Source organism: Haliotis asinina, chromosome 1 (assembly GCF_037392515.1).
Source record: "Haliotis asinina isolate JCU_RB_2024 chromosome 1, JCU_Hal_asi_v2, whole genome shotgun sequence".
Taxonomy (NCBI): domain Eukaryota; kingdom Metazoa; phylum Mollusca; class Gastropoda; order Lepetellida; family Haliotidae; genus Haliotis; species Haliotis asinina.
The window spans coordinates 91,304,152-91,448,330 of NC_090280.1; the positions used below are offsets into that span (position 1 = coordinate 91,304,152).

General features: G+C 39.7%; 8 protein-coding genes and 1 pseudogene across 10 annotated transcripts; 3 read left to right on the forward strand and 6 right to left on the reverse strand.

Annotated features, from left to right (window-relative positions):
* The first annotated feature begins 1,590 nt into the window (after positions 1-1,590).
* LOC137255249 (putative transporter SVOPL) lies at positions 1,591-59,075 on the forward strand. 2 transcript variants are annotated; one of them, XM_067792689.1, is made up of 14 exons: positions 1,591-1,702; positions 10,603-10,757; positions 44,406-44,614; positions 44,703-44,801; positions 45,087-45,158; positions 45,530-45,654; positions 46,106-46,169; positions 46,841-46,966; positions 48,950-49,084; positions 49,897-50,044; positions 52,054-52,134; positions 52,763-52,956; positions 54,123-54,326; positions 55,072-59,075. In XM_067792689.1, exons 2-14 carry the CDS (start codon positions 10,661-10,663, stop codon positions 55,099-55,101), a joined length of 1,584 nt encoding a protein of 527 aa, XP_067648790.1. In that variant the 5' UTR covers positions 1,591-1,702; positions 10,603-10,660; the 3' UTR covers positions 55,102-59,075. The 2 variants fall into 2 exon arrangements, with proteins under 2 accessions (XP_067648790.1, XP_067648798.1); XM_067792697.1 differs by lacking the exons at positions 1,591-1,702; positions 10,603-10,757 and adding an exon at positions 30,953-31,024.
* A 6,145-nt stretch (positions 59,076-65,220) lies between these two features.
* Positions 65,221-71,973, reverse strand: LOC137284202 (protein N-terminal glutamine amidohydrolase-like). Its single transcript, XM_067815931.1, has 6 exons — positions 71,781-71,973; positions 69,213-69,312; positions 67,855-67,908; positions 66,902-67,047; positions 66,269-66,393; positions 65,221-65,546 (listed from the first exon to the last, which is right to left on the reverse strand). Exons 1-6 carry the CDS (start codon positions 71,888-71,890, stop codon positions 65,428-65,430), a joined length of 654 nt encoding a protein of 217 aa, XP_067672032.1. The 5' UTR covers positions 71,891-71,973; the 3' UTR covers positions 65,221-65,427.
* A 226-nt stretch (positions 71,974-72,199) lies between these two features.
* Positions 72,200-78,940, forward strand: LOC137284211 (isochorismatase domain-containing protein 1-like). The gene is made up of 5 exons (XM_067815944.1): positions 72,200-72,435; positions 74,555-74,602; positions 75,935-76,090; positions 77,162-77,278; positions 78,540-78,940. Exons 1-5 carry the CDS (start codon positions 72,310-72,312, stop codon positions 78,684-78,686), a joined length of 594 nt encoding a protein of 197 aa, XP_067672045.1. The 5' UTR covers positions 72,200-72,309; the 3' UTR covers positions 78,687-78,940.
* Positions 78,941-82,963: 4,023 nt separating this feature from the next.
* Positions 82,964-85,885, reverse strand: LOC137284221 (uncharacterized). Its single transcript, XM_067815955.1, has 6 exons — positions 85,781-85,885; positions 85,084-85,131; positions 84,597-84,754; positions 83,957-84,121; positions 83,471-83,517; positions 82,964-83,074 (listed from the first exon to the last, which is right to left on the reverse strand). The coding sequence occupies exons 2-6, from the start codon at positions 85,125-85,127 to the stop codon at positions 83,027-83,029; spliced, it is 462 nt and encodes a 153-aa protein (XP_067672056.1). The 5' UTR covers positions 85,128-85,131; positions 85,781-85,885; the 3' UTR covers positions 82,964-83,026.
* Positions 85,886-94,812: 8,927 nt separating this feature from the next.
* Positions 94,813-98,323, reverse strand: LOC137284231 (uncharacterized). 2 transcript variants are annotated; one of them, XM_067815967.1, is made up of 6 exons: positions 98,242-98,323; positions 98,072-98,138; positions 96,820-96,974; positions 96,137-96,301; positions 95,663-95,709; positions 94,813-94,971 (listed from the first exon to the last, which is right to left on the reverse strand). In XM_067815967.1, exons 2-6 carry the CDS (start codon positions 98,113-98,115, stop codon positions 94,927-94,929), a joined length of 456 nt encoding a protein of 151 aa, XP_067672068.1. In that variant the 5' UTR covers positions 98,116-98,138; positions 98,242-98,323; the 3' UTR covers positions 94,813-94,926. The 2 variants fall into 2 exon arrangements, with proteins under 2 accessions (XP_067672068.1, XP_067672075.1); XM_067815974.1 differs by having other exon boundaries at positions 98,210-98,305.
* Positions 98,324-101,724: 3,401 nt separating this feature from the next.
* On the reverse strand, positions 101,725-105,452 carry LOC137277036 (uncharacterized). Its single transcript, XM_067808700.1, has 5 exons — positions 105,411-105,452; positions 104,288-104,445; positions 103,625-103,789; positions 102,692-102,738; positions 101,725-101,766 (listed from the first exon to the last, which is right to left on the reverse strand). Exons 2-5 carry the CDS (start codon positions 104,388-104,390, stop codon positions 101,725-101,727), a joined length of 357 nt encoding a protein of 118 aa, XP_067664801.1. The 5' UTR covers positions 104,391-104,445; positions 105,411-105,452.
* A 6,452-nt stretch (positions 105,453-111,904) lies between these two features.
* On the reverse strand, positions 111,905-117,349 carry LOC137255260 (uncharacterized). The gene is made up of 6 exons (XM_067792710.1): positions 117,322-117,349; positions 115,596-115,643; positions 114,798-114,946; positions 113,617-113,781; positions 112,475-112,521; positions 111,905-112,013 (listed from the first exon to the last, which is right to left on the reverse strand). The coding sequence occupies exons 2-6, from the start codon at positions 115,637-115,639 to the stop codon at positions 111,981-111,983; spliced, it is 438 nt and encodes a 145-aa protein (XP_067648811.1). The 5' UTR covers positions 115,640-115,643; positions 117,322-117,349; the 3' UTR covers positions 111,905-111,980.
* A 5,863-nt stretch (positions 117,350-123,212) lies between these two features.
* Positions 123,213-125,704, forward strand: LOC137277046 (uncharacterized; annotated as a pseudogene).
* Positions 125,705-130,872: 5,168 nt separating this feature from the next.
* Positions 130,873-136,161, reverse strand: LOC137277056 (uncharacterized). The gene is made up of 5 exons (XM_067808720.1): positions 136,115-136,161; positions 135,060-135,223; positions 132,726-132,890; positions 131,695-131,741; positions 130,873-130,933 (listed from the first exon to the last, which is right to left on the reverse strand). Exons 1-5 carry the CDS (start codon positions 136,159-136,161, stop codon positions 130,904-130,906), a joined length of 453 nt encoding a protein of 150 aa, XP_067664821.1. The 3' UTR covers positions 130,873-130,903.
* Positions 136,162-144,179: the final 8,018 nt, after the last annotated feature.

The following is a 144,179-nucleotide window of genomic DNA, read 5'->3' on the forward strand; positions in this document are numbered from 1 at the left end:
TGAATCAGTGTATGGAGATTGAGTGTAGGTCTCGGCAGGTGACCTCATTTACATAGTTATCGGATCAGTTTATCGCATTGATAATATGATCCTCTTTATGATACACATCATATATCCATATCATAAATAATATGCATTATTTAACGCCGTACGCAGAAACATTTTAGTTCCATGACATTGGTCTGTATATCGAATATCTGGGCCCGACAATTCAATGGTTGATGTAATGAACCAACATCTCCTCTCTCAAGTCACGCTGTCAGCCAAATTGACAAGCTTCACCATACGATACATTAACTTCCTCAAGCGAACGTCAGAGTTAGTGAGTATGGTTGAATGTTGTTTTTAGCAGTTTTCCGGCAATGGTATCATGACGGAGGACACCAGAAATGGGCTTCACGCATTGTACCCATGTACACGTGATGTAGTCCTTCGGGTCTTTGGCGTGACGAACGAATGCTTAAAGCATTTGACTACCCAACCACGCGTACGAACGGCATGAGTGTGTACGTGCGTGTGTGCGCGAGCGTGCATGAGCGTGTGCATGTCCGTGTGTATGTATGCCCTCTGGACTGACCTAACATGAAGTCCCTGAAGTGAACATATTTTACACAAAAATAGTTTATTCATCTTAATAAAATACATAAAAGCGGGGAAACTTTCCCTATTTTCAGAGACAACATCAATCTAGCCTTGCCAACCATCACAGACTTGCATGCACTCGCATGGATATATTTGTTCCACTCACAAATACCTCAATAAGCAAGGATGTCTAATTCAGCCAGTTTCTGTCTCCTGACAGAGGTTCTTGCTTTGCTGTTTAGCACCGCACTCAGCAATATTCCAGCTATAATAATTATGACTCAGTAGTAGTTGTAGTAGTAGTGAGTGGGTGAGTGAGTTTAGTTTTACGCCGCACTCAGCAATATTCCAGCTATATGGCGGCGGTCTGTAAATAATCGAGTCTGGACCAGACAATCCAGTGATCAACAACATGAGCATCAATCCGCGCAATTGGGAACCGATGACATGTGTCAACCAAGTCAGTGAGCCTGACCACCCGATCCTTGACTCTGAGTCAATCAGTCCTTGTTATACCCAATAATGCACAGCATCAGGCAGGTGCCGTCAAGTACCATATTTTGGCCAGGGATCACTACTACTACTACTACTACTACTACTACTACTACTACTACTACTACTACTACTACTACTACTACTACTACTACTACTACTACTACTAGTAGTAGTAGTAGTAGTAGTAAATGACATGCAGCCACCCAGTTTCTGGCGATGGGATAGCTTTCATTACAAGTCAACCCTATACGTTACCTTTCTACAGACGGCTGAATTCCTTGTTTACTTTAATATTTTACTCTAGAATGGGGCTCCAGGTAAGCGTGAGCTGTTTGCATGCCATATATTTTTTTCGCTTGTTGGTTGACACTAATGGGTATACATTTTCACCAAAAAATATATATTTCGCCACGACCTAGGGGAGGTATTTCACAAGGCACTGTTTACACACCTGTCTGTCCAGAGAGGAGACAGTCATGCGTGACGCCTCAACGGAGCATGGGTCACGTGACCGGTGAGCTATTTATATCTCAAAACACGTACCTTATTGACTGCCACGAAAGCCAACATCTTTGAAAGAATTTAATCAACATCGGTGTCGGACTCTCAGACCAGGTGAACACAGGTATATTATCTGCTACTACTTGTAAGATCTGCAGGCAGAATTAAACGCACTGCAGTGAGGAAAGGGCGGGGGTGTTGTTTCTGTTGTGACTACGGATTGGGGAAGCCCTGCACGTGAAAACAGTCAACCGTAATTCTCACAGGTGTTCCAGAAACATATGGGAAATCCATTCCTTCATCCTACTGTGAAGTAGCAGATTTAGACCGTAACAGCTGTGAACGATTGCTCACAAGCTTATTATCTATTGCCTGTCTTTTAACCCCAATCACTGATCGATTCGAGCAGTCGATAAAAACTATCGCCTTGAACATTACTGGACGCAGAAACATGTCAATATTATATAAGTCTCCCAAATGTCAAATAGAATATGCCTCCCCAACCACCTCAACTGCCCCCACCCCCTACCACCCCCGTTTCTGTATGTAACTAGCACAGGTAAATCTACTTCATGCACATTGAAACGTAACACTTCCTTATAGTAGAATTTTTTTTCAGGTGTCTTTGTTGCGGGTGTTGTGAACAATCTACATTCAAAACATCTTACCTTTATGAAATACATTGATCATGTTAAGTAGTGGGATGATCAGTTACTGACAGCTGTCTCAGTACGATGTACGCACAGAAAGGGAATTCTTATAATATTTACTTCTTAGCAGTTGTGCACTGGATAAATTAACAGGAGGTGAAATTCAGATTGAATGCATTGCTTACCAATTCTCAATTCTCTGTCTGTGTGGTTCTGTGTTTGTTTACTTTGATCATAACTCTAAGTTATGGTAATGTTATTCTGAATGTTTTCAATGTTCTCTTACAAGATGGGTTTGTTTCCCGCCGCCTATGTTGTCAGAAAAATCCTGTCTGAGTCAAGCTGTGTAAAATCCATACAATTATTCCTAATTTCTGTCTTGGCAACTTCCAGTCTGACACGTAGATACAACAGAATATAATCGACTTTAGTCATACGTGAGTGTACATTTTAATGAATATTGCATGATGATTTACCCATTTTGTTGGTAATGCCAGTGACCATATACTGTTTCTTTTGACAGAATCAAACACTGTTTCAAAATCTGCAATATATAATTTTTCAGTGCATACAGTTTTTAATAATAACATTAAGTATGCAAAACATTGTGTGCCATTGAACCACTCCAGGTGCCCTTCAATGAACAGTTATGACAGATTAACTATAGTAATATAAAAACAGGTGTTCAGTTATTTCTTTTTGAGTAGAGTATATATGTAGTCAATTTTGTCAGGCAGTGGAATAGTCTAGTGGTTAAAGTGTTCGCTTATCATGCCGATGACCTGGGTTCCATTCCCCACATGGATTTAATATGTAAAACTCATTTCTGGTTTCCCCCTCTGGAATATTACTAAAAGCGGTGTAACACTTAATTCACTCACTCTCAGTATATGGAACAGAGGCCAGCAGATGATAGTTTGCTAACTCTTCTGACAATCTGATTATCTCTGTAACAGCTGTGTCATGTTTGTGCGAAGCATGGCAAATAATTCCTCATCTGTGACCAGAGTCAAAGACAGCTACGGTTCAGTTAAGCAGTCAATATTCACTGTGGCACAGTTTGTGGTTGTGAGGCTGTGTCCTGTTTTCTCAATCCTGTACTGGAACAGCTGACACTACACATAAGGGTAAGATTTCATTATTTTCACTAGCTGCACCAGATGCAACCAAAAGAGTGAGTGTCGTTTTATGCCACTCTTGGTGATATTCCAGCAATATCACAGAGGACACCATACAAGGGCTTCACTCGTTGTGCCCATATGGAAAATTGTACCTTGGTCTTTGTCACGAACACTTTAACACTTGGTCTTTGTCTTTGAACACTTTAACACTAGTGCACCCACTGCACTATATCCAAGTGAATCAATAAGGTTGCATCAGTGTCATATTAGCTGTACCATATTGTCAACAAACTTATTACTGCGACCAGCACTGACAGTATTAGCAGACATACATAACTGCACTCGGATGTGCATGTCTTAAGGGATGTTTTCACTGTTGGTTGCTTTTTAACTGACATTTTCATTCATGAATTTAATTTCTTTTCGGCTTGACAGCTGTTGCCAACATATCTGATGAACACGAGTGAGTGAGTATTGTTACTGCAGCTTTTAGCAATACACTCGATTCAATGCAGAAATTCTGTCATTCTGAGGTTTGTTTATCGGGAACATTTGTGAAACTCAGCCAATCTCAGCCCTTCCCACGTAGAGTTGGTTCAGAGGTGTTCAGTTGGACCACCTCAGTTGCAAAGTGGGTGAATGGGTGTTTTACGTCACTTTATCAGTATTTCAGTAATATCAGGATGGGGACACCAGAGATGGGCTTCACATGTTGTACCCATATGAGGAATCAAACTCAGGTCTTTGGCATGGTGAGCCGATGTTTCACTAAGCTACTCCACTGCCTGATGAACATGAAAGCAGATTTGTTTTCAGTTTCTTCTTTGCATGATAAAAACTTATCTAATATCAGAAATTTATATCATTACCATTGTTGCCATGCACTGGGGTTGCGTAAACAATCTGGTGATAAAGTCACTGAATACTAGAGCTGTGAATATATATCGTAGTGTCGATAATCATGATACTTTATCAAACGATAAATATATCAATACTCTTTTTTTGTGTATCATGATACATATCGTTGACCTAAAAATTGTTAATAGTCACTAGAAATTGACGGCTATGCCAATATTTACGCTATTACTATAATATACGTTTCTAAAATCACTGAAGATAGCATATCGTGATATTGTATTGAATCATATCGTATCATTCCAAGATATCGCAATATGTATCGTATTGTGAAATTTCTGTATTGTCACACCTTCACTGAATACATTTGTCCATTGTCAGGTGAATGAAGCAGACATTGTCAGGCAGCCTAGGGAATAGTCAACTCTGGACCACATAATCGGGTGATTGGTATCATGAGCATCACTCCACAGAAATGGATTACATCATCATCCAACTTCCCAGGCCTGGCCACCTGATTAATTTTGTCACCTTTTACAACAAATATTGGTTGCTGAAGACCTTAATTCTCATACATAATCCTGAGTTTCAGTCTGTCAAAAGCAAAACGAATAAGAATTATGTACTTACTGTAGACAAGACTAATTTATTTCTTGTTTTACAGAGTTTTGTCCTAAAGGCAGGATGGAAAAAATACAACACCAGTGAAAGCAATATTCCATGTAATTTGTAAATACTAAAAGTATATCACTTTTAGCAAATTTTGAAATGTACACAGTGCAAAAAACAATCTAGAAAAAATCTTCTTTTAAGTTTACATTTTTGGCCTATACAAACATTAGGATTACATTTTTTGAGCAAAGAAAATGAATTTTTATTTTCTTTCGTATTATTTAGAAGGTTTGAGTGGTGGTTCTGTAAAACAAGAGATGTAATTGGTCTGCCCTAATAACATAATTTCATGGTGAAGGATCTGCAAAGAAGAAATGTTTTGAACAAATATAAACTGTTATAAATAAATGAATTATTAACCAATGAGCATAGTGGGGAAGGGGACATTTTGTTTGGTAGAGCATCATCATGGCTCATAATGAGTGAGAGAGTAAGATTTTAAGTCACAGAGATTTAGTGTTGTATTGCATCTTGTAAACAAAAAGGAATTATGTGCAGGGGGATGTTCTATTTGTAGTTGAGTGAATTTGGTTTATACCACTTTTAGCAAAGTCATGACAAGGGACACTGAAAATTAGTTCTACACTTGTGCTCCTGCAAGGAGTCACACCCAGTCTTTTACATGTTGAGTGACAGCTTTAAACAGTAGAGTAGACCGCCTCTCTTTTCTGTAAATACATGGTGTACATAGGGACACAAGTTGCTGTTGTTTTGTGATTGTTGTGATAAGTTAACAATAATGTTAGGGAAGAACTCTGTATGCTGCAAAACTACTGTGGAGTATTATTTAGGTCAGACCAATTGTGTGTCTTGTTTCATGGATTATTGTCCTCAGGAAAGCTAAAGGCAGGAGGAAAAAAATTAAAATCAGAATAAAATTCCTTCTAAATGCTATAAGTATTTACTTTTGGCAATTAATGAAGTGCATATAGGCCCCCCCCAAAAAACAATTTAAAAAGATTTCTTATAAGGTTACTTTTTTGACCAGTAAGAACAGAGCAATTTTATTTTTTGAGCATGGAAATTTAATTTTGATTTATTTTTTCCTATTCTTGAAAAAATATGACCAGTGGATGCCTAAAACTAGAAATAAAATTGGCCTGGCTTTATGAATACATACATAAGAGAAGAAATGATAAAAAAAAGAGTACAACCACACTCGCTAGCTGACCTGCTTGCTCACTTGCTCACTCACTCAACAGCTTCCATGGTGTAATGGATAAAGTGTCTACCTGGAGAGAGGAATATCGCAGGTATGATCCCTGGCCATGTCATACCAAATGAAAATATGGTACTTGACGGCACCTGCCTGATGCTGTGCATTACTGGGTATAACAAGGACTGATTGACTCAGTGTCCGGGATCGGGTGGTCATCCTCGCTGATTTGGTTGACACATGTCATCGGTTGCCAGTTGCGCAGATTGATGCTCATGTTGTTGATCACTGGATTGTCTGGTCCAGACTTGATTATTTACAGACCGCCGCCATATAGCTGGAATATTGCTGAGTGCGGCGTAAAACTAAACTCACTCACTCACTGACTCAGAGTCAGTATACTGTGTCTGAGAGATGTATCCATGTCTAACTCCAGCATGGTGTCTCAGTGGGCTAGCACTATAAAACTAGCTCACTCACTCACCTTTGAGCATTAGCACAAACAGTTAAGGTAGTAATGAGTGTCATTCAACCTTAAAATAAAATCATTTGAATAAATAGTTGTTAGAGAAATTAAATAAATTGCAACTGATTCTGTGGCACTGGACTGGCTAACCTAGGAATTTAACAAACAAATTCTGATATTGATTTTGTATTATTGTTTGCGAAGGTATTGTTGACATATGTTTTAGGAGTATTGATTGTAGCAAGTTTTTACTTTAACAACAATAATTATGCACCTGTGTTAAATGAATCTGCAACAGTATTTCCATATTCCCATCTGCCTGCACTTCTTGGTAAGAAGGGACAACACGGTATGCGGTATGTACAAGTTTGCTTTTTTACCAATGGTCACACATACAGAGAGAGGGCTCAATTTTGTGCTTTGTCACTTGCACTGGTGCAACCCAATATTACAAAGTGCAATCTAGTTGCACTCTAACTTGAGTGAATTTTTTCTACGAGGTAATTTTTTAGAACAAGTATGATAAAAGCAGAAGTAGTTCTGTTAATAATGGGCTCACGTCTGTAAGATTAAGTGTGATAGAAATCCGTCAAACAAGTCAGGCTCACCACAGATCTGCAGCCCATGAACTGGCACAAGTTTGCAAAAATACATCAGTTTTGCCACTAGAATTTTTTAGAATTCTTATGAAAGCAGAAGTAGTTCTTTTAAAAATGGGCGCAAGTCTGTAAGGTTAAGTGTGATGGAAATCCATCAAACACAGATTTGCGGTCCATGAACTACGAGCACAAGTTTGCAAAAATACATCAGTTTTGTCATTGGAAAAGACAGTCCTTACAAATGCATGAAAATCAAGTTGACACCATGAAGATTTTATTCATTGTAGCATACTTGATAGTGAAAAATGAAAAACCATTAAATTTAGATATTTCCAAAATGCTTGAACTTTAAAAATACTTGGAAACAAATCAGACCAGACAGCACAAGCACTGAGCAGTCATGGATCTGAGAAATCATAAGTGGGTAAAGTACTGAATAATGACATCTAAAATATTCATTAACATTTTTCTTCATTGTATTGCAATAAAAGCAATGCAACTGGATTTGGCTGTGCAATTGTTTTTTTTATTGGTGCTAGGGGTTAAATAAATGTAAATGCCACAGGGAAAGTGACTTTAACAAAATAATTTTACCCGACTAATTTTACACTTGCCTGATTTTCATGACTTAGTCATGATGATGTAATTATGAAAAAATGTATCAACAACTTATTTGATTTTAATGTTTACTGGACTATTTATGATGAAGTGATAAATGGCAAAGAAAGATAACTCTACTTTATTGTCATTGTGAAATTTAATTGCTACATTTTGAGCAGAAATGAAATGAAATCAAAGTTTATTTGCAGTTTGAAACCGTAAGCAGAAATTATTTAGTAGTCCACGGACAAGTAAGATAACATTATTTCATTGCCCAAAATGAAAACTTACTTGTCCAGGGCATTGGAGGATGGGACTTTTAAACCCTTGTAGTAGGTTAACATCTCTTAACTTGAGCCTTAAAGAAGCAGATGGTGGGGTAGCCAAGTGGTTAAAACGTTTGCTCATGACACTGATATCCAGGTTCGATACCCACTATGGGTAAAATGTGTGAAGCACATTCTGGTGTCCCCCGTTCGCATGTTTCTGGAATGTTGCTAAAAGTAGTGTACAACTATATCATTTATATTCACTCGCTATACAAGAAGCTGTATGTGTCACATCTGTGTGAATGCCCTGAACACACAGGCTTCATGTAACCCTTGTGTGGGTAACAGTCAAACACTCTCTATTTGTGTCTCAGGTTTTGATATCCAAGGACTAAGTCATGGATATGTATGATGAGAATTTTTATGGTTTTATGGATATACAACGTCTTTCATTCTGCGAAGGTGACATTTTGACATAAATTTTAATGTGAACACTTGTCTATTGTGTCACATGACTGAACGCAGGTACACTTATTAGTGTGAGTACCATGTTTCCAAGTTACCCATCACAGCCTTGTTCAAATCAGCATTAGACTCACTCACTCATTCACTCACTCACACACTCCTAGAGACAGCTTTAAAGAATGTTTTGAGTCATTTTAGTGAAAAAACATGTTCATACATTATTTTGGGGGTTACACTAAAACTGATACCATATGATAAATTTAGTAAATGATTTATGACTAAAGAAAGGTCTGATTCAGGATTCTGAAACTATTTTTTCGGTTTGAATCTAAGATGGGTGAGTCCCATCTGGGATTCAACCCACACTCTCACAGTGATGCATCCAATAGCCAGCACTCAAAGTCTGCGTTGATATCAAACCCACTCAGCCAATATAGTCACAGCTGTACCAGTGTTACATCACATGGCCATGTGATCAGATATCTTGTTTAGGTTTTAGATTCTGAGATACTGCCACAGGTGTTTATTGTGTTTATGTCAGGATATGCTAATAGGACTTTTATCATACACCAACTGCCACTTATGTTGATAGTATTAAAAGTATCTTACCATTTCATAGTAACTGAAAATTTTGGGTTAGAACTGGTCCTCAGCAACCCATGCGTGTCGTAAGAGGCAACCAATGGGATCATGTGGTCAGGCCGTTGTTTGCTTGTTTGTTATTTAATGCCACTTATCAATATTTCAGCAATATGCCAGCTGTATGACAATGGTCCATAAATATCAAATCTGGACCAGACAAGTGACAGTGATCAACTTTGTGAGCACTTGTCTACACAATTGGGATACAACTTGGGATACCATGTTAGCAAGCCTGACCACCCTCTTACAACAATGCCTCTTACAACAATGATAGGTTACTAAAGACAAATTCTAACCCAGATTAGTCAGTAGATTAGAGTTTCAGATGTTTAAAGTATTGTTACTTTAACTGTATACTGGTATGCTGGCTGCATATTGTCAAAGAATCCAGTTCAAAATCCTTACTCTGGCTCTCAGCGCTCTGCACGACCCGATGTCACCACAATACCTCAAATCATTACTATGTCCAGCTCACAAGAAATTTGAGATCAGCCAACTGCTCACTGTACCTGAAACTAAAACTAAACTGGCTAAGAGGTCCTTCTCAGTTCTGGCTCCTAATACTCTGGAATCGGGCAGCGCCATTGAGCAGCAGATACGCTGGAGGCTAGGCGCTATATAATTATATTATTATTGTTATTATTATTATGATATCTGGATCTCACCATTTTGTCTGGAAAAGTCACTTTGGCTGCATATTGTGACCTTGACTTGATCTTTTCTGGGTATTGTCACCTTGGCTGGACTTTGTCACCTTCACTGGACATTGTCACCATATGACTGGATCTTGTCACCATGACTGGCTCTGGTCAGTGTGACTGGATTTTGTCACCATGACTGGATCTCGTCTCCATGACTGGATCTTGTTACCTTGACTGGATATTGTCTCCATGACTGGATCTTGTCACAATGACTGGATGTTGTCACCATGACTGGATGTTGTCACAATGACTGGCTCTGGTCACAATGACGGGATCTTGTCACCATGACTGGATCTTGTTACCATGACTGGATATTGTCACCATGACTGGATGTTGTCACCATGACTAGATTTTGTTACCTTGACTGGATCTTGTCTCCATGACTGGATCTTGTTACCGTGACTGGATCTTGTCACCATGACTGGATGTTGTCACCATGACTGGCTCTGGTCACAATGACTGGATGTTGTCACCATGACTGGCTCTGGTCACAATGACTGGATCTTGTCACCGTGACTGGCTCTGGTCACAATGACTGGATCTTGTCACCATGACTGGATCTTGTTACCATGACTGGATATTGTCACCATGACTGGCTCTGGCCACAATGACGGGATCTTGTCTCCATGACTGGATCTTGTTACCATGACTGGATGTTGTTACCATGACTGGATCTTGTGTCCATGACTGGATATTGTCACACTGAGTGAATGTTCTGAGTTTATTGACAACATGCTGCACTGTCCTTGACTACATCTACCAAATATACATGAATATGATTAGTGTAACATGAGCCATGGTGTTTTTACTTGTTGATATTCACTGCAGGTGTCTGTGGCTGGTGTGACTGGACTACACTGGGATGAGGACTTGTTGAGCTAGCATCATGTCACGGAAACTACGAAACGGAAGCACTGGGAACAGGCTATCCGGGATTGGATATGCTGTGTTGAAGACTGTTGCAAGTGATGAGTACGATGAAGGTGATTGAGATTTTCTGTACTTTTGCCCTGTTGCTTTTATGAGTAGGAACTTTATACTGCATGTTACCATGTGTGGTATTGATGAGAAGTTAGTGATGCTGGTTGACACCATTGCAAATTTCAAAAGTGTTGATAGGGGTAGAGGGTAGGTGATGAGGGGATAGGGGATATGGGGTAGATGATGTGGTGAAAGGGGATGAGGGTTGGGGATGTAGGGTGGGGGAAATCAGGGGATGAGGGGTTACTGTATTGGAATACATAGTTATATTGGAAATGAGAGTGTCACACATGTCAGCACAATTCATCACAATATACAGTCACTGGCCAAAAGTGAGTTTGCAGAGGTGTGACATCACAGAATTTCCCGATTATGTATCTCATATGTAAAGCTCAATAACTTTGTAAACTGAAATGGTACTCACATACATTTTTCAGTACTTCGAGATATGACCTCAACCTCTAAGGACCTGTCGAATTCTAGCGGGAATACCGCCGTACAGTCTCCTGATGTACGCGAGTGGGAGACCTCTCCATATTTCCCCATCAATCCGAATTAGGCCATCTCTGCTTGTGATCTTGTGAACTCGTCTTTTCAGGCAATATTTCAGACCTTCCCACACATTTTCCTTCACATTCAAGTCAGGACTTTGAGCTTGCCATGGCCATTGTCATTTTTCCACTGATTGGCTCATAACGAAACATGGCAAAGGACGTTGTCCTCTTGAAATATACATGCTCTGTTTGTTAAATGTCTAACAATAACAGGCTACAAATTTTCATGAAGAATGTCAATACACTTGTTTGTGTTTATATTGCCATCAACAGTAGTAAGTGTCCCAACACCGTGATAAGTTATGCAGCCCCAGAACATCGCCGGTATCACTTTCTGGCGTTCATGATTGGTGTTAAGACCCAAACATTTGTGGAGTAATCTCTCAGTTTTCTTCCTCCAAATGAAAACTTTTTGATCCCTTCCGATTTGTATATGAGTCTCGTCAGTGAAAATAATTTGTTTCCAGTTATCTCTTTCCCACTGCAGTTTAGTGCGGCAAAATGTGAGTTGGCGTTCTCTGTTCACGGGTGATATGGTGATTTTCTTGGAAACAAGATTTCGTTTGTACCCCTGGGCAAACAATCATCTCCGAACAGTTCTAGTTAACCTGTTTGAGGAATTTGTGCATTTAAACTGTCAGTAATGTCCCTCAAACTACTCCGCCGATTCCATTTGACAAGACGAAATAACTTCCTATCACTACGTTGTGACGATTTTCTCGATCTGTTTTCACATGAACTGATGGCGCGAAAACATTGTAGAAATTTCTGTACTGTTCTAGGGTTAATTCTGACTATTTCAGCAATTTTATAGCTTGATTTCCCTTTTTGGGACTAAAAAACCCAATTATTTGTTTCTGGTGGGGGTCATTTGACAGCCGTGAGCAGTCATCGTGAATCAGACGACAATAATTGTAGCCAAAATGGAAGTAACTGCTGCTACCGGTGTTAGACTGAATCTGGACCCCATAAAATATTACCATACTGAGTTTCATGACGATTTATGGTCATAAACAGAGATTAAACGATTATTCTTCACCTGACGTCCATGTGATATTCATCTCAGTCAGTTTTGTGAACCCAGTTTTGGCCACTGACTGTAGCTTTCAATTTCAAAAGTGTTGTGTAGTTTGGTTTTTTAGTTGTACAATATGCCTATCATGCAGACAGTTTATGAAAATGTATAATTTATGAGGGGAATTTATATGAATATTTATTTGCAGTATTTGTACACACTAGGAATAATAAGTAAAATTTGAGACACTTGCTAATCCATGTATGTCTAAACCCTGTAACGGCTGGCCACTCACTTATACAGGTGAGTCAGGAATGCTTGCACATAAACTGGAATATGTGATATGACGTTACTAGTTAAATATTTCAGTGTCACTTTATGCCATGTTGCATAGCAAGCACAGCAAAAACAACATTGAAATATTTTCCCCAAGAGTAATCAACTTCCTGTTTAATTAAATTTGGTGATGTTACACTTGCAGGTATATTCATTCATTCATTCATTCATTCATTCATTCATTCATTCATTCATTCATTCATTCATTCAAAATTAGCAACCTGAGTGGGTAAAAAACTTATGCTATATAATTCATTCATTCATTCATTCATTCATTCATATAAAATTAGCAACCTGATTGGGTAAAACTTAGTCCTTAGTTAAAAGACATAATATAAAACAATAATGTTGATCTCTAACTGCAATTCCTCTCGCCCACAAAAGATAGTTTTCTTCATGTGTAAGTGCTTTTGGACTCTGGTCTCTATATGATGTCTGCTTCTCCTTGTTTTTCTTCATCACCATGGTCCCACGTCAAAGGATGGCAAAGATACATATATGTAAAAAGAAACATTATCTCAGACTATAAATTCTTAATGATTGCCTATTCTGTTAAACATTAATATCAGTTAAATTAATTTAGTTGGCAGATAAACGGAAATGAATCAATAAAAGAAAATAAACATTCAAACCGACATTCACGTCTGGCAAGTATCCCATGGAGAAAAAATGGTCTGCATCTGCACCAGGCAAATCTGTGATTAATGTACTGTTTGTACATGTAACTTCTCAGAAAACAAATACAATCGCATGAAACTTCAATACTTTTTCCTGTCCAACTTATCTATTATGGCACAAGATTAAAGAGATTTGCTGCACTGATAGAGGTGTAAGATTTACATCATGTCTATTTCATCAAACCTTTGCAAAAATGCATTTCTGCTTTCATAGAGAAAGTTTTCAAATCATGCATATACCATGGAAGTTTGCTTATATTTCACAAAAGAATGGGTCAATTCCATGCATGACTGGGGCTGCTAGATCATATGAACCCAGAATATATTTTGAATGACAACAATCATGGAATGCAGGCCAGTAATTGGAGAGATTTCACATTAAGCGGCTTTAACTTCTTGACTGCAAGACTGGTTGATGAAGTTTGTCAGAAGGGATTAAGTGAGGATGTGCATAATGCCTAGCAGTCTGAAACACTGATGCTTGAATCTATTGACTTAAAATACTTCCAGGAAATCAAAACCATTTACTGTGTATTGTTTTGAGGTTGTTAAAGGTCACATGCAACCAAAAAATCAAACATAATTAAAACACTTTTATCACTTATTCATGACATAATATACATTGCTGCTTTTAAAAAACAAATAAACACAATTATAACCGTACAATCGCGATTCAAAAGTGCAATATTTTGTACTTGGGCTTACTCCCCCCGAAACGAAGCCCTCGGGAGACCGAACCCAGTCATAGCGGGTGGATATGCACTCAAGTGTAACGACGGCTTCCGATTGGCTGTTTCATTTGCTGATATGCTGAGGGTTCATTGTGTGTACAGAAAGAGGATCTGTTTGATGGGCATTTTAGAAGTATAGCCAGTCACAAGGAAGTAAGATTCTTTATGGATAACAACTTCTTTTTGTGTACTTGATGCGTCGTTTCAGTATGGATTCATATACTGTTGTCAAACAAAATCATATACACGAAAAGAAGTCGTTATCCATGAAGAATGTATATAGGGATGTTGGGTTTAGAAAATACATGTTCTCTAAATTTGTGCTCGATCCAATAAAAATCATGTCAGTAGAGATGGTAAACTACTGCATGGCTGGAATCTCGTCCAAGTACAAAGCAGGACTTGAAACTGACAAGAGTTTGCACAAGTTTCCATCAGATCCAGTCATCCGAAAAAAAATGAATGTAGTTTGTTTGCAACCCACAGACATAAAAACATGTTATGTGTACACACGTGCCTAATTACATAATGTGGCAGACACGGGACTCGGTTGCACGAGTCATAAATCAACTTATATTCTTTATGTTGTATAGCCTGATAGGTGTTAAGTTCAAATTGCACGTGGTCAATGATTGAAGCTGTGTATTGCATGTTGTCTTTAGCAGACAGGCAGACAGACATATAGGTGTGAATAAACCAGACACTGAGCTTTCTCTGTGACAGAGACTGCTTACCACAATCAACAAGATGTTTTACGTAACGAGTAGATTATTTACTTGTTTGTGTACACAACCAAGATTAGACTACTGCTCATGACCTCAGACGCTGGGCATGCATACTGTTTCAAGCTCCGTGAACCTATTCACTGCGCATGCGTTATGGACGCAGCGCAGCACAGCTGTTGAAGCCAGTTTTCCCCCCAGCGCTGGGGGAATTTAGTGAATCGTTTTAACTCCGATTTCGCGGGGGTTTTTTCATCGCGTTTTTTTCAACTTTATAGGTTGAATTGGCATTTTTTATGATTTGTTTCGGTAAGCGCATACCGAAAGGTACCAGAATCTGCAAAGTTGTGTTTTACGTTGCATGTGACCTTTAACCTTGATAGTTTCATGTATAAGCCAGTTTAGAGGGTAAAAAGTGAAAATATCCTCATAATTTGGGAAATTTATTGGTTACCCTGCCCTAAACTGAATATTTCTAATCACAGTTAACAGTATTTGGCAATATCAGCTAAATACATTGTTTCTCAGCAATACTTTATGGGTTACTGGGTGACAGGAAGACTGTGATGATATTGTATTTGGGTAAACAAGGGCGATAATTTAAAGACATCACACATTCTCATGTCAATAAAATGTGTAGTCAGACCCTTAATATATTACATTCCACAAGAGTCAGTTGTTATTATTTACATCAAATCAGCTTCTTGGGTTCATGTACAGCCCTTGTTTCATGTCTGGCAAAATGAAATACTGCACAGTGCGGCATTAAGAGAGCATGGTCAGAAAATTTCGAATGGATGATGATGACCGAGTGGTGGAAGTTGCCAGTCAGACATTGTAGTGCTTCAACTGAATTGGGGCTTTTAAATGTACTGTATGTACCTACATGTCCAAGTACTGCAAATTCTACAAGGTGGTAAGGCTTATCAAAGACAAGGGCGTGTACTTGATAAGACGCGGTCAACAACAGACTTCAGACTGGCTTGTCGAAATACCACATTGGATGTTAAGGCTTCTGTTTCTGTTGTATATGTGCATACACACTTCCCCATTCATTAACAGGCATTCTGAAAGCTGAAAATAATGTTGAGATTATGTTAAATGTCAAATCATAAAATCCAAAACAGCAATGAGACAGTTGTAGATAAAACAAAATGTAATTTTGAATGTCATATGTGTGAAAAAATATGTGGGTATTTTCTTCAAAAAAGGAAAGAAAACTAAGTTGATCCACATGCAAAAGGGTCACACAGAAAGAAATGACCATATGCTACAGTGTTTACATTTAAAACAAGGGTTTGTGAGATGTTCATATTTCAGGATTTTAATTTGACCCTCAGGAGATTAACTCAGACACTCACATTGTTCTAACAGTGTTGATTTGGGCCTACTTTGTTGTCAAATTCATCAGTTCCAACAAATTTAGAAGCAGGTAACCATTAATTAAGGGTAGAACTCACCATGGGGGTCCATTACCACTGTTGGGCCACAAAACGAAGCAACGTTCATATTCAGGAGGCTAAAATAATTTATTGCACTCAATAGTGCAACTTGGCATCGTGAAAAGACCTCGGTAATTTCCGGATGCATCGTGAAAACTAGAACCTCTTCCCGAGCACGATATTCAAATGTTTCTTCTAGACAGAACTCAGTCTGGTCATTTTTGTTTCTCCACATTGCTTGCATTTGTCAAATTGAATATAAGTTGATGTGACACGTGTTCTGATGGGACAGAAAAAAAGGGAGATAAATCTGCTGCCATTTTTTGCCTAGGGGATTTTATGAGAACCGCGAAATATGGCCGTATTAGAGCAGAGGTTCGTAGGAAGATATGACAAGTAACCTCTGTGGGAAGAGAATGGTGGAACACATCAACCCTCCATTCCACACCAAATGTCACCTATCTGAAAATATTGGTGCACATATAAGCCATGGTGATAAAAAATGACAGCACTGAATACTTAAAATTATGGTTAATTAAAGTTTTAATTACTGTATGGAATTGTACTTTAAACATCTTACACTATTTCATCCAATCACAGCTGTCAGAGGCCTCTGTCCGTTTGAGTTGTTTCCATACTGTCCTCATTTGGGGAGCTTGTGATTCTGATTTAGTGTAGTGCAGGCCTACCATACTAACGGTGAACAAATCATCAAAACTGAACTCATGTACTCCAAAACTGAACTCATATCCACCAAAACAGAACAAAAATCACCAGAAACTGCCACAATATCCTCTAAAACCGAAACAAACCCCCTGTAATGGAAAACTAATCATTTGAAATGGAAACAAAACTCGCGTATCAGCAACAGCAGCACCTGAGAATGAGTCTAATCTTGACAATTTGACATTGGTATGTAGCGCATCAACCCCCTATTGTTACAATTAAGCTTCAAATCTATGTTTAGACCTATCAGTGTCAGGCTTACAATTCTGCACAATTTGGTCCCCTGTTCGACCAAATAAGGTTTGTTCCGAAAATGTCAAAAAGTGTAAAAAGAAGTTAAAACTCGGACAACATTGCGTTACCATCAGAGAATGAAACATAAACTTGGTAATAATTTCAGTAGTGAAGTGTGTATCAGGATGGTTTTTCATTTTGCAATGTTATCATCCCCATGTTCTTCAAAATTTTCCATACATCCAAATATTTTTACATCATTTAACCAAAAATACAGAAAAATAACACTTTTAACTTTTAACAATTGTGGCACAAACATTCGGCCATCTTAGTTCCTGTAAGTCTCAATATATTGCCTCCTGTGGATTTGAAACAAGTCCCTTCCCTAATCAGTGGATTGAGTTTGCACTCATTCACTTTATAATGTGAAAGTCAAAATGACACTTCGATATACAGTTCACAGATACTGATCAACGTTTTAAATCACCAACATATATTAACGTTGAATGTGACTCTATGACTACTTTATATGAAAAACAAAAGGAAAAACAATAGCACGACACATTGTCATTTACAACAAAGTGCAAAACCGTTTCGGCCGAACGGGGGACCAAATTATGCAGAATTGTAAGCCTGACACTGCGAGGTCTGAACATAGATTTGAAGCTTAATACAATAGGGGGTTGATGAGCTACATACCAATGTCAAATTTTCAAGATAAGACTCACACTGACGAAAAACATTATTGACTGTAGCCTGTTCGTTTCCCCTCGCTACCATCTTTGATGATATTTATACTGTTTGAGGATGCTATGGTTGCCGTTTTTGGAAGCTGTGACTGCCGTTTTGTGCGCTCGTCGACCATTCTCAGGTGCTGTTGCAGCTGATACGCGAGTTTTGTTTCCATTTCAAATGATTAGTTTTCCATTACAGGGGGTTTGTTTCTGCCAGTTTTAGAGGATATTTTGGCAGTTTCTGGTGATTTTTGTTCTGTTTTGGTGGATATGAGTTCAGTTTTGGAGTATATGAGTTCAGTTTTGATGATTTGTTCACCATTAGTATAGCATGCCTGCAGTAGAACCTGTATGAGTACAGGCAGCTGGGACACACGTGCAATAGAAGGGAGATAACTCCAGTTATCACTGCTACAAAAAGGATGTGAAACTACAGTTACTAATGATATTGTTTGGTAGGACTGAGCTGTAGTAATGGGACAGATACAGAGGGAAAGTCCTTAATGCCCGGTTTCAATTATTTAATTAAATCCCATGTTACATGTCAGTATTAACAAATCCACTGAATGTTAGGAAAATAAAAACTTTAAAATCTGAAAAAATAGTTGAACAATCAATCAATGTTTCACAATTTACTTTCCAGTAACTGGCATTAACGTCTCAGTCCTATATTAATCTGTATGGTTTCTAAAGCAACAATTTTCTTGATACTTGTTATGCTTAACGAAATAAATATAGTACATGGTCTTGTTGAAGTAGCTACCCTTTAAAAAAAACACATTTTTTTTCTCACTCAAAACCGTGAAGAAACAACTTCTTGATATAAAAACTAAGAAAACATACAGTTTCTTTCATCCTCACTGAAGCACGTTGCTATATCCTGCCATCAACACCTGTCATTAAGTATTATTTGATGTGTCTCTCTAGATCATAAATCAGTGTCAATGATAGACATCAGGGTACTTATAACATGTCAACAAAGTGTTCATATTGTACAATATGACTGGGTACAGTTGTCAGGTGTGTGGTATTAGGTGAGTTAGACAGAGTTCCCATTACCTGCACTGCCTCGTCTGCAAGGAATATTTTTCATTTTCATCAGGATATAACTTCCATATTGATGTCATATTCTTCAACAGGGTAAGTGGCGATGTATTGTCAGGGTTGGGTCTCAATTTTTGGTTTGTAGTCTTGACAATGGAATGTATCAACCAAGTCAGTGAGTCCTGTTAACCTTTAGCCTGCTGAATTAATTTCAGCCTAAGGCGCTGATAAGAGGGTGTATCAAGGAATAAACAATATTGATTAAACTATCAAAAAATATTTCATTATGAAGAAAATATTAGACTGGGTACCACACGACATGGTGTGCTTGAAGTCAACAATGGCTGTTATTTTCAACTGTGTACCGAGAAATTTGGCAATCACATTTTTAATTCGTGGGCGTTTCGTTTTAAGGTGTATAAATGTATTGAGGATTATATATTTATAAAGCTGAGAATTAGTACATTCCATACATAATTCATATGACATGTAAATCCCACTCGTTGAATAATTATTGCAGGTTTTATTTGGAGATGTCATTATCCTGCACTCCTGTCAAATGGGTTCAACAGTAGCATTGAGAGGATTAATAATCTTTCACTGTGAATTTATGGGATGCGAATCCCTGTGTCCTACATGCACAAAAATTGAAAGTGGATGCTACAATATTTATTAGCACATCCAAAGGGATGCAGAAAATTTGCAATTTGATTACTGTAACAATGTGACGATTTCAAATAAGGAGTATTAGTAATAGATGTACTACTTAAGTGTTTGGGAGCCCCATTTTGTTGTCCAGGACCCATGAAGATTAAAAGATGAGTCCCACAGACCTTCAAATACACGACTTGAGGTAATCAAGTGAAAACATAAATGTAAATAACATTTGGCACAAACGAAACAAGGAAATGGTGTTAAACAAGAAACCACTGCAATGTAAAACAACATTAACAAAAACCTACAGAATTGTAGTCTGAACTTAGACATAATTGCCAGATCATTTCTGTATTACTCAGGTGAGATTCAGCATTCCACTGCTGGGTTTAGTTTGTGTTGCATTGTTTGAAGCAGTATAGATGTGTTATCAGAATGCGCGGGCTAGTGGGGTAGTCTAGTGGTTAAAACATTTGCCTGTCATTACGAAGACCCATGTTTGATTCCCCACATGGCTGCAACATGTGGAGCTCATTTCTGGAAAATTGCTTAAGATAGCATGAAACTCAACACACACACTCAGATATTGTGACCTGAGTGTGACCTGTATCTCTGTCCACAAATTGGCACAACACTGTGACAGATGTCCTCAATTCTCTGTGGCCAGTTTCCTGCTGGTGCCTCACTAACCCAAGCATTGACCGTACATCAATTGCTGCCTCCATGTGATCATCATCATCATCATCATCATCATCATCATCATCATCATCTTTACAGCCGCCATCATCATTGTTGTTGCCATCATCGTCATCATGATATTTTCATAAATAGTGAAACCTCTATGTTTAACAAAGGAAAAGCTGTTTCAGGACACAAAAGTAGTCATCACCATGGCAAAATGTAAAATATGACACCCCATTTACAACAGGTGTATGTGCATTAATATTTCATATCAGATCGCTGTTGTTATGAAATTGTATACATTATCTACTCTGAACCAAACAACCATATTAATACGATATTGTTCCCAATTGTTATTGTGGCAAATTGTTACAAATTCCCCCATTGTTATGTTTTGGAAATATATTTAAAATCCACTTTATTTAAAATCCACTATGATAGCGCTTTTACTATGCTTTGCACAGTATACTCAAAACGATCAATAAAATGAACCAAATGCAGTTTTTTTTAAGGAATATTCATCTTTAGGGGTCTTAGTCACTGAATCTGGCTAGGGTCAGACATGCAGGGAAGTAGACGTACATATAATTAAACCTAAACAGAACCACTAAACTTAAAGCATGGTACCATCCGTTTTCGATAAAACCTGGCTTGTTCTGTTACTTTGAGAAATTTCTCTCAAAACTGTTCACTCCCATTTCTGTTTACACATAATAAAAACACTAATTATGTTAATGATAAATCACATTGAAAATGCTCATGAAATGTAATATTTGAGGATGTATGTCACTCAGTGAGTGAGTGAGTGAGTGAGTGAGTGAGTGAGTGAGTGAGTGAGTGAGTGAGTGAGTGAGTGAGTGAGGTTTTATGCTGCTTTTACCAATATTCCAGCAATGTCATAGCAGGAAACACAAAAAATGGGCTTCACATATTGTCCCCAATGTAGGGAATTTAACCCAAGTCTTCGGCATGATGATCGAATGCTTAATCAGTCAGCTGCCCCCTCACCCCACTGTTGGATGTGAATGGATGTTGGAAGTGAATGGATGTTGGGTGTGAATGGATGTTGGGTGTGAATGGATGTATTTGTAGTTTGAATAGAATGTGTAAATGAGTAAGGTTTGAAGGTGCTTTAAGCAATATGCAATATCATGATGGGGGCATCAGAAATGGGCTCCACACATTGTGCCCATGTGAGGAACTGAACCCAAGTATTCAGTATTCAGCAAACACTTTAACCACTGGCCTACCCCATTTTCTCCCCTGAATAAAGGATTTCATCAATGTCTTTTGCTTTTTAACAACACATTTTTTTGGGTGAAACCTGAGGGAAAATGATTTTTTGTAGTATTTTCTGAAACAAGTTTTGAAAAAAACAATCCTAGGCCCAACCCAAGAATATTTCATGATCAGCCCCTAACCATATCAATTATTTGTGGATTTCTTTTGGTAGCATTTTATGTCATATTTAAAAAAGAAAAACATTTAATCTTCAACTATATTTTCTAATTAAATAGTTAATAATAATTAAATTTATTCACATTAATTATTTCTTAATATATCCAACTGAATTTTTCCTCAACAGTTGATCAACTGGGACTTTCAGTTTGCTTCTAAGTATTTGGTCTATAATTGTATCAACTTTTTTATGATGCATATATGTGAAGTCTGTTAAAGCATGGTACCATCCGTTTTCGATAAAACCTGGCTTGTTCTGTTACTTAGAGAAATTTCTCTCAAAACTCTTCACTCCCATTTCTGTTTACACATAATAAAAACACTAATTATGTTAATGATAAATCACATTGAAAATGCTCATGAAATGTAATATTTTAGGATGTATGTTTGAGACACGTAAACCTCTCGCTATATATATACTTCAAAACTTCAAACTTCAAAAGTTTGGACTCACTGATGTAAATACAGCGACTTACTTCAGTCAACTGTTGTAAGCAAAAGTACATTTGATCAACAATTTTCAGTGTTCATTCTAGATCTTGCACGAACATTTGACATAGGTCACTGTCCAAGTTCGGTCAGATTGCCTTGGCACATCTATATGTGTAATTCTTAAACTCATTCAAGCAAAACTCCAAGGTACTAGATCATGCAAAAAAAAATCAACAGTCCAAATGACTTGATTGAAAGTTTTAAAAAAGCAAGTGAACTCATACTAGTAATTAGAAACATGTGACTGACAAGGCAGCAATTTGACAGGACCCATAATGATTACTGAATGGCTCACATGACTTAGAGTTGGTGGAGTATGGGCTCACTGTTTGGAATGGCTACGGTGAACACTGAGTTTACAGATTTTTATGCATCCAGAGATCCGTCTTTTGACTGCTTACTTAGTCTGGTCATCAACAGTTTATACATGAGGACATTCTGCTTGTGAAGTGTTTGTGCTGACTGAATAATAATGTGTGACAACTTGTGAAGGAGTTGTGTGTTCTCATGCTGGGGCTGTCAACGGCAGCTGAGGAATGCACAGGATGTAATCAGTTGTTAGGAAAGGTAACAATCTTCCCGGGGTCTCCTCCCCACCCCTGCAGCAGACAGCCTCGCCCTCTGGACTTGACACATCCAGCTCCCACCATGTCTGTGTATCCTGTGTGTAGAGAAGCTGGGTGGCTCAGTGGCTCAGTGGGTGAGACAGTTAGTGAGTGGGTAACAGAGTCAGTGAGTGGGTGACAAAATTAGTGATAGGTGACACAGTGAGTGGGCGACAGAGTTAGTGTTTAAGTGGCAGCATTAGTTAGTGGGTGACACAGTTAGTGAGGGGGTGACACAGTTAGTGAGGAGGTGACAGAGTAAGTGGGTGATACACTTAGTGAGGGGATGACAATGAGTGGGTGACACAGCTAGTGAATGGATGACAGAGTTAGTGAGTGGATGACAGAGTTAGTGAGTGGGTGACAGAGTTAGTGAGTGGGTGATACAGTTAATGAGTGGGTGACACAGTGAAGGGGTGACACAGCTAGTGAGTAGGTGACACAGTTAGTGAGGGGGTGACACAGTTAGTGATGGGGTGACACAGTGAGTGAGTGGGTGACACAGTTAGTGAGTGGGTGACAGAGTAAGTGGGTGATACAGTTAGTGAGCGGATGACAATGAGTGGGTGACACAGCTAGTGAGTGGGTGACAGGGTGAGTGGATGACACAGTGAGTGGTTGACAGAGTAAATGTGTTTATGATACAGTTCGTGAGTGGGTGATACAGTTAGTGAGTTGGTGACATGATGAGTGGGTGACACAGTAAGTGGGTGATACAGTTAGTGGATGGTGACAGTTAGTGAGTGGGTGACACAGTTAGTAAGTGGGTGACACAGTTAGTGGGTGGATGACAGTTAATGGGTGACACAGTGAGATGGTGACACAGTGAGTGGGTGACAGAGTTAGTGAGTGTGTGATAAAGAAAGTGAGTAGGTGAGAGTGTTAGTGAGTGTGTGAGAGTGTTAGTGAGTGGATGACAGTTAGTGAGTGGTGGCAGAGCTAGTGAGTGGGTGACAGAGTTATTAAGTGAGTGATAAAGTTACTGGGTGGGTGAGAGTATTAGTGAGTGTGTGACAGTGTTGGTGAGTGGTGGCAGAGTGAGTGGGTGACTGAGTTAGTGGTTGTCTGGGTTAGGTGGTAATAGTGAGTGAGTCAACAGTATCCCCGCTTTAACCATTTTGCTGCCCCACTGCCCTGAGTTGGTGGTACAGTGAGTAAGTGAGTGGCTAGGTGAGTGGATCATAGGGTCAGTAGGTGAGCCAGAAGCTTTGTGAGTTGATGAGTGCGTGATAGAGTAAGTGAGTAGGTAGATGAGCGATAATGGGTGAGTGTATCATAGATTTCCTGAATGAATTGGTGAGCAAGTGAATGGCAAGGTGAGCTAGTGAGTGAATGGGTGAGCAAATGAGTGGCTGGGTTGTTGGGTGAGTGAGTGGTTAGGTGAGTGAGTGACAAGATGAGAGAGTGAGTGGATGAGCAGGTGAGTGGCTGGCTGAGTGTGTGAGTGAGTAGCTGGATGAGTGAGTGAGAGGGTAAATGAGTGGCTGAGAGAGTTTTGTGGGTCTGTTAATGTGGGTTTGTTGGTATGTGTTGAGTTGGTGAGTGAGTGAAAGGTGTAAAATGATAAGAGATGGAGTAGGGGAATAGGTGAGTGGTTGGGTGATTTTCAACTGAGTTTGTTAATCAGTTTATAGTGCAGGTTGGAGGGTTTTATACATTAGTGAGAGGTTGACTATATGTGTAATTGAGAATAATTGAAAAGCAGTCTAAGTAAACTGAGTCTCAGTGTTATTCATTACTCTCCACCTTTGAGTCTAACAAACCCGAGTAGAGGGTCGTGTCAGGTAACCTTTGAACAACCTATGACTGTTCAATCAAATGTGAGATGGTTAAATAGATTTAACCAATCAGACAATGGCTACTATCTAGGGATCAGAGGGACTTACAAAATATTCAGGTCCCTGGCACAGATCTCTCCACAAACAAAAATCCGAATATCCCTGTGTACATCACCCGGAATCGAGATTACGCTAAAATAGCATTCGGAATCTTCAGGTACGAACCTTTTTGAAATAAAAAGTTCAAAAGGTATGTGCAAATGTGCACTTTCGCAATTTGGTAAGCAGTGTGTTCTGATTGGTCAGTCTCAAAGGTTACCTGACACGACCTCCCATAAGGTTTCATTAGACTCGGTAGTGGAGTGTAACGAAAAGTAGTGAGGCTAAGTTTACTTAGACTGAAGTGAAAAGGTGTTTGATGAGTGATTGGTTGGAGAAATTTCTGTTGAATGAGTGATTATTAGGAGAAATGAGCATGAAATGAGTGATTGTTAAAGAAATGAGCATTGAATGAGTGATTGGTTGGAGAAATGGGTGTTGAATGAGTGGTTGAGTATTTTGGCTATACAGTTAGAGAATGGTTGGTGAAGTGTGTCTGTTGTAACAGTAGGAGTATTAGATTGTCAAGTTAGTGAGAGGGGAGAGGATGGGTAGGAGTGAGTGAGTGAGTGAGTGAGTGAGGGAGATATGTGAAAAGAGTGACAGACATCGATGAGTTCAACATATCTCTGGACGGTTTCCTATCCTATATGACCTTTATGAAGAAATAACTATCCTTAAAAACTAAACATGTTGAATAGCTATTATAATTTTAAACAAGAATTTTTATGTAGTCTTGCAGTAGACACCACATAATAAACGGCAACCCTCCGCAACAGTTTATCATTAACCATCAAGGCTAAAGTCTGTTATATGGTCTCTGCTGACAGGAACCATCAGAGGATCATACAACATTCAGAACAAAATGACACTCAAGCAGAGCTATGTATTAGTTTCCAATGTATCCAACTGATTCAAATCACAATTTAAATTATTGAAGAATGCAAAGAAAAATTTGATATATATCTGAACAACCTATTAGGTTAAGGTTATTGGTTTGAAAAATCTGTACTTTGAAGAGAATGATCTGAGGAGATCATGTGAACTGAGACAGAGACAGCAACAGGTTGTTGACAGCTGATCAATATGTATTATTGAACTCCTGTGCTACTCATCGGCAGATGGGGACGTAATTGGTTTCATATCACAGCACTATTGTAAGGCTAAGTACAAGAGAGAGTGTTATGCTATCACTAGAAGTATGGAGCTCTTTCAAAATGATCTCTTTGTTAATATAAAGTTTCTTTAGGAAATATGACACTGATGTGCTGGTTGAATATATGCAACATGGAATAATGCACATAGAATATGTAGCAGTAAGTACTGAGTTAGTGAGTTGCACGTCGCACCAGAAATGCCTATGTAAATCCCATCATTCATTCCCTACGGATGTAGGAAAAAAGGTAACAATTTTTATATGTATACTTATTTGAACACTTAATTAAGATAAGGATAATCTTTGATAATCTTATATAAGTTGTTGTTACAATGTTTTACTGAGCAACTTCTCACCTACTCAGCTTACTTGGCATTCTTGATATCTTTAGGATATATGTTCCGATAAATGTCCACTGTACTTTGGATGCATCTATATGATAATTTTATTACCTCATTTTGCTGGCTTCACATTCTCACAATAGCAAATCAGCTAAGCCTCTGTTACAATCAAGTTTGTCGGTGTCAACAAAGATATCGGTTGCAGCTGCAATATTTTGTTGGCCACGTGACTCAGATTTTAGGGAAATTGTACAGACAAAATGTCAGGTCCAAAACTTTGAAAATATATATGCAAGAACTCCTTCTACCTCTTTCAGTTCCTCTGAATGAATTGTGTTGCCAAGTTTAATTGGTTAGATAATTTGAAAAGCGAAGTTGGGTAGTGATTGGTAATCTCAACTTTCCAGCGTTACACACCTGATTGGATAAAAAGCTACCCGGGTGGATGCTTACTTGATAGTATTAACAACTGTGTTATTGTAATCTATTTGTCTGTAAAAACAAATCTCTATTGAGCTGTTTCCTTGATTGCTCTTCTCACCTTCTGTAGAATTTGCTTAACTGTGTTAATGTTTATGTTCATGATATAGGTGATAGAAAGTAACAAGAGAGGAAAGGTCTTTTGTGTACACTAAGCAGTCTGCAGCCTGTCCATTCCCAAATTCCTGACTGGGGTTGGTCAGAACATTGGGCTCAAAAATAATATTTAGCTAGAACTGAGAACTGAGAACTAAGAACATTGTTTATGGATGCAAAAAATGTGCTTTGTTATGCTTTGTTAATAAATAAAATTTTCACTGTGTCAGGAGATCTCATTTGATAACTGTTCAGCCAATACATGCAGATCTATATAACACAACTACAGTAGGATATAACATAACACAACTACAGTAGGATATAACATAACACAACTACAGTAGGATATAACATAAGATAACTACAGGAGGATATAATCATGATAAGCAACATAGCTATTTATGACACAGAATGGTACAATTTATGAGTTTATCATTTATCATATTTTGACAATACAGGGAATAATCAAACAGGCTGTATGCTTGAGACATTGCCTAGGTTTTTATGTCAAACAATGTATGATGTAAATAGTATATCAAACAGAATATATGTAATCTGGCTATTTGAGACACAGATACACAAAATAAGTATTAGTTTAAATAAATTGAATGTTGGTATTTATCACATAGGATGTGTAAAACATAAGTATTTATCACATGTGGTGTGTACAATGCAGATATTTACCATGTATAATGTGTACAACATAGGTATTCACCACACAGGATGTGTAAATGAAGTGTGTATTACATTGGATGTGTACAACAGAAATATTTATCATAGATGTAAAAGTATTTATTACATAAGTAGTCTGAATATGAATATTTATTATATAAGGTATGTATCATATATAGAAATTAATGCTATGTACAATATAATTATTCATAACGTAAGGCATGTACAACAAAAGAATTTATCACATGTACAGTGGACATATTTATCAGGTCTCTCACACAACATATGAACAATGTCTGTATTTATCGCATAGCACATGAACGGTATTTGTATGTATCCCACATGATGTCCTCAGTGTAAGTATTTCTAACTTAGTGTCCTATGCAGCATGCCTGTTTGTAATAAAGGCAGTTTCAATAGAACTCTGCAAGGTTTTTAGTGTGGCTGTTGTGGAGGGTGTATGGTATGTATTGTTGGATGTGGAGATATTGATATTTATTGAGGGCTTCATTGTTCAGCTGAAACACCTGGTGACAGCTGAGTGTACACTCACAGCACAGCAATGCTTACCATGCATGCAGGATATGTCTTGGGCCTTTAGAATAAGGTAAGAATACATCTTCTGAAAGATAGTCTTTAAATTCTATTACAGAACATTTGCTGATGGATATATCTCAGCATAACATTTACTATAGTGTTTGTTATACCTTTATAGATCTACAACAATATATATTAGGATGAAATAATCGAAAATTGGTGACTGAACTGTAATAGGCCTTCAATGACTGGATGATCCTAGCGTCTATGGATAATCCCAGATATGAAGCTATAGCAGATATTCAGAATATATATTTATATAAAATATTTGTTTCATTATTTTAGAATAACATTTTCAAGACTTCAGTTTAGGATTATGTAGATTTAGGTCCCATGCAAGCAGTGTCGTGCAATGTCATAATCTTCTTGAGATCTCACATTAACTTGTGCCTGAGCTTCTGAAAGAGTTATATAAAGCCAGGGAGTTGAGATTGATAATTGTGCTGTTTAAGACTGATGATTGTGGGGAAAACAAAGCCCATTTGATCAGGTGATCTGGATACTGGCATTTAGTAAATTTGTCAGTGATATTAATGCCTGTTCACTTAGCAGGTTTAAGTACCTCCTAACTCTGGTCATGGTGTCCCATTAAAATAAGTCTAATGTAGATGATGACATGTTTACTTGCATAAAATAGATCCTGCAATTTATTGAAGTATATAATCACTCACCCCTGTACATACACAAACGAAAACAGCACCAAAATCGACCAGCAGGGTGGAAATAAACCTAACCCTAGCTACCCTCCCTAACCCTAGCCATAGCTCTAGACCACCCCTTGCGTGCTAACATTGGCCAAAATGTGCCCAGAAATGTGTCCAAGTGTTTTTTCGTGCTTACCACCTCTGCACACAACCCAATGCTTGTCTTATTGAAGAGTGTGTTACACTTACAGATGAGGCCTTGTTGCTTAAGGCTAGTATTTATCTGAAAGCACCAAGTAGGTGTAAGTCACCTCTTCTCGAATAAGTCAGAGAGATGGAGACTGTAATCAGCTAAGAATGATATTTATCTATAGCTCTTACTTGACTGAACCTGTGGATGTTATATATATGTGTGTGTGTGTGTGATTATAGCAGTATATATACATTATTTGCTATTTGACTATGCATAGATTAATTACCCTTAATATAGTTATTTAAATAACCTCTGCAAGGGCTAAGTTTAAGTAACAACTGTAGTGAGGGTGATTAAATGGCTTTCGCCACGAGAGCAGACTTATTTAATACGCATAACTGCCCCAGGTCAGTTAATCAAGTTATGCTAATAAAACACTTCCCACGAATAATGGACATAATATTCCATGGTGGTATAAATATATACACTTGGTATAGTGCCCCACTGCATCCTGACATATTCTTGTTGTGGATCTATTATTAATAATTAACATTTTCATATCTGTTTCTGTGTGATGGACATAACATGTAGCTGCTGATCAACTGTTCATGGACAACCAGAGGTTATTTAAGTCCCTGTCATCTTAGCTGAACAACTTTTTAAAGAAAGTCTTGAGTAATTGGACTGATCATAATGATTCATAGATCAGCTTTTCTTTTATAGTATTAACGTTTGAATACAAATAAGTGATTTTAGACTATTGCCTGTTTGAACTAGTTATTCCACGTAGTGAAGTTGTTGGAGGAAAGCCTGTAATAAAGAAGATCATGGATGTTTTCCATTTTGATGAAGCTATGAGCACTGTCAAGGCAGTAACAAGTATAGATGCATAATCAGGCTAAAGCTCTATCAGAACCCAACATCACTGGGTTATGGTATGCACAAGGAACAAAAAAACTTAGACCTGTGAAAGTCAGAACTGGTCTCAGGTTTTCTTGGATATATTTAATCCAGAGTCTGAATGACAGACTAGGAAATATGCGACATACTTCTCACTGGATCATCAGATTTACATGCTCACCTTTTTCGTGAACACCTGGTGTCACCATTGATTTCCAGTCATTCATACCATGAAGATCAGTGTTAAAACTGATCTTCATCCACCCTTGCCTATCATAAAAGGCGACTAATGGAATCAGGTGGTAAGAATCGCTGACTTGTCTGACATGTGTCATTGTATCCCAATTGCATAAATAGATGCTCATGATGTTGATCACAGGATTGTCTAGTCACACAAACAAACAAAACTGTGCAGTGAATTGTGTCAACCTACACATGTGTGCTACATGCCCCAGCAGGATGAAAGGCCTGAATGGAGAATATACAGACCCTTTATCACTATATATCAGGGTTGATTTGAGACAAATTTCCATATAAATCAATTTTTTAAAATATAATTAAAATATGTCAAAACTGGAGAAAAAAATCATTTTGAAAAGTATACGTTCTTTCACTTAATTGAGGCAACATGGTTGAAAACATGGTAGAAAATCATTTGTTCACTATGAAAACAAGGCAAATGAATAAATAACAAATTTTTACATTACCTAGTATATATAGAGACTTTAGTACTTGATGGTGAGCATGAAAAATGTTTTATGAATCAGTGAGAATTCTGTTTCATTTGATCCATCTCTTTTGTCCAATAGAGACCTAAATGCTTGGAGCAGCTGCTTTGTGTTAGGATTTTAGTGTTGTATAAATTTTCTGTATTTTCTTTACTGTAAATGGATGCTTGATTAACTTGTGTAGAAATTGCTGGTAATGTTGTGCCACCGTATAAAGAGACACGTGATAAGTGACCAATTACCGCAATAAGAAGACTTGGTGAAAATGTCATGAACAGCCTCGCTGAATGTCAGTTCTGTCGCCATGTTGGTTGTGACTGTGTGGACAGTGTTGGTGACTACCTCGCTGATGTAATTGGTCCTTGTACTTAACATTCCTGCATTATTGCTGCAACTTTTGCCGAGGCCAGGTCGGATTGTGTCGAGGAGGTACTTCATGGTTGCAATAATGTTCATGGACACTGGCTTGGATTGTTTGAAGTAAGTGATGGCGCATGTCCTTGATGAACTGAAGTAACAAAAGTCTGTACACAGCTCAAAAGTTAAGGAGCTTCTGATTTTGTATGCTTGACTAGTTAATCTGTCATTAGTGATGAGCATTTAAGTCAAGTCACTGTCTTCTTCAATATGTTGAGAATAGTGCATATTAAAGTCTGTCAAAATTTTGAACATTATGACTGAGCTATTATCAGAAATTCTTAAATTTTAAAGCCAACGTTCAAACCGTGGGTGTGGCTTCCGCACAGTCTTTGTGTGTCTCATGTTGCTGCAGAAGAGTGAGTGAGTGAGTTTGGTTTTATGTTGCTTTTAGCAATATTCCAGCAATATCACAGTGGGGAACACCAGAAATGGGCCTCATACATGATGGGATGATGAGCGAATGCTTGAACTACCAGACTACACCATGGCCGGTGCTGCAAAAGAGTACACTTGCCATGTGGCAGTAGCTTGAAAACCAACCAGACAATCAAGTGACTCAGCAGGCAATTAAGTGACATAAAAGAACATAAACTGATTTATTTAAAAGTTTAGTGGCACATTAATTCTGATGTATGTCTGCTCTATACAAGTGCATAGATTTTTCTAAAAAAATTAAATATAGTGTTTGTGGGCTTGTGAAGAACCAGGTTAGAATTATGTCTCCCCCCTGAAGGGTCAGGAGATTTGTTGTTTTTTGTTGACTTTTTGGTCGGCATCAGAACTGGCATTCCATTGTTGTTTTGGGAATAAAGCTCTAAAACTAGTTGAACAATTTTCACCAAATTTGCTGTACTGCCTCTATGTATATGTGCGTTTTGGGGATTGAGTTTTCTTTTTAATTTTATTGTTTCCATTGCAACAGTTTGGACTTTTTGAAGGGTAAATTTCATTTCCAGAGCATATTCGTATTTTGAAATTTACAGAATGAAATTAATTGCTTGAGGTCTCAATTATAACTGGGGGAAGAGGGAGACATCTGTTCTTATGAGCAGAATCACTTTCTAGTTGGTCTTGAGCAACCCATGCTTGTTGTAAGAGGTGCCTAACAGTATTGGGTGGTCAGACTCAGTATTTGATTCACCTGGCTTTTCTCTGATTCCTACATCAAACAACAACAATATATTGTTTGTGTCCTCATCGCTTCACTGAAGTGATGGATGTATAGAGAAAACAGGCCTCTGAGGTTTTGGTAGACAATGTAAAACTGGAAGGGGAGGATCTTTCCAAACCCATTTCTTTTGTTGGCCCGGTGTGGTAGAGCATCTGTCTAAGGATCTGTGAGTTGCAGTTCCAATCATGTAGGATATGTTTCAATTGATTTTAAACACTTATGTATCATTTGAATGGTAATATTCATACAGCATTAGGAAAAGTTGATTGTACAAAGTAAAACTTGGGAAGAGGTCTTTCTTGTGAAAAATACAACCTGTCCCTCCAAAACCAACACCTCAAATGCGGTTATTCTGGGAAAATAAGAGATGACCACACTTCAGGTGTATATGAATAGTTCAGACAGGAGTATCTGTTCTTATTTATTCTGTTAACAATGCTGGGTTTGTTGATGAGATTCAAATTGGTATGATCATTCCCAACCCCATCTGTGGAATGAAATCAAAACAAAACTCATATTTAATAAATATTTGTCGTTATTCCAACATGATCAATATTTATGTGTGAGAGTAATTGTCATAAATGTGTGATAATTAGTTATGCAGTTGCAGCAAGCCCATTTAGTCCGCTGGCAGTATAGTTATTTTGCCGAGTTCCAAGTTCCAACTGTGCTGAAAATCTGTTTATCGACAACAACAGGCACTGTCCTGCTATTTTCCCATTTGTTTCAATGAAACAGATCACGGATGAATGCTTCTTTGATATGTGGAGGTGATACGGCATGGGGCTTTTGTAGATGACAGTAACAACTGAACTACAAACTTGTGGAAACTGTCGTGCAAAATGGAGGGCTTGAAAAATGGGGTGTAATATTGAATTGAATTGAATTTTGTGTGTGTGTGTGTGTGTTTGTGGTATTGTCTACTTAAACTCTCCATTGTATAACACTGTCATTTTAGTCAAATGATCAAAGAGATTCATACCTTCAGTTCTAATTGTCAGGGGATGGTAAACAATAGAATCATGATAAAACAATTGTAACAGGGTGTGGAGTTTACCTTCTCAGCTTGTTGACAGGATTAACCTCTTTGGTCATGTGGACAAGGTGTACAACATCACATCAGAAGGTCCATGGTTCAAATCCTTGGCCAGCATGGGAAATTTTGTGACCACTGCATGTTTATACAGTTTTGAGAGAAACAGTATAATTATTCATGGTATTCTCTTTGTTGTTTGTGCAAACCAGGGTAATGAATATGCATATCACATGCATTTTATGTAAGTGTAAATCTTTGTTTTAATATCGATGATTTTGATTGGTTGATTGGATCATGACAGCTTCAGTAAGTTTATACCTCATAGTGTCTTGCAGTTTCCATTGCATTTAGAGAGATGTTCTTGTGAGGTCTAACAAGTGTAGTCACCAGGTTAGTTTTTGTAAGAAAAGGCTTTCTATATTGCTGAGACTCCATAACCTATTGACATTTATGTTATACTTTAGTGGAAGGAAACTTCGTTCCAGATTCAAGTGCCTTTTACAATTATGATAAAACATGTTTTGAGCACAGGTGTATCCTGTCTTGAGGTGTGGTCTGTCTTATAAACCTCCAGTGACGTCACCCTTTTATCACGCCAGGTTTACTGAGTAAACCTGCACAGGTAGTTAGCAGGCATTCTCCAAGAAATCTTTTGTTCACATCCAGGGGATTTCCTACAGAATTGCTTGCACTCTTAGATTTTCTGAAGAATAGCCCTTAACTTTCAATCATTTAACTTGTTTCGAAGATTAATATATCATTGTCTTGCTATGATTGTAAAATATCACATTATTGAAAACTTTCTTTATATTGTGTCGATACCTTGTTTTGAACCAGCAACCCCTCTCTTGCTAACTAGGTGTTTTCAATGGTCATCCACAAGGCTATGAAGAATCCCTGTGAAAGATGTGATTGTTTGGCAGTATGAACCATATGTTCTCACAAGACAGGTAGTGCATGCAGTGCATATGCAGGACACAGGTAGCACTAGCTCGTACAAGGCAAGGTATTGGCTGCCAGTCGCATCCCTGTTGATTTCAACACTAAATACCAAATGTTTCAAATTATGTGTAATGTATATCTTCGCTGGGTTCATAAGATGGTTTCTTGGTTTTATTTGGAAAAGTAAGTCATGTTGATCAGCCCTCCCCAATTTCCCTCTGCCACGACCTTTCTGTTTCAAAGAAAACTGAGAAGGAGGTTCTGTTTCAAAGAAAACTGAGAATGAGGTTTCCAAGAAAGCCCATTCATGTCTATAATATGTCTCAAGTCTAGATTTCAACAGTTTCAGGAAAAAGAAGAAAGTCTCGGTGCTCCTTTTCTTTAAATCTTATTGTTTCAATATGAACTGTTTTGTCAATAGAATGTCTTCATTTCAGAAACTAGTTGTTAGTCTGGTACAGGTCTAACCAATCTGAGAACAAGGAAGAGCCATAAGCATAATCACAAACCAGAGGCTTATATATGCACTTGTTAAAATATGGTAAATCGATCAGTTTTCAGTTGAGTATGTACAAATATACATTAAAATTTCTATAACACAAGAGAATGGCACCAGGACCGAGTAACTAAATTGCAGCCTTTTCATTTAATGTTGTGTCAGTTTGTCCAGCTGGTGCCTGGTCAATTGCTGGTTAAGTGAATCATGCTCAAATGTGCCTCGTCTAGATTATATTATACAAAGACACGTACTACAGTTGTGAGCTAATCAACCTGTCTCTCAATCCATAATCATTTAATTTTCACTTCCTCCAATAACTTACTGCTAGACACATATTAGATGATCCTGCGCACTAAACGCATTTGTGACAAGAGAGGCGGTACAACGAAGTGGGCGAGTACACTTGGCTGCTACTGCTAGACACATATTAGATGATCCTGCGCACTAAACGCATTTGTGACAAGAGAGGCGGTACAACGAAGTGGGCGAGTACACTTGGCTGCTACTGCTAGACACATACTAGATGATCCTGCGCACTAAACGCATTTGTGACAAGAGAGGCGGTACAACGAAGTGGGCGAGTACACTTGGCTGCTACTGCTAGACACATACTAGATGATCCTGCGCACTAAACGCATTTGTGACAAGAGAGGCGGTACAACGAAGTGGGCGAGTACACTTGGCTGCTACTGCTAGACACATACTAGATGATCCTGCGCACTAAACGCATTTGTGACAAGAGAGGCGGTACAACGAAGTGGGCGAGTACACTTGGCTGCTACTGCTAGACACATATTAGATGATCCTGCGCACTAAACGCATTTGTGACAAGAGAGGCGGTACAACGAAGTGGGCGAGTACACTTGGCTGCTACTGCTAGACACATATTAGATGATCCTGCGCACTAAACGCATTTGTGACAAGAGAGGCGGTACAACGAAGTGGGCGAGTACACTTGGCTGCTACTGCTAGACACATATTAGATGATCCTGCGCACTAAACGCATTTGTGACAAGAGAGGCGGTACAACGAATTGGGCGAGTACACCTGGCTGCTACAGCTAGACACATGTTAGATGATCCTGCGCACTAAACGCATTTGTGACAAGAGAGGCGGTACAACGAATTGGGCGAGTACACCTGGCTGCTACAGGTAGCTTGACGATTATGCATGTGCAATACATGCTAACTGTGACATGAAACACCGCATCTTCCTTCGAATGATAAGACTGCAATTTCAGGCATAAGATACTGATATTCCATGCTAACCTTTTAGTTAAGACAAAGACAAATAGATGATTGGGGCATTGACAAGCATTTTAGATATTCAACAATTTTGTTAAAAAACCCCCAGGAAAATGTCATTTGCTTCATGAAATGGATGGGTGGTCCTAAACATATTTGCTCAGTATATTGTGTTGATTCAATTCGTTGGGATTGTACCTGTTCCCAAATCGAGTGTGCTATAACAATTCAGGCGTGAAACGCACGGGGAAAATTAACTTCTCGATATTTATCAGACAACCTGTCTCCCTCTTGTTTCAAGTGGATCGTTCTGTGGGGCGTTCCGAAGTATGCAAATTGTGGTCATTTGTCAGGTCGGGGATCATCTTATTTGTGTTTACCAGTATATATGACTGTTGTAACCAGTCCATTTTCACTGAATATGTTCAAGAATTTCTGGACAGATTATCCACGATCATTTCATTTTACCTTTCTTCAATCAAAATGGTCACTGAGGTCTGATTGAGATATTCTGGGGTCTGAAAGAGCTGAAATTATCCTTGGCAGTGTTTTTTCCAGTTTTGATCATAGCATTCTTATTGGCTGTCTACTTTGGCTGTTGACAAAAAGGGCTTGTCTTTTCGTGAGAATCTGCTAAACAGAATTTAGTCAGCATAATATATTTGATGGGATGTGTCATCAAGTTTGATAAGAAAAACCTTCTTACCAAATATGTTCAAGAATTAGATTAAAGTTGAAACAGTTTTTATGTGTTGTTTAAACATGGCTCTAGGGTTGTAAAATCCCATATTAAGAAATAGAAAGTAAGGCCCAAATTTTAGAAGAGTGATGTTTTGCCATGCTTGAGGCTTTCTTCTCTTGACAGTTAATACCAAGCATTAAGAAACAAGAAACAAGATCTTGTATCTTGTATTTTCTATAAATATAATTATAATTGTCAAGAGTAAGTGAAGAGGTTTTTTACTTAGCTTAGACACTCACAAAATGTTATCGATTGTAACAACAATATGAATATATTGAAAAAATATGACAAATATTGATGAAAATATCAACTATTGTCCCCTTTTCCTTACAGAAATGGACTGATGCCAAGTGTAAATTTCCTTGCGCCATATGTCTCTTGTGTCAACAAGTGTACAACTATTGCTTTCATCAATATACAGACAGTTAGTGCTCATAGAGCATTCCCATTGAGGATCAATTGGCAAGAGCAAAAAAGTAAAATATGTCTATGCGGTGCAAGTACACAAATCACTTATTGGCATTGTTATATATGAAAGCCTGTCATTAAAACTACTCATTTTGATCTTTAATTACCTTAAATCATTTTGACAACGGTGCACAACTGCACGAACGAAATTTCAACCAATCAGAGTGGCGTGTCTCCGTGATGTAATATCACTATGAGGTATAGATATGAGGGCTTATGTAGGTTACAAAGTAACTAGGATTATAAGACCAAATATAAAGATATACATTGACTAGTGTCTACATACTGGTGAGTAAAAGTTTATAAACCAAGTGCATTTAGCAACTGAAGAAATTTATCGTGCAGTATTGTCACTTTGGCCCCACCTCGCTTCCGTGGAAGAAGTCATTATGCTTCAAGTTGTGTCATGCAAAATCCTTTTGGTCATGATTCAAATACATATTTAACTACTAGTAAAAAGTATTAGAACTTGATGAAAACAAACCATATTCTCAATAATTCTTCAGGACTTTAGCCCGTGACTTCACGATTTAAAAAAATGGCAATGTCCTTTCTGATGGACAATAGCATTGATGGACAATAGCATTTTGCATGACATTGCTTGTAATATAATTTGACTACTACCTCGCTTCCGAGGAAGAAATCGTAATGTTCATGCAAAATCCTTTTAGTCAGCCATAAGTAGTAAGCAGTCTTGATTTATAACTTGATGAAAACAAATCTCAATAGCAATTTTTCTCCTGAAAGTGAGGTAGGAGGTGAACCATTTGATTCAGTATATACCACAGGCTTCCACAACGCTCACAACGCTCACAACGCTCACTTTGCACTAGCAAACAACACATTTAGCACAAACTGTGGGGTGCGGTGGAAATCTGTGCATAGTGACACCATCACCCAGCCCCAAGGAACATTTGACGGCAATACAGCAATTTGGCATGTCTTTGTTGATGTCGAGAAATCAGCAAAATGATGAACTTCGTACACATGTTCTAGACAACTAACTGAAAATTGTTCCTTCTATGATGTTACTGCAGGGCTCTGGCGACAGATTTACATAACCTGTCTGTGGTTTCATTAGCAGCGAGAGTGGAGCAGACAGCTTTTTGGCAACCTTTAATTGCTTGGTATGAATTAACCACAAGTTTTTTAAGAATGAGTTTGGCGTTCCGCTTAAAGGTCACATGGAACATAAAACACAACTTTGCAGATTCTGATTCCTTTTGCTATGCACTTACCCATAACAATTCATGAAAAATGCCAATTCAGTCTAAAAATTTGAAAAAAAATACAATGAAAAAAAAGCCTGCGAAATCAGAGTTCAAATGATTCACTAAATTTCCCCCAGCACTGAGGGAAGAAGCTGTTTCAACAGCTTTGCTGTACCCACAACGTATGCGCAGTGAATAGGTTCGCAGAGCTTGAAACAGTGTGCATGCCTGGAGTATGAGGTCATGAGCAATAGTCTAATCTTGGTTGTGTACACAAACAAATAAATAATGTAATCGTTACATAAAAAAACTTGTTGATTGTGGTACGCAGCCTCTGTCACAGAGAAAGCTCAGTGTCTGGTTTATTGACACCTATATGTCTGGATGCCAGTCTGCTAAAGACAATATGCAATACACAGCTTCAATCATTGACCACATACAATTTGAACTTAACACCTATCAGGCTATACGCCATAAACAAAATAAATTGATTTATGACTCAAGCCCCTGAGTCCTGTCGCTGCCACATTATGTAATTAGGCAGGTGTGATACTTGTACACATGACATGTTTTTATGTCTGTAGGTTGCAAACAAATTACATCCATTTTTCTCGGATGACCGGATCTGACGGAAACTGGTGCAAACTCTTGTCAGTTTCAAGTGCTTCTTTGTTGTAACTTGAATGAATGACAGTTTCCTTCCACGCAGTAGTTCACCATCTCTACTGAGATGATTTTTTATTGGATCAAATGCAAATTCAGAGAGCATGTATTTACAAAACTCAGCATCTCTATATACAGTCAATTTTTATAGATAACAACTTGTTCTAGGGTATGTGATTTTGTTTGGCAACGGTATATGAATCCATACTGAAACGATGCATCAAGTGCAATAAAAGAAGTTGTTATCCTTGCAAAGTCTACTTTCTTGTGACTCGCCATACTTCTAAAATGCGCATCAAACAGATCATCTTTCTGTACACACAATGAGCCCTCGGTGCATCAGCAAATGAACCAGCCAGTCGGAAGCCATTGGTACACTTGACTGCACACCCACCAGCCATGACTGAGTTCGGTCTCCCGAGGGCTTTGTTTCGAGGGAAGTAAGCCCAAGTACAAAATATTGCACTTTTGAATCGCGATAATATGCTTATAATTTTATTTATTTGTTTTTTTACAAGCTGCAATGCACATTATATGTCATGAATAAGTGGTAATTGTGTTTTAATTATGTTTGATTTTTTGGTTGCGTCTGACCTTTAAGACTAATCACAGGTCTTTCATATGTAATTGTTAAAAGAGTACAAAAAAATTGAGTTTATTCGTTCTTTGAGGAAACTTTCTGCAGGTTTGTATTGGAAGCTGACATATGTTAATATCAGAGAAGAAACAGTTTGTTACTATGTCTGTAATATAATGTAATGTCTGTAATCTGTAATATATTCTTATTCCTTCATATGAATATGCAGAAATGCCACTTGTTTAATATATATTTATGTAAGTACAATAAACATGGTTATGTAAAGTGGGTAGTGAAACTTGAAACTGTTTTAGATTAGCAATATATGACTGTTTCAAACATCATAAAATATCAGTATTTTTAAACTTGTTATGTTAGTGGCTATGACAAATGTTGTAGGTGTGGAGGAGTGCTTCATCCTCAAATCCCGAAATGGTGTATTCACAGTCATAAACATCCATTTCATGACTATTTGAATAGTATCACTGTTCATAAATTGAGGTGTAACTTGTTCCTTTTGCTCCTTTGTTCCTTTTGTAACTATCATGATCACTTTACATAAAGGTAAATTTGACATCTGTTTGGATGTTTTGAAAAATGTCATTTCAAAGTTTAACCTCTGCCAGTCAGTGTTCATACACTGACCTGGCCGCCATTCCATATTTTATTCCCTTAATGCCAACTCCAAGTAGAGTAAAGAGTGACTTTTGATAAATGTTGGCATGACCTTGACCTTGCGCTCTCAGGGCAAATGCTCAACCCACTTGATCAGGAGATCCTAACATGCTGGACCTGTGAAGATCCAGGTCTTCAGTAACCTGTACATGTTGTAAGAGTCGACTAAGGGATTGGGTGGTCAGGCTCAGAGACATGGTTGATACATGTCATTGTATCCCGACTGCTTTGATCAATGCTCATGCTGTTTACCACAGGTATTGTCTGGTCCAGACTCAATAATATACAGACCACTGCCACATAGCTGGAATATTGCTGAGTGTGGTGTTAAACAACAAACCATTAATTAGATATGCCTAAATAGAGAATGCTAAACAATGTCATGTGTATTACCGTTCACGAGTTTCATAATTATAGTAATACATGTGACATTGTTTATTATTTTATTTATTACTCAGTCCAAACATTAGCAGATAATATCAAGCAAAGTACTAATTCCATTCTCTCAGCATTGGGCGAGTCAAGCAAGCTCTAATACTATTGTGACACAGGTATTAGCATTGAGATGGTATAACTTTACACCACTTTGATGCCATCTGTATGGCAGTGTATTCATGCAATGTTATTACACAGTGTAAAAATGATTAAACAGTGATATTTTTAACTGGTGAGTAATAAATCAAACTATGGTTGTTCTGAACTAAAATTAGTGTCCCTTTGGGTTTATTAATATACATGTAGTTTACCAGCAAAGGACCAGTGCGTTGTAGCCAGTTTGTCTGTAGTCATTTTGTTCCTGGGGCATCTAGTGCCATAATAATGCCCTTCCTCCTGTTGTGTGTGTCTCTCTCACCAGTTACTTCGATGAGTGAGTGAGTGAGTGAGTATAGTTGTATGCTTTTCAGAAATATCTCAACTATATCACAGCAGCGGAAACACCGGAAATAGGCTTCACATATTGCACCCATGTATGGAATCAAACTCAGGTCTTGACAAGCCAAAGCTTTAACCACTAGGCTACCCCACTGCCTCGAGAAGCATATTGTTAAGCCAGTGTGTCTTTTTGCCCTTAAACTGGAACATCTGTTTTATGATAACGTCCTTCCATCTGTTCTATCTCAGTCACCACATCGATGGACAGTATGTAGTGCATGCAAGTTATCAGTTAGACAATCAGTTGGTAATTGTAGCTGCTTGTACTTGTTGGCGTAGATAACCTGAAACCTGGCACGGTTTAGTACTTCAGTATGTGTACTTAGACAGCTTTCATCTCTCTTAGGCTTGTAGAGGATCAATTCTGTTCAAAGTATTTGGTGAGTTCTATTTTTTTGTGTGTGTGTGTTTCTTGTTTTGTTGTTTAATGTTTATTTTCCTGATCAATCAAATATGGATGGTCAGGCAAATGTGAATATTTCTACCATGAAACTGAAGATGGCTTGATTTGATGCCTCCAAAGTAAACCTGTTTGTGCACAAACTGTGTGTGCGAATACATTGATAGCTTTCACAGTGTCCGATCCAGATAAACTGTCTGGCAAAAACTCATCAGAATAGACTCATTCATGACCATCATGGTCAGGACAAGCGAAATATTGACTTTCTTCTGGAAGTATTTCATTTTGGTGTATTTATAAACATCAACCACTTCAAACAACAGACCCGCGAAGGTTCAGGGTAGAATAGGCCTTCAGCAACCCATGCTAGCCATAAAAGGCGACTATGCTTGTCATAAGAGATGGCTAATGGGATTGGGTGGTCAGGCTTGCTGATTTGGTTGATACATGTCATCTGTTCCCAACTGTGCAGACCAATACTCATGCTGTTGATCACTGGATTGTCTTGTCCAGATTCAATTGTTGACAAACCGATGCCATATAGCTGGAATATTGCTGAGTGTGGTGTAAAACTAATCTCATTCACTCACTCAAACAAAGACAGCTCTATCTTATCCTTTAAATTGCAACATTTAAAATTGTAAAAGCTTTCTATCTGTGGGACCACTGAGTAGTTTAGTGATTGCAGTGTTCAAGCATTGTGACAAAGGCCAGGTTGATTGCCTTAAGAGCTACAATCTGTGAATCCTGTTTCTTCTTCTGTTTGCCATGACACCCTGGACCTGAACTGGATTCAAACCCAGCCATTCAGGCATTCACAAGTGACACAGCTCTGTGCAACATATTCTAGCCACTTCAATGTCTGTTTGTTCTGTATTTGATGTTTAATGCTGCACTTAGCAATATTCCAACTACTGTAAATCACGAAATTTTTGCATCATGATATTTTTGCGAGTGGCAACCAACAGACGTTTTTTGCGTCACGATATGATTTGCCTAATTCTCAAAATGTAGTTTAGTTTGACAGTTTCAAAGCTTACTTGCATCTAAAAGTTTTATCTGAAGTAAATCCAATCACATATTAAAGTTTGCTGCTAATCTTGAACACCATTCAGTGAAGTACTTCCTCATGTATGCAATCAGTGATGTTTTCCTTAAAACATAGCTGCATAGGCCAGATAAGCTTTAAAAAGTTCAAAGGGACTTGGATGACACCTGTCATCATACTGCATTTGTGTAGATTGATGCTCATGATGTTGATCACTGAATTGCCTTGTCCAGATGGACTGCTGCCATATATCAGGAATATTGCTGGTTGTTGTGTTAAACAACCAACAACAACAATATAATGTTTGTGTCTTCATCGCCTGACTGAAGTGACAATTGAATAAGTTAGGCAGGAGTATTTGTTCTTGTTTAAAACTAACCAACCAACCACCCAACCACCCAAGCTTCATACAGAGGAACAAAGGGACATACAGTTTAGCTGTAACAAACGATTTGAATGTGGCACGTATTGAATGTGAAGCAGGTGCTTGTACATATGATTACTGCGTGAGGAATGATATTTTTATTGCATCTGTCAATTGAAAGTTGAATATGTGTCATAAATGTTGATGTTTGAATAGGGCTGCACACACAATCAATATACTTTTCATGAAAATATCAATACACCCAAATACATCCTGACTTTATAAAGGACTCAGTTGTTTTCAATTTTGTCGGCCAAGGGCTCTTGGTGTGGAATCCTTAGATGAGTGTTTGAGTTGGTGGTTGGGTGGGACTGGGTGGATTTGAGTGAGTGATTTGGTGAGTAAATGAGTGCTTGAGTGGTTATATGAGTGAGTGAGTGAGTGAGTGAGTGAGTGAGTGAGTGAGTGAGCGAGCAAGCGAGCGAATGGTTTGGCACGTGAGTGTTTGAGTGGTTATGTGAGTGAACGAGTGAGTGGTTTGGCAAGTGAGTGCTTGAGTGGCTATGTGAGTGAGTGAGTGAGTGAGTGAGCGAGCGGATAGGTGAGTGAGTGGTTATGAGAGTGAGTGAGGGCGTAATACCACAACAACAATTTTGTAGCTATAGTGAGAAATGTATCTATCTAAATATATCTATTTAGAATCCTATGTGATTGAGTGCATGACACCACATAAACAATTTTATGGCTATGTGGGAATTTTTCTTCATTTAATACCAGATAACCCCTGATTGTGCTTACATGTCACATGACTGGACTATTCTGAACAGTATATATAACATGTAATTGTAGCTCGTATATCAAGGCACAATTAGATAATATGAACATGTGGACAAGTTGCCTTGAATACGTAGTTTCAAAATAATGAGGCACTAGGGAAACAAAGCTGAATGATGTTAGTAAATCAGAGTTGATTGTCTAACTGCTTGACACAAAATGTCAAAGTTTCTTATTTGTTTTGGTAACATCATGGAGCCTAATGATCTGAGAACTAAAATCGACAAACCCTGAATGTGCCGCTTTACCTACCTCCATTATAATAGATAGATTTGATATCGCAGACATAACATCACCAGTTGTATTCAGCTGACTCAATAATCATGGGTATAAACAAGTCATTTTGAATAGGGTTTTTGAAACGCCTTTAGAAATACACTTTTGAATAGTGTTTCAATTTTTCATAGTTAGTTTTAAGAATAAGGTAAATTCAAGAGATGCAGGTCTTAGACATGGTGAAATGAGTACTGACAACCCAAAATTCTACATTGCCAAAGGGAGATAACTCTTGACAGTAAGTGTCAGAGTCTTTGATTGCATGGAAACTTGTTTCCACAGTGAACACCAAGACAAAGCAGGTAAAAAATTCCTGATTCTGCACATGATTGCTATTGTCATCATTATGTTCCTCCAGTTTCCCCGGAGACTACGGCCTTCCTGTGTGAGGACGGACTTGCCGACTCGGATGACGAGGTGCTGTTTGAGATGCACTACACAGAAGAACAGGATGATGATGGGAAGAAAGACAAAGTCAAGGATACATTCACAGTGGAGGAGGCCGTTGAGTCGATTGGGATTGGCTGGTTCCAGTTACGACTCTTTGTTGTCTGTGGCATCATCACAGTGAGTTGTCTCCCTTTTGTAGATCATTTATCTCCCTTTCATTTACTCCCAAGACACATATTGTTATATGTTTGTGTTTTATTTTTAGGCTGCAGATGCGTTGGAAATGTTGCTCCTTGCAGTTCTCTCCCCTGCTTTGAGATGTGAATGGAGTCTGGAACACTATCAGGTGGCACTGCTCACAACGGTAATTCAGCAATCATCTTTATCATCCTTGACATGTTTTGTTTAAGATCTCAGTTTTTATCTTGAAAACTGTACAATACTTCTCTAAACGTTTCACCTTGAAATGTCCAATGGTGAACTGGTCCCCTTAACAGTAGAAGATATTTCAAAATATAATTTTTTGAGTCGCCGTGAATGGAAACAACTTTGGCCTAAGTTGGACATAGCACTAATCCTCAGTCCAGAGAATATCTTGAAAACCATAGTGTTTCACACCAATCTCATCACCTGGGTTCATTTATTGCAGGTGGTGTTTCTTGGTATGGGGATAATGGCGCCGGTGTTTGGAATGTCTGGGGACAAGATTGGTAGGAAAATGGTAAGACATTTTGAATGCTGACTGACATGTGACATTATTCATATGTGATATGAGTGGCCTGCAGTGTAATAAATTTTGATAACTGACCTGTGCTATATTTGGTAACAAACAACAACATATGTGGTAACAAACATATGATATAACTGATGTGGTATAACAGTGTGATGTGACTGAAATGTTAAATAACTGACCAATATAATGAATATGTGATATATCTGACTTACGATGAAACTGATGCATGATATGACACATGGTATAACTGACATAAATCTTATGTGATGTATAATTGACATATGATATAACTGACACATAATATAACCAACATATAGTATAACTCACATATGGTATACTGTACATGTTTGTTTCCACAGACTTTGTTTATAGTAGTTGTATGGATTGGATACTTTGGAATGTTGACTTCTGCCAGTCCTAACTATACTTGGATCCTCATCCTTAGAAGTTTGGTCGGTGCTGGAATGGGAGGATCACCTCAGGGGTAAGTTTGGCAAGCTCTGGAATGGAGGGGATTACCTCAGGGGTAAGTTTGGTTGGCACGGAGATGATGGGGATCACCTTCAGGTAAAGTTTGGTTGGCACTGGAATGGTGGTATCACCTTGAAATGTCCAAGTTTGGTTGGAGCCAGAATGGGGGGATCACCTTAGGGGTAAGTTTGGTCGGTGCTGGAATGGGGTGAACACCTCAAGGGTTAAGTGTGGTCAGCACCGGAATGGGAAGATCACCTCAGGGGTACGTTTGTTACATCTAAGTGTAGCTCAGTAAGGGAAAGTATTGAAAATAGTGGGTGGTAAAGTAATGTTTAAATGTTCAAGTGTTAAGTTCCAGAATGTGGACACTAACAAACCGCTACAAGGGTTAGACTTTTGAGGGAGTGGCCCTACTTCAGGATATTGCTGAGTTCTGTTTGATGTCATCCACAATGTTACAGGTTTGCCTTGCTGGCAGAGTACGTCCCGTCTAAGTATCGAGCCAGACTACTGATCTCAGGCCAGGTGAGTGTGTTTCCATACGTCTTGTGGCATTGGGGTAGCTTAGTTGTTAAAGCATGAATCGCTTGTCATGCCAAAGAAACAGGTTTGATTCCCAACATGGGTACAATGTGTGAAACCCGTTTCTGGTGTCTCCCACTGTGATATTGCTGGAACAGTGCTAAAAACAGTGTAAAATCATACTCATCACTTGGTGGACAACATTTGTAGACTTATTGACATTGATGTTTATTGGTCAGATGGCAGAAGCAGATGAAATATTTCCACTGTGGCAGCTTTGAAAGTGTCGAATCAGCATTTACTGAGTGAGTGAGTGAGTGATTGAGATTTGGGTTTTACTCTGCTTTGGGTTTTACTCTGCTGTGGGTTACATGTATATCCATGAAGGTCTTTCTTTAGAATTGGTCTTCTGTCATGAAAGTGATCGGTTGGTCAGGCTCACTGACTTGAGTGATGCATGTCATCATATCAGAACTGCAGAGGTCAATGCTCTTGATGTCAATCACTGGATTCAGTGATTCACTGACCCCTGTTATACACTGGTAGCTTGAATATTGCTGATATCAGTATTAATTGACAAATATATCAAAGTGAACGAAATGCTGTGTGTTGTGTTTCCTCTGTATTATGGATATGTATGACCGAGTCACCAACTGAGTGTTCATTGTCGGCAGATATTCTGGGCATCTGGAAGCATGTTTGAGATGTTCCTGGCTGCCATGGTGATTCCGACGCTGGGCTGGAGATGGCTGCTGGTTCTGTCTGCTATACCCATCGTTATAGCCTTGTTCTTCCTCTGTGTAAGTAGCGTGCTCAGACAGTGAGTGAGTGAGTGAGTGTAGGATAGATATATTCAGTTATACCACCATATGTCCAGCTAATGTTGGTGAAAGTCACAACTGATCTTACATGATTACCACTTTTAGTTTTGTTGCACATTTTCTCTTTTATGTTGAGGTGTTCTGTGATACATGGAGACATTGTTCTGTTACTTAAGGAGGTATAGTTCTATCAGATATGGAACATTGTTGTATGTAGGGAATATTGTTCTGTGACATTTGGACCATTGTTGTATTACATGGTGAGTATTGTTCTATCAGATATGGAACATTGTTGTACGTAGGGAATATTGTTCTGTGTCATGTGGACCATTGTTGTATTACATGAGGAGTATTGTCCTATCAGATATGGAACATTGTTGTATGTAGGGAATATTGTTCTGTGTCATGTGGACCATTGTTGTATTACATGGTGAGTATTGTTCTATCAGATATGGAACATTGTTGTATGTAGGGAATATTGTTCTGTGACATTTGGACCATTGTTGTATTACATGGTGAGTATTGTCCTATCAGATATGGAACATTGTTGTACGTAGGGAATATTGTTCTGTGTCATGTGGACCATTGTTGTATTACATGAGGAGTATTGTCCTATCAGATATGGAACATTGTTGTATGTAGGGAATATTGTTCTGTGTCATGTGGACCATTGTTGTATTACATGGTGAGTATTGTTCTATCAGATATGGAACATTGTTGTATGTAGGGAATATTGTTCTGTGACATTTGGACCATTGTTGTATTACATGGGGAGTATTGTCCTATCAGATATGGAACATTGTTGTACGTAGGGAATATTGTTCTGTGACATTTGGACCATTGTTGTATTACATGGTGAGTATTGTCCTATCAGATATGGAACATTGTTGTACGTAGGGAATATTGTTCTGTGTCATGTGGACCATTGTTGTATTACATGAGGAGTATTGTCCTATCAGATATGGAACATTGTTGTATGTAGGGAATATTGTTCTGTGTCATGTGGACCATTGTTGTATTACATGGGAAGTATTGTTCTATCAGATATGGAACATTGTTGTATGTAGGGAATATTGTTCTGTGACATTTGGACCATTGTTGTATTACATAGTGAGTATTGTTCTATCAGATATGGAACATTGTTGTATGTAGGGAATATTGTTCTGTGTCATGTGGACCATTGTTGTATTACATGGTGAGTATTGTTCTATCAGATATGGAACATTGTTGTATGTAGGGAATATTGTTCTGTGACATTTGGACCATTGTTGTATTACATGGGAAGTATTGTTCTATCAGATATGGAACATTGTTGTACGTAGGGGTTATTGTTCTGTGATATTTGAACCATTGTTGTATTACATGGAGAGTATTGTTCTATCAGATACTGGCCTTCTGTTACATATTGTAAATATTTCACTGGTCAGGAGGATACATCAACATATGTGCCCCAAGGGACCAAAAAACATTGATTAATCTTACCGAACACCTAGATGTTAATTCTAAATTCTTTCAAGCACAGACACAAAACTTTGTTCAGCCATTGCTAGATTTTGCAGATGACAAGAAAAACATATTTACAGTTATCTCCCTTCCATCGATTTGCATTCGCTATACATCAGTAATTTCCATATATCGTACATGATTCAATGTTATTCGAGATGTAGAATTACTACCATTAAGTACCATTATCAATTTGGCATTCCCAGTGGGGTATACAGAAATGTTACTCACTTGTTAGTGGGGTATAATGAAAATAATAGAAGAACACACAGCGAATCAGAAAACGATGTGTGAAGTATATGAGTGATAAAATAAGGAGCATTGTGCTATCTGATATTGACCTATTGTTCTGTTACACAGGTAGTATTGTATTGACTTACATAAGGAGCGTTGTTCTATAAGATACCGTTACATATCAAGTATTATTCTGTTACATATGTGGTTATTCTTCTTTTGTAGTTTATTCCTGAGTCTGCCAGATTTCTGGTTGCCGCAGGTCGACACGAGGAGGCTCTAAACGCCCTACAAAAAGCTGCAAAAATAAACAATAGTTCTCTACCAAAGGGGAGATTAGTACAAGCAGAAGCTGTAGAAGTAAGTACAAGTCTCTACTCATGTTAAGGTGACCAATTCAACATGAAGTACAACTGTACAAATTCTAGTATTTTTTAAGTTGAGTCCCATCCAGGATTCGAACACACACCTCCGAGTCAGGCACCTATTCGCCAGCACACAAAGTCAGCCGCCTACTCACAGCCACTATTACTTCCCCCAAAATGAAAGTTGGACAACAGGTAGTCTATACTGCAGGCTTTGTGTAACCCTCTGATAAGTGTTGATAGCACAACTCCCACAACCAAGCTATGAATACACAATATCAGAAATGTTAGAAAGTGGTCAAATGTAACATATATTATATTTGATATATACTGTGGCTGTGTTGGTTAGGTTGCTGACTCTGACTGCTGGATATACAGTGTCTTACTTTGAGAATGTGAGTTCGATTCACAGATAGCACTCAACCAAGTTGGTTGGTGGGGTAACATAGTGGTTAAAGCATTCTCTCACCACACTGAAGACCTGGGTTCGATTCCCTACATGGGGGGCATTGTGTAAAACCCATTTCTGGTGATGTAGCTGGAATATTGCTAAAAGCAGCATAAAGACCAACTCACTCTCTCACTCAACTAAATAGAACTATTAGAGATCTTTATTTGAGAAACTGTACTCCCAAAATGTGTAACACCTAAAGCATGCATGGGTACAATGTGTGAACCCCAGTTCTGGCATCCCGACCTGATGTTATTTCAGGAATACTGTTTAAAATGGCATAAAGCAAATTTTGACATGACAGACAGTCCAGAAAGGGCATAGATCTATAAGCATATGATTATGTCATGTTTCAGGTAGAACGAGGGAAGGTGTCTGACCTGTTCAACAAGAACTACCTACGCTCGACCCTGCAGCTGTGGCTTCTTTGGTTCGGAACGGCCTTCTCATACTATGGCATGGTGCTGGCCAGTGCCGAGATCCTGCGAGTAGAAAGTGAAAAAAGTAACTATCCTTTAGTGTGAATTGGGTGTGAAGTGTATTGGGCCTGTAATCCTTTCAGGAAATACAATATTACAAACCACAAATTAGCCACCCATTACGACTGTCAACAGTTGTGACACCAATATATGTTGTTCAAGTGGTCAAGAGGTGGCTGTGAGTTGATGTACCCTCTATGTTTGTTATGTTCCCCTCGACCCTCAGTGTTAACTTTGAACTATTTGAAGTATGGGTATTGGATCATGAATGAGGTGTACTGAAGTTAGGCAACAGCAGAAACACTACTGATATGGATTATATGTCAGTTCAGCATTTCCATAGGAAATGGTACTTGCTTCTAGGCAGGGTACACTGAATAGCTCAACTAGTCATAAGACAACATTTATAGGAGAAAACATGCGTATGAGGTTTTGGTAGACAATGTAAAACCGAAGGGGTCTGCCTATGGATGAGTGAAACCTTTGTATTGTGTGTTTAATCTTAATTTTTCAGTTGATTTCAAACACTCAAGTATCATTGGAATGTTGATGTTCATATAAATTTAGGAAAAGTAAACCCTGGGAAGCAGTCTTACTAATGAAAAGTAAAACCTGGGAAGCGGTCTTACAAACGAAAAGTAAAACCTGTCCCTCCAAAACAAAAACCTCATATGTGGTTATTCTGGGAAAACAAGAGGTGACCTAATATATAGTGAGAAGCACACTTTAGGTTTATATGTCTGAGGTAAGAAAAAAATAAAGCATGTTTGTACTCTTAGTCTGGTCTAATAAAGTCTAGTGGTCGCACGATTTGGAACCAGATCTAGTTCTTCAGTATGCACTTGTCACAGGAAATCTGGTACCAGGAGTAAGCAGGGACCTGTCACATCTGACAAATCAGGAAACCATCTGGTGTTGCTGGGATATGAACCCACACCCATCAGATCCTGGACCCAAGGGAAGCAACTCTGTACAGCAAAGACCAATTCTTAGGTACCTGGGCCACTTGTACCACTACCGCGCTCAAAAATCTGTATCACCTGCAGTATTTTAGCAAACCAAGATGTTGTTAGTTGCCTCTTACAACAACCGTGGATACTGAGGACCAGGTCTAATCTAGATCTTCAGGGATTTTCTCCAAACTGATGGTGCTGAGAATGACATGAAACATTATCTAGCCTCATGTAAGAATGTTGGGTTTTGATTGGTCCACGTGACTCTAATAAAATACCATGTACATCCATCACGATCCGCGAGCTGGAGTATAAAAGTCGTGTAATCCCCCTACGAAAGTCATATCACCCCGCTACGCCTCGGTGACGACGCGAAGTGGGAAAAGTGTGCATCAACAAGCCTTTATTGTGGTGGTGCATTGAAGTCAAACAGTGGCATCTCACGTTTATAAACACAAGTCGATTCGATCCGTGTTGTTTTGTTTTGATTTAGTGAAAACATTCAGCTAGATACATGCGTTATCACATCGTGTTGAGGGAAATACAGGGTTATATCAGTCCCTCGTAAGGTTGTATTCCCCTCCCGGCTTGGGAATACGAGTCCCTTACGAGGGACTGATAAAACCCTGTATTTCCCACAACACGATGTGATACCTTATATTATTCACTCACCTCATGGTATTACTGGATTTGGTGTTTTGTGAGGATCTGTCTATGATGCGAGACACTGGTCATGAGGGGGACATGAGTTGATGTACCCTCTGTGTTTGTTTATGTTCCTTGACGTTGAAAGGTACATCAACCCATGGCCCCTCGAGGGTAATGTGAATAACAAATTTATTTTACGGAACACTTCAATGTTACCTTTGAACTGTAGCAATGGTATTGCATCATAAGAAATACCGGAGTTAGGCAGAAACCCAAACACTACCGGAATTGAAATACCAATCAATTCCACAGTTCGGCATTTTCAGCAGGTAACATAGAAAATGTTACTTTGTTTGTATATGGGGTTCATTGATTGATCAGAAAACAACATTTATGTGTGAGGTAAGATAATAAATGATTTTTCTTGTTTCAGATAGTGATGCATGTAAGTGCAGTTATCTGACAGCAGACGATTACAGAACCATGATTATATCAACACTAGGAGAATTCATATGTAAGTTCACACCCAGCAGAGTTCATATGTTTGTCATCTGTACCTTATGTTGGCTGTTAAATGTTGGTAAAATCGTGATTTTTTTAAAAGTGGGATTTATGAAATTTAAAATGGGAATTTTACTGCCAAATAAGTGTATGTGTGCAATCCTATGTTGATTAAGCTTGTTTTTCAATGTAGTTCAGTGTTGAGTCAAGTAAATGTGATGCAACTGACAAGAAATATGTTGTTGATTTGCAAGAGAACTGCCAGATTGTCCTTTCCAAGCCTGTCTCACAGTCGTTGAACAACCATATTTTCAAAATTACCAAACTCTTTCTTCAATATCAAAGCTCTAAAATAGATTTTGATTTACATGGAGTAATTTGTTTCCTCTCAAAGTTAATTGGTTTCAGAGACTATACAATACTCTTTCCCTGTAGATCGACCATTCGACTGGTTGTTGAATGACATTAGCTCTTTTGTGTACCAGTCAATTTGCTGTAAAATGACCTTGCCAATTAGGTTACCAGTGAACTGATCATTGAATAACCTTGCCCTTTAGGTGTACCAACTGACTGGCTTCTGACTGGCCTTGCCCTTGAAGTTTACCAGACAACTAGTCATTATATGACTGTATTTTTTAAAGGTTTACCGGTCAACTGGCTGCTAATTGACCGGGTTGGGCGTAGGATCACGGGAACAGTGAACCTATCTGGGTGTGGTCTGTTCTTCATCCTTCTCCAGATCCCTGTATCCAGGAGCGTCCTCACAGGCTTCATGTTTGCTGTCCGAGGATTCTCTGCGGCCACCTTCAACTGGATTTATATATACTCATCAGAGGTGAGGTCAGGGGTCAGAAATATACACCTGGATGTGAGGTGAGGGATCTTAGATACCTGCTTATGAGAGGTGTGTTCTGAAGTTGCAAAGGTGTACTCAGATGTGAGGTCATGATTCACAAGTATGTATTCAGAGGTGAGGTCAAGGGTCACAAATATGTACTCAGGTGAGGTCAGGGATGACAAATATGTTCTCAGATGTGAGTTTAGGGGTCACATTTATGGACTCAGGTGTGAGGTCAGGGGTCACATTTATGCACTCAGATGTGAGGTCAACGGTCACATTTATGTGCTCAGGTGTGAGGTCAGGGGTTGCACATATGTAATGAGATGTGAGGTCACAAATATATACTCATCCAAACTGAGGTCAGGGCAAACATATACTCAGGTGTGAGTAGAAAACAAGAGGAAAGTATAGGGGTCAGAAGTATTTACTCATTGGTCATATAAATATTGAAAGATGAAGTAGGGGTCACAAATATACTGTCACCAGAGATGAAGACTAGGATTTATTACTCGCCCGTTGAAGATACTGCAGTGTAATATTTTCACTTCAGTATTACACTAGTGTAATACCGCTTGACATATGACGTCAAAATGGTTCAAAGTTGTGACGTCATAATGCTAATGTTGATGTCGCATTTTTACTAGACCTTGATTGACTTGAAAGCTGAGTGTCCTCACACTGTAGGCAATTTCGCTGCAGTTTCTGTCAATTTATGTTGGCGAGTAATAAACAGAATACTAAACTCGCTTCCGTGAAATACCATTTTCATTAAACTCGTTAAAGATTCAGTATCAAACTCGCTTTCGCTTGTTTGATTCCAAATCATTAACTCGTTTAATAAAAATGGTATTACACGGAAGGTCGTTTAGTATCCTCTATTTATACAGTTACACTTTCAGTATATTAAGTTGAAATATATGATCAGGATAAACAATGTTTGAATCAAGAGAAATATGGAAATAATTTGGATTCTGATGTTACATGTGCTCAGAGTAAACATCATGGAGTAGGGATGATATGGGAATGTTCCGATAAAGAGTTTCGATAAAGAGTTTCGATAGAGAGTTCAGTAGTAACACAAAGGGTTCTACTTCATGCTTTGCTTGGTGCATATTTACAGTCTCTGTCTACAAGTTTTCAAGAGCTGTGAAATGTTGCAGGTGTACCCAACGTCTATACGTACATTGGGTATCGGCACAGCCTCCTCCTGGGCACGAGTGGGGGCGATGATCACTCCGTTTGTAGCACAAGTCCTCCTGGAAGCATCCATTATTGCTGCAACATGGCTGTACGGCCTGCTTTGCTTTGCTTGTGCCATCACAGCATTTCTTCTTCCTATTGAAACCAAGAACAGAATAATGCCGGTGAGTTTAGATGATGGACCTGTGAAGATGAGTATGTATCTTTCAAGGTTAGGAAACCTTGAATTTCTGAAAGTTATGGGATGGTTAGATACCTAATCGCTAATGGTGTTCCTATGATCAAAAATGATCAGAAATTGATCGAAAGAAGATTGAAAATAATTATCGATTGTTAAAAACATATTTTGGATTAATCAGAATCTTGTTGTTATGGTATAACACGCTTGAATGAAGTAAAGAAACCAACGTATTTGATGAATATTCAGAATACTTATGAATGATGGTATATATGTAACATCATAATCAATTATCATTCACCACAATCCTCTGATAATCAATAGTAGATTTTGTTTCCAATTCCCAATGCTACTAATCGCCAGTACACAAAGTCAGCCATTTAACCCACTCAGCCACTGCAGCTTCTGCAAGAATAGAAGTCTGACAACTAGTGGTCTAGGTCACATACTTTGTGTACCCCTTTAAGATTAAATTGTCATGGTAGTTTAATCTAGTGGTTAAAGCGTTTGCTTTCACACCAAGCCGTCTGGTTTGAATCCTCCACATCGGTAATTGTGGTGGTCATGTCAGTGTCCTCCATTAGTGGTACTTTTCAAATATTGGTAAGAGCAATTGCTCTTATAGTTTGGTTTGTATACACATAATTGGGAATATAATAATAGGCTGGAAGCTTTTTCAAATATTTTTAAAATGTTACTTAAATTCATTGTCTTTTTTTCTTTTTATCCAGCAAACTGTTGCATACAAAAGGATGAAATGATGAGAGATGATGATGTGTTCTCTTGGAGAGTGGTTTGCTGACTTCATCACATCTACAACAGGAAAACAAACTGTGATCTTCAGACAGTGATGCTACATTACACATTCATTATGACCTTGACCTTCCTTGAGAATGGTCAGTGACATGACCTTGACCTGATAGCATCCTACTGGAAGGACTAAGAGTATCTGTGTTGACTGTGTGAAAATATTTGTGATAATTTTTGAAAACCCTGAGAACTATGTGTGTGGTTGATTATGAATGCTGGTACTGATGTTTCAACAGCAAATATGGCATCCTCATCCCTGCTAGCGGCACAAACTTCCATAAACACTTTCTGGTGCTGTGTTTGATGTTGAATGGCTGTCTGCATTCATCGTCTTTGATGTGGTTTTTGTGATTGGGGATTTAACGTCTTTTCAAATGTGTCTCTGAAGCCTGAGACTTTGATGCAGTGTGGCGGGTCACAGGCTGCCCAATATTATCTTAAAGCATGTTTCAGAGATAAATATACTCACAGAAACAAATAAGGGAACACAAGAAAGTACAAGAGTTTCTTTACTCATTTCACTCACAGTGCAATGAATACCTTGTGAAGAACCCTGGAAAAGATTAAAGGAACACTTGTACTAGTGTGTTCCCTTATTTGCTTCTATGAGTATATTATCTGTACATTCATGAAGGTTGTGAGAGTGATTCATTTGTTAACATATTGTACAGGCCCTGTTACCATAACTACGGTGAATTGTTATTAGTAAATCTTACTGTAAAATACATAACACCATCACTCTTATCCCTCAATTTGTTAATTCTATAATTCATTAATACTTAGTGGATTTCACAAGGGGGCTACAGGGTAGCCTAGCAGTTAATACACTTGCTTGTCACACTGAAGACTGGGTTCGATTCCTCTCATGGGTGCAATGTGTGAAACCCTTTTCTGTTGTTCCCTGCTGTGACATTGCTGGAATATTGCTGAAAGGAACGTAAAACTTAATTCACACACTGACACAGGTTTTCACTGTCCTGAGATATATATTGTGAAAAGTGAGGTGGCCAAAATGTTGATTTTGTCATACATTCATGATTATATGCTATGTGTGTATATGTGTTTAGTTTGTGGTAGGTGGTTAATATATCAGTCAAGTGAGGCAAATACCATCAGTACTTACAGATAACAACATACAAACTGTTACCCGATGTTCCAAGTCTTCCCTCCAGATAACCCTGACCCAGCTATAACCTAAAACCCAAAACCCAGATGCAATCCCCAACAGACATCTTTTCCAACTGACCTCATTCAAATAGTCTCATACTTTTATTACTAGACCAGCCATTACCAAAACCATGATCCTATGTTCTGGATCCAGCTGGGGGTGGGGTGGTCTGGTGGTTAAAGCATCCACTCATTATACTGAAGATCCAGTTCGAATCCCCACATGGGTTACAATGTGTGAAACCCACTCCTGGAGTTCCCCGCTGTGATATTGCTAAAAGTGGTGTAAAACTAAATTCATTCATTCCTAATGAAGTGATGGTTACTATTCGAAAGACGTTACGGAAAGCTTGATTATATCATGTATTTCATTTTAGTAGAGTAAATGTATCATCCCTGGAATGAACTTGATGTTCTTTGACTTGTTTAGAAGTATTCTGAGGGCTATTCCCAGATCTACCCTTCTTACGATACTTGTCCTGAACATTCCTGATGTATGGAGAAATAATTAATTAGAGTCAACATGCTTCCTCTTTTGGCATTTTATCTTGTCCTGGATTTTAATTTTCTGGGCTTTCTCATTGACTGTGGCAACATATTTTGTTCATGACTCTCCATGTGTAGTGTGTTTGTTTTCAGTATCACATGTCAGATGACCTTGAACTATCCAATGTCTGAGACAGCCCATTTATCATTTTGTGTAAAATGTAAAGATGATTGACACTAAGATGCTGTACAACATTACGCTTCATGCTGTTGAAAAATATTTACTGTTACAAATGTTACATTGTTGCAAAATGTGTAGTTTTAATTTCTTTTAAAAAATATGCATTGACAGCTGTATTTGAAAATTGTATTTAGTGTGTCAAAAAAAAAAAAATCCCTGGCATAATCCAACAGCTGCCTCAAAGAATGTTAAATCATTGTTGCATCACAGCTGCGAGAAACCTTGTAATACTTATACAGACAAGTGCCAGTATGATTTTATCTACTGTCTAGGGGCTGTGGGGTAGCCAAGTGGTTAAAGCATTTGCTTGTCATGCCAAACACTTGGATTCTATTCCCCACATGGGTGCAATGTGTGAAGCCCATTTCTGGTGTCCCCAATCGTGACTGTGCTGCAATACTGCTAAAAGTGGCATAAAACTCACTCTTTGTCTGTGCATAATACTCAAAATATTTGTATCTAGAAATTCTGAGCCCTCTGTTTTCAGGCATGCACTATGTTTAAGACAATGTGGTAGATAAATCTGAACATTTGCCATGGTAACCGTGGTAATATAAAAAAGTCTTGTTAACACCAATTATGAACAACAAATCAAAACAAATTTCTATGAAGGGTTTGATGTGTGTACAGTTGGTTATATTCCCAGGGTCTTGTAATGCTAAAAACTGCCACTAAGGTCTATACTGTCGCTGATGGTGTATTAGTACTTTTTGTGATGGCACATGTTCCTGTGCATAGAGCTCAGATCACAATCAGAAGTTAAGCAGTGATGGGCACAGACAGTGCTCAGATGGGTGACCAGCATCTTGATTCCTGACAGTTTCTAAGACTCGGTGACTATAACCTTCTAGCGCCTAGCAGGCAGCTTGGTTTATCTGGGGTAATAATATGTCTTCATTTGACTGTTAACTCAGCATTCATCTTGTGAATGGAGTTTAGTGCAATAGAAATACACATATTATATAGTACTAAGATCCTGTCAGTGACAGTATACATACCTTGATGGCAGTTGTAGAGTTACATGCCCTTGTGGTTACATTAAGGAAAAACTTCAACATTTTGCCACCAAATGGTAGAGACACCATCAAGCCAGAAAATATTTCTTCTTTAACTGATTTCTCAGCTAGTTTGCCAAAATGTATTTAAAAACTAAAATGTATCATGATAACAAAATATGAATAATTTTATGAACGTTTTTAGTTTATGCAAATAATGACATAACAGAGAGTGCAATAAAGTATTTTATTCATAAACAGCATTGGGAAATAGTTGGGGGCTGAACACCCTAAGGGCTAAGTGGTAACATGCCAAATGAGACCTAGGGTAACCCTTAACACGCCGGGTGCTTACACTTTTGGGGGCCAAAACAGTGTCTCCTGTGAGACTTCCAATATGGCATATACAGTGAATGAAAGGCGTTGTGGGTATCTGATGAAAGCATTGTGGGTAACTTTCAAGGTACTATGAATAGGTTAGCTTAAGTATATGTATGATATTTGCTGTATTACATACCATAAGTTAAATATTATTAACCACGTATACAAAAAAGAAAACCCATGATATTGTGTTATGAATAGCCATAGCATGTGCCGTGCTTGCCGTACCATAGTAACTGGGGTATGGCCATGTCCGTGGTAGGGCGGTGTAAACAAACGATCGAGACATGCTTCAGGCCTAGCACTGAGACTGTGCACGCTGTTTAGACTACCTGAGCTGGCTGTGAAGATGGGAATGTATTAATTGCATAGACTCATAAGCAAGTTTTAATATTTTGTTCCAGAAAATATTGGACGATAATTTTGACTGAGATTTCATTGCAGTGAACATATGTGTTGTGTCCCCAAACATGTATTCTCCTGTTGATAAGAGAGGGAATATGGTTAAAGCTGTAATAAAATTAACTGGGTTCTCTGAGGAGATTATTTTTGGATTCTGTGATATTGCAGTTGTGTAAATGACCTACTCTCACACTCTCCTGGGTATTTTTGTTTGTTTTATTTTACATGAGAAACATAAATATATTTTCACTGATCAGTTTTGTGTTGTTTGTCAGTTGTATAAGTTGCGGTATGTGACAGATCAAAACTGACTTGAAAAAGTAAGCCCAAAACAGAGTCAAATTGTGTGGGGCTGACAGACCAGTGATACAATTTCTTGAGGAAAAAGGCCTACTTTGTCAAACAAAATCGAGGAGGTTTTGATCCAACTTATGAACTGACCGAAGAATCACGATACGGTTTTTTAGCTAATGGGATTGGAGGGATAGGCATACTGACACGGATAACATGTCAGCATATTCCAACAGACAGATGCTCATGATGTTCATCACTTGATGGACTGCTCCAGATTCAAGTATTTACAGACTGCTGCAATATACATGTCAACCAAGTCAGCAAGTTCAACCATCTAATCTTGTTAGTAATTTGTCAATGCTGCTTACAACAAGCATGGGTTGCTGAAGATCAATGCTAACCCAGACAACAAGTGGAAATCTGGACATTGCAGACAACTGCCTCAGTGTAAGACTAAGGTGGCCAAAGTCTGAGGTAATTGTTGTCATAACCTGTTATTATTTACTGCAATTACTGTTATTGTCAAAGTAATATAGCAAGGTGGGTCAAGAAGATAATGCACAAAAAACATAGCAAAAAAACATGTATTTCTTTATTTTTCTGCAAATTGCACAAAATGCATTTGTGAATATCACATCTTTATAGGATGACTAGTACGTTAGAAACATGAAATTCTTGGGGTGTTTAAGATAAATTCACTCATGACTTGGAATGAGCATGTAGTGGTTATGAAAAGTAACAGACAAAACCAATACTGTGAAAAATATTGTTACTGCAAACGTTCCCAAACTGTTTGTGTTAAATTATGAGAAAACAAGATCGATTGCTTGGACAGTGTGGAAAATCTTTGATTATTTCATTTAATTAGACTACCACTACCTGTTATATTTACCCACAAACAATACAACATGTGGGAATCTTTGCAAAACATCTTGCAAGCACATGAGAGTCTATAGCATCCTTGTTTATAGATATCCATGAAGATCTGGGTTATAATTGGTCTTTAGCAACCCATGCTTGGCATCCATGAGGTCAGAAGGTGATATCTATTAGCAGGAAGTTTGAGTCTGCTACTGTTGGGAAACTGTTGGGAAATTAAGATCTAACACATTTCAAATCAGTTTTATTTTCTGCAAAAATATTGTGCTTTCAAACATGAGATATATATGAGATAGATATATGACAGTGAGGAAGCTGGCGAGGTGACTGATTCAAGCCATACACCATGAAACCCTTGACACAGAAGCCATGTAGCACATGACAATTGCGAATATGTTATACATAAAACATCATAATTACCCAAAAAGCGTGTGATCAGCATACACTTGACTGAAAAACATGAGAATGATAAACAAAACACAAATGAGATCTCCACAAAACAGCACCTGTGAGTGACCTTGAGGTTTAAAGATAAGTCTTTGCTAATGCCACACAGGAAAGGATGTTTTCATTGTTCGTACATGCTGTTCACTGACTAATCGTACATAACATTACATGGCAGGGTTCAATTTCAATGTTTTTTTCAGCACTTGCACAAAGGTTTGGCTGCTCCATAAAAGTTTTGGTTGCACCATAAAAGTTGGGGTTGCATCATAAAATAATGTCACTGGTTCTAATAAGTAACATAGCCCTAAAAAAATTACTGTGGTTCTGATTATCTGACTGACCCCTGAATTCTGGTGCTGGCTCTATCTTTTTTAAGCGGTATGAATAAAATAGGCTTTCAGATACCATTGCACCGACAGACATGGGTCATTCTGATACAGAAAGTGGACAAGATGGATACAAGCTTGATTGACTAAACAATTGCACATTGATAAATATGTTTTTAGCTTGTGCTTTATTTGTTAAAAAATGTAAAACGATGATAAAATCCTACCTACCTATGCTAAATTTGTAAGTGCTGTAATCAGAACCACAAGATGTTTGTTATTTGTTATGCCTTAAATACTTCTTATACAATTTTCATAACAACTACAGTGTCAGTTACATTCATCCCTATGATGATGAAAGAAGTGTTTCTGAATATACAGATTTTTCTGGGTTACAATTTTTTTTATCCTGGAGTACAACGTTTCAGGGCTCATTGTACTCCTGAATAAAAAAGATGTAACCCAGAAAAATCTTTACGTTCATCAAACAGCATCATCTAAAATGCCAGTCAGCATCTGATGAATGTTTCTGTTTCAGTTTTGCCTTACCTTTGTTTACAAATCTGAACTATAAAAATACTTGTACATAACAGGTTAATGAGTACACACACGTTTATGCTAGTAACAAGCCATGCAGAGAGAAAGACATATTATTTCCAATCACTTATTTCCTGAGTAAAACACACGATGACAGCTATAAGATGTTGGAGGACTTATTGTTACCTGCACCATATGCAACCTGTTACTGAAAGTAACCTGCACCAGCCATTGTTAACATACACAGGTGTAAACAGCAAAATGAATTATTCTTAAGAAATCTTAGATACAATTATTACTCGGAGCAAGGATACCAACATGGAGCAGTTTAACAAAGCAGCATAACAATGCAGAAGAAACAGTATATGATGCATTAAGAACAAAATGGCACCAGATAGAAAAAATGGCTGTGGATTCAAAATTGTTACCCCATTATGTAAAACACCAAACATGAAAACATTCTCAGTCCTACTCACATCCACTCTCAACAACCAAACACAAAAAAGTTGGGATGATATTCATAAGAAAATGATGTTTCAGCTACATATACACGTGATTTTCTCCTCTCCATTCACCCAGCCATTGTGATGTTATATGCATGGTATGAGTATTAGTGCTGGTATTGGCATACAACATGTGATACGATATGTATCACGATACTACAATCTTCAATCTAACACCAACTATAAAACACCTTGATTTCAAAACTAAACCATTTTGAAGTATTTTGTCAAATTGCACCAGGAATTTTCAACATTCATTCAGAAATGAGATAATTAAGTTTTTGCATGGACTTTGTGAATGTTAATAAAATGCAAGTACTATGTTTGACAGTTCCTGACAAAAGAATTTCCTAGAAACCTATCGAGGGAAAATAAGTATGCATACATTTTAATCACCAGACAAAAGTAGGTGTTTCTTGACACATATGTTTTGGCAATATTCAGAGTAAAACATCGATGACTCGTGTCCAGTTTGAAGTATGACAATGTGAAACTTTGTATTGGTTCACTCTATTGATTCTCTTTGCACTAATGCATATTGATGAACTGTCACACGAGTAATGAGCATGTACCATACCCATTCAGTTTCTTCAGAAAATCTCCTCCATTACTTCTGTGTAATCATATTAAAGCCAGGGCCATATTCCTCAAGACAATCATAGAGCTCCAATGATCCTAACTCCCATACTTTAACACAGACTTACGACTGTTGTTGCACTACGACCTCTTTGAAGAACAGGACCCAGTGCATTAAGAACAAGGGAGAGAACTAGCATATGTGCTCAGAGGCAGCTAGCTAAAAACATTGCAAAATATCAATGTCATATCTAACATTTTATCAGGGTGTAAAAAACACTGCAAAATCACAAAATGCTTTTGTGTATATGATGTATTAGGTGGTGAAAAGAAAGTGTATTTAAGAAAAACACAATCTAGCACAGAACAGAATTGTTGCACAGCAATGCTCTGTATTTATTCCTAATTTCCCTGATAGTTTTGTCATCTAATGTGAATGACTTGCCAAGGGTACTAGTATGTGTTCACATTAAACATCCAATTACACTTGTTAGACAACATCATTGCTAGGTCTTCATACAACGACATGATTGGAAGGACATCTTCTATAATCCAGGATATTTTACCTCCATCCTTAAGTAGTAAAAACTGATGATGCATTCACTTTGTTTACAGGTCAGTATGATGCATTCTCTAATTGGCATTCCAGAAGTTGAGTGAGTGAGTGAGTTTAGTTTTACGCCGCACTCAGCAATATTCCAGCTATATGGCAGCAGTCTGTAAATAATCAAGTCACGACTAGACAACCCAGTGATCAACAACATGAGCATCGATCTGCGCAATTGGGAACCGATGACATGTGTCAACCAAGTCAGCGAGTCTGACCACCCGATCCTATTAATCTCCTGTTACGACAAGCGGCAAGCATGGGTTGCTGAAGGCCTATTCTACCCCAGGACCTTCACGGGTACCTGACGTTGAGGAGATAAAGAATGAGGACAGTTTGTAATGGCCATACAAATTCTTTATTCGGTTTTGAAATTAGAATCTCTGTTGAAACATCATCTAAACAGAATAAAGAAGTTGTGTTTCTATAAAATTGTCCTCATTCTTCAAAATGATGTGTATTTATTGTTTACTGCCATGATTAACAATATTCTAGCTTCTGTATATAATGTTAATCCGTAGATAATCACGGCTAGACCCAAACACACAAATGGGGACTGGGGACATCAGTTTAAAAAATAGTTATGGCAACAGCATTATTGCACCCATATTGTGGTGTCAGTAAGTTTCCATACCTAAAAGGATGGCGCAAAATGCTTCGAAGTAATATCTAAAGGCACATTTGCCAAACAATTTATTTACAGTGGAGGCTGTCAAAGCCGGCATCTGTCCAATCCAGACATAAAATATCAGTCCCATCCACGGGACATTTATCATCAGTTCTACAATCCAGCATATTATTTCTTCAGTCCCAATGAGTACCAGCTTAGACAGCTTTCACTGTATTCCCAAAAGGGTTGTAACCTTGCTGTTAGAGTTTTTTCATGTCATACGAAAGTCGGAGTTTCCAACATGGCTTCAATATGTGAAGCCGATTTCTGGTGTCTCCCTATGATGTTGCTAGAATATTGCTAAAAGTGGCATAAAATCTCACTCACTCCATCAAAAACCCAAGGTATCGAATAAGTCCAAGATATTTATCCAGCTGAATAGGAGATAAAATTTCCTAGATAATTGAGGATGGGAAGGAAGATAATGTTATCAAGGGGCACTGAGGTTTGATATCACAGCAGATGGTCGTTTTTGGATATCACAGTTGTCAGCACTTTGTGCATTGCCCATGTCTGGTGGAAGTCAGCGCCATATAAACACTCTTATTTTGAACATATTTAAATGGGTTCTATATTTTTAAGAAAAAAACTCTCTACAACTCTCGACTTATTTAACAAAAATTGAGAGAAGGGCTCCATAGCTTACCTTAACTCACTACAACATCTGATGAGGATCTACATCTTTTTCATTCCAAGGAAAGTTTCTCCTTAATTCCACTGAGGTGCAAAGGTGAAATAATATCATCGTGAATCCCAAGAATAGAATTAATTCGCTATACTACTGTAACGCTTCTGCAAAAGCTTAACACATGTGCGTATTTAATTATTCATCTATACACAAAAAACTTAATTAAGCCCCCTGTATGTTTGCAAAGATAGGTTTTCAACAGGTACATAAACCTTGTGGTGACCACAATGGGTGGTTTTTCTGACCTGTATTATCCTTTGACTTACAAAAACAACAAAATGATTGGAATCCAAGTTGATTTCATGATAATAATTTCTCATTTTTAAAGAACACTGATTTTCATACAAACACCATGTCTGTACAAGTATGATCCTGGAATGTTTGAAGTGGAATTTACACGTGAATTTGAACATTCAAAATTTTTTCATGTCTCACACAATTCAAGATCAATACCGTGTGTTATGTCCATGTGACTGTACGACAGACAGCACTTTCTCGGACAGCTTCCTGACCCTCTGTAGGAGCAGTCAATGCCATTCCGCATGTTAAGCAGCTTCCAACTGGTTACGTACAGGAGGATTCCTTTGTTGCATATGAGACCAATCATGTCCCAGATATGTTCCAAAAGGTTAAGATTGGGGCCAATTCAATCAGGTGTGCTTAACTAAGTTCTTTGTGAATATATCAATATATAAGTGACAGTCATCTGAAACAGACAGCGTCCTTGTCACATTTCTGGTTTCTGAGCATTTTGCTTCTGACTAGATGATTTTTCGACCCATATGTTTTCACAAAACTCAAATATCAATGCCTTTGGAGTAAATGTCACTTTAGGTTTAACAACATCCAAATTTTATTTAAAAACATGCTGTTAAACTGAATAACTTCACTTTAATACATTTAAAGTTTACAGATGCCTTTTGGGCAGACAAGGTTCCTTGATAACAGATCATCGGCCTTGTTGACACAAAGAAGTCAAAGCGACATGTACAGTGACGTTCTCAAAAAGCCGCTTGTTTTATGAATAGAAAGAGGAAGCAATGTCTCCTCATGATGAGCATCCTCTTGTAGTGCTGTGTTAGGTATCCGTTGCTGCAGGGTTGGAAAAAGTTTTTATGAAGGTGACGCTGTCCATGACGGTGCCAAATCCCTCGTCTGGATCCATGGAGATGAAATACTGGATGTTACTTTTGGAACCTGAAACAGACAACCCATGAATGAGTTGGGATAACACCAGTTTTTAACAGTGTTTCAACTCAATACTGCATGTCAGCTCAGTGTTTGAGCAAAGTCATGCTTAGATGCTTACCCCTAGGGTTGGGTATTGCCAAAATTTTCATATTGCGATATAATGTGATATGTGATTGTACATGAGATCAACTGAAAATGTTTCCAAATTTTAATAATATGATGGAAATACAAATGTTATTGGTATTTTTGACTATGTCATAAAAATTAGAGATCATGGTCACGGAAACTGCTGAACGTATTGAAAAGAGAAAAGTGTACTACAATATATCATATTGCGTAGTTCGAATTGCAATGTACCAGTCAACCAGTTTTATCGTCCATCCCTGTTTACCATTATTGTGGTGCCTACGAGCATAGGCATTTAGAATAATCAGGAGAGATGTGTAGGAAACATAGGTTGAAAACACTTCGCTAACATCTGACCTCATCAAGGAAACTTCTAGAATCTCAAAAACCTCCATTTTCACTATAAAATTTACACCATACGAGGACTGTTTGACTTTTGACAGAATACAAAAGCAAGGTAATAATGGAACAAAAAAAATACAAATATTGCAAAATACGGAACACATTTGGAGTCCACAATTTACCAGCTACTCTAAATTTAAAACTCTAAATTTAACTTCCAAACTGTATACTAGCAGCTTGGCAGCAACAGTGACAGTTACCCGTGGTAGCTATGCAGGGATATGTCGGTGGCGGCATCAACCATTCCCCCTCCTCTGACAACATGTGAGTCCGGTCTGATGCAAATGTCTGGAGGAACTCGTCTGCACGGGTCACTCGAAAACTCCTGTGTCAGATAAGTAGATGCACTCACTAAGAACTAATGATGTAACACCAAAGGATTACACTTTTACAGATTACAATAAAGTACAGATTCTGGTACTGTTGCTAGAGTGACCGTGAGTCCCATCAAAGATTCAAACCCACACTCACAGAGTCAGGGTGAGTTCTATCCGGGAGGGGGGGTGATGGTGAAATTTATAGGGCTGCATGTACAATGTGAATGCCCCCCTCCCCTCCCCGCCACCTCCCCCCTTAATTAATGTTGAAAATAAGTGACCCCTGCTTGTCGTGTACAAAATCATTTAACCCCGTCCAGAACATTTGTACAAAATTGATGACCCCCTTTACCTCCCCAGAACAAAATGGGTGACCCCCCTTAAATGACGCACATAGGTTTATATTTTAGACAGGTATCAGTTCAAACAATGAGGATTTAATAACTTTTTGTACAGGTGTTTGTGTGTGAACAGATGTTTGTCAATTTGTAACCATGGAGACAAAACCCAACTGACCTTCTGAAGTCCTCCTTCATCCGCCGGTCATCACGTAGACCTTTAACAGCATACTCCACAAAATCACATGGGAAGGGCAGCTCAGTGTCAAGGTCATACACTAGGGTGGAGTCTTCTCCCATGTGTAGGAATATCACATGGTAATCCTGTCATATGTGCACAAATATATTTGTATTTGCTGTATACAATATTATAAATCATTTACATATTGCTATATATGAGTAATGGGATTGGGCGGTGAGGCTTGCTGACTTGGTCGCTTGCCATTGGCTTCCAGTGGCACATATCGATGCTCCTGCTATTGATCACTGGATTGTCTAGGCCAGACTCAATTACTTACAGACCACCACCATATAGCTGGACTATTGCTGTGTGTGGCATGAAACTAAACTCATTAATTCATCCTAAAGACTTCAACACATATTTTCAGTGAGTCAAGAAGTGCTCCCTCTTAACATTTCTGTCCAGCAATAAAAAGATTTACAGCTTTACAGCTGGAGACATCTCGAACATGTTTTTGGTAAAAAAGAAAATATCTAATGCATGTAGTTAATATTTTCCTCATTTACTGATTATGATTTTCTAGAAATATGAAAGGGACAGTGAGGTAGCCTTGTGGCAAAAGCGTCATGATGAAGGTCCAGTTTGATTCCACAAAGTGCAGTGGGTGAAGCCCATTCCTGGTGCCTACCTATGTGATTTAGCTGGAATATTGCTAAAAGCATACCCACCCACTGAAAACATAAATGATAAACTTTGGTCTCCTCAGTCTCAGTGGGGTGGCCTCATGGTTCAAGTCTTTGCTATTCATGCCACAGATCCAGGTTCGATTTCCCACATGTACACAATGTGTGAAGCCCATTTCTTGTGTCCCCTGTCATGGTATTGCTGGAATATTGCCAAAAGCAGCGTAAAACTACACTCACTCAAAGACAATCATGAAGCTGACTCACCCAAATGACAAGTCTGTCTTCTCTCTTGCTGCTTGCCTGCATCCACAGCGGAATCTGCTCACACAAACCATGGCAACAGTGAATATATTGTAATGTCATTACAGAGGATAGTGTTATTGATGTGGTAAAACCACCAGTAATTTCAAGATAGAAAGTATCAATAAAACCAGTCTGAAAACCCACATTTTGTCAAAGACATACACACAGACACACAGACACACAGACCGTTTGGACATTGTTGATACAAGAGGAAAATGGGCTAGGCCTCTTTGGAGTCATGCCAATTGAAACTATATAACATATATCATGAATGACACCACTGCCATCAAATACACAGAATTCTGCAGATTCGTGGAAAATTCTCATCCCTGCATGAATACTTTCAAATCACTGGTCAGTTAACTGACTGGATTCTTGCATTAAACCTCAGTCCATGATTATCATGCTAGCCAGCCTGATGGTCTGTTAATTTTTTTACATCTGAGCAAATTCACTGGAGCCAAAAATGTGACTCATAGATTTTATTATATACAAACTTTCCAAAAAACAGAGAGAGGCAGACAGAAACAGAGTAAAATATCTAGGCTTTCTCAGATTTATCATTAAAACAGACATGTAACCACAAAACAATATTTCTAAATACAATAAATTATGATAGTGAATGAAATTAGAGGGGCAAGATTCCTGACAGATAGTCTAAATCTTCTGCAAGCAAACTTGACGTTCTGGTGCAAATTTTAGATGTTCCATCCATCTGAATGAATTCTTGGCGTCTGATCTGGTTAAATTCTTTTGGGGCTGGTAACATTTGGCAGTTGGGTCTTTCTTGAGGTGAAGTGAGGAGATAGCTTACATGTCTCTTTACAATGGGTTGAAATACTTACTGCTAGCTTAATCAGATTAGGAGCCAGTGCTAATCAAAGCCTAGATTACAAAATCAATGTGTTGGTCATAGGAAGGCAGAAGGCATGATGAGGACACATGAGCAGAAACCTCTCATGTGGAATAGGGAAAGCAGAGCCAGAGAGACTTGGGCTGTTGTTTACAAACACTGTTTTTCAGAACAGTCAATGTCCTGGTGCTAAAACCCCCCAAATCATAAAACCACTTGAAATTTTACTTTTAAACATATAGGGTCGCATAGTGAACTTGGCCAATTAACACAACTTATAGATCACATACATGTGTCTTACCGCTGATATAACCACAGCAAGCATTGTGTCGACAGGCTGTTGTAATCAACAAAATCTTTACACTATGACATTAATAATATTCCTCTTACAAGAACCTTTTAACTGCAAGCCTAAATAAAAAACAGCCAAATATAAAAATTTTGAATGGATAGCTTTAGTACTTGCCTGTTTGTTTGTGTTGGAAATGAAGACAGCAAAGCACCTGGTGAGTTGGTCGGGATGTTTGTCGCGCACAGATTCACAAAGTTTCCAGATGTTTTCTTCACTGAAGAACCAAGCACAGATGCACTACAGACATTCATGTAGAAGATAAACATACTTTTGTTTTTGGACTTTCATGTATTGTAGATTTCTTACAGGTAAATATATTTTGAAATTTAACATCTTAGCTATGTTGCTGCAATACTGTCCATATAATATTGAATTTTGGTTCACTTTGGATTTCTAAGATGCCTCAGTGAGAGATCAAAGGCACCAACAATACTTTATCAGACGATAATGTGCACTTTTTGCATTACGTCACAATGTGTTGACGTCACTGCGCCATTCCAGTCTTCCCCCTCGAAATCGAACTTTTTTGCATTACGTCACAATGTAACCGACGTCACTATGGATGTCAGCTGCCATAGCCTCGTACAGCCTCCCACAGTATACTGCTTTGTTGCATCCCGTTTCTTGGTTTGCAGTTGCATCACACAGCTAACATCACTGGTGAAAATATTACAATTATGTTTTCCGAAGGATAAAATGTCTCATAGTTCGACTCAAAATTTTGGTTCAGTTTATTTGGATGTATTTAATGCTGTTTACTCATTACTTTTCTACACAATTTGAAGCATACTGTCCTTCCTCTGTGGATGCATCAGGGCAGTGGGGTAGCCTAGTGGGAAAAGGATTTGCTCATCATGCAGAAAGCCTGGGTTTGATTCCCCTCATTGATGCAATGTTTGAATCTGGTTTCCCTTTTTGTGATGTTGCTGGATTACTGCTAAAACTCACTCACTAGGAAAACAATATGTCTATGTTAGCATCAAATGCTGGTCAAAAGAGGACAAATGAGGGACTAGATGATTGATGACTTGGTTCATAGGAGGTCATCAAGTGGATCATAAATCCTGATACCAATCACTGGACGTTCTTTTTCTAAACATGACATAAAACCCTGGATATTGCAACAAATACATACTCACTACTACTGCTGCTACGCTACGAATGCAGGTGTCAAATATTGTGCCAAGTGTGCCACAGTGTACAATACCAATGTTTATGTAACTGAAACACACATATTATAAACAGGCCTCCATCATTGTGGAAAAATCAAGTGGTCAAACAAACTGCCTTGCATGGCCTAATGTAGCCAAGTGGATGAGTGGTCAAATCTAGTTGACAGCACAGGCTAAAAAATCCCATCGCCCAATGTCCAGGACAAGTCAGTTAGGGCTACGAGATAATTTTTGCTTCACACTGCAAATAAACTTGCATTTCAGTTGATATCTTCTAAAAATGTAGACATTAAATTTTGCAATGATAATGAAGTAGGTTTATCTTTCTTGGCTGTTTATCACTTTTCAATAAATATTCCAGTTCGCATCAACATCAAATACCATGTTGATTTATTCTTTCATAAGTTCATCCTCATGATTATGTCATTAAAATCAGGGCAAGTGGAAAATTAGTCAGGACAATTCACTTTTTTAAAGTCATTTGCCCTGTGATAAGTGCCGTAAAAAGATAAACTGAACACCTGATTATAGTTTATTTTTCCGATCTGTTGACGGTTAAAAAGGACAAGAAAACCCTCCTTTACAGACATTAAGAAAATTTTCTTAAAACACACCAGCAGAAGAACACTATCAAATGAATGCAAAAATATGATTAGATGTAAGAGGAGTTACTTCCCTTCCAACGTGATTACCTTACTCTGACCCATACAACACTAACACAGTTTATGTACCTGTTGCAAGGTTTAAGTGGAAACCGTCAAGGAACACTGTTCAAGGTCATGGCAAGTCACAATCACTTCAGTGAAGCAGTGATTCATTGCAGCATGAATAATTTACTGATTCTGCGCTGCACTCAGTAAACTCAGCATGCAAAAAGGTAGGAGGAATTATTACAAGATTTCAAGGTCAGTCAGTAGAAGTGGAGTGAGTGAGTGAGTGAGTGAGTGTTTGAGTGAGTGAGTGAGTGAGTGAGTGAGAGAGATTTTATGTCACTTTTAGCAATATTCCTGCAATAATCAGGGTGCGGCCACCAGAAATAGGCTTCACAAAATACACCTATGTAGGTAAGCAAACCTGCATTTTCAGCATGAAGAATACTTTAACTATCAGGCTTCTTCACCACCCCCCAGCAGAACCTATTTAAAGTGTACTCATAATGACAAGTTCAAAAGCTACAATGCACAACTTTCTACATTAATCAGTAACTTCATATGTTGTACCTTTTATTCCCGTTTTCTGGGGGTAGGAAAGCTTCAGAAATATTCGTTGTTTTCTTTCTAACCACATGAACAACTGGAAAACATCTAAGTCGTAAATGACAACAGGTGTAATTAGTGTAAACGTGTTAAGAGTCCACTGCGCCCTATTCCTGTCTCATTTTGGTTAACCGAATAAAGCTGGAATATGCATCTCATTAAATGACTTGGGATAGACATTGGACACACCCACACAACCGACAGACTCCCATTGGCGTTTCAACTTCATGTTCATGCAACAGAGCACCACTTACCAGTAGCATCTTGTGTACGTGCACTCGTCTCGATTATTAAAAAAATTAATCACGCTTCTGTTTTCCTTCGTTTCGTCATTAGCATCCGAACCTACATCAATTTCAGCCATTTTAATGAAGATTCATACCAGAGGCGACATAGCAACACGATTGTAAACAAACAAATCACGCAATCATGAAGACCGGAAGTTTACAACTGACAAGACAATGTATCCTCTTTTACTGAAGAGCAGCCGAAGAGGTATCATTATTATTATTTGTATATGCATTAATATGCTCATTTCAAATGCTTGTAAGGCAATGACGTACACTGAAATTATAGACTAAATTATTATATTTATAATCTATGATTACAGTTGGTAGTAGCTTGTTCTTGCAATTAAAAGGGGACCATGCTTAATAGAACTAAAATCCACAGCAATGATTTCTCACAATATTAGGTTCACGCACCTGCCGAAGTCCAACCTCAGCATCGACGCTGATGAACTTAGGGCATTCGTGATCTTATTTATAGCGACAGGTTTTCAAGATGAGCGAAAAGAGGCTGGGTGACCTCAGACTGGACCAGACAGTATTCTTCTGCTGTGACATGCAAGAAAAGTTTCGTCCAGCGATCCAGCATTTTGCTGATATATTGCAGATCGCACAGAGACTGGTACGTCTAACAGTACCCAGGTACTGGGGAGAACTGCTAGTGCTGCTGAATTAACACGACTACGGTAGTATGCGTTACTGTATTGGAATCATAGCCATCGAGCAAGATTTTGGTCATTTAAACATGTTTTTTATTCAAATATGTTAGGTTAATATTAATAATAACCAATAATTCTGTACTTGTGTTAAAGGGGGAAGTTTATGCATGTCAAGTGGTGTAATATGAGAATCATGACATTTTGGAATACACCTATACATCTATATTCTGATGAATGAAAGCTAGGTGTCAGATAACTATGTATATGTACATGTGAATCACTTTTACTAACATAACAAAGGTGGCCACTTAACAATGGAAGCCAATAGTTAATTGACTGTGACTGGAAATGGCAGTGAGCAGCTGGAAAGCAGTGACGAGTAATTAGTACAGATACAGTCAGGCCGTGTTAATTTGGACACTTCTGTTTTTCATCAAAAACGTTCGCATAGTGAAATGTACGGACTACTGAAACATTAACTTTTATGAACACAACTACAGTAGAGTTACTTCCCTTTGACATGGCAGTACAAAAACATATGAACGTATACACGTTTCAAAAGACTTTATTACAATTTGTAGACATAACAACTTGAATATTCATTGAAAGTTCTTATGATGCCAGCATCCACTGGCTGAATGTGTGATGTCGTGTTTGGGGGCAAGAAATCAACTTTCATGCTGGTCAGTTTGACATTGGCACACTTGTTATTGGCAGCATTGTGACAAGGTAAGATCACGTGTCTACCATGTGATCGCATTTGTCTGTAAAACGGCTATGCTGTCAAATGATCGTAGCCAAACACAAAACATGTCCGATGTCATCCATGCTTTCATGAATGTCCATTTTGTTACCAAATTGTCCGAATTCTTGACCAAATTGTTTCCACATAAGGTCGAAACTGGCTTTAGGGTTTTTCTCTTTGTATCTACAAATTTCTCTTTTTTGTGCAGCAGTAATTTCACATTTTTTACGCTTGTGGGAGGGACTTGCCATTATGACTGACAAGTGCCATGCGCAGCTGATCTTATTTTGACACGATTGGTGTTTTATACAGCAAGTAAGCATGACGGGCATTACTCAAACTAACCAAAAGTGAGACCTACTAATTGATCAAAATCACAAACTAACAACATGTTCTCGGAAGTGTCATTAACAATTACCACTGAATGGGGCTTACGGTGTGAGGGGATTATCCGAACCTTTTTGATATACCGCCGGATTAATGAGGCAAAACTATGTGTAATTTGCTAATCTGTTACCGCTAATTAATGTCTGGATACAGAGAGTGAAGCACCGGATTACTGAATCAACAGGTAATGAGTTTACATAGTAAACAAGATTGGTTACAGCTAGTTATTGTTTGGATATCGTGGGAATCGGATTGTCGGGGTCCGGACTGTAGTTAACAGACACAGGGGAGGCTGCTTTTGATGTTTCACTGGTGCCATCTTTCCTCTAATAAGTGCCAGAGTGCTTATTAATTCAGCAAACTCTCAAACGTGGCACTTAATAGAAGACTGATTGTACTTATTGGAGACCAGCTCTTAAGACATGTGAAGGTCCAGGGTAAAATAGACCTTCAGCAATCCATACTTGCTTTAAAAGGTGATTGTGCTTTTTGTAAGAGGTGACTAATGGGATCGGGTGGTCAGGCTTGCTGACTTGGTTGACACATTTCATTGGTTCCCAATTGCGCCCATCAATGCTCATGCTGTTGATCACTGAATTGTCGGGTCCAGACTCGATTATTTACAGACCACCCCATACAGTTGGAATATTGTTGGGTGCAGCCTTAAACTAAACTCACTCCCAGCTCTTAAAGTTTCAACTTAAATTCATACAGATTCTCCATTGGTATTTTATTTTAAAACTCCATTGTACACATGTGCACAGTTGCTGCTTATTAGAAAAAAGGCACTTTCTGGAGACCAGGTTCCTTTTTCTTGAACAGTTACTTTACTTCTTTATTGGAGACTGGCACTTATTGGAGGAAATGCTGTATATATAGTTTTCTGGTACCTAGCATTCATTTTACTTTTAATGCCCTTTAGACTTTATAGTTTCACTGTTCTTTCTCAGGTGACGGCATCAAAGATTCTCAATATTCCTCTGATTGTGACTGAACAGGTAAACCATCTTGTAAATTCAGATATAGTATCATAAGATTGAAACACATATTAGTCATTTTTTGTGTAGAATTGTAACACGTACAATTGTATACCAGACCAAATAGTCTCAGGTACTGGTGAACTATATCAGCATGCTCAATGTTCAAAGTGTCAGTATGATTACAGTTCTGGGTGTTTTAAAATCATGTTTGAAAAAGCTTCCAAGTTTGATGATGTCATACCTGTTGATCATACATGATGCAATTCTCAAACCTAAAGAACAGAGCTCAGTCAGAAGAATCTGACAACGCAAGTGCTGCAGAGAATTACTGGCTGAAATCATTTTTTGATTAGAAACAAATGTTTGTTTTTCTCGAGAATGAGTTTTAAAAAACAAATGGCCAACTAGACTGGATGGAGAAGAAGCATGCATCACATTATACAGGCTTCAGATGAATGATGTAAAACATTTCAGAAGATTCTGCCACATCTTACGACCCAGGAAAATATGGTTAGAACTGGTCTTCATCAACCCATGCTTGTTGTAAGAGGCAACTAATTGGGTGATCAGACTCGCTGACTTGGTTGACACATTTTTTAATGGCATCGCGGTTGCATAGATCTATACTCATGCTGTTGATTACTCTCATTATTTATCGACAGCTGCCGTATAGCTGGAATATTACTGAGTGTCATTAAACAAATATGTGACATCTTATGCAGTTCCATTCAACATATTTTGCATAGATTTTAACTTGCACTGAGATGGTGTTGTAAAATGTCAATAACTCATCCATTATTTTATGTCTGTTGTTGTGAATATAGCACAAGCAGTCTAAAACAAATCCACATTTGAAATTAAGCTATGCTGATTATTAGTTAAAACAATAGTTCAAAATAAATTGCAGATAAAATAAAGTTTATAATTTTGTGTTTCTGTTAGTGATTGTTCATCAATATGCATCAATCCATGGACCACCGATACAGTTAATTGATACAAAGTTTTAAATCATAGTATATCTTGATATGATACCTCAAATGGACCACGATATTCAATGTTTCACTTTGAATATTGCTGCATCATGATATGTGTCAAGATATACCATTTTTAAATTCAGCACAAATTTCATTCTGTTATGTGACAGCATCCAGTAACAAGAGATAGTATTGTAAAACATCTGTAACTTATCCATTATGTTATCTGTGTTGATGTGAATATATCAGTCTAAAACACGTCCATCTTTGAAATTAAGAGATGAGTGCTGAATAGGAGTTAAAACAAAAGTCTCAAATAAAATGCAGTTGAAATAAAGTTATGTTTCCATCAGCTTTTGTAATGGATTTTCTTCAGTACCCAAAAGGCCTAGGTGCGACAGTCTCGGAACTGGACGTTGCCCATGCCGTTGATGTTTTCCCTAAGACCAGGTTCACCATGTTGGTGCCAGAGGTAGAACAGAAGTTGCAGTCACTCCCAAACATCAAACATGTCGTCCTGTTTGGTATTGAGGTAGGTGCAGTTTGAAACAACGAACATGTCGTCCTGTTTGACACTAAGGTAGGTGCAGATTGAAACAATGAACATGTCATCCTGTTTGGTATTGAGGTAGGTGCAGTCTGAAACAACAAACATGTCGTGCTGTTTGACACTAAGGCAGGAGCAGGTTGAAACAACAAACGTGTTGTCATTAATGTCGGCATTAATTTAGGTTCAGTCTGAAACAACAAACATGTATCCTGTTTGGCATTGTGGTAGAGGCTGTATAACTCAAACATCAAACATGTCCCACAGGTGTGTTGACCTAAGTCGCTCTGAAATGTCAAACATCTTGTCATCATTACTTTGAGAAAGCAGCAATCTAAACCGTCAAACATGTCATCTTTTTTGGCATCAAGACTCAAAAACCAAACATCCCATTGGTGTGTTGAGAGGTGATGAGGTAGCCTAGTGCTTAAGGTATTCCCTCATCCACCTAACTCCCAGGTTTGATTCCCACAAATGTACAATGTATGAAGACTATACTGTGTTTCTCAGACTCCGACTCTTTATTTACTTAGATGATGGCCGTCAAGGCCTTTAGTATAATGACATGCTTAGTATGGGAAAACCATGATATGAGCACCTGTTCATAGTTTCGAAGAGTAAATATTTTGGTCAGATAGATAGCAGTATTAAACAATACAGATTAATGTAGGCCTGACATCAGTTGTGTAAATTTAAGTCTGTTATGGTGTGTAGAGCAATAGGGTGGTATATCCTTCTCTCTGATGTTTTGGTACAGAGGACAAATGAATATAATATTTGTCTTCAAAACCATCGTAAGAGAAGGGACAGATTTCGCTTGTTAATTCTTTCGGAACCAACAGAACACTTCGTCTATACGCTTGGATATTAAAATCGGTGAAATTTAGTTACAGCACAGTGCAGTTTAGCAGATTTAACGAGATGTAAATAAGGTACTGGCTGAAGGATGGTTCTGAATGTACAGTATATGATATTCCTGGATATTGTTTGACCTCCTTAAAAGGAATATGCTGCATGTGATGACTGACCAGTTAATCATTTATAATGGCCTTTCAGACTCATGTGTGCATCCAGCAGACAGTCATTGACCTTCTGAAAAAGGACTATGAGGTCCATGTTATCGCTGACGCATGTTCATCTCGGTCTCAGATGAACAGACTCTTCGCACTGGAGGTAAGTGAAAAATGTCAAACTCTGTTGTTGTACCCTGCTGGATGTTATGTTACTAGTTTCTGAAATTGTAAGATCATAATTCCATTCACATTTTCAGTGAAACAGGGTTAATTTTGTTCATTTAGTAAGCCATTGAGTAGCTGTCGTCCAACATGTTCTTCGACTTGTAGGAATTTGTTAGGGATATAGAAGAATGATCTGTCACAAGATGTCAAAATTCGTTTCAATAATTTAATAAAATCGTAAGACAGTCTTTTGATTTGTTTCTTTGAATGATAATTAACATGGAAAATATGGAGGAATATGTGGAATACAGTATTACTCCCTAGCTTGGGGCTGATGGGGTAGCCATGTGGTTATTGTGCTCAGTCATCATGCCTAAGACCCAGGTTTGATTCCACATGGGTACAGTGTGTGAAGCCCATTTCTGTTGTTGTTGCTGGAATATTGCTGAAGTGAGGTGTGGCTAAACTCTGTCAGCCACTCACCATCCACGCAGCGATGGTGCGTCCTCGTCCATCTGTCTGTCTATCCGTGCGTCTGTAATCATTTTGTTTCTGGAGCATAACTCAGAAACCATTCAATATTTTTAGACCCAACTTGATAGATATAATAATCTCAACCTATAGTTGTGCCTTTTGCTGTTCACAGAGTTTTGGCATTTTTATTTTTTTTGTTTTTTCATGGAACATTTTGGTGTTAGTCTAATGGTGGGGTGGGTTTCGTTTCTGGAGTAGAACTCAAAAACTTCTTAATATCTGTCAGTAAAACTTGGTAGATATATGTGGCAGACCCCAAGTGGTGCCTTTTGCTATGTACAGATTTTTGTGATATAATTATTTTCTCGGTTCCATGGACACTTTCAGACTTAGTTTCAAAGTGGAGGGATGGGCTTTGTTTCCGGAGCACAACCCGAAAACCATTTCATATCTTTCAACAGATCATGGCAGATATATGAGACAGATCTTGAAATGGTGACTTTTGTTGATTACAGATATATAACATTTATATTTTTCATGAATTCCACAGAAACAATTCAAACTTAGTCTAAAAAAACATCAAGTAACTGTCAGATGATTTGTCCTTTCAAATATTTGGGGGCTGGGAGGATATGTCATCTTCTGATGACTCTTGTTTCAATACTGAAAGGCCTCAGTCGCTCTAGCTCTCTATACTACTCACTGTAGCGATCAGTACAATAACACTATTTGAATATAGTCTATGATAAGAAATCATTAATGTGACACATTTGTTTGAACAGCGATTCCGACAAAGTGGTGCAATTGTGACAACAAGCGAGGCTGTACTGCTGCAGCTGGTTGGAGACAAGGAACATCCTAACTTCAAGGAGATACAGTCCCTCATCAAGATACTTGGTCCAGAGTCAGGGCTTGGCTGCAACTTATGATTCAGACTGATATTTTTGACTGCAGCACGCATACTCTTTGTTTATATTTTACCATAACAGCAAAGTCCAATAAATCATTGAAGTTTGTTGTTAGTATATCACTCAGTAAGACTGCCTTTGTCGCCTGGCTGATGATATGGTTTCCTTGCAAATATATTGCAGAATATCATTTCCTAAGTGAATCAGATTTCATATTTACTAGCATTCGATATTGGTGTGTATAACAATGTCAATTAAAAAAATATCATAGCCAATGTATTGTCCCCTTATTAACAATATTTACACTTATATCGATTATGTACTATTATGAACCATAAATATGGATTGTGTCAAAGGCCTGGTGCTATGAAGGGCCAATGTTGATGATTCCTAATCAGTTCGAAGCCGTGACGTCACCAATCCTTGGCTACCACTTATCAGTGTCCTGTTCGGGATCAGTTGTTCATGGCCCGGGTAGAATGGTGTGAAGCCTGTTTCTGTTGTCAGCCAGTGAGGACTGATATTCTGTAACCTCTCTGTGGTAAGAGCCGAGGTGGAAAAGGTGGAGAAGACTTTAAAGAGGCAGTTGACCTCAGGTATATACGTAAGTACTTGCACAGTTGTTTGATGGAAGGATCTTGGCCACCATAGCAGCGCAGTTTTGGCCAGGTTTCTCTGGAAGTCTTTGGTCTGTTTGTTGTATAAAGTTGCACTCCGCAATATTAACTATATGGTGGGTGTTTGTAAATAATTGAGTATGGACCAGACAATACCCTGCTCAGCGGCATGAGCATGGATCTACACAATTGGGATACGATTAGATGTGTAAACCAAGCCACGAGCCTGACCACGAGATTAGTCAGCTCTTACAAAAAGCATGTGTTATTGAAGATCGATTGTAACTCAGATCTTCAAGGGTCTCTATGCAATTGTAATATGATAAGTCAACCAATTGAGCGAGCCTGACCACCCGATCCCGTTAGTCACCTCTTACGACAAGCATGTGTTACTGAAGATCGATTCTAACTCAGATCAGGGAGACTATATATTGTAGATTATCCCTGCTCAGATCTTCAAGGGTCTCTATGCAATTGGGATATGACACATCAACCAACTGAGCTAGCCTGTCCATCCGATCTTGTTCGTTGCCTCTTGCGACAAGCATTGGTTGCCTGAATACCAATTCTAACCCGGATGTTCATGGTTTACGGGAGGATGGAGGTAAGCTTGACTAAGCTGTTTATTGGTTTGGTGCAAATCATCTCTTAACAGTTGTCAAAAGGGCTTTAACGACCAACGTTGCTTCATCCACGACCTTGATCACTGGATTGTATGGTTCAGACTTGATTATTTACAGACAGCCACCATATACTTGGACTGTTGCTGAATGCGGGGGAAAACTAAACTCACTTTCCGTCACCCAAGCCCAAACTCAGCAATTACAGAGAGAGACAAGTGCGATTGCTGGTTTTCATCCCACTTTAAACAGACCTACTGTAACTGGCAAACTGTCATGGAAACATATCAAACTTGGTGTGTGGAGGTGTTGCAAACGATCAAGTGGAGTCGTATATGTTGGATTCATTTTGTGTACATCACTCTATGGAAATGTACATATAAAAGGAGAAAATGCAATGTTTGCTCTATTTGACACTGTTAAAGCAGGGATAATCTACGTCACGTGACGAGCTGAGGCATACGTTGAGAGGCGTTTCGAGGAGTTTCCTCACTCTCAGTATATAGTCTCCCAGGTTAAGAGCAACAAGCAGATTTTATTGAAGATGATTATACATATGGGATGACTGTGATGATTTGAATGACTTTTTGAACGATTGATCTTATCAACACGAATATCTTGCGATACTCATCAACACCTTTGGAAAATGTCTCCTAGAAATGTGTCTTCTGCGTAATATCCACATTGTAAATGGTAGATCTGCTACAGATAATGGTAAAGGTGATTATACGTTTTTAAGTCACGTAGGGTACCGTGTGATTGACTATGTCATCGGGTTTTATCAAATATTAAGATTTGATATTGTCGTGTCATTTTCTCTATTGTCGATGCAAGGCAATCAACTGGCTACAAATGAAGCGCCTTTAAATACGCCTAAGTACATCTGGAAACTTGCCAAGCGAGTTGGGGAATGCTGCAGATGTAATGCGTCCTGATTGTGAGCATGGCATACAAAAGTTCAGTGATGTAATAGTCAAGTCAGCGGAGAGCAGGAAGCGAGCCAATTCATCTCCCGAGCAAAACCCAGATTTGTATAATAAAACATGCCTAGCGCTTCAACATCAGCGGTGTCATTACTTCAATAGATTTAGAAAGCATAAGGACACCCCATTTCGAGATTGATATATTTATCAAGGAATATCTACAAAACTGCGTGTAGAGATGCAAGACGTAAGTTTGAAAACTAAATTATCAGTGATCTCTCGGACTCAATTCGTAAGCCCCAGTCATTTTGGCGAAAGCTAAAGTAAGTACATCTCGTGCACGCAGAATTGAAAATAACATTAAAGTAAAGGAAAGAGTTCCACCCGGATGCTAACTGTCAAAATCAGAAAAATGGACATCAGTAATTTAACTACGCTTGAAGTTGTTCCATTCTACCAGTATCTTGGCGTATCATTTAAAAGAACTCCAAATTGGTTCCTCTCCGAAAACATTTCAGTTAAGGCAAAGAAAGCTTTGTGTCTATTCAAACATGTCTTTGTAGCTTTAAATACTTGTCATATGATATTAGTTCAAAATGTTGGACTGCAAGACAATACCCATATCATTACATGGGTCAGAATGAAGGGGCTTTCACAAACTTGATTGCTTGGAAAGGGTATTATTTTATGCATGTAAACGATTCCTTGGTTTGCAAATGTCTACAGAAAATTCAATTGTACTTTGAGAAACTGCTAGGTACCCTGTCCATGTGGACACTCTTAAACGTTGCATTGCTTACTGGTTAAAGCTGGCTCCTCTCCACGCCCTCTTCAAGCACCCATCTGACGCCTACAAAATGTTATGTAATCTAGAATCAAACGCAAGCGTCGAGCGAAATAGGTTTAAGTGCAAAAACAGTTCTCTTTCACTTCTTTGAGAGGCATGTTTAGAAGTTGGTGAATCAGATGAGGACAACGCTTTATGGATGAGCAACTTCTCTAATCAGGCGGAGCGACGTTTCGGTACAGTTTCTTGTATCGTTGTCAGGCAAGTAGCAGGCCTTATTCAAGAAGCTGTATCAAATTGTCGTTTTGCCTGATTAAAGAAGTTGCTCATCCATAAAGTTTGGTCCTTAACAGTTCTTTTTAGATTTGGACTTGGCTACGCGTCGATATGGCAGGGTGTTGGAAATAGACACCATTTCTTAAATTTACTTTTAAGAAGATGTTAATATTGCTTTATACGGGAGTGGTATGCAAAACTCCAAAATAGATCCTGTACATTTACTTATTCCCTGTTTAAAGAAAATCTCATGTGTGATCTATCTGAACGCTATATCAATCTTAAGGCAGTAAGAATAGCCATGTCACAGTTCCGTTCCATTTATCATGACTTAAGCTGTTGTAAGGGAAAGTTTCGTAAGAAATCTACTGTGTGAAAATATTGTAAAATGAATGTCCTGGAAGAAATACCATGTTCTTCTAATTTGGGATTATTATAGAAATATTAGAAGCAAATATGTACCAAATTCTTTTACGAAACAACCGTCAAAGCATAAATTTATCCATTTACTATCAACTTCAAATCAAATGTTTATTGAAAATATTGCTTTTATCTATCATGCTGCTTTGAATAGAAATCCATTCTGCTTTTGAACTGTGTATATACTTGTACTAGGGGCCTCTGACCTTCAGTTCTGAATAAAGATTGGCTGATGGCGTGAAATGGAAATTTTACTGATGTGAATTCAGTTTCTCAGATGGACAGTAACTTTAGTTCCCTTTTCCTTCAGCACTGTAAATAATAAAGCTTGGACCAGACAAACCAGTGATAGATATCACGAACAGGAAACAGTGCGACTGGAATATGATGACATCCAAGTCAACGCGATCATATCCTCTTTCACAACTAGCGCAGTGAGTGAATGAATGACTGAACGAGTGGGTGGGTGGGTGTGTTCATGAGGTGGCTGGGGGAGGGAATCTGAGTGAGTGAGTGGGTTGTTTTAACAATACTATGTCATTGTGGTGATAGGAACTAAAAAAAAAAAAACGTCTGGAGAAATGAACCCAGACACCTTGCGTAACGAGTGAACATATTCACCACGGGGCTACCCAAACACAAGATTAACAATTGAGCGACAAGTACACAACTCTAGTTTGATTTATTAGCTTCAGCAGTATTGTTGTCCGTGGTGAAATCAGGCGGTTGGGGTCTTGTGTGAGTGAGGGACGCAGTCTTGGTACAGCTGCAAGAACAAAAAGGTATTATAAACACTACCATGGAGATGAATAACACAATAACAACAGCCAGACAACACTAGTTCCTCACATGTAAACTCAAAACACCGCTTTTATCAAAGTTTCAGCTATAGCACTGTAACACCAGAAATGGGTCTCACACATTGTACGCATGTGGGGAATAAAACCAGGTCTTCCGAGTGACGCATGAACACTTTAACCACTAGGCTACCCCACCGCCAGTAGTGTAAAATACCAGTTCAATGGACATAGCATGCACACATATAACTTCAGTGCATTACACGACAATGCATACAGAAAACATCAATGCATCATTTATAGAGAATGACACCAGTGCGTCACAGCAGACCAGTCAGAGAAGACGTTGTGTCGAGTTGACTCACATGTGTCATGAAGATGGTGAATTCCACATCAGATACTCGGCCATCAGCTGAAAGAAAACACGTGTGAGTGTTAGAAACAGCTCTGAGTGAACGATATACGTTTTACGCCGCATTTTAGAAATATCCCAGTAATATAACGGCGGGGGGAGGGGGAGGTACCAGTAATGGCTTCACATATTGTATCCATATGGGAATCGAACCCCGGTCTTCGGCATGATGAGCGAACGCTTCAACCACTAGACTACCACACCGTCCCTCACCTACACATGAGATGAGCATCACGATTATACATCGTATATCAGATTTCAGATCTCGGCTCAGTACGAACAAGGCACGTCAACCTATTCCATTGCCATTTTTGACAGTTTATTTCAAGAGTGGGTGTGTCGGTGAAACCGCTGTCAGCAGTATTCAATAATATCACTGTAGGGGCACCCATCCACACATTCCTTCAGAGTTCTTAGTGGTATCAATATAATGACTTACTGTCCAGATCCACCAACGCCTTGAGACCGGGAACGTCGTACAGTCCCAAGAAGCCGTCGTTGGTGCGATCAAAGTGGTCGAAGAGGTATTCGGCGAATTCAGGGACGTCCTTGTAATACTCATGCCACTTAGGGATGAACTCCTCCCGCGTGATCATACTGTCACCTGTTAGGGAGAGCGTTACCATGGAGATAAGATTATCATGTTTTGGGGGACGAATAATGGATGAGCAAAAGTATTACCATGGCAATCTGAATGAAACTGGATGAGGAATGGAGCTTGATTTTTTTCAACTTTGATCATCCGATTGATCAGAAAACACCACACACAGTGACACTCAAGTGCAACAGTTTTGTGCCATGCTCAACGTTTTGTAAGCTCTACACATCACTCTTTTAGGTACCTGCATACGACAACATATTCTGACTAATTTTGTAAGCTTCACATTATTTTTTGTCGTGCAATTATCATGATTGACCGCGTGAGCTCCACACACCATTCCACCAGCCATCTTTGATGCACAACACATGCAAGCTCCATGCAGCATTTTTCAGCTACCGCAGCATGGGCTGATGGATCATAAAAACTCCGCACACCATCGCACATCTCTTGTAGGAGCCACAACAGCATCTCACGTTACCGTTAGTGTCGAACCGTCCGACAAACTCAATGAGCAGCTCCAAGTCGGAGATGTAGCGGTCATTGTTAGTGTCCATATCCACCATGACCATTTCGATGACGTTGTCTGCCGTCAACATCTCGGCGTTTGTGTGGATGCAGTGCTGGATTGAGCCTTGCCTATTGATACAGGAGGATAATGTCAAGTGTCGGCCATACCGTTACCACAGCATGGTCACGTCGTTATCAGGCCACGTTCTGTTCGATATCACTAAACTGACCAACAGGCGCACTGACTAGCCTTCTTCAACAAGCATGGGTTGCTCTGCACCAAATCGAACCAGGAATCGCCACGGGGATTAACAAACTTTGTGGTTTCATAGTAAAGAAAATACTGTTTTCTTTTTCTGACTCTGAAAGTTATCTGGATAGAATATATTGTTAGTCGCCTCAGTGTGTAACGTCATCCCGCTTTACGTTCAATATGACAACAGGTCAAGGCCACTCACCCGTAGGCTGATGCTGCGAGGAGGAGGACACCGAACAGGAACATGATGCTGGAAGATCAAGGTCAAGGTCGTTTGCGATTATGATCTACTCTGATGCGTTTTGATTAAAGTGTAAAATTCAAGGAAAGGTGTAAGGAAAGTAGGCCAATACACAATAGAAATGGATTGGTAAACTTAATTGGATGGTAATCATAACATTGTGCACCCCCGATTTAATTTACCGCATTTCATGTACGATATCAATGAACCTCTTTCTCATAATTTTAAACATAAGTTTCATACTTCAAATGTACAAAATTAAATGGATGAGACCTCCCCCGCCTTCCTCCCCCCACCTCGCCAATCATTATCACATCCCATCCCTGTCCACCCAATCCCGTTAATCTCCTCTTAAGAAAGCATTGGTTGTTGAAGACCAGTTCTGACCTGGATCTTCACGGGTACCATATCGATGCCAGTGACACGCCCATTTAGAATTTTCGTTCAGACAGAATTGAAATATAGTTGAAAACGCCATTGATACAACTTTTCAAAAACCAGTATTCCTAATTTCCTAAATAGTGGTTTTAGGTCCATTTCGCACTCTATCTATCCTCACAGAAAGTATCATGTACAATGTAGCAATGTTAAATAATTGTATCTATCGAGGTAATGAAACTGCTTTGAAGGTTATTTCAGTAATCAAACAGCAGCCTACCTGGATTTGCTCAAGACGTCAAATGTGGGCTCGGAAAGTTTATCTTGTTAAAATATCTGCGCACCTGTCGTGGTCTCGCGGCTTCAGGGATGGGATGATATGTGTGTCACTCTAACAGTAATCTACAATATATTCGAGAAGAACAAGAGAGAAAGCCATTCTAATGTCAACCGTGTTGTTGTTTCGAAGGATGGTCATCTGTAATCATGTCAGAAACCACCGACTATAACAAACTCCCATTTATAGCGAACGATCGGATAAAACGAACCGTCGGTATTTCCAAACAAACGGGTATTACGACCATATGGTTATAACGAACAGTGTGTTTTATTAAACAATTTCCAGTCGAACACAACTGATATGATTATATTTAAACCGCCTGTTTAATGTTCTCCGTTAATAAGACACGGCTTCAACGAATAGTTAGATATAACGACCATTCTGCTATGGAAAACATAATTCTTTCACGAACACGTGACTTTTAACAAACATTCGGCTCAAATAAACAATCTAAAACAATGTAACATATCGAACAAAAGACTTTTACTGTATAGAACGTTTCAAACAACTATGGAACAGAACTGACACGTCACGGTAGGCAGAAAAACTCTTTTTCAGTTTGTTTTATTTATTTATTTTTTTAATAGTTCGATTTTGCTTAGGAAAGGCTATGTCACATGCACACTATATATGGAGCGTTAACTTTTGTATTCTGTACCGAACTGGGTTCTGATTGCCGAATATGCAAGGTGGAATATGAAGTCACACCAATGTTGGGTTATACCGTTAGTGATATGAACACATCATTTACAGATATTGTCAAACAGTGATGAGTGTAGTTTTGGTGGAGTTTACATCCACACCCCACACCCCACACCCCACACCCCACACCCCACACCCCACACCCCACACCCAAAATCCCCAAAGCATCGCCGATTTACAAGCCGTAGAGGGTGACATGTACAAAATGATCTTATGAAAGTTTGCCAGGATGTCGGACCAATCATTGATGAGATTTACTGGCCCGACTGGATTTCTGCTAACCACAGGCTAGCGGACTAGAGGCTATTTCGCACACTGATGGCTTCTAGAGGGTTAATATATCACTGTAGGACATTGTTAATTTTGACGGCTTCTAGAAGTTAATATATCACTGTAGGACATTGTTAATTTTGACGGCTTCTAGAGGGTTAATATATCACTGTAGGACATTGTTAATTTTGACGGCTTCTAGAGGGTTAATATATCACTGTAGGACATTGTTAATTTTGACGGCTTCTAGAGGGTTAATATATCACTGTAGGACATTGTTAATTTTGACGGCTTCTAGAGGGTTAATATATCACTGTAGGACATTGTTAATTTTGACGGCTTCTAGAAGTTAATATATCACTGTAGGACATTGTTAATTTTGACGGCTTCTAGAAGGTTAATATATCACTGTAGGACATTGTTAATTTTGTCAATCGTTTTCTGTCATAGAGTTGGTTGTCAGTGTTAGTTTCAAGCCGTCTTTTTATAAAAATGAAACTCGTGCACATTTATTTCACGCCATAATCATCTTTTAAGAGCTATTAATGTACATATAAGAAGTGCAAGTGGTAAACACATACTTCATTTGTCTGTCAATTCCTACGTGTATGTGTCTTTATGTTGTCTGTTATGTCACATATGTGATGTGTGAACAGAAAAACAGTCTATGACGTCAGTTGACGCACGGTACATCGCCTTGGAGACATCTTAACGTCAGATTTTTAAAGAATATATCATAAGCCATCGACGGTGTGGATTATCATATTTAAGAGCTTATGTTTTACCTTCAAGTGCGAAATAATCACATGCTTGAGAATTCTTTTCACGTGATGCCAATCGAATCTTTCTTGTGATTTTCTGTTCATCATATTTTTACTTGCAACATAAAAATTACCAGCTTGAAACCATACGTAACCGGTCCGCCTGTTGTGACGTGGTGGCCTCGGTGTTAATTACCACACCTGACCTTGATAAACTGGGTCTTACACCATCTGATACCTTCCCATGCAAAATGTCAGGTGCCACATAAATCACTCACCATTCACTCACCATTCACTCACTCACTCACACACTCAAATCTACGTCATGAAATCCAACAAGGGTACTAAGTTTACAAGCAGAGATTGAGAGTTTATATAAAAAGTTTTGTCGGAAATTTGTGACTGAGTGGAATTATTTGCTGATGAAGGTTGAGAAATACAGCGACAAAACCGTACAAAATGATGATTGTAGGAGTCCGAGAGAATATGAGAGCTTCCTGGTACGTGGTTTGCACCAATTACAAACACATGCAAAGGTGAGGTCACACAAAAATAGTACAAGTTAAAGTAGTTAATTGCCCGAGATACATTTTTGGTGACTGGTGCTTCACAGACAATAATCGTATGGAACAAATCTCAGCTATCTTATCTAAACAAGGCTATCGCCAGAGCTTCATCTATAATCTGGATCTAAATTCTGGTTCAATGTGTATTTGGACGTGGGACGTGGTACGGTCATATTGCTGGTTTGATTATGGAGGCGTCAGAGGTGTGGTCTTATTGTCCTGTGACACGTGTTGTCCGAATTCTTTCGCCCATTTTCAGGAAACCATTCAGCTTTTCCACCTGTTATCTTTTATCGTGACTTATTCTTGTCTGTCTGATATGACGTTTGTACTCTGGACAAGGACAAAATATGTCAGGGATACTGGAATTTTTTATGATTGATATTCTGTCAGTGTGTGTGTGTGTGTTTATATATATAAAGGCCAGAGCAGCCAGAATCCCAACCAACTTCTGTCCTACGTGTGGAAGAGGCTTTCCTGCCTGGATTGCCCCTGCAAGCCATCTCCGGGCCCGTATATTTGTCCAGTATATATCCACGGATGTCCAGTGATTTTTGTAGGTAAACGTTGTGACCATTCTTACTTCATGGAAGTACGCGACAGTTTTGACTACATATGTCAAGAGTGAGTGAGACAAATTTAGATTTACACCGTTTTAGCAATATTCCAGTAATATCACGGCGGAATATATCAGGAGTGGGCTAACACATATCCATGTGGGGAGCAGAACCAGGTCTCCGGAAAGACGAGAGAGCGATTTAACAACAAGGCTACCCCAACGCTAGTATACATGTAACTTTGTAATATTGTATTTTCATTAAATCCATCTGAAGACTACTCAAAAATCACTTATCACCACCAAGCACTCCTTGATCTCCACTCGTCACTCCTTGATCACCACCAAGCACTCCGAATTTAGTTTTGCCATAATAAAAAAGCTGACAAATAATAAGAACCATTTCTGGGTAAAGTAGAGAGTAAAGTATCCAACAGCGTGGCAGTACGATAGTCTCGTAGTAAGATATGTCACACCTCTGATTCTTTCAGTTTGGATGTTGTTTAAAGTCGCGCTCAGCAGAATTTTAGCTATGTAGCTGCGGTCTGTAAATAATCAAGTTTGGACCATACAATCCAGTGGTCAGCAGCATGAGCATCGACCTACGCAATTGAGATGACATGTGTTAACCAAGTCAACGAGTCTGACCACCCGATCACGTTAGGCACCTCATACGTACGTACGTACCTACCTACCTACCTACATAGCGGTATGTGCGTGAGTGACATCCGCAGTATTTCACAAATATCGTGTAGGGAGATAAATAAACATAAGTGACAAATATATTTCAACAATATCAAATCCTTTCGTTTGAGGACAGTAAAACAACCGGATTATTACATAATTATCTAGAGTATCACTACAGTAGTTTAAGGGCATATTAAATATTAAACCAGAAAATGACAAATACAATATATTAAAAAAACTGGCTACAGATCGCTAGAGAATAATCCAATTCAATTATCAGCAGAAACATCCCTTTTGGCATAGCAGTGCAAATTATACTGAACAAAAGAAGAAACTGTGATAAACCACGCATGGTGCATGCAGCACGATCTTTTGTATCACGTGACCACGACTGCATGTGCCTATCGAAAGGTGTGCAGCATTTGCTGCTGATTAGGAAATAAACACTCTTTAACAATCCTTGAGAGATAAACAATCCTCATGCCTTGCCTTACAAATGTTAACATGAACATGCAATTGTCATGCTCCAAACTGGTCGGTCTACTGTGGGTATACACGTGCTAGGAGACACAGTAGACGGACAATGCACAACCCGAGGACACGTGTGCATGAGACGGTACGACAACTGATCGTCACATGTCGGGACTGCCCATTGTGTCGTCACATGTTGGGACTGCCCATTGTGTCGTCACGTGCCAAGGACAATCAATTTATTCTTCTTTATTTGCGTAATCATTTTACGACAACAACGTTAAGCAGTAACGTGCTGTTTATAGGTCACGTAACTGCCCCGAACATACGAAACCGTGTCCCCACTGTCCATCAGCGTGCCCCCAAATCCATATAATGGGCCGATCAGAACACGTATGGGATGCTCTTGGAAGAAGTCTTCGTGCCTTCGTCAATCCTAGAATATTCAAGAGCTGGTCGTCATGTTGGTGCAACATTGTCGCAAATTGCCTAGTGTTGTATTCACTGGTGTTGAGCAGTAAATGAGACAACGTTGCCTTGCTGTTGCGAGAAAGGCGCACGCGCTACAAAACTTCACTGTAGGTGTCTGAACCCTGTGATATCCAAATTACATACCCCACCGTGCTACTGCTGACTGTGGGAAGTGAACCAAGCGCACTTTAATCCTGTTTTAGTTCACTCTCACTGCGCCCACACACAAGATTTATACACTAGCAACTCGCTTTATGAAGTAATAACATGATTTTTGCTTCTTCAGTATATATCATTGTATCCATGAAAGGTGAGGTGGAAGGTTTACTCCCATAAGAACTACATCCCATTTGAGCTACATCCCATTTGGACTACATGGATTAATTAGAGATTAATTAGGCATGTAATGGGCACAGCCCACCAGCTCTCGGAGAAGAACTACGTGCTTAATATCACAATCACGGAAGGGTAGAAGAAGAGAGAAGTAAGGGTATATTGTAGTTAGGTAAAAAAGGACAAGTTTAGCATATTGGGAGTAATGGCAGCGGTTAATTGTAAGAGGTGAAATATAAACAAATGCGTTATTAAGTTAAACTAGTATTGTTTTCCTCGTATGTATGGCATAATGCAGTGGTCAAATGTCCTTATGTCATGGCTTGGCTTAGGAAAGATGACTTTGTCCTAAGACAGAAAGATGAACCCCAGGTGCTTCTTGTCGGTTGCCCAAATCAGCCTAGAAGCGTGTCCACCTACCGAGACTCAGAGAACAGACTCCAAAGACTGAAAAATCAGCGGCAGAGGAGACAGACGACTGCAATCCAGTGCCTCGATTCAGTTGGCTTCTTACTGAAACTAAACTAGTCCTACATGGATGAGTTTGAGCGCTAAAGGCTCCTTCAGACTTATTTCGAATTGACAGGAATCAAGGAGAATCAGCCAGAAAAAAGAAATATATTTCCAAAATTCGAACCGCATGCCGGAGAGAATAAGAAAATAAAATAAAGTTGGAATACATATAACGCTCGAACGATTCTTGCTCATTCCGAATGTACACGTTCACGAATGCAGCTCGAATAAATCGGAATACAGTAGGAATGTTTTGAACGCCCTTACAAAAAACTAACAATACTTAAAATGAATTTCGATGCCGTATGAGTCCGGTTCGATTGCTGCGTGAATAACACTCGCATTTCAGCTGGACAGTACTTCGAATGCTGTAAGAGTTTACATCGAATGCATTAAGAACCCTCTTGAAATGACTCCTTAATATGGATAGAATGTTAAGGAATTAAAACAGAATGTAGCTTCACCTATATGTAACATGAATGTCTGAAATGCATCACGAATGCTACCGGACTGTTCCACAATGTTGTATAAAAACCTGTTGATCTGAACTATTCATCAGTCTCAGCCCAGCACCTATACTATATGGATCCCTTGGACCATGTTACGTTGCTCCAGATTGCTGTCCTCCAGGAAGAGCTGATTGATGAGATGTGGAAGAGACCCGTACAAGAAACAGGTGATGACCCAGGAGATTCCAGAGCAGACCATGGCTGACAGAGGAAAGGAGGAGGTTGTATGGATATTATCCAAGACTAGTGAAAGAACTCAGAGTTCAGGACACGTAGTCTTTTTTCAACTAGAAGGATCCTGTCATGTTTGAGCAGAAGCAGAATACATACAGAAGAAAGGCGCTACCTCCAGGCTTGAAACTAGCCATCACGTTGAGGTTCCTGGACCAGGTGATAGGTACCAAAAGTACAGCTTCCACGTGACAAGGAACACGATCAGCCAGATCATCCCAGAAGTATGTAAGGCCACTGTGGAGGAACACAAGGATGAGGTTATCATCTGTCCTGCCACTCCTGAAACATGAGCACCCACTGAAGAGGTATTCAGAAACAGGTGGAATATTCCTCATGCCATAGGAGCTTTAGATTGTAAACAAGAGCGGTTCATTGTACCATGACCACAAGGGCTTCTTCTCTGTAGTCCTCATGACCTTTGTAGGTGGACACATTACACATTCCTGTGAGTGGACAATGGTGCTTATGAAAGTAAGACTGATACTCAGATTTTCAACGAGTTCGAGCTCATGGGTTGTCTTGAGGACATGAGCTTAGGGTTTTCTGATCCGTTCCCCAGATCCATAGATCACGAGCGTATGTCTTTATTCTGGGAGGTGACGCCTTTGGAGTTATGATCTTCTTGATGAAACTGTAAAGTCCTAGGACTCTCCAGAGAATGTACAGCAACAGGATCAGCCGACGGGTAGTGGAAAACTATGGCCCAGAGATGTTGGCCTGGATAGCCAAAAGGAACTGCATTTGTATCCAAAGTTATTTCTATATTAATGTGGGCATGCAGACACTCCCAAAATTGTTTTACATATTCACATTCACATTCACAAGTGTTCCTGGTCAGTTTTACATAAAGAGCAAATATCATCGTTGATTTGATTTTAACATATTTTATTCATTAAGAAAAGGATTGGGCACAAGTTATCCAACTTAGAAAAGCCTTCTCCCGATAATTGCAAATTCATCTTACAACATACGCAAGAGACAGAGGATAGGACATGTACAACAGATGTTAGCTAAGAAAGCGTTTTGTTTGAAAGGTACAGATATGTACACATTTGAAAACATGCTGATTTTCAGTAATTAAGTGACCTGCATTGCCATGTAAAATGAGATTAATATCAATTTCATCGTTTGTTAGGTTCATAACCATTAATTCTTTCTAAGTATAGATGTGGAGTAGACATTTAAGTGGAATTCTGTAGGTTTAATATCTTTCGTACAACACCAGTGCTGGACATATTAATGGCCATTTGGAGAGGTCAGATTAAAGCTTTTCCCCTCACTTATCCCACATCATGAATAGGTTGTGTTATTCAATCATGTTGATGCTATGTCTGTGGAATTATTCTTTCTCAAGAAGTTTTGAAATGTATTTTCATTACATGTGGACTGAATTGTCTTTTAAAAGAGTGTGTGCACTGTGTAAGCCAACTTGGAATGTAGCAACATCTTAAATATTCTGAAAAAGTTACAGGTAACAAGAGAAAGTATACTTACCAAAACCACTTCATCAAAACAGCTACAACAAAATTAAGTCAATGTGGAAAAAGGGAAGGAAACGGTGGTGAGACAGTAGGATGTTGTTTTAACAGTATTAAATAATATCTTTACACAGTCAAAAAGGAAAATATAAAATGCCAACATTGGTATTTTGTTATTATTTAATTATTAATCATCAAAAGGGAGGTTGATATTTCAACTTAGCCCATTTGAAGCCTGTACAAAATCGACTCCCCTCCGATACCAAACCAGTTTGTGCATTTATTGTTAGTATTCAAAAACTGCTTTCTTTCGTTTGCAACTGGTACACACGACCCTGTGACGTCACTAGGCAAAATGGCCGCATCCGACTGTGGAAAATACGGGGTGGTGATGAATATAATTGTGTTGAATTTTAAATAAATTTTTTCAAGGTAAGACAGTAATCGGATTTTGTACCTAAAGGATAGATCTTTCTATCCGTGTACAAATATACATGCGATGCTTCGTTTTTCAGTGTCTCTGCAGTCAAAAACCTTCCCAGTAAAAATCGCCGGGAAAGTGCTCCTCATAAAATAGGGTTGGGACGCTTAACGTCGGTGTATGCCTTGGCAGGAACACGACGTTTAGCTAGCTGAACTATGCCAACGCTTGATCATCAAAACCCGTCAACGCCTGACCTACATTATCTGCTGTCGAACCGATCGCTGTGTTGACATTCTGCCATACTTGATTCTCTCTCACACCAAGACATTGGTGAGTTTGCTATATTGTATTTTGTGACCCATTGACTTAGATTTTGTGTCTCTTGAATTGTACCTGAAATCTGCATTGTTATATTGACTTGTGACTTTGTATACCTTGCTCTCATTGCATAATAACATAATTTTGAACGTTTATGACTTGTCTTTGTTCTGTTTTGCTGGTTCACTAGGGAATTTCTTACATTGTTGTCACGGTACATTCTTAACCGTAACAATACTAGTACTTAAAATTCAGTCAGAATGAACTTCAAATGCTGTTCGATATTTTCCCACTTCGAGTGTGTCTCGAAAGTTTTGATTATGTTCAAAACATTCGGGCATCTTACAAGTACTGACTCGAATAGTGGGACTCCATTCGGTATGCAGTAAGAGGCTGTAGAATGCAGTTCGAAATTCCAGGAATCTCATTCCGACAGCAATCGACTCATTCCGTCTCAGGTGTGAAAAGGGTATAAGTTTGAAAGTGACACTGAATTATCACGCTAAATATATATTTATATAATATATACCTGGTGTTTGAGGCAAGAGAACTTTCATGCAGCTTGACCGGAAGCATCCACCAATCAGTGTACATAAAAAAATAAATAACAATAGAATATTACAGAATATTACAACATCACGGCGGGTGAATTACAGCAGAGAAATGAGAAAGTCACATATATCTTAGGGCTGATGTTTTATTTCCATATTCTGTCAGAAGTACTAAGGCATAAATACGAAACTGCTATCTTGCTATCTGCTATCTTGCTATCGGAAATGGCGTCGCAGGATGCTCACGCACTGTTTTGATTCTTGTATGGCACACAGTCTTGATAGAGCTGAAATAACAACACGTCGCAAATACAAACGTTGCAAATTTTGGTCATGTTGGGTTATGGCATTACAAACCCGGGTTAGAAGAGATCTTCAGTAACCAATGCTTGTTGTGAGAGGCCTATAATGGGATCGGAGGGCCAGGCTCACTGACACGACACGTATCATCCCCTACCCCAATCCCGTAGGTCAATGCTCACGATGTTGATCACTGGATTGTCTCGTCCAGACTTCATTATTTAAAACCCGCCGCCAGTATTGCTGCGTGCAATGTAAAACTAAATTCACTCCCCCACTAGGGCATTACAACATTATTCCCCGTGGTCAGAAACACACTGAACCATATGAGACCGTGTGTCATATTATTTGTATCTTTAAAGGAAGTCATCGACCAATACCATCGACCATCGACCATCGACCAAGGTAGGAAGATCTAAATTCAAAAGTAACCTATACGTGACAATGGAATCTCTTTGGAAGTCGTTTATTTAGCGTTATAGATTTTTCTGTCCTGGGCCCGTCTTGCATTATTGCCACGCAAGTTTTCTAGCACACTGGATCTGCCACAGAGTACTGTAGACAAAACATACATACAAGAACCCAGGATCTTAGGTTCCTGGTGTACCAAAGCGAACTAACTCTAAACAGCGTCTGAAACGACCTGAGCGCTGTTTTGGGGCGCTGTTTGATACTTACGTGAGTCATGTATATAGTGAACTCAATGTCTGATACTCTGCCGTCATCTGAAAAGGAGCAAGAGTTGGTTGACAACGACATCAACAACGCCATCAGCCGCAGTAGACGCACAACAATAACAGTAGCAACACCAACACCTCCAACGACAACAACACCCAAAAGCATTCATAGACACAAATGTGATTACCAGGACACAGGTACATGGAAGAAGATGGCTGTCATAGAAACGACACCGTGAAGATTAATCTGGGTTAGGTTGGTCTTCAACGGCCCATGTTTGCCTGGCTGACTTGGCTGACTTGATGCAACCCAAATATTACAGAAAACCCATAGATAAACCCTAATGTTGAAACAAGAAACAAGGCGATAAGATGACGTCAGATTTTACTAAAATTAGCTGTTTTAGCCTTTTCAGACTCCAACAGCAAAAGTAATTACAGCTTCATACAACATAGCCTTGCTAGAGCAACTCACGGTCGATGTCCATGATGGCTTGGAGAGGAACGAAGTCAAACAGTCCGAGGAAACCATCGTTCGTCTGGTCTAGGTGCGTGAAGATGTAGTTGGCAAATTCCGGAACATCTCGGTATAACTCGTGCCATTTTGCAACAAACTCGTCCCTGGGGATCATAGTATCCCCTGGAGGACAAAGTGAGAAGTGGTAAAGCATACAGATGGGTGTGGGTGTGGGTGTGGGTGTGGGTGTGGGTGTGGGTGTGGGTGTGGGTGTGGGCGTGGGCGTGGGCGTGGGCGTGGGCGTGGGCGTGGGCGTGGGCGTGGGTGTGGGTGTGGGTGTGGGTGTGGGTGTGGGTGTGGGTGTGTTTGGGAGTGGTGTGGTGGAAAGGAAGGCAACGTTCTCTGAGATTAGCAACTTTGGTGAAATCCATGAACATTGGAACTGTGCTGAGAAACGTAGAAACAGAAACCGGGGGAACAGTAATTCCTGGCATGCCCAAGGGTCGTAACTCAGCAACGCTAACTGCAGTTTCTTTATTCTGAGTGCTAAGTTTACTGGTTAAAACGACGGGCGATTTCAATATTTTTAAACAAAAGGAGGTCGTTCTTGTATTTGATATTTTCATATAGACAATATATGTACAAAAGACAAAAGTCTGAAGATTCTTCAAGTCTTCAATTTCTTCAGTGTATATATTTACCGTTTGTATCAAATTTTCCAATAAACTCAATGATGACCTCAAGGGGTGAGAGTTCATGGTCGCCGTTAACGTCCGCGTCAGCAACGACCTTCTCGATGACCTTGTCAGCTGCTATGCTGTCAACGTTGTTGTGGATACAGTGCTGTGGATCTTGACTGAAGAGATTAGCAATTAAAATAATGTTCTTGTCGATATAAATGGACATTTCTCATTAGAGACTTACACCATGATGCTCTCTATATAAACTTGATATAACACCAAACAATATAGTCCCGTGAAACAAAACTTAATTTATGCCTTGAAAAAGAACCCCCTAATATCACAATGTTCCATGCATGGCTGCTAAATTACACACAACTAGAACAGTGCTTCATGCATGTCTCGCTCTACTACACACAACTAGAACAGTGCTTCATGCATGTCTCGCTCTACTACACACAACTAGAACAGTGCTTCATGCATGTCTCGCTCTACTACACACAACTAGAACAGTGCTTCATGCATGTCTCGCTCTACTACACACAACTAGAACAGTGCTTCATGCATGTCTCGCTCTACTACACACAACCAGAACAGTGCTTCATGCATGTCTCGCTCTACTACACACAACTAGAACAGTGCTTCATGCATGTCTCGCTCTACTACACACAACTAGAACAGTGCTTCATGCATGTCTCGCTCTACTACACACAACTAGAACAGTGCTTCATGCATGTCTCGCTCTACTACACACAACCAGAACAGTGCTTCATGCATGTCTCGCTCTACTACACACAACTAGAACAGTGCTTCATGCATGTCTCGCTCTACTACACACAACTAGAACAGTGCTTCATGCATGTCTCGCTCTACTACACACAACCAGAACAGTGCTTCATGCATGTCTCGCTCTACTACACACAACCAGAACAGTGCTTCATGCATGTCTCGCTCTACTACACACAACCAGAACAGTGCTTCATGCATGTCTCGCTCTACTACACACAACCAGAACAGTGCTTCATGCATGTCTCGCTCTACTACACACAACCAGAACAGTGCTTCATGCATGTCTTTTTCTATTACTCGCAATTGTATCAATGCTCCATGGATACCTTGCAACATTACATACGAATACGAAGAGCCCTGTGCATACCTTTCCTATTACCAGACAATTACTCAAGGTAGTAAAAGTTAGTAACAAACAAGCTAGCCAAGAAATAATGTTCTGCAGTGACATAACATTTGGCAAAAATCCTTATTAACCACTTACCCGTACACACCAGCTGCGAGGAGAATGGCTATAGCGAGGAACATTGTGACGGAGCCGAAATACTGCACTGTAAGAGAAGTGGAGCTTTAGTAAATGATGAAGTCAAGACATTCAAAGACCGACCAGAATTACGCTTACAGGTGTTAATTTCACAGTTACATAATATTCACCACACTTCAAAAGAAGACCACAAGTGCTGGGATTGTCTAACGTCAGTATGCAGTATGGTAATGCACAAATTGTATCATTTATCGCTATAAATAAGAAACCTTGAAATAGGTTCCTATGGGATTGAATATATGGCACAGAGAGTCATCCATATGGTCGGTTCCCATGGTGGTATGAGTTCGAGGTTATTTTTGACTTATCTTCCTCCAAGGACGAACTGAAACTCAAAGTGCAGATCTTGAGCTGTGTTTTTGAAATGGGGAATAGGCCAGATCACACTACATAACACAGAGACTGCTATTTGTTTACTAAACTACTTCGTTTCGCTTATAACGACATAACAGATAGATCAAATCCTTTGTTTTGTCTATGTTACTTGCGGGTAGCTGAGTGGTTAAAGTATTCGCTCGCCGGGTTTGAGTCTCCATTTCTGGTGTTCCCCACTGTGACATTGCTGTACTACTGATAAAGGCGGCGTAATACCATACTCACTCACTACTCACCTACCTCCCCACTCCCTCCCTTCCTCTCTCACTCACCTACCCACTCACGTTACCGGCTGGTTCTGATCCTGTCTTAGGCGTCGTTGCATCTCATCCCAGACAGGTTTTACAGCAGAGAGGTAATACAGCATTGCTATGCCCCCTTGACAGTCTGTTATAACACGTGCACGGTGCGGAGCATACTGCTTGAACATGACGAAATCACATGCTAGTTTAATCGAATAGTCAGCCCCATGTCACACCTGCCTCCAGAACTGTATATGTCTGTCAACACACAACTATCATTTACAAGAATTGTTTTCTTATTATAAAATTTACAAGATGCTTGTGGTTGTGCTGTTTGCGGGTTGATATGAACGTGGTGCCGTTTCTTTTGCCCTCCAGATTATACGAACTGCACTCACCTGTGGAAGTAAGATACTGTAATCTAGAGATACTGACAGGTGTGTAGATTTGGCAACGCAATACTAATTATCTGAACTTAATCGAGTCGGCTTCCAACCTGCTAAACAGTAACCTTTGCACAAACGATCAGCCCCAGACCTTCCGTGAAACCCTAGAATGTGCACACTACGCCGAGTAGACCCTGCAAATGTACCGCATTCAACTTGTATTCCGATATTAACCTAATATATTGCGAGTTAATATTTGTCCCTGACCACATTAGCCACGGCTAAGAATGAGACATGAAACATACACGTCGTCATTATTTGGGGTGTGAGTGAGTGTGGCGATTTTCCAGCAATTTCACCAGAAATGGGCTTCGCACAATGCACTCATCTTGGGAATCGAACCCGGGTCATCGGCGTAACTCGCCATTTGGAACGCAAGCTAACCTCACTGCCGAAAGAAGAGTTTTATCAGGTCAAAAGAATGATAAACACTCATGTTCTTGCTGGTAAAATAAACTAGTGGAAATATGATCCTCTTTCATGTTAAGTTTAACGTCTCCGGTTAATTATAATCTATCAATTGTACCAATGTAATGACGTTAATCACAACACTTGGACGTCAAGTTGAGCGCTGTCTTAACATCTGGACCCAAGCCCCAACACGACCCAAGTACAACACGACACTACACAGGTATTCTGACATCTGTCATCACTACACCGACGTCATGTTGCTTACAGAGCCAGTGTCAACGTATTCCTGGTCAACGGAATTCGATTACGTTCACGTAAGATGATCCCATACGTGTTCTTTCGGCGAGACATCTTGCTGGCCACGATAGGACGTTCACGGTGTTTAGTTTTACTCCGCACTCAGCATTATTCCAGTTATGTGGCGGCGGTCTTTAAATAGTGGAGTCTGGACCAGAAAATCCAATGATCAAACCATGAGCATTTATCTATGCACTTGGTATACGTTGACCTGTAACCAAATCAGTGACCCTGACCACCAGTGTTCCGTTGTTCTTAGCTAAGATCGACCTTAAACACTAAGGTTAGAGTTACGATCACCTAAAGAAAAAGATACGCACGTTGCACAAAACAACCTTTGAGCAACCTTAACTCGGACTTTAACTCGGCCATAACCTGAACTCTTCGGCGCTGGCGTAATGGAAGCGTCCCTAGTTACCACGTGAATTCAGCGTGTCCAGTTGACTCGTTCTCTCTTTGTATACTCTCTACTTCCTCAAGCTTCTCTCAGTCTCGTTGTATAAAAGAAAAGCAGCCGCCATAATCTATTCCCTTCCCAACCTTAGAGACGCTAAGGTTGGGTCGAACCAGCCTTACTTATCAACCTTAAATTAAGGTGAACCTTAGTTAAGGTTGTTTCGTGCAACGGGAAGCTAACCTGAGTAAAGGTCTAAAGTAATCTTAGAGGTAAGGTTGACCTTAAGAGATAAGGTTTTTTTTAACAATGGAGTACTGATCCCGTCAGTCGCATCTTATGACTGGGTCTGTGAACTACGGGATAGTTTTGTTGGCTGGTATTTCTTTTCTTTGTTTTTACGGTTTGTTTTTGTACTACAAAATGTTGCCCAAAATCATAATGAAATTGACAGTTAGATAGATAAACAAATGACGGGTAAATCGACGGGGAGATAGAGAGGGCATATTGATTCTGTTCGAATTCAGTGTGCCCTTCCTTTGACCTATACCTTAGTGTTGACCTATGAAGTTTCTTGTTTTGCCTTGTTTCCTATCATTCTTGGTTCAAGTGCAGAAACCATAGCGTGTCATATTGGTTGAGTATTTAGTTGGTCGAGTATCATTTAGTTGGTTGAGCATCATTTAGTTGTTTGAGTATAATTTAGTTGGTTAAACATCATTTCGTTGGGTCAGTATCAGTTACTAGGTCGAGAATTATTTAGCTGGTTGGATTCATTTATTTGATTAGTATTATGGTTTTGGTTGAGTATAGTTTATGTGGTTGAGTATCATTTTGCTCGTTGTATATCAGTCAAATGGTTGAGCGCAACATCGGTTCCGTCAGTCTGTCTGTTCGATGATGCTCTGCTCGCTCATCCTGCCGCTTGGTTAGGTATATGGAACAAACGTTTCATTTCACACCACACATAAAAATGAATACACAATGCAATTCTGAAAGTGGTCAAATGCAACACATGCAATATTTGTGATGACACTTTATCAATACATAACAGATTCTAATACCTTTGTTTGGTTGGATGCCATCCGGGATCTGAACCCACACCCTCAGTTACGCACCTACTTGCCATCACAAAAAGTCAGCCTTCTAACCCACTCAGCCACCGCGGCTTCCACAAAATGAAAGTCAGATACAAACAGATACATATTGCAGTCTACATGTCCATGTTTGATATGATTTGAGTCTGTAAATAACCAAGTCTGAACCAGACAATCCAGTGGTTGGTATAGTGAGCATCTATCTGCACAGATGGGATACGATGACATGTGTCAACCAAGTTAGCTTCACACTTTTGCTTTCAGTGAAGTGTAAGAGGAATGGTGACCTGAAGGAAGCTTTTATTTGTCGGAATAATACATGACGATCTTCTTAGATAGGGGCCTGGTGAGTCAGGACACACTCATGGTAAGCCTGCAACAAGACCGGAAGTGTTACCATAGCAACCAGAACATTCATCGTCATCGACGTCAAGCCATCATTACCAATATAATTTAACAATAAGTAAATGTAGCAAAGAGGGTTCGGGAGACCATTGCCATTATCATGCTGATCATCAGCTCTGGATCCTTGTCACTTGCTTCTCCCAGGAAACGTTGCCTTAGGATACCTGACATGAACTCGGAGACTTCCAAGCTGTGAATCTTGTGTTCTTCACTACCAAGACAAACAGATGGGCTGTGTCCCCACCAACAAACTCGGGTACTCACCCAGTGCAATTAATGAGACACCAAACCCAAAGTACGCAGGCTAGCTTTTCTTGACCGTTCGCAGGTCTGCGAACTTCTTAGGCCTATTCGTAACACAGTGGGTACGAATTCTTAGGGCTACGTACGTTTCGAGAATAAGTACCCTGATGCACAGGATGCATGGTAGATTTATTGATAATACCGTATATTTATGAAGGAAAACCACCAAAATGGTCAGGTTTGTTGGCTTGGATACATCTGAAGGTGTACAACATTCTAAAAAAAATATACTATCGAATTCCTGACGCACTCTAAATATTTGCACCATGAATGGACCTTAGAGGGAAACCCACAAGCATGACGATGACGCTAACAGAAAGATCTAACCACGTCATGCTGCTTGTGATGCTGTGTGTGCGTCGAAGAACGCACATATTCTCTTTGTACTCACTGCATTTTGTATTTAACAAAATGGTGCCGATACCGTTGATGGTTGCCAGTGGGAAAAGATTGTTACTGGTCAGTCAAAAAGCTTTCTGTTTCAATTTTCAGGCCAAAAGATTTCATCCAAGGTGAGGCCTCGACAGGACTGCTCGACTTTTCAACGCACAACTCACAAATTAATAACGTCTAACGTCTTGACTACATACGTTTACCAGGAACTCGGTGAACTCCACATCAGTGATCTTGCCGTCTTCTGTAAGGGGAGATAATTACGACATTTCGTTTCATTCACATATGATTCTGTAAATAAGGTTTTGTTATATGAGAAATTTGCTCATTTGTTACAAGGATGGGTGAGCAAAAGGATTTGGCGCAGTCTTGTACAGAAACCAGTGTTGTACAGAAACCAGTGTTGTACAGAAACCAGTGTTGTACAGAAACCAGTGTTGTACAGAAACCAGTGAGCCGTAATGCTGGTTAGTTATTTGCATGACCCTTAAACAATACGACCCTCCTTGAAAAATGTACAAGTTTAGGGCAACAAAATGTCCACTTTACCATGATCTCCCGAGATTTGTGTATTGATATAACCCTCCCACCCCCAGTGTTTAACACTTCCACCTCAAAAATTGCCGACCCCGAGTCAAACACTTGAATCACGTCGTGAGGGAGACACGGTGGTTCTCGGTCCCAGGCTATGCCAAACCAAAACACGTTCCAAGTCGGTTCCTGTTATCCCCCGCTGCTGTCTGGATATTAATGAATGAAACACGGCCTGGCAGGATTGGGTATTAATGAGCCGGTATTAGTCCTGACCAGAGTGGTTTTCCGAGTTTCATATTATCAAGCAGTGTCTCGTTTCACAAAACATCCATGGCCTGCCCTAAGTTAACTCTCAATTTGACTCTCAAGTTTACTATCGGCTTAAACTTAAGCGCTACGAAAGTTTAATGTATCGGGACTCAGAAACTCTTGGAGGTTTGCGTGTCAAACATTGTTGAAACTGAGCGATTCCTACTGCCAGTGGTGGATTTCCTAATTGTCATACTAAGTGTTGTGGAAGATAAATAACTAAAATTGCATTTTCAGAATCGAAACAAAAATAATTTTAAAACGATCTTTGAATGCTCATCACTCACGGTTAACGTCAACCTTGGACTTCAGTCCAATCACGTCAAAGAGACCGAGGCTGTCGTCACCGTTGGTGTCGAACTTGGTGAAGATGAAGGCGGCGAAATCGGGGGAGTCATGATATGTTGCGTGCCATTGTTTCACAAACTCAGCCTTCGAGATGGACAAACTACCTGTCGTCAGAACCAGGCGCTTGTTAATAAGTTCGTTGAATTGTATTTTGAATAGTACTTCAGTTGTACAATTATCAGCTTTACACGGGTGGCCTTGAAGTAAGTGTTATCTGTTTGTCACTATTATGAAACGTATGATCGGTGTGATTTAGAAACCCAGGCACGACATTGTGCTGACAACCCCAACGGGTACTTCTACACGTAACACCAGGCAATTGTCTACTTTTTGACAAGACCCGTGAAGGTCCCGGGGTAGAGTAGGCCTTCAGCAACCCATGCTTGCCATAAAGGCGTAAGAGGCGACAAACGGGATCGGGTGGTCAGGCTCGCTGACACATGTCATCGGTTCCCAATTGCGCAGACGTATGTTGTTGATCACTGGATTGTCTGGTCCAGACTTGATTACTTACAGAGCGCCGCCATATAGCTGGAATATTGCGGCGTAAACCTAAACTCACTCACGCACCTTTTGACAAGTCAATACCAAACGGATCCTACCGTCATGATCAAACTTGGTAACGAACTCGTTGAGTATTTCCATGTCTTCAACGATGCCGTCTGTGTTGGCGTCCATGTCTTTGAGTGCTTGTAGGACGACCATGTCGGCGGTGTGTTGTTCAGTGTTGCTGTGGATACACTTTGGGTTGCTCAACTGGCTGGAAGGTTACAATAGTGTTTAACTGTAGTTGTGTAATACTGGCTGGTAGAAAACAACAGTTTTTAACTTTAGCTCTATAACGCTGGTTGAAAGATTACAACAGCGCTTAGCTTTAGTGATATAACACTGACTGGAAGATTACAATAGTGTTTGACTTTAGTTGTGTAATAATGGCTGGAAGAAAAAAACAGTTTTTAACTTTAGCTCTATAACGCTGGTTGAAAAATTACACCAGTGTTTAACTTTAGTGGTATGACACTGACTGGAAGATTACAATGGTGTTTAACTTTAGTTGTGTAATACTGGCTGGAAGAAAACAACAGTTTTTTACTTTAGCTCTATAACGCTGGTTGAAAAATTACACCAGTGTTTAACTTTAGTGGTATAACACTGACTGGAAGATTACAATAGTGTTTAACTTTAGTTGTATAACACTGTCTGAAAGATTACAATAGTGTTTAACTCTGTATTGGGCTGGTTGGTACATAATACCAGTGTTTAACCTACTATTGACTTTGCAGGAAGATTAGGACAGTGTTTAACTTAAGTTGTATAACGCTGCTGGAAGACTACAACAGTGTCAACTTGTGTTGTATAACACTGCTGGAAGGTTACAACAGTGTCAGCTTGTGTCGTATAACACTGTTTGTCGTTTAAGTTAAGTTGTATAAATCTGGTTTGAAGATTACAACAGTGTTTTACTTTGGTTGTATTGAGCATGCTGGGTACAACGTTCTACGTTGTCTTCTAGAGGAGAGTCCCGACTGATCTCCAGACTAATATTCTGCAATGTGCCGCTTACGTAGCTTTTGATCGCTGTCGGTAAAGTGATCTGGACAACTCACGTCGACTACAGCACGTGGCACATGTTCACTACGGTGACTAAGCCTTCTGGGGTTACATTGGGTCAAGAAACAATTTATTGTTTTAATGATTGCTGTTTTCACCAGTTCCATAACTTACCCATAAGCCACAGCGGCGAGTAGAAGAACTGCCAGTGATCGCATAATTCTGTGACACAAAAGAAAATCTGTCATTTGATAAACATTGAAACATTAATGATCTTATTCATAGTGGTGAAAGACAAAGGTTACATTTCAATTGGAATTTTAAGGATTCTATTGTTTGAAGCTGATTTTCTTAGTATAAACTTAATTGTATAACGATATCACCATTCTGGATTAGATTTTTAATTCTTGAAACAAATGTATTTGCCTCAGATGGTTGAAAAATGTTGTCTGATATGAAAAACACGTTGTTGCATTTTTAATCATAGATGCTTAGTCTCTTAGTTTTAATTTGAAAAAAAACCCCAAACGTTTACGTTGCTGAAGCAGTAAGAGTGAGTGAGTGAGTGAGTGAGTGAGTGAGCATTGACTGACGCCCTCGGCGCCGTGTTTGGCAGTATTGTAACAAAAATTATCGAAGTTAATGATACCTTCGTAAAATTTCACAATTATCCGTTCGTCCACACAACCGCTAACTAACGTGCAGCTTTCTCTTACAACGGTTAGTTCGAGACAACGGTGGTTGACACAGTTAAGGCGTGTGTGTGAACGTGCATGCATGCATGCATGCATGCGTGCTCGCGCACTTGCTTGTGTGTTACCTTTGACGGCAGGACAAATCCTATTGTGGACATGTGAATGTTCTGCAACCTTGTATCAAATATATTATGTGTTCGGTAAACTGAACTAGATTTATAAAACGAATATATTGAACACAGCTTCTCACTGACTGTATAACACCGACGTTTCTGGGCCCATATGCACAAAGCAATTTTAGAACTACGACCATCTTAAGGCTATGTTGAAGAATGGAATGACAATCATTGTATCGCTAAGATCGCTTTGTGCAAGTCAGCCCTGGGCAATTGCTTGCCCCTTCTTCAGGTGATCACCTGAAGAAGCGACCAGAAGTCGCCCAGAAACGTCAAGTTATATATTCACCTCTCAAGAATCTGAACGACATCGCTGAAATAGTTTTAATGCAAGACTTGAAAATACTTGACCGCGTAGAGAACGAGGAAAGGTGGACATCCCTGACCCGCTGGACAGTTTGAAACTGTTTAACATATAAGACGATGTGACGTTAAACTCACTCACTTCACAAACATGCAAAGTTTTGCCTTTGACATGATGAAGTACACAAGTATGACAAAAATAGGTAAAACTGATAAACCGATATGTCAAGCACTTTTCCCAAGGTACTGCTTAAAGGTGCGACTTGACTCTATTATGTTCTTTGCTCTGCTTTGAAGATATAGTGACATTAAAGTCCTGAAACACGGTTGGTATGTCACCTATCTCTAACCTTATCAAATCTGGGATGGATCTGTGTTTTGTCTGCCAAGGTCAGGGACGTTGCTATGAGGTGAGAATGACTTACTTCTGGCACCAGTGACTTCAGACGCCATGTGCAATGTGTCATGTCATTTCTTGTACTTACCGTTACACGTACCCCTGGTACAAAATACAAGTAGTAAGTGTGGAGCATGTACATGGCTTCTAAGTCCCAAAACATTCGATGTAAATTTAAGTCTACCGTGTTTTTAATCGTAGTATTCTAGCTATTTCAATTTTGGCTAGCATTTCCTACATTAGCCAGCGGCTGAAAAGATGGCGTAAATCCAACTAGGGTCCATGCAGTAGCAAAGGTACTGTAAGTCCCCATGGTCCCTAGTATGGTGATCTACCTTGAGTTGTTGACGATCTATAGCCCATGTTTTATATTTTATTGTATGCTTTAATTACTAGAATGTTTTACTTTTCCATGCTAGTTTTATATCCATATCTGTCATACCCTAGCATTTTTACTGTTCACCGTGACTGGTTTTATTCTTCAAAATGTTTTCATTTTTCTCATATAAATTGTTTTCGTCACGATATGACTGAGATATTGCCGATGTGACGTTCAATATTAACTCACTCACTCAGATGGCTTCTAATACTCATTAATAATGTAAATTTATTCAAGTAGAACGCGAGTTTTAGTGCCCAGCATAAATGTCCCATGTTTCTATTCATATGTGCAAAAGGAACACGAGCTTGAGGGTCAAATGTGAATATCTTATTATTCTGCTCATAAACTGAACAGGAATAAGAGTTGGAGCGTCAAGCATGAATATCCCATTTTCCTATTCATTTTAGTGTCGAGGAGCACGAATTTGAGGGCCAAAAATGAATATCCAATTCTCCATTCCTATTCATTTGTTCACAAGGAACACAGGCTTGAAGGTCAAACATAAATATCTCATTTTCCTATTCCTATTCATTTATTCACAAGGAACACAAGCTTGGGAGCCGAACGTAAATATCTCATTTTCCTATTCCTGTTCCTATTCATTTACTCACGAGGAACATGAGTTTGAGAGACAGACATAAATATCTCATTTTCATAATATCATTTAAAGGAACAGGGTCAGGATTGAACAGTTTTTAGGGATATAGATACTACCTTGGAGTACAAACGCTTGGTCAGAAAAAATAACGGTCTTGGTACTGGAGTACAATAATTGTCATTGTCTATTCACTCTTTTTCTGTCTGGAATGCAGGTACTGGGCAATACTTAATCATACCTTCTGATTGTTTACCCCCTAGTAGAAACATTGCGGACCCGTTTACATCCGGGTTAGAATCGGTCTTCAGCAACCCACGCTTGCTCTGTAGGGCGGCCAATGGGATCAGGTGCTCAGACACCTGACACATGCCATCGTATTCCTGTGCGCAGATCGATGCTCATGATATTGATAACTGGATTATCTGGTCCAGATTCGATTATTCAGAACCCGCCTCCATATACGAGAAGCTGGAATATTGCTGAGCGAGAGTTGAACTACAGATAAACAAACAAATTTTTTCTTTATTGTATACACGCCGTTTCTAGGCTTTCCCTTGAGTCTTCGTCATTTTCACATGATGAAGGGGCAAGGAATAGCCATGAACGTTGTTTATACAATAAAGAAGAATTTGACATCCATAGCACTGTGATAATAATGATCGTATCTGAGCAAATTTTCGAGAGCAGCAGCATGTTTCTGTTTGGCCTTTCACACGAACTATAGGTGATGTATGCTTACATGTACGCATTCAAACATGCATTCACTGTGGATGATATATACTCATTCCAGGTACATACCTACATACGCTTGTTGGTATAAATACATCATCGTCTTCATAGGTGATATGTTCATGTACGAATATGTTACTTTCGTCTACGGCTACGTATATGACATTTTAACCTAGCTAGGAGAAGCTATCATCTGATTAAAATCATCGACCTTGTAACCCTAATTTCTCGCGTAATCGACAATAATTTCGCTTATGATGTAGCCGCTGACTTAATAAAGAATATGGGAGTTTCAACCGTGATGTGTCTTTACTGAGTGAGTGCGTGAGTGCTTGAGTGAGTGAGTTTAGTTTTACGCCACACTCAGCAATATTGCAGCTATATGGAGGCGATTTGTAAATAATCGAGTCTGGACCAGACAATCCAGTGACCAACAACATGATAACCGCAGTTATGATACGGTGATATGCGTCAGCCAAATCAGCGAGCCTAACCCTCCAATCCCGTTAGTCGCCTCTTAGAGCAAGCATAGGTTGCTGGAGATCAATTCCAACCCGGTTGTGTGTTTATTGAGGTGCTGTCTCAACACATAATATACTAAGTCTTCATTTACATGTGTCGAAGTTTGATTGTATGAATTCATTTGAGTTTAAGAGTTATAACGCTGATACTTGAAGTGAATTCAGTATATGGTGAAAATACGGAAAGGGAGAAATTAAAGATGCTGCAAAGATATTTCAATAAATTAATATTCATACGTAAAACACACAATAAATCATGATATACTGAGTGAAAAACATAAGCTATCATAAGAAAGCACAAATGTTCCCTGATTTTTTTCCATGTTTCTTCACAAGCTTTGTATCGCATCGTTTGTGAAGAAACCTGGAAAAAATAAAGGAGCACTTGTCCTTTCACATGATCCCTAGTTTTTCCCCTTAGTGTATTAGGCAGAGTAACTACATACAGATATTGTCTATGAATAAGTATGTATGATGGAGGTAAAGATCTCCTACGTATCGTCTACGTACTCGTAAGTATGTTTAATTCATTGGAAGCCAGTGAACTTTTTATGGTATTTCATCAAAAAATCAGTTTCGTATTCTGCGTGTTGAAGCATGTGTTAACTGGTTATGAATCAGTTGCGCCTTCATATATACTGGACAAAAGTAGTTAGGGATATCGTCAATTTTGAAGTTATGATTAATGATCTATTTATTCATAGAGACACTAATGAAATATCAATCATAAAAAGTCCAATATCCCTAACTTATTTTGTCCAGTATACTCTCCTAAACGTAACCTTGGTGAAAACAAATCTCAATGATCACCTCTTACACTGAACAATCTGCTCTCATACCGTGACGGCACGGATGGTGGAGCTATCTAAGGATACACACCTTACACTAGTCACATCCCTTAGCTGTGTCAGGATCCGATCATTTAGGTAAATCTTTTATCTTTGTTACAAGCGTCTGAGATCTTCATCACCTTTGACTTATCCCTTTCTTTTTAAGAGAAGATACCTCTACTCATAGAGGCATTAAACTCTCCTAAACACTATCCTTGGCGTTCCGGATTAGAATTTGTCTTCAACAAATCATGTTTGTCGGATCGGGTGGTCAAGTTACTTGATGCATGTCATCGCATCCTAATAGCGTAGATCGATGCTCATGCTGTTGATCACTGGACCGTCTGGCGCAGAGTCCATTATTTACAGACCGCCACCATATAACTGAGGCGCCAATCCATTGATCAGCTTAGACAACAAAAAAATTTTGAAATCACGACGAGCGTGTGATAGTGCAAAAACTCACACCTTTGGTGCCATTATGGCCTCTCACCTACCTGTTTTTGGAACAAGATCTGTGTATCTAACCCTGGTCTGACCCTGGTATATATACATACAGGGTACCAGGTGTCGTCTCCCACGAAACAGGTAGGTCTGAGACACAACACAAGGCCCGGTTTCTTTAATGACAACACATCTCTGTTGCACCATGCCATTGGAAATCTGAGCTTTGTTGATGTCTGATGTCTGTGCAGTTTGAAGCTGATGGCGCCAAAATTAATATCTGATATGACCTGTACTCTACGCCTTAGAATAAATGCAGTGAGTGAGTGAGTGAGTGAGCGAGCGAGCGAGCGAGCGAGCGAGTATAGTTTAACGCTGCTCTTAGCAATATTCAAGCAATGTCACAGTTGTGAACACCAGAAATGAACCTCACACACTGTACTCATACATGGAATCGAACACGGGTCATAGGCGAGACGAGCGAACTTTTTGACCATTAGGCGACCATGTAGTCATTATGACCTGCTCAGATGCATTGAAAACACACACGGCCGTGGTGGTTGGAAAGCAGATCAGAGCATACTGTATAGATCAAACGCATACTGTGATAATATTGACGCAGGTATAGATTATGTTCATTTGACACATTTTGAACACTTAATTAGGGTCTGAAGATCTATAGAATTAATTGTAAACTTATGCACGTATTTTGTTCCAAACTGCATAAGTGAAAAATATACACTCTTGATCCTTTGGATCCGCCTATGGTACACACGTGAAGACTCGAACCCAGGCCCTCTACCTAGCAAGAGCAAACGCGTCAACCACAAGGGTACGCCACTGCGACGTTTAGCGACGTTTAGCGACGTTCAGCGGCGTTTAGCGAATAAAGTGCCACCAGTAACACTTTAACCAACTGACAGCTTTCTTTGCCCTGGCATAGTGCAACATGAAGAATGTTGGCCACTGGATATCTCACTGAGACCGAATCTTCAATTATTTTAAAGCAAGTTAATGTGATTCTGTAACGTATGTATCAAATAATAGTGGCAGTTAAATGAACAATATACTACTGGCTTCGGAAGTAAGTCCCCGGATGTTTATTAGAGGATCCCTTGGAATTATGGATACGGATGTGTCATGGTCGGAGGGAGCGAACTGATTCATCAGCAGGTCAAATTCGATGACCTGGCTGCTGAAATATCTGAATCGATGCTCACATTATCAATCGTTGGTTTGTTTTGTCCTGACAACACTTTTGACAGGCTGCCGTCATATCGCTTGAATATTGTTGATTTACTTTGTAACACTACAAAGTGTGGAGACGAAAACCAACAAAAATGCGTCAAGTTAGCAACAAAGATGTAAGTGAAATGTAACGGTAAGAAGCCGTCAACTGGACAGACAGGTTTATTGTGTGTATGATCGTCTTCCTAGCAGTCGACCCGGAAGTGATTACTCAGGACGATGGTGCGTGATCTCACATTCGTTGTAGGCCTGGAACGGAAGTAGTGAGGTAACTATGCAGACACGGGTTACTGTTTACGAGACAGACCTAGTTCACCGAACAGTCTCAGCAATGAATAACACTCATGACAATTCACGAGATATCTGTTTATTTTGTAGGTAACAACGTCAAATGACTGAAACAACCGGAAGTTCTTCCAGATTAGGAGTGAGTCTGCACACACTCATTGTAGGCCTGCAAAGGAAGCGGAAGTGTAGCCATGTTAACTTCAATTACGATTATTGATTTTCTACACTTATACACTCACCATCAGACATAAATTATAGTCTATAGAGGGTCTCTGAGTTGTAGTTGAGAGGGTCTCTGTGTTGAAGTTAAAGGAATCTCACTGTTGTAGTACAGGAGATCTCTATGTTGTAGCACAGACAATCTCCATGTTGTAGTACAGGAGATCTCTGTTATAGTACAGGATATGTCTATATTGTTGCACATAATACATCTATATTATATAGAGGAGATTTCAATGTTGTATTACAGGAGCTAAGGGGATCTCGGTATTATCTTAGTGATGTCAAGGATTTCTATAGGGGATCTCTATGTTATAGTACAGTTATCTCAATTATGAAATGGAAGATTTCTAAGTGCCACAGTCCAGAGACAGGGATGAAAGGTCGGTTGAGATAACTGCAGCTTACGTGAGTCAGGTAGATGGTGAACTCCACATCCGTGATCTTGCCGTCATCTGCAAACAGAAAAAAAGTTGATAAATGAACAAACACCCGAACACAGATATAAAAAATGTTTAACATTCCTGCATCTCAAGTACCATGGCCGACATCCCATAGTTCTTGGTGTCGTAGGTTTTGGTATCTCCCAGTCTGTTGACTAACTGTGTGCAGTTACCGTGGTTTGCTGCCAGAGCAAAGTCCTTCTGAAGATTTGGTAATCTAGAATCTGCAGTGTTGAGGAGTCTTCACGTCTTCGGAAACGTTTTCGGTGGATTCGATAGGGCATTCTAGGAGATGTACTTCTCGCTGTTTGAAATGTGTTTGAAGGTCAACATGATTTGATGTAGCAGCTTGGCTGCGCCATGATCATCCAACACTCCTGGCATCATGTAATAACAGATCTCCTTTATGTTATTGGTAGCTCAATAACAATGTGTATATGCCGTTTTTGAGCTCGCCTCCATACCTCAAAGTACACAGCATATATGCCGACAACGCTCACATTTTTATCTAGTGAGTGGCATGTTATCAGTATAAGTATATCAGGCACCAATTCATCCGGGTAGACGTTTTCCTGCACGATGAACAAAAGTCGAACGAAGTCGCCTTCCGACTTGTTCAGCCTTGTTGGACAGGACTGAAAGACTGAAACTGTAGTAACTCTCCGGCATCAAAAGTCCTTTTTCCTGTCCAAGGACCATTTTGGATTCCTAGAAACTCTCAGGAGTCAAAAGTTCTGGAAGCTCTCATGGGTCAAAAGTCCTGGAAACTCTCAGGAGTAAGAAGTCCCGGAAACTCACAGGAGTCAAAAGTTCTAGAAACTCACAAGGAGTCAACTGTTCTAGAAACTCACAGGGGTCAAAAGTTCTAGAAACTCTCAAGAGTCAAAGGTCCTTGAAGTTCTCAAGTGTCAAACGTCCTAGAAGCTCTCGCGAGTCAAAACTCCTTGAAGCTCTGAGGTATCAAACGTCCTAGAAGCTCTCAAGAGTCAAAAGTCACATAACTGTAAGTCCTATAAAAGTCAAACAACACCCATTAAACTTTTCTCTGCCACCAACTTCACATGATTTGTGAGACACTCTTCTGAGATCTTGGTTAATTACACTCACGGTTAGTGTCGACCTTGCTCTTCAGCCCAGGTACGTCAAAGAGGCCGAGGGTCCCGTCACCGGTCGTGTCGAACTTGGTGAAGATGAATGCGGCGAAGTCAGTGCTGTCGTGGTATGTCTCATGCCACTGTTTGACAAACTCGGCCTTCGAGATGGACAGACTGCCTGTAACCACAGGAATGTTAGGAATTATTAATAACATCGACGATAAACGACACACTATACCAATAGAAGATTAACCGACAGAAGATGTGATGGGAACTATACACTACACTAGCAGCTATGGAAGATGTGATTGTACTACACTAGTGAGTGAGTGAGTTGGGTTTTACTCCCAACTCAGAAATATTCCAGCTATGTGACGGCGGTCTGTAAATAATAGAGCCTTGACCCGACAATCCAGTGATCAACAACATGAGCATCGATCTGCGCGATTGGGAACCAATGACATGTGTCAACCAAGTCAGCGAGCCTGACCACCCGATCCCGCTAGTAGACTCTTACGACAGTAGCAAGCATTGGTTGCTGAAGGCCTATTCAACCCCGGATCTTCACGGGTCTGTAATACACTAGAACACGGGTTTAATTATATACATGCAGCCGTCACATAACTGAAATATTGTCCAGGGCAGCGTTAAACAATCACCAATCCAAATCAAACCTATATATTACTTAGAATAAAAAGTCAAGCGCCACCCAGTATATTTTGCTAGTGTAGGCTGTCTGATGGGGCAGAAAAAAATATCACAATTTGTTTAGTACTTTTCAGTTTAAAAAGCAAACCATTGTTGAAATTATCTGTTGAAATTATCTGTTGAAATTATCAGGATGTACGTGCTTTTGGAAAACAGGCATTTTGTTTTCCTCAAACAAGCTACCTTCTTTTGAAAAGTGAAAATCAGAAATGACTGTTACACGGTCACATGACTCATTTTTGACAACTAAAACCGAAGTTTAATAGTGTAGCAGGATAGGCATAGTTATTTTGTTTTTAAATCAAAATCATATCTTTAACAATGCAATTCCTTTAATTGTATTACAGTGATTGAGAAATCCCAAAATCTAGATGAACCTTCGCTAAATACGGATTTGCCTTTCCAATTATTTTGGCCTTTCATTTCAACAGCTTCACATCTTGGTTTTGAAATATGCTGGCGCTTCATCCTGCGTGATGGCCTCACCGTCGTGATCGAATTTACTGACAAATTCGTCGAGGATTTCTGCGTCGGTGACGATGCCGTCGCCGTTCTGGTCCATGTCGTTGAGGGCCCTGAGGATGACCATGTCAGCCGTATGCTGCATCGCGTTGGAGTGGATACACTTTTCCTGGCTGAAACACAAGGACAGTAGACGCATGTTACTGTCTACCCGGTGGACAGTAATCACAGGGATAGTAGGCACATGTTACTCTTTACCTGGTAGACAATAATAACAGGGATAGTAGACACATGTTACTCTCTACCTGGTAGACAATAACCACAAAGATAGTAGACACATGTTACTCTCTACCTGGTTGACAATAATCACAGGGATAGTAGACACATGTTATTCTCTACCTGATAGACAATAATCACAGGGGCAGTGGACACATCATACTCTCTACCTGGTAGACAATAATCACAAGGACAGTGGACACATGTTACTCTCTACCTGGTAGACAATAATCACAGGGACAGTGGGCACATGTTACTCTCTACCTGGTAGACAACAATCACAGGGATTATTACTCTCTGGCTGAGATCTGGAAATATATGAAATGAAACGTTTACACCCCGTTTCTTTTCCCGGCAGTCAGCGAACACAAATGATGAAACGTGGGTTCCAATGATGGACCCATGGAAGAGGTAATGAATGTTGATTTGGTGGGTACACGAACCAGACTTTCGGGTGGCATGGTGGTTCCATCCCACATACCCCACTATTCATCATAAATGACCAGTCCCTTGTCCCTGACCCAACACGAAAGCAAAAAGACTTACCCATACGCCGCGGCGGCAAGAAGGAGTACTGCGAGCGCTAACATGGTGCTGTGGAAAGCACAAAAAAGAAACTTATTCCAGACGAAGACAGTCATCCAGTCTTGACAAGACACAACCAGTGGTGGATGTCATGGAATATTGCAAAAACTCGGCCTATAAAACTATACTCACCTATTCACTCTTTTAATGGTTGATATTATAAAGATATTATATTCACATTATACACTGTTTCTCTGATAAATAAACAATATAACAACAGTAACAAAACAACAGAAAACAACACCACCACCAACAAACAAACAAACAAACAAACAAACAAAAAAATCCGAAAATGTTTGATATGACTTGGCACTACGTACAGCACAAGGTGTACTGAGTTCTTTGTAAGAGGAAAGGTACATCATCTCTTCCTGTATCCAAGCACCAGATATTGGTGTGTCATTGAACAAATGTGGTTCTACGTCTATGCTAGCAATATTCAAGCAATGAAGTTTGAGGGTTTGAACCGGGCCTGCGTCGTAACGGGCAAATGTTTTACCTACCAGGCTGTATCACTACCCCACAAAGTATCAGCAGTGTCATAGAGCAAATATTTGATTAATAATGTATACACTATAGTAAACCTTTTGTTCGAAATGTATGGAATGCTCTGGATCAGCGTGCCTTTGATTGACGGTGACTGGAGATCAAACAGACATCAGACATTCATTGTCTATGGTATGACTGGCAGCATGTTTTTTAACCTAAATGGACGGTGACCTAGTGTTTAAACCGTTGGCTGGTCATACCGAACATCCGGGTTCGAATCCCGACATGGGTACAATGTGTGAAGCCCATGTCTGGTGTCCCCCGCCATGATGTTGCTGGAATATTGCTTTAAACGGGATAAAACCATACTCAGTCAGTCCGACCTATGTCATTCACTCTCATTTGTGTAATAATAGCTATACGGGTACATTTGTAAATTTCGAACATCATATTAATAACATTTATATCTGTGAAACATTGATAAAATATTTGCTCTATGACGGTAGTGTAGGTTATGTAAGATGACAGCACCAGTCACCAACACCACGTAGTAACATAACCAAATGCTGATATATCGATACCAATCTGAGACGATTCTCGGTTGGTAATATCCGTATGAGTGGTACAATAAACTAATGGAGTTATCAGCGTTTTCCGTTGTTTTCCTTCACGTTCCTGAAGACTGCCCACAGAATATGGTCACGAGTTTCAGACAAAAAACGCACCTTAAACAGTTTTGGAGAAACATGCACTGAGCGAACCTGCTGCGATTTGACTTTCGATCTAGATAAACACGATTTTCCGAAAACTTCCTGAACCCAAAAAGTTTTTACCCAAAACATATTTTCTCTGTAAAGTACGACATTACTAAAAATGGACATGTGCTGAGTGACTTTAGTTTTACGCCACACTCAAGAATATTCCAGCTATATGGCGGCAACAACGATAGAAGACACACCCAGAAGATGAACACAACCGGTCACAGAAAGCATTATTACTGAAACCTATACCCCACAGATCGCGACCCAGAGTGATATTTAATTACAACTGCATCCATTATGAAAACTCATCGCCAATACGATTATCTGTTCACCGATGGCAGATGCCTGGTGTTGTCTGTGGAACAAGTCCTCACTCTCGCACCTTCCTAATTGACAACAGAGATAAGTTCAACCTGTATAACAGGACGCAGACTTACCTCTGTGTGTGTGTGCAAGACCTGAGAATGCATGTCCTGCACTGGTGCCCTGCTGCTTTATAGATTCTTGCAGCTGTCGTCTCACACACGCACGGGCTTCTGGGAGCGACTGGGAGACAACAATCTGAAGTATACAATCTTACGCTCTGTCACCTACTTACCCAAAATTTAAAAGTGTTTAATTCAGCTGACATATTAGAAAACGGCATCTAATCGCCGCTCTAACTGTGCTTCATGTTAAGATCTGAATAAATCTGGGTTTTGTGTTTCATGATTGCATCATTATTCTAATCATCTGACATCTTCCCAGATTTATTGAAATAAAATTTGTAACCGGAATCAACAGCATTTCAGTGGGACTGAATTGTATCCACGTACCTTGCGCCTAATCTCTGTTTCTGTTAGCAAATCAGAATCCGTTTCCGTCAATCAAGAAAAGCTCGTGTTTCCTTTGGTCAAAAGGGAATCTCTCCGTTAGCCAGTGGACACAGAAGGTTCCGAAGGACCTCTGCGATATTTCGGTCAGGTCATAGCACTAAATGTTGCCAAGGAGATCAGAAGATTTCTAATGACCACTAAAGGATTTACTTCATTCAGCCATAGACATAACACTATATGTTGCCAAGGACACCAGAAGATTCGCTACGAGATTTACTTCAATTGCCCATAGACATAACACTATTATGTTGCCAAGGACACCGGAATAATCCTAAAGAACACTACTAAAAAGTACAAGATTTACTACCAGATGGTGATGTACGATTATTTTTTATATATGTGATCCAGTCATCTCTCCTAAATGGAAAGACCCGTGAAGGTCCCGGGGTAGAATAGGCCTTTAGCAACCCAGGCTTGCCACAGAAGGAGACTAACGGGATCGGGTGGTCGGGCTCGCTGACTTGGTTGACACATGTCAACGGTTCCCAATTGCGCAGATCGATGTTCATGTTGTTGATCACTGGATTGTCCGGTCCAGACTCGATTATTTACAGATCGCCACCATATAGCTGGAATATTGCTGAGTGCGGCGTAAAACTAAACTCACTCACTCCTAAAGGGACAGCATTCTTCCCCACCACAATCTGTTTTCTTTGATACCGAGGAATTGCGATAGGAAAAGACATTTCCTGTTTGCAGCACCACGAAATTCACCCATACTGAACACCCATACTCAACATAACTAATATTGCCAGGGCAGATCCTGTGTAGTTTCATCATGGGTCCATGCTAGTCTGAATCAACTTCATATTCATATCAAAATGTACTTGAAAAATGAACTCTTTCTATAGGTAGCTTTGAAAGTGTCACTAATTTCCTCAACATTTTGGAAAATGAAACCTGTGAATGGGACATTTTGTGCAAATATAAATATATTGCATTTGTACGAACGTCTAATGCTGATGCTTTTGTAACACAAATTTCTAAATAGATTTCTTTCAGTTAAACGTCTTGTCTTCTCGTTGCTTCCACTTTTTGTCAAGAGCTTCAAATTGCTAATATTTACTTGTTGTTTCTAGTATTTTCGCGTTGTTTCATTTTTTTTAAAAACTTAAAATTACGATTATTTTATCGCTGCTTCAAGTTCTTTCCAAACCTTGAAATAATTGCAAGTATTTACCCGTTGCTTTCAGTATTTTTGTGTTACTTCGATCTTATTTAAAAGGAAATTTGAAAGAACGACAAAATACTCGACGCTCCACATCAACAGCGTTTGTCTTAAAGGCCAATTCTAGCACGACATTTTGAGATGCTCGATTCTGATTGGTTGACTGCTGCACGTGACCGTCCTTAAACCTAAATCAAAGGACCGCTAATTACACGTCGACCGCTTCACCTGCGTATGAATACATAGCACTCGCTGACCTTTTTGTTTGTAAACAAACATGTCGTTTGAATTAGACATAGGTGATTTTCACCTTGGTACCTTCTACGAGATATTCAGAGAAGAGAAATTTCATCTAAAACCGGAATGGTTCAATGACGACCTACTGGAATCAAGCGGTACAAATGAAATTCTTCAACAACAGAATTTCGGCACACATTGAGTGTCACTGAATTAACGCTAGATTCCACGTAGTTCAGCTAGCTAAACGTCGTGTTCCTGCCAAGGCATACACCGACGTTTAGCGTCCCAACCCTATTTTATGAGGAGCACTTTCCCGGCGATTTTTACCGGGAAGGTTTTTGACTGCAGAAACACTTAAAAACGAAGCGTCGCATGTATATTTGTACACGAATCGAAAGATCTATCCTTTAGGTACAAAATCCGATTGCTGTCTTACCTTGAAAAAAATTATTTAAAATTCAACACAATTATATTCATGACCACCCCGTATTTTCCACAGTCGGATGCGGCCATTTTGCCTCGTGACGTCACAGGGTCGTGTGTACCAGTTGGGTTTGTTAAAACTGGGATCGGCAGGCAAACGAAACAAAGCAGTTTTTGAATACTAACAATAAATGCACGAACTGGCTTGGTATTGGAGGGGAGTCGATTTTGTACATGCTTCAAATGGGCTATGTTGAAATATTAATGTTGTAGCTGTTATGATGGAAGTGTTTTTGGTAAGTATACTTTCTCTTCTTACCTGTTACTTTCAGAATATTTAAGATGTTGATACATTCCAAGTCGGTTTGCACAGTGCACACACTCTTTTAAAAGACAATTCAGTCCACATGTAATGAAAATACATTTCAAAACTTCTTGAGAAAGAATAATTCCACACACATTGCATCCACATGATTGAATAACACAACCTATTCATGGTGTGTGCTAAGTCAGTGGAAAGCTTTAATCTGACCTCTACAAATGGCCATTAATTTGTCCAGCACTGGTGTTGTACGAAAGATATTAAACCTACAGAATTCCACTTAAATGTCTACTCCACATCTATACTTAGAAAGAATTAATGGTTGTGAACCTAACAAATGATGACATTCATATTAATCTCATTTTACATGGCAATGCAGGTCACTCAATTACTGAAAATCAGCATGTTTTCAAATGTGTACATATCTATATCTTTCAAACAAAACGCTTTCTTAGTTAACATCTGTTGTACATATCCTATCCTCTGTCTCTTGCGTATGTTGTAAGATGAATTTGCCAATGTCGAGAGAAGGCTTTTCTAAGTTGGATGCCCAATCCTTTTCTTAATGAATAAAATATGTTTACATCAAATCAACGATGATATTTGCTCTTTGTCAAACCGACCAGGAATACTTGTGAACGTGAATGTGAATATGTAAAACAATTTTGGGAGAGTCTGGATGCCCACATTAATATGGAAATAACTTTGGATACCAATGCAGTTCCTTTTGGTTATCCAGACCAACATAACCTGTTGTCTCACTTAATCCTACTGAGCAAAAGGCATGTTTTTTTTATGCCATCTAAAGGGCAATGCCTTACCGTTTAATAAGGTTATAAATAACATCAGACAATTTTGTGCCATTGAAAGGTTTATTGCATGTAAGAGCAACAACTATAATGCCTTTGAAAACAAATGGCCTCCACTTAGACAAAGACTAATCATAGATTTTATATATAGTATTTTCTTTCAGCCATAGTCACTTCTCAGTGTTAACAATGTTCATACCCTGACATTGCAGTTCAAACATACCTTACAATATTAATCATATAAATTATGTATGATTGTTGTAGACCAAACTGTCCCAATGAAGATGTTATTAATTACAACATGGAAATCTTTATAGCATAAATAATAGACAACTTCTCTGTTTGAATTTTATTTATCTATGGAAAAGTAGTTAATATAGCTTTGAGTTGAAAACTGCATGAACTAAGGAAGTCTGTTGAGTTTGTAAACAGTTGCAACTATGATTCTCTAAGGAACTTTTATATGCTGTGTACATTTAAACACTGTGCAAACCGACTTGGAATGTAGCAACATCTTAAATATTCTGAAAAAGTAACAGGTAAGAAGAGAAAGTATACTTACCAAAACCACTTCATCAAAACAGTTACAACAACATTAAGTCAATGTGCAAAAAGGGAAGGAAAACGTTGGTGAGACCGTAGGATGTTGTTTTAACAGTATTAAACAATATCTTTACACAGTCAAAAAGGAAAATATAAAACGCAAACATTGGTATTTTGTTATTATTTAATTATTAATCATCAAAAGGGACATTAATATTTCAACTTAGCCCATTTGAAGCATGTACAAAATCGACTCCCCTCCAATACCAAGCCAGTTCGTGCATTTATTGTTAGTATTCAAAAACTGCTTTGTTTCGTTTGCCTGCCGATCCCAGTTTTAACAAACCCAACTGGTACACACGACCCTGTGACGTCACGAGGCAAAATGGCCGCATCCGACTGTGGAAAATACGGGGTGGTGATGAATATAATTGTGTTGAATTTTAAATAAATTTTTTCAAGGTAAGACAGCAATCGGATTTTGTACCTAAAGGATAGATCTTTCGATTCGTGTACAAATATACATGCGACGCTTCGTTTTTAAGTGTTTCTGCAGTCAAAAACCTTCCCGGTAAAAATCGCCGGGAAAGTGCTCCTCATAAAATAGGGTTGGGACGCTAAACGTCGGTGTATGCCTTGGCAGGAACACGAAGTTTAGCTAGCTGAACTAGATTCCACGTAGAGCGGTGCCGGGTATTACATAACTGCTAACATCACATCACGCCTAAGTTAGTAATTCCCCCGGTGTTTCATCACTCGTAACAAATAAATACACAAAACGAACCTGACAATATCTGTATATGCGGGGATGGAATTTTGTTCAGTGTCGGCCGCTTGTTCGGTAATACCCGACACCGCTCTACAAAACAGTCGTACAAGACTGTGCTGCATACCGTTGCCACTCCAAAAAAAAGCACAAAACAGTATGAATTAAATGAAAATGAAATTTATTATTAAAAACAAATCTCTGTTAAATGTGATCTTAGTAAGCTGTACACAAACCATTGTGTTCGGTCCACGACTGTAACACTCGTATCACATGCTGGTGTTGAGGCTAGAGAAATTGTCCAAATAACAGGTCACAAAAACGATCAAAGTTCATCATCCTACAACACCGATTCATCGGCAGCACAGAAACGCCATTAGATCTATTCAGCCATCCTTCACACCGGCAATGAAAACACTCGGCCTATCCCTAACCTGACGCCATTGGTTCCCGCTGCATCGTCAGTTGTTGCACCATCCACATCTACTAACATCTAACGAGTCCAATGTTAAAACTGGCATGTCTGGTCTATTCCAAATTGGCAACAGCAGCGTTGTGATTAATAATTACTTCCGTGAGTAAGTTCGAAAGTTTGAAGCGACAACACTTTACAGTCGTCCTACTTGTAGGTCATGGGCGAGTCTATAGTAATGTACTCTAGGGTTGAGGTGATTTTTCGGTTGCATATAATTGTATAAAATTGTTTAGGGTTCTACACTATGTAACTGACAGCACTGTATCCATATGTAAGAGACACAAACAAGTTGTTTGAGCATCCAAAATAAAGTTCTTGTACTTTGCAAATGTTTTGTCTAAATCATTGCACATCTTGTTCTTGAGCTGGACGATTCCATATCGATTCCTTGAAAAACGCCCCATCACAACTCTGTGCTCTTGCGCGCGAAAGTGTCCGGATTTCAAACGCGTGTCAGTCGTGCTAGAATGGAGATAAAGGCATTCTGTTTTCATTTTTGCGGTCCTTTATCTGTTGATTTAAGACCGGTAAATGTCATTTAAAGCCTGGTTTCTGGTCCAGACTCGATTATTTACGGACTGCCGCCGTATAGCTCTAATATTGCCGAGTGCAGCGTAAAACTAAACTCACTCACTCACCTAGTGTGTTACAGGAAATGTTGTCCTACACTGAGTACATTAGCAATACTGCCTGGTGCTTCGGCGGAGATGGTTGGAGGGTGTATGATCAACAAATCCGTCACAGAATGGCAAGGGATCCCACTCATCAGTGGGGACGCGTCGATGGTGAGCTCTGATTGCAGCACATGCTGACACCCCAGATCAAAGTATTGGCGTAAGTGTTTCAAAGAATATTCCTCTCGATTCACCATTCAATATCTGTTGGGATGTCAACAAAGGGAACTGTCAGCGTCAATTCTGTAAATACCCCCACACTTGTGGAAACTGTGGAGAGCCTGGTCACAGCGTCCAGAGTTGTTTTCGTGCCCATGCCTCCGTCAGAACGTCAGCTGCCACCGGTACAAATTATCATCCCAGCAATGTAGACAAAACGTCTGTGGAGATGGTACAAAGGTTGGAACTGGGCGCCCTCCTTGCAAAGTTTGACATAAATCAGCCTTCATACCAGTCCATTCCCAGGATTTTGAATTGCCCGGCATTCAGTTTAACGGCAAGTACTACTTTGATAAATGTCTACCATTCGGATGCTCTATTGCATGCGCTATTTTCGAAAGATTCAGCACGTGTTTGCAATGGTGCATTCGCCACAATCTCCCAAACAAACAGTTGATGCATTACCTGGACGACTTCCTCACAGGGGGCGTTGCCGGCACCAGTGACTGTGCCCATAGTTTACAATCTTGTACGCAAGTACTAAATCACTTCAATGTTCCAGTGGCACCTGAGAAAACTGTTCAACCTTCAACCAAAATTACTTTCCTGGGCCTGGAGGTGGACAGAGTTGCCAGACATGTTCGAATCCCACAAGACAAAAGTTGAGACGACCACGCAGATCAGAGGGTGGCTGAGTGCGGATCTGAAGAAGGTAGCCAAACGGGACTTCCAGTCTCTTGTGGGTAAACTCAGGTTCATGTGCCGTGCCAATCCCATGGGACGGGCATTTTGTCGACGGCTCATTGACGAGATGTGCAAGTTGAAGTCTCCATTTCAAAGATGCCAGCTCATGACGGGCATCAAGGACGGCTTTGTATGGTGGTTCCAGTTTCATGAACATTTTAATGGTATATCCGTCCAGTGTGGACATCAAACATGGCCATGCAGCGTTTCACTGATGCAGCAGTCGGTGTAGGTTTTGGTGCTTACAACCAGGGTAAGTGGACATGTGAGCGTTGGCCGAAGCAGTGAGTGGAGGAAGGTGAGACGAAGGATATGACACTGTTGGAATTGTTCCCTATTGTACTGTCAGTCCAAATTTGGGGTGAGTCGTCCAACAAACGAATACTGTTTAATTGCGACAATCAAGCGGTCGTTCATATTACCAATAAACTGTCTTGCCGTGTCCTCCATACTACGCCACTTGTACGTCGCTTAGTTCTGTATTGCTTGCAGTATATCACATTCAAAGTTGTATATATCAGTTCCCATGACAACGTTATAGCTGACTCTCTGTCGAGATTTCAGTGGGACCAGTTCCGCAAATGTGCACCATCAGCGGACCTGACACGAACACCCCATCCGGACGGGATCTGGGACTTCTAGATCGGGAGGTCCATCGACTGCTACACAAGTCCCTGTCACGTGGTCGACATACAGCACGGACTTGCAGACGTTCCACACCTTCAGACGAGTGCATGAACTGTCCCCACTTTGGCCATTTTTGGCCACTTTTGTGCATTTCATTTCGTATCTGTCAGTTAGCCGTTACTCTAGCACTACAGCCAAAACATACATCTCCGCACTATCACCCTTTCATAAGTTAAATGGGTGGCATGACTGCACTGACCACTCCTTGGTTTTTTAGTTAATTGCTGACATGTCATGTGACCAATCGAGGCGTGACACACGCAAACCAATCACTGTTGATTTGTTAAAGTTAATAATCCGTAATCTTCCAGCTGTGTGAAGCAGTTTCTATGAGCAATGTCTTTTCAAAGCTGTTTTCTGTGCCGCATTCTTTGGATTTTTCAGGTTGGGGGAGCTCGTACAGACCTCGGTTGGGCAGCCAGGCATTGCCGTCACCGACGTGACGCTGGACACATCTGCCTGGCGAGTACAATTTACTTTGAGACGCTCAAAGACTGATAGACAAAACAAAGGAGTGCTTGTTACCATTTCTTCCATCCTCTCCAATCTCGTGTCCCGTGGCAGCTGTGCATTCTTACCTTAAAGTTCGCTCAAGTGGTCCGCAGCAAACCTTTATCCACTTTGACCACTCCCCATTCACAAGATACCAGTTCCAGGCCGTGCTTAAAAAAGCATTAGCGCACAGCGACGTAGACACCTCAGCGTTTTCTTCCCATTCCTTCAGAATTGGTGCTGCAGCGACAGCGGCAGCAAACGGCATCAGTCCACAAATGATTAAAAAGTATGGTAGATAAGGGTCCGATGCATACTGCTGCCCAACACGAATATTATGTGGTCGAACATGCTTCCCCGTCACCACTGGAGCTGTGCAACGTCGTTTTCTGCCATCGAGGGCACCCGCAAGACCCTCAACAGGCGGGTTGGGAACCGTGTGAGGGAGCTTGGGGGCGTGCAAATAGGCTTGATACCATGTTTTCATGGGACGGCGTTCACCTTTCTCCACGTGGGGTGCAAGCGTTTGTCAAAGACATTGACTGTGCCTTGCTGACTGCTTTGAAATCTACTTACATGCAGGTTCCTGGGAAAAGGCAAGCTATGGTGGGGAAGCAACCTGGTGAGTTGGTCATGTTTGTTGGCTCGGCAAGTGTGTGCTTTGGCGGGATTCTTGGAGGCTTAAACATATTATAAAAATGTTCTAAATTTAGAGGTCCTACTTGTCAGTTGGAATTTATTTTTCCTCCACTTATCAGAGGTGGGGACTATTTTGGCATATAAATAAACTCCTGCTTCTCAACGGAAGTATTTCTTTATCTATCATTTTGCTGCTGCAGCAACTTCGTTTGCCAATACTTTATGCTGCTGCTGCTGCTGGTGTCTACTCCGTGTCATAGTTATATTAAGTTACGGACCCTTCAAGAACCGCCACGCTCATGACCATTAACCCACAACAACTTTTATTATTTGTGTTGTATGCGCGACGTCAACGCATATTGGGTTGACGTCGCCCGTCCAATGGAGAATGTGTTTTGGTAACTAGTTATTTATAGAGTCTCAAAACATTATAGTATTTGAAACAAATACTTTGCTCAGAAAGAAGTCCAGAGTTCGGTCTGGCATCGCGCGGGCTAATAAAATTAATGCATCTGCTAATTACACCTGTATCCATCTTGCTTAATTGTCCCTTGTCTAATTGCAGTCAGCTAGGTGTTGTGATTCAGTCAACATACTACTGTCCTTAATTACCAGTTAGGGACCTTCAGTGTTAGTGATCACTCCACCGTTTGTTCATAACGTTTTTTAACAGATGGACATGCAACGACTGACTAAATTAGAAATGCTATAATGAGACGTTTGTTTCATTATATCTACATATTTATGAAAATCCCAAAACATATACATATATAATGAACATAATAATTATCAAACGATATTATACCCATTTACATGAAATACTTGAAAGAACTGCTTTTGTGTTTTTTTGTAGTAGTTCAAAACACAGGATGTTTTCCGTACATTTTCCATAGCATAGACATCAATGATTACTAGTACAGATATAGATAGTCGACTGGAGGTATTCATAACATATCAGTAACTTAATAAATATCAGAAGATGTTAGCTAATACGAGACATCTTACAGAATTGGCTATGACATGTTATGGTTGCATAATTTGAACATGCGAACGTGTGAAAACCCGTCCACGGCAAAGTCACTGGGTTGTCCAGCTCAGGATCAGGAGAAATTTGTTTTCACTGTATGAGCTTTTCCACTTAAAGGCTACTCGGAGATGCTTTTCCGGGTGTTGCAAACTTCATGTCTTTCAGATAATCCTGTTTTCCTGAAGACAAATACAGATAATAGAAGCATCAAAGGACAGAAGAGAAGAGAAGAGAACAGAACAGAACAGAAATTTCATTCTCAAATAAGGACGGAACTGGAGGCCAGTATTTTTCGTTTATTGGCGACCTAGGTTCGTATATTGGCGACTTTAGCGCGTATATTGGAGTCAACAAAAATAAAAAGTCAATGGTTTCATCCATGTATTACATGTCAAATGTCACTCTTGCACCTAGGAAGTGTACAGATTTAGTAGCAATATAACGGGGAACAACGCATGGGCTTCACACTTTGAACCTTTGCGGGGAATCGAACCTAACTTTAATTAATTACGTATATGGGCTGTGAGGTAGTGCCTGCGGCGCGGGTTCAATTCCCAAATCATCAAACCCCACAAATCTGCAGTCAAGTTGCAAGTACATTGCATACAAGTTGCACTGTAGCCGTCGTCATGTTTTTTGTGTGTTTTTTTAAAAAAACGATATGAGTTTCACTTTCTTATTAAAATTTAAGATTTTGAACAATCACCATATTACTTATTCACCTCAGTGACTTTTGGTCAAGTCTGTATGGACAAAGGGCCCATTCAAATAAAAAGCAGTTTTAAGGAATCCCCTCCCAAAATGCATTCTCCTCCTGTGGTGTGGTGACGTCAGTTTGCCTAGCCTTCTATGCATGCTAAACCAGCCTGTGCCAGAGATTACATGGTTCTTACACTCATAAAAGCGAGATCGGTGGTTAGGTTTGACATCTCGACCACTTTGACGCAAGAATTTCAGCATCGGAATAACAATCTCATGATTTATGTTGCCCTTGTATTGGCCTCCCCTTTGGTTCCTTTCCTGTGAGGCCCGGGTTGCAATATTGTCTTTCAGTAACCCCTGCTTGTCGTAAGAATCGACTGACGAGATCGGGTGGTCAGGCTCGCTGACTTGGTTGGCACATGTCATCGGTTCCCAATTGCGCAGATCGATGTCCATGTTGCTGATCACTGGATTGCCTGGTCCAGACTGGTTTATTTACAGACCGCCGCCATATAGCTGGAATATTGTTGAAGGCGGCGTGAAACTAAACACATTCACCCCTTTGAGTCCTTACCGCTGTGACATACCTCTGTGAGATATACTAAATATTTTGATGCCTGACTGGGATTCACACCCACCCCTTTCATATTGCCAGGAATCGAAAATCTGCACTGCTCATTGCTTTTCTTTTCTGTACTTTATTTTTGCGAGAGTTTCCAAGCTTTTATATTCAGAAACCGAGAGGCTTGCCAAAACGTTTGGGGGGTACACTTTCTTTCTGTCTGGTAAGAAGCAAGCATCGGGTCATCATCTGCTCAACTCTTCATTTGGTCAAATTCCCGCTATAGGGTTTGCGAGTCACGCAGCAAATCCTCATCAGAAGAACAATTCACAATTGCATCTACATATTTTTGTCACCTTTCACGCAGACACTGACAAAACTGACACTCGAAATGCTTCCATTCATAAGCTTCGGAAAATGTATTTTGAGGCCGTTATAGGTCGACGACCCACCTTGCCGCGCGAATATTGTCGAGTCTGAGGTGTTTATTCCTTACAGATATTCACTGGAGATGTCCATAGTTGCACCATTTAACGTTAAAGTGTATTTCTACTTACAATATCCTTTTGAAAATATAACAACCTTCGTTTTTGTTCTAAATTCACACTAAGTTATAGAGACCCACTGTCTCACCGAACTTTCTCCAAATGCAATTACTTGTTTCTGAGTGGCCGAGCTAAGTCGTGCCGGACAGAGACTTGACACTTTTGATCGAGGCTATGTTGAGAATGGAGTGAGAAAAAGGTTTCACTTTAAGGGGCCAGTTTTCCTTACATGTTGCATTTGATAACATTACAAAGTGATACTTAGGTGACTAACGGGATGGTCCTCAGTAGCCCATGAGTGTCCCAAGGGGTGACTAACAGGATGGTCCTCAGTGGCCCATGATTGTCCCAAGGGGTGACTAACAGGATGGTCCTCAGTAGCCCATGAGTGTCCCAAGGGGTGACTAACGGGATGGTCCTCAGTAGCCCATGAGTGTCTCAAGGGGTGACTAACGGGATGGTCCTCAGTAGCCCATGAGTGTCTCAAGGGGTGACTAACGGGATGGTCCTCAGTAGCCCATGATTGTCCCAAGGGGTGACTAACAGGATGGTCCTCAGTAGCCCATGAGTGTCCCAAGGGGTGACTAACGGGATTAGGTCCGGTTCGCTGACTTGGAAGAAACATGTCATCGTATCCTAACCGCGTAGATAGGTACGTCAGATGTCAGTCATTAGATTGTCTGGCCCAGATTCGATTATTTAGTGCCGTCATGTAATTTGCATTTGGCTGCATGCGGCGTTCGACAACACACAAGACATCCGGAGCATTATATTATTTGTGTAGACTACACAATTAGATTGAATGAAGCAGCGAAAGAATGAATTATGATTCAATGAAGATTTCACAAACGAATGGAGAATACCACAGAATAGAGTTTATAAGTGATTTTATTTATCTTTTTTAAATCCCCGGAACGCAGTTCTTGTAGATCTGAAACAAAAAAATATAAGGAAGGATTCCTTACAGATATTCACTGGAGATGTCCATAGTTGCACCATTTAACGTTAAAGTGTATTTCTACTTACAATATCCTTTTGAAAATATAACAACCTTCGTTTTTGTTCTAAATTCACACTAAGTTATAGAGACCCACTGTCTCACCGAACTTTCTCCAAATGCAATTACTTGTTTCTGAGTGGCCGAGCTAAGTCGTGCCGGACAGAGACTTGACACTTTTGATCGAGGCTATGTTGAGAATGGAGTGAGAAAAAGGTTTCACTTTAAGGGGCCAGTTTTCCTTACATGTTGCATTTGATAACATTACAAAGTGATACTTAGGTGACTAACGGGATGGTCCTCAGTAGCCCATGAGTGTCCCAAGGGGTGACTAACAGGATGGTCCTCAGTGGCCCATGATTGTCCCAAGGGGTGACTAACAGGATGGTCCTCAGTAGCCCATGAGTGTCCCAAGGGGTGACTAACGGGATGGTCCTCAGTAGCCCATGAGTGTCTCAAGGGGTGACAAACGGGATGGTCCTCAGTAGCCCATGAGTGTCTCAAGGGGTGACTAACGGGATGGTCCTCAGTAGCCCATGATTGTCCCAAGGGGTGACTAACAGGATGGTCCTCAGTAGCCCATGAGTGTCCCAAGGGGTGACTAACGGGATCAGGTCCGGTTCGCTGACTTGGAAGAAACATGTCATCGTATCCTAACCGCGTAGATAGGTACGTCAGATGTCAGTCATTAGATTGTCATGAGTGTCCCAAGGGGTGACTAACGGGATGGTCCTCAGTAGCCCATGAGTGTCTCAAGGGGTGACAAACGGGATGGTCCTCAGTAGCCCATGAGTGTCTCAAGGGGTGACTAACGGGATGGTCCTCAGTAGCCCATGATTGTCCCAAGGGGTGACTAACGGGATCAGGTCCGGTTCGCTGACTTGGAAGAAACATGTCATCGTATCCTAACCGCGTAGATAGGTACGTCAGATGTCAGTCATTAGATTGTCTGGCCCAGATTCGATTATTTAGTGCCGTCATGTAATTTGCATTTGGCTGCATGCGGCGTTCGACAACACACAAGACATCCGGAGCATTATATTATTTGTGTAGACTACACAATTAGATTGAATGAAGCAGCGAAAGAATGAATTATGATTCAATGAAGATTTCACAAACGAATGGAGAATACCACAGAATAGAGTTTATAAGTGATTTTATTTATCTTTTTTAAATCCCCGGAACGCAGTTCTTGTAGATCTGAAACAAAAAAATATAAGGAAGGATATTGAAGGTTAATAAAAGATTTTATCATAAGCTGGAATATCTGTCTTTAATAATATTAGGAGTGAGTTTAGTTTTACGCCGCATTTCATTCACGCTAAGAGATACAATATCATTTTCTTACAAATGAAAAAACAATTGACGAAAGAAAAGGGATTATAAGCACAACTGTCGCACAGAAAGTAACAAATATGAGGAATTTAACAAAGAAAGCCAATTTGTGGTGAAAATCATCATTTTGGTTCGAAAACTTTTAATGATTATTCTAAAACTGTGTTCGACTTTGTAATGTTAAACAGAGCAGTAAAGTCCACCCTTTCTGTGTAAGTCTTGTCGACGTCAACAGTGAAATACAAAACACCTCTCCAATGTTGTAAAATCAGTTGTAACCGTCATATAAATTTGGGAGTTTTCCACTGTTTTCAGTATCATTCCAGCTATATCACGGTGGAGGACACCAGAAATGACCTTCACACATTGTATCCATATTGGAAATCTAACCTAGGTCTTCAGCTTGACAAGTGAACGCTATAACCACCAGACTAATATGTTGGAATTTCAAGTTAGTATAGGAATATGGAATATCAAGTTAGAGACCATTATCGTGTAATTACAACTTGGTGTATCTCTTGAAATAGAACAGTTTCAGGTTCTATGCCCATGATACATCATACCAGTGAGTAATAGACCAATCTTTACGTCGTCATGACGTTGTTTGAAGAGAGCGTGTTACTCACGTCGATCATGAATGTTCTGAACTCGGCCTCGGACAATTTACCGTCACCTGAAAAATAAGGGACCAGTGAGTGAGTGGGTGGGCGAGTGCGTGGAGGAGGGATCTGAGGGAGGGAGGGGGAGTGGGTTAGTGAGTGAGTGGGTGGGTGAGTGGGTGGGTGAGGGATCTAGGGAGGGAGAGAGTGAGGATCTAGGGAGTGAGGAATGAGTGCGTGAGTGCGTGAGTGAGTGAGTGATCTAGAGATTGGGGAGTGTCTGTTAATGGCACAGTCACTAATGTTCCAGCCATATCAGAACGTTATCCAATGTCAAGGTTGTTTATAAGAATGCACTTTCTGACACCGCTACTCACGGCAGACTATCAAGTCATGAGATTAGACAGACATCTTGGAAAGATTAATGATATGTTAGAAATGTAGTAAATTTCTCATTTTACACAAAATTATGTTGACACTGGTCCCAGTCGTCTATTCGATGGCCAGAGTTGCGTCCCTTTGTAAGCGCGATTTTAGGTTCGAATCCCTGTCCGTGCTGATGTATCAGGATTTGTCACCCATGCCACAGTCAGAGAGAGCCTACTTAGAGGCACAGAACGATTAACTCAAATAAACGATTAAACGATGCTATATTTTCCAATAAATATATTTTCCGGCCATATTCCAGCATATTGTCCGACGTACCTTTATTCCAAATTTTGTGAATCGAACCGCGTGACGAGCGAACGCCTTAACCACCAAACAACCCAACCAACCCTCAGTTCGACAGAGACAGACCTTGTGGTCATGCACAGTGAATAAAGAGAATATAGGGACACTATGCTGACCCATAGTGACTATATGTAAACATTACCCCAGACGCGTAACCTCGTAATGATGATAGGTAGTAGGTTATGGCAACATCGGTCCCTAGGGTCAGTTTAACCCGGTTAGTTTGACCCGGTCAGTTTAACCTTGTTAATGGTACAACTTAACCTGTTATCCGCGGTGGGGATACTGTAACTACATCTTTTACATACATCGACCACAACACCCACCGTCACTATCTATCTCCGCACGAAGTGCAAGGAAGTCGGCGGGTGTAAGTTTAAGGTCGTCGTTCTTGTCGAAGTGGTGGAAGAGGTACATGGCGAAGTCACGGCCATCGTGATACCGCAACATCCACTTAATCACAAACTCAGCCTCCGAGATCTCGTTGTTGTCTGAAAATATGTATCAGTAATAGAGACATTGCTTTGCCAACCTCTGCAGACTCCTTGCGCTACAACGAGTGTAGTATTTAAAATGTCTGTATGTAGAAATGACAAAACCCTTTCCACATCCATAAGAAATCTCTTAGAACAGAGTGGATTGTACAGTTCTGTGATTTAGCAATATTCCATCTATATGGTGGCGGCCTGTAAATAACCAAATCTGGACCAGACAAACCAGTGACCAACAGCATGAGCATCGATCTACGATGTACCAGGTCTGTAACAATGCATATCTGATCATCGATGAATTGCAATTGTTGTGTCTCCGATAGCAGCAATTAATCAATGGTAGAAAGGAAAAACTATCGATTCATCGATAGTATGTGTGATTATTGATAGTTTAGTAATTGACTTCTGTTGGTAAATGCTGAGGGCAAAACACAGAAACACAGAAAGTACCAGATTCGTTCACGTTGATTTGATTTATCTGCCCCTGTTACCTCTTAAACAAACTTTATCTGGGTTTCAAGTTTCTTGTCAGTTATTAAGAGACTGAAGCTACTTCGCCTTGTTTTTTTATTTCATATAAACTATACATTCATTTGGGAAATGACTTCAAATGTGACAATTCAAGGAGAAAAATACTATTGCAGTAGCACTTATCATTATTTGCAAGAGTATTGCAATAGTTGGTCGCAATGGACTATTGCTATCCTAAAAGTATGCTGCTCCTCGGCTTTATCATTTGCATTTTATCAGTCTTGTAAATCTAATACCCCGTACTTTTTTAATGGTGTATATCCAAAGGGAACGAATGATACGTCAAAATAGGGAATTGCATCAAGCATTTTTGTGTCGTTTTTCACTCACTCCCGCAAATCACGTATAGTTTTTCACATTCACTCAAATCCCCCACCCGACCCACATGCCAACCCCCAACATAACTATACTTTACTGTTTGTCGCAGCAATATTCCAGCTGTATGGCGGCGGTCTGTAAATAATCGAGTCTGAACCAGACACTCCAGTGATCACCATCATGAACATCGATATACCAATTGGTATACGATGGCATGTGTATACATGTCAGCGAGAATGACCAGTCGATCCCAACTGAGTAGATCGTATCGCAATAACGTAGATCGATGCTCATGTTGTTGATCACTGGATTGTCTGGTCCAGACTCGTTTTTTTACAGACTGCCGCTATATAGCTGGAATATTGCTGAGTGCGGTGTGAAACTTAACTCACTCACACAAATTCTCACACCATATCAAAGAACTGTGAATTTGTACGCACATCAAAGTACAACACAAGCAACAACTATGAGATTTTACGGTCGCATTCTTCAATCACGTCCGAGAACAACACAGCCTCTGCTTTGGAATTTTACACTCTTAAATTTACATCACACAGTTGTATGATCAAAGATGTTACGCTGACATTTTCACATGCACATTACAGATCTGCACAACAATCACATTAGTGTGTCTCACAGCCAATAAATCACTATTCTGCTCTACCAATAAGCCCTTTCTGCGATGCGGAAGCCAGTCTAGATTTCTCTCTTAATCTCCTACCTCACTGTGGTTTGTTTTCAATTTAAATGTCCATGAGAATTATATACTTTCAGAGACGTTGGTCCACAGCCACATAGACAATGTTGCGTTTTCGTTCACACATGCACGTGGCCATGAACGTGGGGCGTCGTTATGGGTGCTGAGAGGATGTAACATGTCATTTGAGAATATAAACATAACGTGATAAAGTCCTGTCAATGACTTAAGTCACTGTGCTTTCTGATGCATAGTGTCATGTGTTTGTCTGATGGAGTAATACATAGAGGATACTAAACGACCTTCCGTGTAGTACCATTTTTATTAAACGAGTTAATGATTTGGTATCAAACGAGCGAAATGAGTTTAATGAAAATGGTATTTCACGGAAGCGAGTTTAGTATTCTGTTTATTACTCGCCAACATAAATTGACAGAAACTGCGGCGTAATTGCCTATAGTGTGAGGACACTCAGCTTTCAAATCAAGCAAGGTCTAGTAAAATTGCAACATCAACATTAGCATTGTGACGTCACAATTTTGAACCATTTTGACGTCATACTAGTGTAATACTGAAGTGAAAATATTACGCTGCATTATCTTCAACGGGCGAGTAATACCTACTGTTACTGTCGTATCTGGTGACGAACTCAGACACGACCTCACTCTGCTCCAGGGTGCCGTCACCATTCTTGTCCATGTCCATGATTGTCTTGCCAACAACCTCGTTGGGGGTAAAGAAGATGCCGTTGTGGGCACAGCCACTTTGTCGGGGACTGTGAGCATGGCTATGAGAGAATTGTATCAACGTTTCAGACAACAATTACAGCGCAGGAATATGGGAAGACTGAAGTGAGGGAGTGGGTTTAGGTTACGCTGCACTCAGCAATATCCCGCTTATATGACGACGGTATGTAAATAATCGAGTCTGGACCCGACAATCCAGTGATCAACAGCATGAACATCGATCTGCCCAATTGGGAACCGATAGCATTTGTCAAGCGAGCCTGACCACCCGATCCCGCTAGTCGCCTCTTACGACAATCATAGCTGCCTTTTGTGGCAAACATGGATTGCTGACCAATTCTACCGCGGATGTTTCAGGGAGGGTGATTGAAGACTGAATCTGAGTGTATAACCCAACCTTCTGCACTGAGGTGTAGCATTCGCTCGTCACGTCGAAGACCCAGATTAGATTATCTAAATAGGCACAATGTGTGGAGCCCCTTGCCTGTATCCCCAGCCGTGGTATTGCTTGCAAAAAGCACTTTGTGACTTGAAAACATATGCTCATTATATAATCTGAGCTGTTCAATGTATTGTGCTTATAACCCTTTTCTTGTGAGTTTGGAAGTGGTTTTGTCGCTGTTATATATTTACATAGCCTATTACTCAAGTATTTGGGCGCATGAAGATCCGGGTTAGAACTGATTATTGTTGCCGTAAGAGGCGACAAACAGAATCAGGTGGTCAGGCTCGCTCACTTAGTTGACACTTACCATGGTATCAAGTTGCATATATTGATGATCAGGCTGTTGATCACTGGATTGTCTGGTCCAGACGATAATATTATCCGACCTCCTCCATATAGCTGAAATGTTGCTGAGTGCGGCGTAAACCTAAACTCACTCACTCAAGCATTTGCTGACACTCAACCTGTAGGTTCTTGTCTTACTCACCTGTACGCTGCTACAGATGCAAGGACCAAAAGGACCCGGTCAAACATGATTCTGGAGACAATGAGAATATATCGGTTAGATGAAGTTGAACACTATAGCAACGAATGTGTGTGCCACGTTGTATGTAAATTAATGCCTTGTGACATGTGTCGTATAGGAAAGTTTTCTGTCATGTATTACAAAGAAAGATTTTGGGTCATGCTTTATATAGAAACGTTTTGTGTCATGTATTGGGTAGAAAGGTTTCATGTCATATACCATATAGAAAGATTTAGTGTCATGTATTATATAGAAAGATGTGATTATTATGTAGAAAAGTACTAGTATTTTGTCATGCATCATACAGAGAGGTTTTGTGTCATGTATTATTTAGAAAGGTTTAGGTCATGATTACATAATAAGGTTTTGTGTCATGTATTGTATAGAAAAGGTTTTCACTGGTCACGAGGGGTCCATGGACTCATGTACCCTCGAAGTTTGTTTATATTAGTGAACAGCGTATTTATCTTACCGAACACCTGAATTTTAATTTTGAACTGTTTGAAGCACTTGTACAGCCTCGTAGTATGGCGATTGTGCAGACGACACAAGGACAACAAATTTAGAGTTATCTCCCTTCCATTTGCTTTCAATCGCAAAACATCGGTAATTTCCGTGCATCATGCGTGATTCAATGTTATTCGAGTTAAGAAGTACTATAATGAAGAGTTAGGCATCCCCAGCGGTGTACATTGAAAAAAATACATCGTCTGTAAGCGTAGTACATTGAAAAAATATACAAGGGCGCTTAGCCAGTCAGAAAGCGACATTCATGTGTGAGGTAAGATAAATAATAAGGTTTAGTGTCATGTATTATTTAGAACGATATAGTGTTTTAAACAATATGTAATACAAAATGTTTTGTGTCATGTATTATATAGAAATGTTTTGTGTGATTATTATATAGAAATATTTTGTGTCATGTATTGTATAGAAATGTTTTCTGTCATTACTTGTGGCACGTGTTGCATAGAAATTTTTTGTATAATGTATTGTATAGAAATATTTGTGTCATGTATCATATAGAAATGTTTTCTGTCGTGTATTTCATAGAAATGTTTTGTGTCATAATTATACAGGAATGTTTTGTGTCATTATTCTAGAGAAATGTTTTGTGTCATGTAAGATATAGACATGCTTTATGTTATGTATTACATTGAAATGTTTTGTGTCATTATTATGTAAGAATGTTTTGCGTCGTGTCTCAGATAGAAATGTTTTGTGTCATGTATCAGATAGAAATGTTTTGTGTCATGTATCATATAAAAATGTTATCATATAATTTTTTTGTGCCATTATTATATAGAAATGTTTGTATTGGATAGAACTGTTTTTGCGCCATTATTACATAGAAAAGTTTTGTGCCATGTATCATATAGAAAAGTTTTGTGTCAAGTATTATATAGAAATGTTTTGCGTCATTATCATATAGATTTTTTGGTGTCATTATTATATAGAAATGTTTTATGTTACGTATTGTGTAGAAATGTTTTGTGTCATGTATCATATATAAGTGTTTTGTGTCACATATTATATAGAAACGGTGTGTGTCATTATTATATCGAAATTTGTTGTGTCATTATTGTATAGAAATGTTTTGTTTCATGTTTTGCATAGAAATGTTTTGTGCCATGTATTATATAGACATGTTTTGTGTCACTATTGCATAGAAATTTTTGTGTGATTATTATATAGAAAGGTTTTGTGTCATGTATCACATAGAAATGTTTTGTGTTATGTATCATATAGAAATGTTATTTGTCATGCATTACATGTTTTATGTCATTATTATAGAAAGTTTTTTATCCCGTATTTCAGGAAGAATCCCGACGAATTCAACAAGCAAAAGTCCCACGACTTGTGCAATACCTTCCAAGGCGGTGTCGAGCAGTGACTGTTACAAGGGGTGGTGACAGCACGCAGAGGTGTTTGTTGTGAAAACAAACATAACGTGACACAGTCCTGTCTATGACTTAAGCCACTGTGCTAGTCTTGTGGGTAAAGAGTTAGCTCACCAGGCCGAGTTACCTGGTTCGTTTCCCGACATAAACACAATGGCCGAAGCCCATTTCTGAAGTGCTGGGCCGTGATGTTGCTGAAAAACTACGGAAAGAGTCTTAACCTTAACTCACTGATGACGTCAGAGTATAGCAAGTAATAGTCATAACCGCCTTGTGAAACCGGTTTCAGTTTCTCTTACTTACGTTAGCTAAATATGGCGCTTTCTCTCAATCCAGATTTGATCACACAACGAAAAACTGCACACATCTGCATTGTTAGCTGAGCAACATTAGGCGTGACTATGTACATTACCTTATTATGTGAGGAGCACACAACGGAGAGAAGCAATCCCTCTAAACAACAAATGGCATTTGCTGGCTGACAAATGTTGGTTCCCATGTGCAGACATTTTTCATTTTAAGATTTGAATCGTGAACCATTTCAAACTGATAAACTACGCCTGAAGTCCTGACTTGTCACTAACGGAGTGAGTTGGTGAGTGGGTGAGTGGGTGAGTGGGTGAGTGGGTGAGTGGGTGAGTTGGTGAGTGGGTGAGTTGGTGAGTTGGTGAGTTGGTGAGTGGGTGAGTTGGTGAGTTGGTGAGTGAGTGAGTGGGTGAGTGGGTGAGTTGGTGAGTGAGTGAGTGAGTGAGTGGGTGAGTTGGTGAGTGGGTGAGTGGGTGAGTTGGTGAGTGGGTGAGTTGGTGAGTGAGTGAGTGAGTGAGTGAGGTTTTACCCCGCTTTTAGGCCGACTCCACACTATGACCGAAAATGTTGATCAGTGCGATCTTATGTAGTAGTATAGGGAATGATAGTTCTGGCTCACTTTCAAGAAATGTCTCTACAAAGCCTTATTTACTAAATAAGGCTTTGGTTGGGACCTTAGATCTTGCTACTATTACCCCTACTACAAAAAAGTTGGCGGTAATTACTGTGCCTTGGTAGGAGGTAACACTGTGCCGTACGGTACGATCAATAATTCTTCTCTTACAAATCCCCTACCCGGCCCATCCCTCAAGTAGTACAAGTTAGGTTCGTCGGCTTTCATATCCACTTTATCTATGTTGTAAGTTTTGACTGACCATATAGGATCGGTGGCTCGCTTACGGCTATCGCCCTCGTGTTCCCCTATGTTATATTTATATCGATGAAACAGTTTAACGTGAACCGCCTACGATCTCTTTGGTGTTCATAATAAAGGCTTGCTGGGCTTTTTGTATCCCCTGTTCTACGTACTTTTTTTTCTCGTCCTCGCTGATAGCAGACTTACGTGACTTGGACCGAATATCTTGTTTCATTCCGTTATATTTTGTGAGTTCAGAGAGGATTGAACGAAACTCCTCTTCTGAGATCTTACTATCAGAGAGTGCCGTAGAAATACGCTCACTCACTGTGTTCAGCTTTGCTTCGGCCAGAACCCTGATCTCGTCGTGTTTCAATGCCTTACGATTAAGTCTGCGTGATACTAACTTAAGCGCCAACCCTGCCAACCCTGCCACCCCAGCTGTTATTTCAATACCTAGCACTATAGGTGCAGCCACGATGGTAGCTAACAACCCAACGCCTGCCGCACCTAGTCCCATGCTGGTTGCCATAAGGGTAGTGTCAGCCCCGTCCACAATATTGAAAGCTCTATTGTACTTCTTACATAGTGCTTTCCGCGTGTCACGGTCTTGTTCTAGTTGGCGTTTTACATCACATAACTGCCTCAAGCGGAACCCATCTACGGTATCCAGCGTCTTCGCTACTTCCTCTACGACTGGGTACAGACCCATCCTATAATGTATATTTTGAAATATATTTTAATTGGGTTTCAGTTAATACTTTATCAATGAATTTGAAGTCTACAAGTTTTAGACTACTAGTCAGGGTAATAGGTGAGAGGCTAATAGACTTTTCTGTTGTAATAAAAACCCCACTGAGGCTTATTAAGCTGTTTATAGGACCCGTGGTATTCTGTTGTATAACAATACGACAATATTTGAATGTGTGTTGTTCGTCATACCAGTGTATTGACACCCCGGGTAAAATTTGGTGTACTCTTGAGATGTTTTCATGTTGTAAAGACGTAAAGAAGACTTCTATGATGAGTGTGAAAGGGGAGAATATTCTATTAACAAGATTTATGTTATGAGTATTATAGCTAAATGTTAATTTATTTTTTGGCCCAGAATTTAATATATTTTTTTCAGCACCAGCAGTAGCTATCTTGAATGCTAATTCCCTCTCCGGAATGAAATCCCCGGGCCAGATACCGTTGTTCCTAATCTTAGAGATCATCCACGTATTTATGTTTATTGTGATATAAGGTGAGGTGAGTGTTAAGTTGATCAGCCATTTGGGCTCTTTAAAATCTGATAACGACACCCGTCTGTACACGTTGTCTTTGAAGTGCAGGATGTATAATTCATCTTCCTCACCAGGCTGATCGAATCCCTCTGTATCTCCCAGGTCGTTAAGCGTAGTGTTGGGATGATGACTGGTCATTATTATACTATTACGATATAATTTCCAACTGGTTTTCTGATAATAATTCAGGGGTTAACTTCATACCCATGAAGTGTATGTTGGCAGGTAGGAAGATATTGGTTAGTGTTATCTTATTTTCCACGATCACGTTGACCCCCTGCAGACTGGTCTTGGGGTCGACACCCCCCCGCACGTAAACATTGCAAACTTGAAACTGATGTTGTTTGCCCCACCCGAGTTTGATCCCCTTCACGATCTCGATATTATTCCCCGATGGTTCCCCTAGGTAGACTTTGATGATCAGTGTTCCGTTTATCGTTAGATTCTCTAGTATACTGACCACGCCTTCGAATTCTGACACCAACTGCAATTTCACGTTTTGTATGGCCGGTTTACTCGATAGCATGTGGGCTACCACAGTGTTGACTGGGCTGATGACTACGCTACGTCTCTGAGTTGGGACGTAAGCCACGAGCAGGGTTCCATTGTTCACGACTTTGTTTAGGTGGTTGTCTTTGTTATCCGTGAACACGTAAGGGGAGACGAGTCTAATATTGAGAAACCAGTCGTCTTTATCGGGTAACAACACCCACTTGTCATCTTCGGTGAAGACGAGCATATATGGCTTGTTTCGGGCGACGGTAGTGCTCTCAACATCGTCTAAGTCGAACAGTTTACCACCGAACGATGGGTATATTACCCAATTATTATCACCGGTGTTGACAAGGGAGTACTTAGTGTTTACTGTTGCTCTTGTGGTATCTATCATATCACTTAGGGTTCCACCGGAGGGGATTTCAACGCGTTTGTAAATATTGTTTTTCAGTTGCAAGGCGTACGATTTACCATCTACTCCGGGAGCGTCGAAACCGCGTGTGTCTCCAAGGTCGGAGATCCCGATATTGGCGCATTTTTTCACTCCGGGTCCTTGTGCGCTGGTCATTTTACGTGAAGCGTTAAGCTGAGGTATCCTATATTTACAGGATTATGATTTATATCTAACACCGATATTGTCAGCTCAGGTATGTTGCCCTGGGTTAATCTCTTATACTGCCGTGGTGAAAACGACTCGGTTCTACCGTCGTTGAATTTCTCAGTTTTCACCGGCACTGCTCTCAGTATAGTGGAAGGGTGACCTCCTTGAATGTTGTACGTTGTGCTCACCTGACCGAGATGAATGTACAGCTCTCGGTACGGTACTAGGTCGGGTAACTTCGTGCCTGTGACGGTTGTTGTTGGTTTTATCTCGTCAGGAGACATACCGAGTATCCTCGCTAATGGTCGGCCGAGCCTCAAGGAGGTTCTTCCGTTGTTGATTAACACCACTGTACCGTTTGAGTCGTTCATCTTGAGTTCGGCTCCCAGGGGTTTGAAGACCTCGTCGTTTAGAGAGCACACGCTGTAGTAGCCGTCAGTTATCTGACTGCGAGTTCCACTGACGAACAGCTTATTGTTGCTGATGTTGATGTTAGTCCATTGCGGTAGGTAGGTGATATCGCAGAGTGCGACTTCGAGTTGACCTGACGTGTTATCGATCGCGTGCGTCAGCTGAACGGCCTCACCGCTCGTTATTCCTGGAAGTGTTATGTACATGTTAGAGTATATATGCTCATTATATAATAGTTTTAAAATGTATTCCCCTGGTGTGTTTTACCCTAAACTGGATGTAGATTTCTCACCCATGAAGATCGTGGTTGCTCCTGAGTTGTATTTCAATGCCCAGCTTTTAGATGTGTTCGATAAGTATAAGCTTTCGGTGACTAACATTGAGGCAGTCCACGCTTGGTTTAACAACCCTATGCAGTTCTGGCAGAATCAATTCAACTTTGCCGTGTGGTGCGCTACAATGGGGTGTGGTGTGGCATTGACCGACACTCGGCGTGGACCGCTGAGTCAGTCTGTGTTCAAGTTCCACGTGTACTACCAGGTCAGACGTATCCTTAAAGAGATCAGCGCCCCCCTCCCACAGGACAAAGCGTGGGGCGCAATAAACAACCCGTACGATAGACGGGCCTACGAACGATGACGGCTGATGACTACGCTACGTCTCTGAGTTGGGACGTAAGCCACGAGCAGGGTTCCATTGTTCACGACTTTGTTTAGGTGGTTGTCTTTGTTATCCGTGAACACGTAAGGGGAGACGAGTCTAATATTGAGAAACCAGTCGTCTTTATCGGGTAACAACACCCACTTGTCATCTTCGGTGAAGACGAGCATATATGGCTTGTTTCGGGCGACGGTAGTGCTCTCAACATCGTCTAAGTCGAACAGTTTACCACCGAACGATGGGTATATTACCCAATTATTATCACCGGTGTTGACAAGGGAGTACTTAGTGTTTACTGTTGCTCTTGTGGTATCTATCATATCACTTAGGGTTCCACCGGAGGGGATTTCAACGCGTTTGTAAATATTGTTTTTCAGTTGCAAGGCGTACGATTTACCATCTACTCCGGGAGCGTCGAAACCGCGTGTGTCTCCAAGGTCGGAGATCCCGATATTGGCGCATTTTTTCACTCCGGGTCCTTGTGCGCTGGTCATTTTACGTGAAGCGTTAAGCTGAGGTATCCTATATTTACAGGATTATGATTTATATCTAACACCGATATTGTCAGCTCAGGTATGTTGCCCTGGGTTAATCTCTTATACTGCCGTGGTGAAAACGACTCGGTTCTACCGTCGTTGAATTTCTCAGTTTTCACCGGCACTGCTCTCAGTATAGTGGAAGGGTGACCTCCTTGAATGTTGTACGTTGTGCTCACCTGACCGAGATGAATGTACAGCTCTCGGTACGGTACTAGGTCGGGTAACTTCGTGCCTGTGACGGTTGTTGTTGGTTTTATCTCGTCAGGAGACATACCGAGTATCCTCGCTAATGGTCGGCCGAGCCTCAAGGAGGTTCTTCCGTTGTTGATTAACACCACTGTACCGTTTGAGTCGTTCATCTTGAGTTCGGCTCCCAGGGGTTTGAAGACCTCGTCGTTTAGAGAGCACACGCTGTAGTAGCCGTCAGTTATCTGACTGCGAGTTCCACTGACGAACAGCTTATTGTTGCTGATGTTGATGTTAGTCCATTGCGGTAGGTAGGTGATATCGCAGAGTGCGACTTCGAGTTGACCTGACGTGTTATCGATCGCGTGCGTCAGCTGAACGGCCTCACCGCTCGTTATTCCTGGAAGTGTTATGTACATGTTAGAGTATATATGCTCATTATATAATAGTTTTAAAATGTATTCCCCTGGTGTGTTTTACCCTAAACTGGATGTAGATTTCTCACCCATGAAGATCGTGGTTGCTCCTGAGTTGTATTTCAATGCCCAGCTTTTAGATGTGTTCGATAAGTATAAGCTTTCGGTGACTAACATTGAGGCAGTCCACGCTTGGTTTAACAACCCTATGCAGTTCTGGCAGAATCAATTCAACTTTGCCGTGTGGTGCGCTACAATGGGGTGTGGTGTGGCATTGACCGACACTCGGCGTGGACCGCTGAGTCAGTCTGTGTTCAAGTTCCACGTGTACTACCAGGTCAGACGTATCCTTAAAGAGATCAGCGCCCC

Excerpts from the sequence above, each read along its gene's own strand:
- LOC137284221 (XM_067815955.1), bottom strand. The coding sequence starts at position 85,127 with ATGTTCCTGTTCGGTGTCCTCCTCCTCGCAGCATCAGCCTACGG. Across the intron at positions 83,518-83,956 it reads GGCGTTGGTGGATCTGGACA|CTGATGGCCGAGTATCTGAT; the intron begins GTAAGTCATTAT and ends GTTTTCTTTCAG. Across the intron at positions 83,075-83,470 it reads TCACCATCTTCATGACACAT|CTGTACCAAGACTGCGTCCC; the intron begins GTGAGTCAACTC and ends TTGTTCTTGCAG.
- LOC137255260 (XM_067792710.1), bottom strand. The coding sequence starts at position 115,639 with ATGTTAGCGCTCGCAGTACTCCTTCTTGCCGCCGCGGCGTATGG. Across the intron at positions 114,947-115,595 it reads CTTGCCGCCGCGGCGTATGG|CCAGGAAAAGTGTATCCACT; the intron begins GTAAGTCTTTTT and ends CTTGTGTTTCAG. Across the intron at positions 112,014-112,474 it reads TCACCATCTACCTGACTCAC|GCCTACAATGAGTGTGTGCA; the intron begins GTAAGCTGCAGT and ends CTTCCTTTGCAG.
- LOC137284231 (XM_067815967.1), bottom strand. The coding sequence starts at position 98,115 with ATGTTCCTCGCTATAGCCATTCTCCTCGCAGCTGGTGTGTACGG. Across the intron at positions 96,302-96,819 it reads TGGAAAATTTGATACAAACG|GGGATACTATGATCCCCAGG; the intron begins GTAAATATATAC and ends TTTGTCCTCCAG. Across the intron at positions 95,710-96,136 it reads AGCCATCATGGACATCGACC|ATGACGGCAGAGTATCAGAC; the intron begins GTGAGTTGCTCT and ends GCTCCTTTTCAG.
- LOC137284211 (XM_067815944.1), top strand. The coding sequence starts at position 72,310 with ATGAGCGAAAAGAGGCTGGGTGACCTCAGACTGGACCAGACAGTATTC. Across the intron at positions 72,436-74,554 it reads TGCAGATCGCACAGAGACTG|GTGACGGCATCAAAGATTCT; the intron begins GTACGTCTAACA and ends GTTCTTTCTCAG. Across the intron at positions 76,091-77,161 it reads TCGTCCTGTTTGGTATTGAG|ACTCATGTGTGCATCCAGCA; the intron begins GTAGGTGCAGTT and ends ATGGCCTTTCAG.
- LOC137284202 (XM_067815931.1), bottom strand. The coding sequence starts at position 71,890 with ATGGCTGAAATTGATGTAGGTTCGGATGCTAATGACGAAACGAAGGAA. Across the intron at positions 66,394-66,901 it reads ATGAAGGAGGACTTCAGAAG|GAGTTTTCGAGTGACCCGTG; the intron begins GTCAGTTGGGTT and ends TATCTGACACAG. Across the intron at positions 65,547-66,268 it reads TCCCTGCATAGCTACCACGG|GTTCCAAAAGTAACATCCAG; the intron begins GTAACTGTCACT and ends TGTCTGTTTCAG.
- LOC137277056 (XM_067808720.1), bottom strand. The coding sequence starts at position 136,161 with ATGTTTGACCGGGTCCTTTTGGTCCTTGCATCTGTAGCAGCGTACAG. Across the intron at positions 131,742-132,725 it reads TGCGGAGATAGATAGTGACG|GTGACGGTAAATTGTCCGAG; the intron begins GTGGGTGTTGTG and ends CTTATTTTTCAG. Across the intron at positions 130,934-131,694 it reads TCAGAACATTCATGATCGAC|ATCTACAAGAACTGCGTTCC; the intron begins GTGAGTAACACG and ends TTTTTGTTTCAG.
- LOC137277036 (XM_067808700.1), bottom strand. The coding sequence starts at position 104,390 with ATGGTCGTCCTACAAGCACTCAAAGACATGGACGCCAACACAGACGGC. Across the intron at positions 102,739-103,624 it reads GTCCAAGGTTGACGTTAACC|AAGACGGCAAGATCACTGAT; the intron begins GTGAGTGATGAG and ends CTCCCCTTACAG. Across the intron at positions 101,767-102,691 it reads TCACCGAGTTCCTGGTAAAC|GCTTACCATGAGTGTGTCCT; the intron begins GTATGTAGTCAA and ends GTCTTGTTGCAG.
- LOC137255249 (XM_067792689.1), top strand. The coding sequence starts at position 10,661 with ATGTCACGGAAACTACGAAACGGAAGCACTGGGAACAGGCTATCCGGG. Across the intron at positions 45,655-46,105 it reads ATGGGAGGATCACCTCAGGG|GTTTGCCTTGCTGGCAGAGT; the intron begins GTAAGTTTGGCA and ends ACAATGTTACAG. Across the intron at positions 54,327-55,071 it reads CCAAGAACAGAATAATGCCG|CAAACTGTTGCATACAAAAG; the intron begins GTGAGTTTAGAT and ends CTTTTTATCCAG.